The 135,902-nt window shown below is 43.1% G+C and overlaps 15 protein-coding genes, 1 long non-coding RNA gene and 2 other non-coding genes across 29 annotated transcripts; 8 read left to right on the forward strand and 10 right to left on the reverse strand.

Moving 5' to 3' along the window:
* Positions 1-1,091: 1,091 nt before the first annotated feature.
* On the forward strand, positions 1,092-11,831 carry tead3a (TEA domain family member 3 a). The gene is made up of 14 exons (XM_037275092.1): positions 1,092-1,290; positions 4,667-4,915; positions 5,931-5,995; positions 6,122-6,184; positions 6,293-6,355; positions 7,880-7,891; positions 8,426-8,536; positions 8,627-8,670; positions 8,779-8,840; positions 9,131-9,267; positions 9,375-9,545; positions 9,728-9,868; positions 9,946-10,098; positions 10,225-11,831. The coding sequence occupies exons 2-14, from the start codon at positions 4,909-4,911 to the stop codon at positions 10,336-10,338; spliced, it is 1,143 nt and encodes a 380-aa protein (XP_037130987.1). The 5' UTR covers positions 1,092-1,290; positions 4,667-4,908; the 3' UTR covers positions 10,339-11,831.
* Positions 11,832-14,060: 2,229 nt separating this feature from the next.
* On the forward strand, positions 14,061-23,720 carry LOC119138530 (plakophilin-1). 2 transcript variants are annotated; one of them, XM_037278689.1, is made up of 15 exons: positions 14,061-14,356; positions 16,181-16,302; positions 18,357-18,524; positions 18,605-18,762; positions 18,843-18,975; positions 19,078-19,285; positions 19,358-19,526; positions 19,949-20,066; positions 20,496-20,660; positions 20,749-20,925; positions 21,193-21,349; positions 21,419-21,605; positions 22,201-22,285; positions 23,509-23,618; positions 23,705-23,720. In XM_037278689.1, exons 1-14 carry the CDS (start codon positions 14,188-14,190, stop codon positions 23,581-23,583), a joined length of 2,091 nt encoding a protein of 696 aa, XP_037134584.1. In that variant the 5' UTR covers positions 14,061-14,187; the 3' UTR covers positions 23,584-23,618; positions 23,705-23,720. The 2 variants fall into 2 exon arrangements, with proteins under 2 accessions (XP_037134584.1, XP_037134575.1); XM_037278680.1 differs by lacking the exon at positions 23,705-23,720 and having other exon boundaries at positions 14,062-14,356; positions 23,509-23,655.
* A 1,949-nt stretch (positions 23,721-25,669) lies between these two features.
* On the reverse strand, positions 25,670-30,937 carry tnnt2a (troponin T type 2a (cardiac)). Its single transcript, XM_037245743.1, has 15 exons — positions 30,877-30,937; positions 30,708-30,774; positions 30,619-30,629; positions 30,301-30,357; positions 29,214-29,258; positions 28,213-28,242; positions 28,023-28,044; positions 27,853-27,916; positions 27,510-27,626; positions 27,348-27,425; positions 27,164-27,274; positions 26,989-27,098; positions 26,802-26,892; positions 26,291-26,331; positions 25,670-25,857 (listed from the first exon to the last, which is right to left on the reverse strand). Exons 2-15 carry the CDS (start codon positions 30,743-30,745, stop codon positions 25,824-25,826), a joined length of 849 nt encoding a protein of 282 aa, XP_037101638.1. The 5' UTR covers positions 30,746-30,774; positions 30,877-30,937; the 3' UTR covers positions 25,670-25,823.
* Positions 30,938-31,676: 739 nt separating this feature from the next.
* Positions 31,677-37,335, reverse strand: lad1 (ladinin). The gene is made up of 13 exons (XM_037278390.1): positions 37,110-37,335; positions 36,052-36,231; positions 35,555-35,786; positions 34,432-34,505; positions 34,125-34,296; positions 33,706-33,798; positions 33,551-33,594; positions 33,416-33,464; positions 32,825-32,868; positions 32,678-32,744; positions 32,485-32,619; positions 32,334-32,423; positions 31,677-31,753 (listed from the first exon to the last, which is right to left on the reverse strand). The coding sequence occupies exons 1-13, from the start codon at positions 37,145-37,147 to the stop codon at positions 31,700-31,702; spliced, it is 1,272 nt and encodes a 423-aa protein (XP_037134285.1). The 5' UTR covers positions 37,148-37,335; the 3' UTR covers positions 31,677-31,699.
* Positions 32,616-42,502, forward strand: LOC119138396. Its single transcript, XR_005101144.1, has 2 exons — positions 32,616-32,765; positions 41,902-42,502. It is a non-coding gene; the product is annotated as an uncharacterized LOC119138396 (long non-coding RNA).
* tnni1a (troponin I type 1a (skeletal, slow)) lies at positions 38,033-40,663 on the reverse strand. Its single transcript, XM_037278395.1, has 8 exons — positions 40,560-40,663; positions 39,602-39,642; positions 39,464-39,470; positions 39,351-39,392; positions 39,152-39,283; positions 38,986-39,075; positions 38,745-38,921; positions 38,033-38,332 (listed from the first exon to the last, which is right to left on the reverse strand). Exons 2-8 carry the CDS (start codon positions 39,613-39,615, stop codon positions 38,228-38,230), a joined length of 567 nt encoding a protein of 188 aa, XP_037134290.1. The 5' UTR covers positions 39,616-39,642; positions 40,560-40,663; the 3' UTR covers positions 38,033-38,227.
* Positions 42,355-44,823, reverse strand: phlda3 (pleckstrin homology-like domain, family A, member 3). Of its 2 annotated transcripts, XR_005101142.1 has the most exons (3): positions 44,126-44,823; positions 43,082-43,147; positions 42,355-42,650 (listed from the first exon to the last, which is right to left on the reverse strand). XR_005101142.1 is itself a non-coding variant. In XM_037278396.1 (2 exons), exon 1 carries the CDS (start codon positions 44,598-44,600, stop codon positions 44,157-44,159), a length of 444 nt encoding a protein of 147 aa, XP_037134291.1. In that variant the 5' UTR covers positions 44,601-44,820; the 3' UTR covers positions 42,355-42,650; positions 44,126-44,156. The 2 variants fall into 2 exon arrangements, 1 of the variants encoding a protein (XP_037134291.1); XM_037278396.1 differs by lacking the exon at positions 43,082-43,147 and having other exon boundaries at positions 44,126-44,820.
* Positions 44,824-45,945: 1,122 nt separating this feature from the next.
* csrp1a (cysteine and glycine-rich protein 1a) lies at positions 45,946-49,460 on the reverse strand. Of its 2 annotated transcripts, none has more exons than XM_037243606.1 (6): positions 49,301-49,460; positions 47,951-48,060; positions 47,444-47,612; positions 47,242-47,371; positions 47,078-47,174; positions 45,946-46,207 (listed from the first exon to the last, which is right to left on the reverse strand). In XM_037243606.1, the coding sequence occupies exons 2-6, from the start codon at positions 48,057-48,059 to the stop codon at positions 46,131-46,133; spliced, it is 582 nt and encodes a 193-aa protein (XP_037099501.1). In that variant the 5' UTR covers position 48,060; positions 49,301-49,460; the 3' UTR covers positions 45,946-46,130. The 2 variants fall into 2 exon arrangements, with proteins under 2 accessions (XP_037099501.1, XP_037099509.1); XM_037243614.1 differs by having other exon boundaries at positions 47,951-48,063; positions 49,301-49,457.
* Positions 49,461-51,719: 2,259 nt separating this feature from the next.
* LOC119135820 (neuron navigator 1-like) lies at positions 51,720-103,644 on the forward strand. 3 transcript variants are annotated; one of them, XM_037273769.1, is made up of 33 exons: positions 51,720-51,809; positions 53,904-54,068; positions 55,670-56,463; positions 56,542-56,633; positions 61,538-62,353; positions 69,526-69,628; positions 70,073-70,396; positions 90,269-90,407; positions 91,874-92,177; positions 94,242-94,995; positions 95,486-95,989; positions 96,165-96,206; positions 96,296-96,447; positions 96,654-96,836; positions 96,927-97,006; positions 97,132-97,155; positions 97,281-97,358; positions 97,764-97,847; positions 98,513-98,651; positions 98,717-98,838; positions 98,928-99,106; positions 99,171-99,333; positions 99,403-99,577; positions 99,694-99,782; positions 99,852-99,950; positions 100,018-100,189; positions 100,626-100,891; positions 100,966-101,117; positions 101,183-101,254; positions 101,345-101,550; positions 101,706-101,824; positions 101,884-102,072; positions 102,144-103,644. In XM_037273769.1, exons 3-33 carry the CDS (start codon positions 55,676-55,678, stop codon positions 102,222-102,224), a joined length of 6,690 nt encoding a protein of 2,229 aa, XP_037129664.1. In that variant the 5' UTR covers positions 51,720-51,809; positions 53,904-54,068; positions 55,670-55,675; the 3' UTR covers positions 102,225-103,644. The 3 variants fall into 3 exon arrangements, with proteins under 3 accessions (XP_037129664.1, XP_037129673.1, XP_037129681.1); XM_037273778.1 differs by having other exon boundaries at positions 98,543-98,651; XM_037273786.1 differs by lacking the exon at positions 61,538-62,353 and having other exon boundaries at positions 98,543-98,651.
* A 914-nt stretch (positions 103,645-104,558) lies between these two features.
* mybpha (myosin binding protein Ha) lies at positions 104,559-112,511 on the forward strand. 2 transcript variants are annotated; one of them, XM_037280788.1, is made up of 13 exons: positions 104,559-104,896; positions 105,547-105,600; positions 105,668-105,727; positions 105,841-105,975; positions 106,197-106,364; positions 107,819-107,907; positions 107,993-108,188; positions 108,360-108,499; positions 108,566-108,725; positions 109,429-109,565; positions 110,415-110,601; positions 111,074-111,136; positions 112,294-112,511. In XM_037280788.1, the coding sequence occupies exons 1-12, from the start codon at positions 104,710-104,712 to the stop codon at positions 111,112-111,114; spliced, it is 1,554 nt and encodes a 517-aa protein (XP_037136683.1). In that variant the 5' UTR covers positions 104,559-104,709; the 3' UTR covers positions 111,115-111,136; positions 112,294-112,511. The 2 variants fall into 2 exon arrangements, with proteins under 2 accessions (XP_037136683.1, XP_037136691.1); XM_037280796.1 differs by having other exon boundaries at positions 105,671-105,727.
* A 232-nt stretch (positions 112,512-112,743) lies between these two features.
* On the forward strand, positions 112,744-118,451 carry LOC119139785 (carcinoembryonic antigen-related cell adhesion molecule 5). Of its 3 annotated transcripts, none has more exons than XM_037280760.1 (17): positions 112,744-112,887; positions 112,956-112,994; positions 113,716-113,781; positions 113,880-113,948; positions 114,342-114,626; positions 114,690-114,962; positions 115,036-115,323; positions 115,622-115,885; positions 116,218-116,508; positions 116,712-116,987; positions 117,064-117,178; positions 117,372-117,529; positions 117,603-117,704; positions 117,777-117,845; positions 117,981-118,040; positions 118,118-118,180; positions 118,262-118,451. In XM_037280760.1, exons 1-17 carry the CDS (start codon positions 112,857-112,859, stop codon positions 118,327-118,329), a joined length of 2,517 nt encoding a protein of 838 aa, XP_037136655.1. In that variant the 5' UTR covers positions 112,744-112,856; the 3' UTR covers positions 118,330-118,451. The 3 variants fall into 3 exon arrangements, with proteins under 3 accessions (XP_037136655.1, XP_037136662.1, XP_037136670.1); XM_037280767.1 differs by having other exon boundaries at positions 118,121-118,180; XM_037280775.1 differs by lacking the exons at positions 112,744-112,887; positions 112,956-112,994 and having other exon boundaries at positions 113,754-113,777; positions 113,886-113,948.
* A 346-nt stretch (positions 118,452-118,797) lies between these two features.
* apobec2b (apolipoprotein B mRNA editing enzyme, catalytic polypeptide-like 2b) lies at positions 118,798-121,385 on the reverse strand. Its single transcript, XM_037280809.1, has 3 exons — positions 121,032-121,385; positions 119,752-119,932; positions 118,798-119,375 (listed from the first exon to the last, which is right to left on the reverse strand). Exons 1-3 carry the CDS (start codon positions 121,298-121,300, stop codon positions 119,028-119,030), a joined length of 798 nt encoding a protein of 265 aa, XP_037136704.1. The 5' UTR covers positions 121,301-121,385; the 3' UTR covers positions 118,798-119,027.
* A 2,638-nt stretch (positions 121,386-124,023) lies between these two features.
* si:dkey-109j17.5 (zinc finger BED domain-containing protein 4) lies at positions 124,024-128,122 on the reverse strand. Its single transcript, XM_037245582.1, has 5 exons — positions 127,610-128,122; positions 126,652-126,867; positions 126,167-126,426; positions 125,528-126,080; positions 124,024-125,177 (listed from the first exon to the last, which is right to left on the reverse strand). Exons 1-5 carry the CDS (start codon positions 127,757-127,759, stop codon positions 124,338-124,340), a joined length of 2,019 nt encoding a protein of 672 aa, XP_037101477.1. The 5' UTR covers positions 127,760-128,122; the 3' UTR covers positions 124,024-124,337.
* A 1,270-nt stretch (positions 128,123-129,392) lies between these two features.
* ccdc115 (coiled-coil domain containing 115) lies at positions 129,393-130,827 on the reverse strand. The gene is made up of 5 exons (XM_037245702.1): positions 130,591-130,827; positions 130,345-130,448; positions 130,167-130,273; positions 129,876-130,067; positions 129,393-129,618 (listed from the first exon to the last, which is right to left on the reverse strand). The coding sequence occupies exons 1-5, from the start codon at positions 130,693-130,695 to the stop codon at positions 129,491-129,493; spliced, it is 636 nt and encodes a 211-aa protein (XP_037101597.1). The 5' UTR covers positions 130,696-130,827; the 3' UTR covers positions 129,393-129,490.
* A 317-nt stretch (positions 130,828-131,144) lies between these two features.
* trnae-uuc lies at positions 131,145-131,216 on the reverse strand. The gene has a single exon. It is a non-coding gene; the product is annotated as a tRNA-Glu (tRNA).
* A 203-nt stretch (positions 131,217-131,419) lies between these two features.
* Positions 131,420-131,491, forward strand: trnah-gug. Its single transcript has one exon. It is a non-coding gene; the product is annotated as a tRNA-His (tRNA).
* Positions 131,492-131,720: 229 nt separating this feature from the next.
* LOC119119408 (EBP cholestenol delta-isomerase) lies at positions 131,721-133,033 on the forward strand. Its single transcript, XM_037245734.1, has 5 exons — positions 131,721-131,843; positions 131,986-132,280; positions 132,362-132,398; positions 132,470-132,600; positions 132,688-133,033. The coding sequence occupies exons 2-5, from the start codon at positions 131,989-131,991 to the stop codon at positions 132,906-132,908; spliced, it is 681 nt and encodes a 226-aa protein (XP_037101629.1). The 5' UTR covers positions 131,721-131,843; positions 131,986-131,988; the 3' UTR covers positions 132,909-133,033.
* A 492-nt stretch (positions 133,034-133,525) lies between these two features.
* Positions 133,526-135,799, reverse strand: fkbpl (FKBP prolyl isomerase like). Of its 4 annotated transcripts, none has more exons than XR_005096599.1 (5): positions 135,655-135,797; positions 135,210-135,388; positions 134,510-134,781; positions 133,701-134,417; positions 133,526-133,643 (listed from the first exon to the last, which is right to left on the reverse strand). XR_005096599.1 is itself a non-coding variant. In XM_037244332.1 (4 exons), exons 2-4 carry the CDS (start codon positions 135,379-135,381, stop codon positions 133,773-133,775), a joined length of 1,089 nt encoding a protein of 362 aa, XP_037100227.1. In that variant the 5' UTR covers positions 135,382-135,388; positions 135,628-135,799; the 3' UTR covers positions 133,673-133,772. The 4 variants fall into 4 exon arrangements, 2 of the variants coding, with proteins under 2 accessions (XP_037100227.1, XP_037100212.1); XR_005096598.1 differs by having other exon boundaries at positions 133,536-133,650; positions 133,700-134,417; XM_037244332.1 differs by lacking the exon at positions 133,526-133,643 and having other exon boundaries at positions 133,673-134,417; positions 135,628-135,799.
* Positions 135,800-135,902: the final 103 nt, after the last annotated feature.

Below are 135,902 nucleotides of genomic sequence, written 5' to 3' on the forward strand. Positions count from 1 at the left end.
GTCATTATAAACTAAAACAATTGTGATTTTTTTTTTCCGTCTTACTTTTATTAAACTTGACGTATGTATTACTTCTCTTCTGGACCTTGTAAAACAAAATGAAATGATTTCAAACCATCTGCTGGGACTAGTTTATTAGTGCCGGTATTATCTGGGGGATACTGCCCTCTTGTGGTCAAATGAAAGTGCAACAACTCGAGAGGATGTCAGCAGCTTGACCTCTGATCTTGACTGGCCTTTCTTCAACAGTCTTGTTATGCTCCTTTGGTTATTTTACTAATTCTTGAATTCCATCTGCTAAAAACACAAATTGAGGCTTAGCCAGCTGTGCTTTTAATACGATTTGGCTTGCACTGATCTGATTTCTGGGCATGAAAACAGGCCAAAGTGGAGCTATGAACTCCGGCAGGACCAATTAAGACTCCGGATCGGATGTCAGTCAGGCTTTAATCCGCTTCATTGAGCTTATTACAAATAAGAATAAGCTTGCACATTTTAAGACTCTGCGTGAGTTTGCCAGCAGGCTTTTACGCTTTTGTTTGCACTTTTGCTCATATGCGCACCCTGCTAGAACCGGCTATGTGATGTAAATCATTAAACGAGGCTGACGAAGGCTTATTTGTCTGGTCACGGAACAATGCAAAATGTTATAGCCAAGCGAATGAAAAGCATTGGCGTCACGTGGTAAAACTCTTTAAGCAATAGTGATTTGAACACAAACGGTGAAGCAACATGTATAGACAGACCTGGGACCAATACTCACAGGCATATATTCTTTATCCTCTGCGAAGAATGACTAACATTCCTGTCTTACAGAGGACTGCCCCCAAGAGGTGTGTCATTATTCATGTTTATTTCATCTATCCATCAATACGGACAACCGTTTGTGGGACCTGATTGTCTGCACCTCAGTCAAGTCATTGTTCAAAAATAAAAGTACATTGCGAAATGAGCGCGAGTGCAGGTTTAAATGAAAACAAATGCGAATAAATCTGATATTTGCAAGGGATTTTGTGACGCGATGGGAGGAGTTTGTACTGCCAGGGCCAGCCAAAGTTTCGCCTTTGCGCGTGTTTGGTACGCCACGCCACGCCACGCCTCTGTCAGTACGTGCACGGCGCTCTCTCATTTCACAGCAAACTCCAACTCGGCAATTCCGCCTTCGCTGTCAAATTTGTTGTTTTGCATCTTGTTCTCGGCGAGCGGGCTCTTTTTTTATTATTATTACTATTGTTAAAGACGCGATCGTGGGGCAGCCCAGAGGCGGCAGAGCAGCAAAGCCGTCACAAGGTGAGAACTTGAGCCCAGCAAACTTTCTTTGTCTTTGTTTTGCGCTGCAACTTTGACGCTGCGCTGCGCCGCGTTGTGCGTCGGCCGATGTGCTCCTGGGAAGTTTTGGGATAGTTGGCATATTTGGCATTGTTCTCGCCGGTGTTTTGATCATCCCGAGGTTGGCGCGCGTATGTTTTGCTTGGTGTTCTCCCGCCTCCCACGGCGATTTTCTCCCCCAAGCGTCTGCCAACGTTGCTTGACTTGCTTGCGGTATTATTAGCACACGAGCTAACCGCTTAGCATGTCCGCGCGTTAGCTGTCGTCTGTCGTGGATTTATCCGGTTAAAATAATCCCCAACGTACTATCCGAGCATCTGGCCTTTCTGTCATTCTCTTTTTTTTTAAATTTTGGGCAATTTTGATCGCCAGACTCGCCTTTTGTAAACCACCTGAAAACACTTTTACTGCGCGTTTTTTTCCCCCTCCCATGCTAGCAGTCTCCGGTGTGCTCTGAAAGTTTTCACGCTTTTGTGAAAGTTGCTTTTCTCCTCGGTTCATTTGTGCTCACTGTGGTGTAACTCGAACAAGCTCCTGGAGATGCTCGTTTAAAACACGGCATGCAGAGAAATCAAAGTATGGATTCTCCATAATGTGAGCGGGCGAGTGGTGCTCTCTCTCTCTCTCTCTCTCTCTCTCTCTCTCTCATTCAAGCAAGAGGCTTGTTGTCACTGGAGTTTGCGTGTCTTGTCAGCTCATTGCTTTATTTAGCTCCTTGGCTGCTCGCCTGGCTCCCCACTGCACTTAACACCTGACCTTTTGACTACAGGGAGTCACCGACATTGCAAAAAGCATCTAATGTACATCCACATTGCAGGATATTTGCAACGTGCAAACTCTTTCCAGGCCAAAACGCAGTTTTTCTAAAAAAAAACGCACGAGTTACAATTGAAGGTCCACCCTCATCTATTCAGATCCAATTAGGGCTGGCTATTCTTAAGAACCTCACAATTCCATGTTGATTATTTTTGCTTCGCTTATCAGTTCAGTGCGTGTGACGTAGGACATAACGCAGGGGTGTCAAAGTCGTTTTTTTCGTGGGCCGCATTGTAGTCATAGCTTCTTTCGGAGGGCCATGATGACCGTCAACCCAAATAAATGTATGAGCACCTCATGTTATATACAGTGAAAGCTACAAAACAAATCAGACAAGTAAAAACTGGACAAATATTTAAAAAAAAAAAATGATATTATTAAAAGTGAAGACAATTTGCAATTCTAGTAATGACACGAATTTGATGCACAATTTGTCTTCGCGGGCCACATAAGATAATGTTGCGGGCCGTATCTGGCCCCCGGGCCTTGAGTTTGACACCTGTGATATAACGTCTTAAAAACAATTTTAACAATAACTTATTTAGGCCTGTAGCGTAAAAAAAAAAAAAAAGTCCAACCAAACCACAAAGTGTAAACTCAAGGACTAAATTATTTGGACCAAAATGATGATCGATTGTTTTAATCACAATTATTCATCATTTTGGGGAACATAATACTTTGACTGAGCTACTTTTAAACAATATGTAAGCATATTTTAATGGTAAGTTGATTTGGTCCAACTAATCTTTTGCATGAATATGCAGTGCTGAATGGAATCATTTAATAAACGGATTAGTTCCTTTCTCAATGCATTTAAACTCAGTCGCAAGTGTGTAACTGACGAATTAAATCCATTTCTAGCAAATGACGCAGGGAAGTGGCTCCATGTGCATGAATGACACGAAGTAAACAACAACAGTCTCTGATTCTGTGACCGGCCGGCCTCGTGAGAGATACGTCTTTATTGGCATCCATTTGCGCCCCGCCCGATAAACCTGTCGCGGATGATGTGATTCACATCCACATACTGCGCTGAAAGAGCCAATGCTGCGTCAATAGCGTTCCGGACACAGAGCTACCACTCAGGGCAGAATAATTGATTTACCTTAAGTAAGTGTACTGCTAAAATGAACAACCTCATCACCAGCACAAACAAACCTGGAGGAAACGGCATCTTTCTCAACTTGAAGACCCGTTACACAACTTTTAAATTCGTCACGTATCCCCTCGCCCCCCTCACAATGTCCTTTAAGACTTTGCTCTCTCCGAACCATGTCGCGCTAGGTCTGCCCGGTTACCATGGCGACAGCACAAGTCCTGTCGCCAGTGATTGAAAATAGGAAAGCCCTGAAACGAGTGTGTCCGACAAGCCTGCACCGCAGCAGGGGAAGCTGCGCCACCGCACTGATCCTCTGTGGCCCGAACCATGTTAGCCGCCCTCTGGAAAACATTAGACACCAGCCAGGGTTCTGTTACAGATGTCTGTTGGTGTGTGTCAGGAGACTTCAAGCATCTTCCAACAATAACACAAGAATGTGTAATTTCCTCATGTGGCCCGTGCAGACAGGGGGATCAGGCCTTTTTTTGAAGTCCATTTTGGCTTTGCTACTTTAACCGAGGTTGTTTGTTAAGAAAACAGACTAATGTTGGAATCAGGCGACACATATTGGAAGTGATTTTGACACCATGTCAACAGTTATTGTGATTAGCACCGCAAAACTGTGCCTCGTTGTGATACTGTAGCCTAGCGAGGAAAGCTGTACTCGTGCTGCTAAATAAAATACGACCGAGGCCTGGTGCACACATGAAGATAACTGGACTGTCTTTGTCCCGGTTTGAAAGACAAATGCTGAATTATTCTTAAGATTATCAGGTGGTTCCAAGCAAATTGGTCTGCTACAAAAATGGACCTGGGAGGTCACTCTTGAATAACTTGGATATTTATGAGCACAAATTGTGATGTGTAGGGAAAGCAAGTAACTCCCGAGTATGAATTCTGACACAAAATCGAGAAGTGAACAAGGAAGATGGTGTGTATAAAAATTAGCATGAATTACCTGAGACATAAATGATAATAGCAGCCATTTCCTTGAGTACTGGCAGAGCTAGGATTTTTTTTTCTTTCATGGGTAACATTGTTTGGGTAGCCAAGGATAGCTCAAGGGGTCTGCAAAAAATAATTATGGACCCCCAAAATTGTTCATACCAATGCTATACTGCAAGTGCTATGCATTCATTTGCCTGCATGTCGGTACATGAAATGATGAGGTGTGTCATTATAAAAATGGAAACAACTGTGGCAAGATGAACTGTGTATAAGTCCCTCCCCCTTTTTTTTATTTCTTTTTTTAATACCCAAGGCAAATCAAAACTTTGACATGTCACGTCAATCACTTTTGCTACACTTGCAACACAACAGTTTTGAAACAAACATGAAGTCTTAATTATTTTTCTCCCAATGCAGAAGTCATGAGTGACCCTTCAATGAAAGCTAATATTTGCCTTGCGGTGTGTTTTCAAGGTGTGGCTGGAGCCGCCGCCATCATTGCGTCGGAGTGGAGTTGCCGTAGCAGCCCTGACGGGGCGCAGGAGGAGGGCGGCGGCAGCGGCGATGGAGATGGACTTGGCGACGGGGCAGACCGGGGATTGGACGGAGACCCTGAAGGGGTGTGGAGTCCTGACATTGAGCAGAGCTTTCAGGAAGCGCTGGCCATCTACCCTCCCTGCGGCAGGAGGAAGATTATACTTTCAGATGAGGGCAAGATGTACGGTGAGGAAGAGAAAATTAGTCCGCTTTCTACCTTCCGTGCAAATTAGGTTTGTCAGTTCACAGTCGAATTTTTTTTTGATAACTAGAATATCGATGCCGTATCGTTTTTATTGATATTGATACGTATCAGTGTTTTTAGCACACCCCTAATCAGTTCCTTTATATATATTTTTTATAATTGAATTTTTTTTATAATTATTTATTTATTTATTTATTTATTTTCAAAGTTTGGGAAAGACTGATAAAGAGTAGGTACTAGGTTGGTCATTTTTGACACTTCCCTTATAATTGATATCTAATTGATATTATGCTACAGCAAGTTCTACTATGCAAACAACCTCTTCTGCAAAAAAAAAAACATCTCCTTTTGGAGCAGTGGCAGAATCCAGCAAAAGTGTTTGTCCTGTTTTGGGAATTGACTGCTTTGTGTCTGAGTCAACCTCCCTTGTCGCATTTGGGGTGTTCTTTGTTTCGGTAAAGATGTAATGACTCAGCAGCACGACTTCCCAGAAGAGTGGAGACTGTGGCGCTGATGTTGATAATGTTAACGCATGTTTGCTTTGGCCTGGATTGGATCAGGCCGGCCGGTGGGGCTTGATTCGATCACCTTCGTCCCGATCCTCGTTTGCCGCAGTGAGTCGACGAGCAGCTGCTCGGGTGTGGTTTGCTTGGGATGGGATGGAGGGGGAAGCCTGTGAGAGAAATAGCTGACCAGGCACTTTGTCCCACCACATTTGGGAAGCCTATTAACTATGATGTCCTCCATTCTGTTTTTCCCTCCTTTTTTTTTTTTGCTTCATCTCCCCTGGCTGACTGCCAGCAACAACTACTAACTTTGATTTCAATTTGAGGGAGTCTATAAAAATCCAGCCGTAGTCTAAAGTTATTCCCCCATCTGGTTGAGACTTTTTTTTTTTTTTACTTTCACATTCATAATCGCTGCTTCATTTTGGGTTTTCCAGTTTTGTCAGCTTCGGAGTCTCATTGTGATGTCATTTCTCTTTCTCACCTGTAGGTCGAAATGAGCTGATCGCTCGCTATATTAAGCTACGGACAGGAAAGACACGCACACGCAAACAGGTAACCATGACGGTTACAACGTTGTAACCGCTGAGTCATCTTTTATTTGAGTTTGTTATCCAACCCAGTAAAAAAAAATGAAATCCTTGTTGTGAATATGTTCCTAATGTTAACCCTGGCCGTTAGGTGTCTAGTCACATACAGGTTCTGGCCCGCAAGAGGGTGCGTGAATACCAGGCGAGCATCAAGGTGGGCGCTCGCCGGATAAACGTCATCCCTCTGAGCTTATCTTCTTTTTCTCTTTCTCTCCATCCTGTCCTCTTTGCCGCCTTCCTCTACCTCCACGTGCGCCGTCAGGTCTCTAGTCACCTGCAAGTCTTGGCCAAACGAAAGTCTCGTGAGATTCACTCTAAGCTGAAGGTACGCGCTCGGTGTCGCTGCCACGCATGCCGCTCTGCCCCGACTCCGTTTACGATAACAGTCTCGATGACCTAAGGCTGACTGGCTTGCTCGTATTATGTCATGGAATCTTTTTTTTTTTTTGCTTTGTTTAAATTGCTACCATGAGCGACTGAGCTAGTGCATGATGGGGACTTGAGCTTTTGACATCAATAATTGATTTAGTTCCGCACATCTTTATGTTCTGGATTTGCCCATTGGCAGCTGAACAGGTTTGGTGACATCATCGGTCACTTTTAGCCCATGAATAAATAAAGAAATGATGCACGGCGCTAATGTTTGAAGTGCTATTACTTTGCATGAGCTTGGTTGACCAGAGGGTCACGTGACCCAGCATGCGTACGCACTAGGGGTGTAAATCGCGGGTTTTGTCACGATACGATATCATATCGATACAAAGGACCACGATACGATTATTGCCGATATCTTAAAGCCTGCTGTGATTCATTCACGATACATCACGATATAGTGCTCCACGATCGATATTTTTATTTATTTTTTTGAAATAAAAAATATAGAACAATATCCTGATTTATAACAATTCATACGCAAAATCAACAAGGTACTGCAAACTCTTTATTTAGGAAATTATAAGAGTATTGTAGTATACAAAGTGCTTATTTTAACACTGAACTTTATCGAATTCCTATATTTTTTCTCATATAAGTAAAGAAAAATGAATATTCTTTCTTTTTTTGTAATACCGTTAACTTTAAAGTGCATTACTGAACTATTTATTTACAATAATTTTCATTGTCCGTTGAGCCATCTTTTCTTTGGAATCCAAAGTGCTTCCAAACGAATGACTTGAAGCCCAAAGGGGAGCGAATTTCCTCGTCTTCTTGGGCACTAGCCATAGCACCAGCCCAGGAGCTCCCCTTTCACGTGCCTGCTCTGCTCACAACCCAGCACGCCGCGTACTGCTCCCGGAAAGAGGAAGCAAGCAACAATGAACTGGATTTCAAAATAAAGTCGCGTCTCATGTCCGAGGTCAAACACGGCGATATAAATCGATGTTTACGTTTAGCATCGATGCCAATAAATCGTAGAGCATTATATCGATTAATCGATGTGTATCGATGAATCGTTACACCCCTAGTACGCACACATAGATTTAACGAGCCTGGTCCGTACATCCTGGGAACGCTTTTGATGCATCCGCTCCGTGTTCCGTGTTTCCCCTCAGCTCTTCCAGATCTTCACTGGTTTTGAGTTTTCTTGTGGTTTTACCATATCCTGTCATCAACTGTCTTTATCAGCCCAGTATATTGAAATACCTATGAGTGGCCATTTTGTGACTGTTCTAATGGTAGTTCTATTTCCATTTGAAGTTTGTTGGCAATACTATTTTTGTTTAGTCTGGTAAAATGGTTCCCGTTTGTGACAAAGTCTGCTTTATTTATGATTTATACAATCAAGCTCCATCACACTTAATTGGGACGATACTGATTTTTTTTTTAATGTGACATTTCTTCTTTGCCGTAGGCCATGAACTTGGTAAGTTTTTGGTCATACTACGCCGCTTTTTTTTGTGCTTAATTGTTGGCCTTCACCGTTAACGCTTGCCCTCAATGCAGTGCAACTTCTACATGACAAATATTTGCTTTATCTGTGTTTTATTGATTTGAAGTGGCTTTAGTACCGTAAGGGTGGTGGCTGCAGTTTTCTTCTACTAGCACCTGTACAAGCTTTGGCATCACACTGAATCTGCTTTGCACTCTGTTCTGAATCCCTCGTAGTTATTGCATCATGCTGAGGTATTTTATGTCAAGACGTGCATGTTAGGTTTTTGGAAGATTCTTCGTCGGTGTGAATGCGAGTTTCTTGCCATCAGTCCAAGCTGCCCAAAAAAAAACATTTTTTGGTAGGCTTCGAGCTGTATCTAAAACAAACAAAAAAAGAAATGGACGGATGAAGTATTTGTGTATGCAGGCTGGCTTGCTGTCAAGGGTAGCCACCGATATTAACTCTTCGGAATGTTGCGTTGGTGTCTTGGGGTTTCTTCAGATAACATTTTCAATTCATGTTCAGGACCAGGTTTCCAAAGACAAAGCACTACAGACAGTGGCCAACCTCTCATCAGCTCAGATTGTGTCTGCAAGTGTGATGAAAAGCCAAGCTTCTTTCCCTCCGCCAGTCAGGGTACGAAAACACACCAACACACATCTGGCAAAAAGACTTTGGAGTAATAAAATCTCCTCTTTCCCTTCTCCGCTGTTTTCTTTGGTCTAGTTTTGGCCCGGCCACGTGCCAGGACAGCCTGGACATTCTCAGGAGTAAGCATCCTTTTTTTTTTTTTTTTTTTGCGTCACATGCTTGCGTGAGATGAGAGAATCTGAATATCGGAACGTTTTTTTTTTTTTTAATTGCTTCTTTTCTTTTAGCATCAAGCCCTTTGCACAGCCTCCTTACACAACACTAGCAGCTCCTGTTCCTCCACCCATCAGTAAGTCAAGAAATCTGAGCAGCATGGGTGACTATAAAATTGCAATTGCGCGGCCAGTCATGTAAAAAACAAATATTATATTAATATCCCCTTTTTATGTACTCATGTTGTATAATATTTAGCCGGCTTTCAAAACACTTATCGCTCACCGTTCTACTGTACCTTGCTCCTGCCGCTGACCTACTTATTGCTTCTTTTACGTTTTGAAATTGACCACAAGATTTCCGCTGACAGTGTGTTATTTATGAGGTGAAACCCCAAAGGTTAGCGTCAACCCATCTGTTTGGCAGGCTACGAGTCCCTGCCTCCCCCTCGCCCGGCAGCCATCGCGGCGGCGCCTGTGTGGCAGGACCGAACCATTGCCTCAGCAAAACTACGGCTTCTGGAGTACTCTGCTTTTATGGAGACGCAGAAAGATAGAGAGATGGTACGCTCCGTCGCCGGTGGACCACCGGGTTCATTTTATTTATTTTTTTTCTCCCCCCCCCCACGTGTTTCCCTTTTCTTCTCACCTCGGCTCGTCTCTTCTCGCAGTATAAGCATCTGTTTGTGCACATCGGCCCATCCAACCCCAGCTACAGCGACCCCGTGCTGGAGTCGATAGATGTCAGGCAGATTTACGACAAGTTCTCCGAGAAGAAAGGAGGCCTGAAGGAGCTATACGAGAAAGGGCCCCACAATGCTTTCTTTCTTGTCAAGTTCTGGGTGAGTAACCCTTAATACCTATGGCAAAAAAAAAAAATAAAATACATACGTTGATGAATTGTAACTAAACTGCTAATCCACAAATAAAGAAAAGTCGCAATTTAATCCAATTGACTTTTTATACGTCACCTACAATCGTCTACTTTATAAAACATGCTCCATTTTTCGAATGATTCATTTAGGCAGATCTGAGCAGCGATCTTGAAGAAGGTTCCGGTGCCTTCTACGGCGTGAGTAGCCAGTACAGTGGTACGGAGAATATCACAATCAGCGTCTCGACAAAGGTCTGCTCCTTCGGCAAGCAGGTGGTGGAAAAAGTCGAGGTAAGCCAAACAAAAGCTTTTTGCCAGCGTCCAAACGGCAGCGTTTTTTCAGCGCTCTTTTTTCTTGCGGACTTCAGACGGAGTACGCGCATACGGAAGGCGGGAAGCACGTGTTCCGTATCCATCGCTCACCTATGTGTGAATATATGATCAACTTCATCCACAAACTCAAACATCTACCGGAGAAGTATATGATGAATAGCGTGTTGGAGAACTTCACCATACTACAGGTTGGTAAAAAATATATTTTTTTAATTTAAGACTAGTGTATTTTTATCCACTCGCAAATATTCACATTCACTGGGAACCGACGCAACCAGTTACAACCACCTGCACTTTCTCCTGTCTTCCACTAGGTGGTGTCCAACAGAGAAACTCAAGAGACTCTGTTGTGTATCGCTTTTGTGTTTGAAGTGTCCACCAGTGAACACGGCGCACAGTACCACGTTTACCGCCTAGTTAACGACTAGCTATAACGGACACGCCAAGACTATCCTTACAGTCGGCCATTTTCTCCAACAGATTGACAGCGTTGACACACCAGCAGCGTTTTGCCTCACCAGCACAGCCCATATTTGAAACACTAAAGTCAAAACAACGTGTGATGCTTTTGGGAGTGTAAATAATCTGTTCATGTTCTGTTGTTCATGATAATCAGTTTCACTACTTTTCAGTGTTTTTAATCAGAAGAATAATAATGCTTCCGGAAGCAAAAATGAATGCATTTGTTCCCAGCAAAAGCCAACGTGTCGTTGACAGTGAGGACTTTGAATATGCAGTAGATAGGTCTACACACCCTTTTGCAAATATTTCAAGAGGAGGACTGGAATAACTGATCATGTGGTTGCACAAGTGTGCACACCCTCATGTAACTGGCATTTGGCAATGTTCCAAATGAACCAATAGCGGGCTTGGGACGAGATGTATTTTGTGAACTCACAAATGCTACGAGAATTCACCTTGCAGGCAAGATCAAGTGTGTATTAAGATGTAGCTGGACTCATGTTTTTCTTTGTAAGATAAGGCTTAATGGGAAGAAATAATTGATCACAGTCTTTTTTTTAATCACAAAAGCTATCAATTTGAACAGGGGTGTGTAGACTTTATATATCCACTGCCAAATGATTTTGTATGTTCTGTTTCATCACTATTATTGTATCTACCACAATAACCGTCTTCAGCTGTCCTGTGTGTAATGGCAGCATTTCCCGAATCACAAGAAAAGATGGCAATTCATACCTTGAAGGAAGCAAAGTGTGACTAGTTGACTCCGAACAAATCAAATCTTAGTGTTAACGAACGCTTTAGTCATTGCCAACAAATTAATCGACACAAAGGCGTCAGTGTTCTGACAGGATGAGAATTCCCTGAACTGTTTATTTGCCTTTGCTGCATTATTTCTACCTCCGTGTGAGTTGGGATTCAAATGTGCTTTCATAAAGCCCTGACCTAAGGAGCACTGACGTATAGGACGTGTACACTACATTTTTAATGGTACGTTTTATAAGCCAAAATTAGCTCAATATACTCTTATTTTTATTTTTGTAAAAGCAGATGTTTTTACCAGCACAGCTACCGCTAATACTCTAAAAATATATCTATTTTTTGCAGCCCTGGTCACCCACAGTGCACTGGGGTCAAGTTCTCTGAACTGACACTTGTTTAGCTCCGTGGAATGTTTTTAACTCTGTACACGTTATTTAGCAACACTCGTTAGTTGATCTGTCATCCCCTCATTTACTAGCAGGATTATACATCATGCGGACCGTGACAAGAATGTGTGTTTTTGTTTTCACGTCACGGAAGTTTGAGCCAACATGTTCACTCGGAAATAATCCCATTTGTTGTGTGGAGGCCCATTCCGCCATTTCGGTCATATTCCTTCTCCAGTCTATGTATACACATATGTTGAATATGTGCCTTTTAGGCTATGCCAATAAAATCACTCACGGTGTTTGCAGGACCCATCGAGTACTCTTCTAGTTACTGTCATGATGTTTGGATTGCAAATGGTGTGAAAATCTATATTTAACATTGCATTTCAAATCAATGCATAAACAAGGGGGCGTTTATTCAAATGAAAAAAAATGGGATTGGAATAAATGCACGGCGGATTACAGCTGCTAGGGGGCAGTGTTGCCACATTTACTGGAAGATTTTTCATTTCTGAGTAATATTACAATCCAGTATATTTTTATTTATATAGCGCTTTCACAACAGCTATCGCCGTAACAAAGCGTTTATGAAAATAAAATGTGTAAAAATACATCACAAAGTAATGGCAATGATATAAAGATAAAAACTTCTATTTCTACATCTGCCTTTTTGTTAGTCGAAGCTGTTAAAGATGAAAGAGTACTTGCAACCAAAACAGTCACATGGTCAGTTTTACTCAGAGCATCCCTTCATGAGTATGCAATTTTGAATTTTTTTTAATGTTCAAATGTGCCTGAGTTGAGAGTTAGTGCCCTGATTGTATGTTTACTGCACTAGCCGATTCTGCGTTGAAAAGACAATGTGACCTTTCAACATCTGTCATCGGCACCATTAACATAGCTGGAACATATCTCGAAGGACAACATTTACATAATTGATGGCTAAGGTCCCACTGTGTGCATTGGCTCCTATTGTGACAAATTTGAGTGGTAATAATGCCATTAGTTTGATGATAACCCACTGAAGCTTTTACAGCCTTAAGTTGTCGCATTGCAGGTGCGAAGGGTGTGGTGGGAAAATTCAGACATGCTTAAACGTAGCCAAAACCAATCCGGTTATACGCTCGCATTACTCTACTTCATTTTAGCCCCTCCTCCTTGTCACAATGCACTTTGGTAGGCTTACTCGTGCCATGGCCTGTTTCGCTCGGGCATCTCGCCAACATTGGAATTAGTCTCAATGTATGAACAGCATTAATGGTTTGATCGAGATGGATGTTTGGAATATAAAGGAGACTTGACTGTCTTGACCTTTACTGGAAAGGGGTTAGAAATTTGATGAGCAATTGTTGCTCATTACCTATAAGCCAGCATCAAAAAAATGGGTGGAGAAGATGTTCACAAAGCAGTGTGTCATGATGACCCATCATAACACAGAAGGTCAGCCTGAACAGTCATTGTCTGCTGTTTAAATCTCCCAAGCAGCAATCGTAACCGAGGCCCAACCCAAACAAGTAATGCAACTTACTCATCCAAATACACATCAACGGAATTAAAAAAAAAAACTACCCAGATTCAGTTTCTAATAGGTCATATTTATTTTTCAGGTAAGAGGAAAAAAGGTGGAAAAAGTTCTCAATGAGAAAAAGACACGTCACTTCACATCTGTCTACTCGCAAAGGGCATGGAGCAGCAAGCACAAAAATGTTACAAGTATGGACCGGCAACTTGAAGGAAATGTGAGGAATCGGCCTTGAAGACAAATGACAGCATCAAAGCAGCTGGAAAGCCTTGTAACATCTTATTCATGTGGAGAAAAGATTTCAAATTGGAAAACAAAAGCAAAAAAACCACAAAAGCAACTGCTATCAAGAATTTCAGCTACTTTTAGTTGGAAACCACAGAGATCAACGAGGTCAGTTTGATTTGATTCTGAAGGGGAAAAAGGGCCAAATTAAAATAGACTTCTTACTGTATTGGATTTGACATTTGTGGAATTTTAAGTATACTGAAATTTGACCAGATATAATTGACGCTTATGAAGAACCTTCTTTTTGAAAGTAAACAAATGCTCCAGCCTAGGTTGAGTTTTGACAATCAGACAACAAAATCTATAAAGTGTCACCATAATCTAATTTAATTATGACTGAAACGTTTTCATGGTTAGATACAAATAAAACAAAACGAAGCGGCCCTCAAATTGATCCCTGTGGGACTCCCTTTTCTAAGATAATTAGGTCAGTTTGTATGCAATGAACCCAAGGTCCGAAAAAACTGGAGCATTACGTGGCAAAGGACAGAATCGTAGAGTTTAAATCCAATGATAAAAATGGATGCATCGTGTCAAATATTTACACACAACTCAAATCCTCTCACACGTGCTCATTGTGAAATACTTCTTCCCGTGCTGTGTAGACTATCAAATCGTTTGAACAGTGCAGTCAGCGTTTGTTTGCATGTTGGCGACTCGTCAGTCCCTCATCATCGTTTCTTCTGCCTTCCCACCTCAACTGGGCGCGGCTCAGGCGCTGGGTGGAGCTGCTTCCACGCCTCTCGTGCTTTTGTGCACACGTCCGCTGCTAGAAGCTGCGCCGCGCTTCTCTGCTTCGGACGAGCAAGCCTTTCGATCGATCGAGCGAGCGAGCACCGAGCAGGAGACGGACGATGCTTGCGGAGCCGCTGCGTTCGGCCATGACGGTCGGGAAAGTGGATGACACCTCGCTGGCTGTGCCGTCTGACGCCAGGCTGCACACGGGAGCGCACCGGGTGCTGGATCAAGTGCAGACCATCAAGAGGAGCAAGTCCAAACACGGAAAGAACGGCACTCCTACAAGTACGAAACAACTTTGCGCGCACGCTGCAGGAAAAACCGTCACAATCAATCGAGAAGCAAGGCTCTAGAAAAGGAAGTCGTCAAATCCATTTTCCTTCTCCGGACTTCAAAATCATATGGCAAATTTGCCCGCCCATTTATTGTATTGCAGCAACAGTTTGGTTTGGACGTCGTCATGCAAAATAGAAGCAAGGATATTTTAATGCTAATTTTGTGGTTAAAAAAAAAAAAAACTTCAGGAATGAAAATAAAGAGGAGGGGATGCAATTTGGACCCCCACCCACAAAAAAATGATGTGGCGAGGCAGATCTAATGCTCTTTCACTAAATGCCAGAATAATTTTTCCTAATGTCAGAAAGTTTAGGCTGTATCATAAATGCAACCGTACAGTTGGCCTAATTCTGACTCACCCAGCCTAAAAGTATGTTGAATGCCAAAATGAGTGCTTTCAACCCTTGGATTCATAAAAGTACATTTGGGGGCCTTGGAAATAGAAATACCAAAGAGTCCAATAGGATAGAGCAAGAACTATGCACTCCAACTGCGCCCTTTTTGTGACTGGGTGTGAATGTGACCTGTGGCTGCATCCACTCAAGAATTTGATGATGTCCAACTTTCCCTGCTGGCTGGCCGGAGTGTTTTGCTCCCTCCGAGCAAGGGAATGCAGCCCTCCCCGTGTGTGGCTTTTGACCCGTCACACTCAAGCTTTTTTCAGCTTGAGTGCTTACATGAAAAGAAAGAAGAAAGCACAGAGAGAAAGTGTCTTTTGTGTCGTTGAGAATCCGAGGAGAGAAGAGAAGCTCTCGGATAGCTTCTACGCTTTCACATGTTGCGACACGTGATCACCAGTGCCAAATATGGTGTGTAGTCAATAAGCCTCTCCTCAAATTATTGGAATATTTGACACAGACAAATATTTGGCACGTCTCGAATTCGTTTTTTTTTTTTTTTTACGTTTAAAATTCAACTTGGTTTTGTTATGTCATGAGGCATGTGGTGTTTCCAATCATTGACTAGCTAACACGCTACATGAGTGCAGAAAGAAAGAGAATCATAACCAAGGGAATTCATTTCCAGTTAGCGCATGTTAGCACATCACGCTTTAGTCAGTCGAAGCTGTTTTATTGCTGTTCATCCCAAATGATCATCGCTAACAATCCGGCAAAGGTATTATGGAAGGGTGATGCCCATAGATTTTGTTTGTTATGAATATAGGAACATCCAACCAGGTGCACAAAATCGGTCTTTAATGAGTCAAATATTCCAAGAGCGATGTGTCCCGCAGAAAAAGAGCCACATGCGGCCCTAGCGCCACAGGTTGCAGACCCCATTGTTATTGTAGCCATCTTTAGTGAAATCTCCTTAACAGCGTGGAAACTAAAAGGCGAGCCCATCATAATTGTTTAATGGTTGGTTTCGGTGCGATGATTAACACGTGTTCGTGAATCATACGTGACGAACAAATGTACTTCAACATGTTTATGCAGGTGACATGATGTCATGTCTGTTTCACAGCCAAGTGCCAATGCGGGGAAAAACATTAAATAACATTTTTTAACTGTTTTTTTTTTTTTAAATAAAATAATAAAATTAAAAATAAAATGTTTTTAACTGTTTTTTTTTTCAACTTGTTGATTGACTGTGACAAAGGTGGAAACTCCTTTTGTTGTTTATTACGGGGCTTTGCCATTTTTTGAATCTTTCTGTTCATCCAGACATACGTGTTTGCCAATTGGCATTCTGCCCTGTTGTCGTGTCCCTGTGCTATTTTATTTATTTTTTTCCTTTCAACCGCCCTCATCAGTGTCCTCTTTCTTTCCACAGGCCCAACTTTGCCACCATTGTCACCACTGGACGAGTTTGGAACATTCCAGTTTTTGCCCAGCAAAGCCAATGGCACTTTCGGTCGTAGTGTCTCCACCAAGACGACAGCGTTCAACAAAGCGGTAATTGTTTCACACTCCCATTGCATTTTGTGCCCTTTGAGAAACCCAAACCCAAATACCGTAATTTTCGGACTATAAGTCGCACCGGAGTATAAGTCGCACCAGCCATAAAATGCCCAAAAAAGTGAAAAAACCCCATATATATGTATGTAAGTCGCTCCTGAGTATAAGTCGCCCCCCCACCCAAACTATGAAAAAAAAAACGCGACTTATAGTCCGAAAATTACGGTATGCTGCAATGTTTTTAGATCATTTCCCGCTTTATCTTCTTGTGTGATGTTTTCTTTAGTCATTTGTTTTGGAACATTTCCGTCTGTAATTAATCATTGATACATTCTTACACGACACGCTTGCTAGGAAGTCTGGTCTTGGTCGGGAATGGTTGTTGGCAGTTTGCCAGCTCTGAGGAGGATAATTGGGATAGAAAATGGAGGGATTGATAGCTGGATGGGATTGTTTTTGTGTGCTCTTTCTGGTGTGCACACATTTCATTTGAAGAATATTATCATAAGAATATTATTTCAGTTGTTATCCAATTTATTATTATCTTATGGAAAGAATTCTATTGATTTAGACTGGCATCCATTAAACAAGGGGCGTTCAAAAGTCCTTTTCGGTTAAACAAACGAACACTTGTTAAACGGTAAGTGACGTGACTGCCCATCGATTGGTCAAGCAAACACAGAGAGACTAAGTAATCATGCCAGAATATCCAAGTTTCGTTGCGTTACTGTAACGAACATCTACTTGAGCTGTTACGTTTTGTAATTTTTTTTTATGACATAATTAATTAATTCACGTGTTTACACAATTAGCCTGCCTTTTGCATTTTTTTGGGAGCAGGCCAAGTTTGAACGCGCAAAAAGTAACTCCCAGACAGTTGCAAATGTCCAACAGATTGCCAACTGTTATTAGTTGGGCAATTGAATGCTGATCTTCAATTGAAAGGTGTGTCTGTTGAATAGGAACGCCTCCCAGTCTGTCTTAACTGTATAACATGCAGGTGTCTGCCTCAGGCAACTGGCTTTGTCTTACACTAAAGTCAAAAAATACACTACTGTAGAAGAGAGTGAGGTCTAAGACCTTATACTTGCACTTAAACAAAATATTATATAAAGGTTAGAAATAACATACTTTTATAAATGCATATATTTTTATTATTATTAACACAGTTACTTGTTACTAGCTTTGAAAACGATTTTAAAACCAGCATATAATTGAAATTAAATTGACTAGAACCCTCAACTAAAATCCCTACTATGCTAGTTTTCTGAAAAAAGAAAACCTTGCCACAGTTTGCCTTTAGCACTCGATGTGCTTGAAAAACATGGAATGCCATTTTGGCATCAGTATGCCGAGTTTTATTCACCATGAAAATGTAATTTTTTGTTGTTGTTGTTGTTGTTGTTTTTTCCCCCCCAAATTGTTCTCCAGTGTTCATCAACCATCAGCAAAAAAAAAGAAATATTTGATTGCTCTTTTGAGAAGCTGACAACATTTTTAATCCTCTTATTCTACTTCGTGTAACAAAATGATCTTCTATTGATTGTAGGCCCCAATACATTAAAATAATATTGTTCTAAATAAAGTGCTCTTAGTTGCAGTGCCATTTATTGCGATATTGCACTCTGCATTTTATCATCTGCTTTGATTAATTATGTGACATTTTACCGAAAAATTGTCGCCAATCAGGGTGCATGGCAAGATACTGGCACACAAAATAAAAAGATGATGTAACAGGCTGCAATTAAGTCGTTTTAATGACGCTGGGACTGTGAATTCAGGTTGTGCTGGTGCTGCACACAAAGCACTTGTGTGTTTTGCTGCAGGGAGTCTCCAGTTGCAGGTATTATCTTACCTGCCCATAGTCTGTGTGATTGTTCACTGCTTTCTGCTGCCCTCCACATAAAAAGAAGATGAAAACAAAGGTCAAAGCACGCAGGAAAGAAATAAATAAGCCATTGAAACGTAATCCAGCACATAAAGCCATTTTTATGCTGCTGTTTCTCCAAATCAAATTGAATTTTTTTTTTTTCCCTGCCTCTATTTTGCAGCAATATGCCCATAAGAGTCGAACTCAGTCCACAAAAAGCTTGGGAGCAAAACACCTCAGCACGTCTGGTGCATGGGAACAACAACTCAATGCTGCCAACTGGCCTCAAAGTCCCGCCGGGATGAAATCCAGCCGCAGCGATCCCGCCTTGGCTCCTGCAAACAACAGGGTGAGCACATCTGACGGTGGCTGGCAAGATGCTGACGTGTTTTCTTCATCGTTCGTAACGTTGGTTTGGTGTTTTGGTAGCGAGTCAAAGGGCAGACCACCCAGACTCAAGTGAAGAGACTCAGCGCTTACTCCACCAGCAACGGCTTCCACACGGGTGTGGGCCAACAACGATATTTGGAAGCGCCTCCCGATCAGTCGCACGGCATCAAAACGTCCAAGATTGAACAGCAACCAGGGTAGGTTTGATTCTTGTCACCATCTCGAACACAAAAGAAGAAATATGTGTTTTTAAAAAAAAAAAATTGTACGTCTACAGCCTCAATGGTTCGTCGGATTTGACCATCAAGGAAGCTGTGGAGTTCTTGTCTCACCCCGAGGAGAATTTCCAGCAGTGCGGCGCCACCATCATTCAGCAAACCACTTTTAAAGACGATCGTGCCAAACAAGAGGTCAGTCTGAGTTTCTTAGAACCACCAAAAAAATTTCGATGGGATGTTAAGATGACCGAAGGAGCCGATGGCATATGAATGAACTTTGTGTTTCTCTATCAGGTTCTCCAGCTTGGGGGGATCCCCACTCTGGTGTCTCTGCTGCGCAGCCCAAATCCTGCTGTGAGCCTGGCCGCCGCCGGGGCCTTGAGGAACCTGGTCTTCAAGGACCACAAGAATAAGCAGCAGGTTCAACAATGCGGCGGTATCGCCAAAGCCCTGCAGTTACTCAAGGAGACGGAATGTAGCGAGACGCAGAAGCAGATCACAGGTGGCGCCTTTGAGCACGTGCAAAATATCATGACGGCAAACTTGAGTTTTTTCTCATCTGTGACTTGGGTAGGCCTGCTTTGGAACTTGTCTTCTGCCGACGAGCTGAAGGGGGAACTCATAGCCACGGCGCTGCCCGCCTTGACCGAGAACGTGGTGGTGCCGTTCACACGCTGGTCGGACGACAGCGCCTCCAACAACATCCACCCTGAAGTGTTCTACAACACCACGGGGTGCCTGCGGTGAGAGTCTATATTATTGAAAGCCTATTAAGTACTTTGATGTATTCCATATAGTGCATTAGAAATAAAAAATATTATTATATAATTTTTATAATAAGAATTATTTTTATTTTTTATTATATTTATTTTATATGTATTAGTGTTATTATCATTATTATTATTATCATTATTATTATAATACAGCCTAAGGTTCATGTACTAGTATGCTCTTTGTCCTGTGATTATTATTATTATTTTTTTTTACTTCTAGTGTCCCACTCGTACGCAATTTTACAATACACCTTTAAAAAATGCTGGGTTAAAAACAACCCAACCCAAAAGTTCCACTAGTAGCATGCAGATATCGATTTGTGCACTGTTTTGGTTCGTTGTATGGTTTTGTATGCTTCCCATCCTAATATTTGCATTTGAAATGTTTGCAGCAACCTGAGCTGCGCTAAGCTGCGGGAGAGGACGGCCATGAGAGACTGCCGCGGACTTATCGATTCGCTCATGTGCTACCTTCAGTCCTGTGTGGCTGACAACAACCCTGACGACAAGGTAGGCCCGGTTCATTCAGAGCGTCAAATGACTCCTTCTCAGTGGTCGGACGAGTCGGACTCGAGCGGCATTCGCTCAGATATGACAAAAATGATGAAAGATGTGGTCTTGATGTGTCCTAAAATCAATTTTCGAAAGTTCACGAGCATGTTACAAGTGCCTCATGTGACTCTCATGATTTGCATAATTCCTGCTTTCAATCATTTGCACGCTCACGTAGCTTCCTTAAAAATGGGTTGCACTGGCTTTTCCTGTCAATCTAGCCTTTGGCAACAGTACACAGTAACGAGTGTTCAGCCTCTGTGTTTTTGCAAATGGATACAGTCGACCTCCAAAAGGAACGGTGGTTGCCCGAATGCGTAGTCTCTCATCCAAAAAGTGAAACTTCTATCATATCATTGATGGATTGACTCTGTGTCCTTTATGTAGTCTGTGGAGAACTGTGCATGCATCCTCCATAATTTGACCTACCAGCTGGAAAGCGAGTCCCCCAAGTGCTTTGCTGACTTCATCCCTTCAACGGAGAGCCAATCCGGCAGGAAAAGCCCGACGGTCGGATGCTTCAGCCCAAAGAGCGGCAAGGTTCAAAAGGAGGTAAATATGAGGAAGGGAAAAAAAACCTTGAGCCCCCCCGTGGACCATCTTGTCCAAGGTGACCCGGTTCTCCTCCTTTTCTCGTCAGTTTTCGTTCGAAAACGTTCGAGGAATGCTGGATGACATTGACCCGAAAGGTGCCAAGTGGTTGTGCCATCCCAAAGCTATGCAGACCTACTTGTCTCTGCTCAGCTCGTCAAAGAAAGACGCCACCTTGGAGGCCTGCTGTGGTGCGCTGCAGAACTTGACTGCCAGCAAACATCTTGTAAGTCCATGGCATTGAATATGAAAAGTCTGCACACCCCTGTTCAGATGTTGCGATTAAAAAAAGTGACTTTTAATGTGACCTTTCTCATGTACAACTGAATAGATTTTTTTTCTTCAACTTTTGTAAAATACTGCTGAATTGATGCGTTTGCAAAAATGTCCACACCCTCTCTTAACTTGCGTTCAGAATGAACCGGTTTCATTCAAAATGGAAGTCAGCGCACACACCTGCCACAATTCAACTGAAGAATTGTTTCTCTTCCAGGGGTCAGGTGCCATGAGTCAGATCCTGGTCCAGAAGTTGGGGGCTCTGATGCATATTGTCCCTCTGTTGAGGTCACCTAAGGCCAGCCTGCAGAAGGCCGCTGTGTCCCTGCTGGGCAACATTGGTCGAACCGGCGGCGGCTTGCAGACCACCATGGGTGAGAATTCTCTGGTCCTCTGCTTTCCAGGCAGGCAGCAGCGCTGAGTGTCTCCTGTGTTTTCTGTAGCAAAGCAGGTTTTGCCGGAGCTCACCGGGCTTCTCTCTGCTGGCCCCCAAGAGCTGGGCAACAATGACGAAAGCTTGGCGACAGTTTGCAACACTGTCCGTAATCTGATGATGGTGGACACGGAGGTCAACAAGAAGTTTATCGATAGTGATTTGGTGTCATCGGTGGCCGATCTCAGTGGGAATAGGTGAGTTTGAGAGTGGGTCAAAGGTGAATTAAGCCTCTTGTCCGCTCCACACAAAGCGATGTGGCTGATTAAAGTGAACAATGTGATTTTTATTTTACCGCCAGACACTTTGAATGCCATTAAAATAATACAAACAGGCGAGTAATAAAGGAGAATGTGGATATTCAACATTCGTTCACAGTAATTGTGCATTTTGGTGACAGAGACTCTCCGCACTTCACTTTTTTAGCTATACATACAAATGACATAAATGGAGTTAAGTATATAAACACTGTGTAAAATGTAATGGTATCATTTGGCAGAGGCTAGCTGAATCTCGCTTTATAACCGGAGACAGAAGTTTTGTAACTAAAGCTCATGTGGTCTGACGTTTTACGACATTTTACTCTGGCTGTTAAATTTATGATGTTGCGACGCTATTCGTGTCATTCAAATTTCAAATGGCACTAAAACTAGTCATGTAAACAATTCAGTCGCTTTGGGCCATGTTGCTTGGCTCATTCAAACTACGATGTACATTTTGTAGACTGCACATAGAAAATGACGCTGTGGTTAAAATAAGTATTCGTTTTAAAGAATGTTTTTTTTCTTCCAGGTCTTTACCCAAAGCCAGCAAAGCAGCCTCTGTGCTCCTCTATCACTTTTGGAATGACAAGAACTTACAAAACATTTTGAAAAAGGTAAATAGCAAAAACAGCGCAACACAATTAACTCTTTTGGTCCACAACCGTGCAGACACAACACACGACGGGGCCAGCGATTTGTATTGTCGTGTTTTGTTATTAGTCAAAGTGCACATTCACTTTCTCTGTGGAGCCCTACCCAAGTCGTTGCGTGAATACAGAAACAAACTCTTTGGAATCCCGGCAGACTGGTTCGCAGCGCTCACTGTCAGTCATGGGAGGTGTCATGGAGGGAAAATGAACCATTATCAAAAGGTCAGGACGCTGAGGTTCTGAAACGTAGTTGTCACGAAGACTAGCACAGTTGGCTACTTTGCATACAGAGGTGTGACATTGAACGGGTCTCAATTGCATAAGGCAAAACATGTCAATGTAATATTGTGGTTCATCATTTAAAATGGTGTAAATTCATAGATTTATATTGAAATACATGTTTAATGATAATTGATAAGACTGAGACCTGTATAGCTATACCATTCAACAAATTCAGTTTTCCTGATTTTTGGGGACATGGCTAAAACAGCACCCAGTAATTCACTTGGATATCCAGAATTAGTCATCCCGCCCGCGACTGATGGGCAAATGAAGCTTCAAGATGATTCATGAACCCGTTGTTGTGTTTATTTAGACCTCTCGATGGCACACTCTGAAAGCCCACCAACTTGCCATTTCTTAAAACCCTCACTTTAACCCAACATTGCCATCTAGAGGAGACAAAGAATACAACAACTGGTTCATGAAGCTTCATTTTGCCATCACTACCTCCCGCCGCATGCGGTTAGGCTACCGTAATATATCGAAACGTAAAGCGTGTGCTCGGATGTTTGTCATGTGGTGTGAGCCACAGGTTGAATAACATTGGCACTCTTCCGCGGCATCCGGAAGCCTGTTAGCCTCACAAGCTAGCTGGTGGCTAGCACTTTGTGTTGTGATCATCTTGGTCGGATATATTCCAGCCACCGGATTTTAACAGCTATATTTTCACCACTCAAACATGACATCAGAAAGGTACAAAACAAATAGAATTGAAAGTTGAGCTTGGCGTGTTTTCAGCGTCTGACAGCTGAGAGAATATTTTGATTTTGAAGCCTCGATTTGTCAATTGTTTTACTACCTGTGTTGATTTTATAAGATATTTTCGTTTTCACTTGTTAGTCATGATGTTGTATAAGTACCTTTGTGGTTGAACTGTTTTTAATTTTGAACTCTTTGATCCACAGCTAGGAATGAGCAAGTCATTATTCATCAACGACAACACCACGGCGGCGTACAGGTCCATGCAGATTATTGAGTGATGGAAACTGGGGAGCGACGCCACCTTTGCCCATAGGTATACTTTTGGAATGCAATAGCCTTAAAACCTTTTTTTCTTTTTGTCTCCACCTCTTTTCAATGCATGTTTTTGTGTGCTTCTAGATGGAAATCAGCACGTAGGGTAAAATGACCGACTTTACAATCGGTGTGTTGAAAGAGCCTTAGCGACTATAAATCGCATCATTGCTGAGCATATTATGTTTGGAAAAAAAAAAAAAAGAAGCTTTGAACGTCATTATTAATTTTGCGGTGTTGTCTGTATTTAATTTGGATTGGTTTGCATCTGTGCATATGAATGGGCAAGTGTGTTTTTCGCTTGGTTAACTTGTGTGATTTTGTTATGGCTTCAGTTGAGTAGTAAATGTGTCGTGAAAATGCTAAAATATATCACTTACAATCACATCTTTCTTGAGGACGATGATGAATGTGAATGAAAGAAAAAGGAGAATATATGTCTTGTTAATTTAATCTCTTTCTCAACAACAATTTTTAACTTTGCTAAACGTTGAGTTACGGGGAAATTGTTTTAGCTTACCAAAATGATATTACAGGAGAAACTTATCTCATATAAAACAGTTAGCATAGCCTAGCTTAGTTTCAGTTAGCCTTTAAATCAGGAGGAGACACTCTGATCACCTCAAATGAGCACTATTTTAACACATTCTTAATCATTGGTACATTTTGAAACATTAAAATAGTACAAACTATGTTATACTGTGGAAACGTTACACGGTTACAGTGCGTATTTTAACTCGCTACTGGCAACTCATTAAACTCACCGCGACAGTATATTTACCAATGTGTACAATTAACTTTGAATGTTCCTTTTCTGTTAATGTCACAAACAGGCAAATTCATTGATTTATATTTCATGTTACACGTTGCTTTTTTAACATTATTGTCTGTTTTCTGAATAAAATGAGGAACTCAAAAATCAAAATCGCTATTTGGTAATTCTTTGTATTGTGTCCAATGGAGGGGATTCATGTAAACAAAATGAAGATGACTGAGAATTATGGTTCTTCCTCTTTTTCTGGAGTTTTAATTGAACTATTTTGACATTTGAATATGCTAACACCGTTAAAATTTTAGTGGAAATGTTTAAGAGGCATATAATTACTAGCATTTACTGTCACTCAGTTACAAAATAACTACTTTTCTGCGCACCAAACCTGCAAGAAATTTGTAATATATGCAAACCATCAAATCTCTTACTACAAGAGAAATGCTAGCAACCAGCTCGAAAATATTTGCCGAAGCTTTTTTTTAAATTTACATACAGTATTTCCTCCTATTTTTACCTTCCTATCTCAAGTTGTCTGTTTGTTTTTCTGTTTCTGGTTATTGTTAGTCATTGATGTAACCCTGCCTGTTTATTTAATAGTGTGACTACACTGTTTAAAAAAAAAAAAGTCAACTCAAACGTTCAAGGCAACAAACTGATAAATAAGTTGAGTGAACTCAAACTTTCAAGGCAACATACTGACAAAATTTTAAGTTGGGCCAGTCAACAAAATATTTCTTCAGTTTTGCTAATGTGAAAACTGTCAACAAAGAAATAGGAGTTTACCAAACTAATTGCCCCCTAACTGAAAGACATAAGTAAAAACAACTCAGCACAATTGACTTGTTTTGTTGTGCTAACTAACATTTCTGCTCTAAATACAATATCGGAAAATCAAGTCAAGTTTATTTATATAGCCCGAAATCACAAGCAGTCTCAAAGGGCTTCACATATACAAAACAAATTGACAATTATTCTCAAAGCATCCCCTGATCTTAAGCTCCCAAAAGTAGTCTGATTACTTTTGTCGAAAACAGTCACTCGATGGATATGTTCAACTAGTCATTGCAGAAGCAAGAGCTTCATCATTTTCTATCCCTTCTGGTTTGTCTCAGTCCCATCATGTCCGACGAGCATCTGAAAAGTCCCAGTCAAGTCGGAGCCTGTCTCTTTTAAGAAAGCCGTATCTCAACTTTTTTTTGGCTTCAGGCTTCTTGGGCCCTTTCATTCTTACACCGCTGTATCAAGAGGTGAACTTGTCCAGTCTGACTGTCTTCACAAAGTCAAGAAAAAAAGCGCTTTGGCCAAACGAAATGTCTTTATTTCACATCCATAAATCCAGTAAATAGTGATTCAGCCGGTGATGGCTGTTTTTCTGGAATGAGTTGGCAGTGACGTTTGCTTTGCTGCAAGATTGCTTCCAACTTATCACTTGATCTATTTCCTCAGCCCTCTCTTGGTCCTCTTGGACCTGAGGAGAGAACAGAGTGTATTAGCAAACAGCCATTGTTGCTGGAATTCCAAAAATAACACGTCAGGCTGTGTGAAACATTCTGTGCTGGAGGTGCGGACTCTTGACAGCTGCGCCACACCCAAGCGAGCAGCCAGCTCGGCCAGTTACAGCAAAAGTGGCAGGAACGCTTTTAATCGCCGCTTCCCATTACTCCCTTTTTAGTCATATTGCCGCGTCATCAAAAGTGGGGGTTTTCTTAGCAGTGATGTTTTTTTTTTTTTTCTTTTTAAATGTGAGTTTATGGGTTATGATTAAAAAGGACATTCGAGGAATGCTTGCTGTTTCACCCGATGAATAATAAAAAGTAGGATTTGAATGTTACTTCTGAAGAAAGAAAGTGCCGGCTGCAGGCACGATTTGTATGAAATGAAATTTGTGAGTGCGGTTGTACGTTTTTTGGTGGTCACTGACGCGGTTCCGTAGTACATTGATCTGCAAGAAAGAAAAAAAAAATCAAAGCGTGAGGGCTGCAATGTACACTTGCATTATAGACTGACATCAACAGTGGATTGAAAAAGTCTACACACCCCTGTTTCAACTTTTTTCCCAATACAAAAAAAACCCCTTGAGACCAAGCTCAATCGTTTCAATTTTTTTTCTACCATTCCTGTTGAATGCAATTGAATTTTTCCAAATTCTTGAGAGGCTGACTAAAAAAAGACTGTGATTATGTCATAAGCCAAGTGCGCACATCTAATTGAATGGACCAATCACATTCAATCTCGTTAAAAGAAAGTCAGCACGCACCTACCACCCTTTAAAGTGCCTCGGATTAACTCCAAATGTTCTCAGTCTGAGCAAGTACTATTGCCACTTCTGTTTGGCTCTCATTCGATTGGGCGGGTGCCCTCATGTGCTGCATGGTTAACTAGGTCAACACAAACACACACTGACACACACACCTCATATTTTTTGCTGGTGATCTGGTATTGCAGCTCAAACTTCTCAGCTTCCAGCTCTTTCATCCACTCCCACAGCTCCTTAGCTTTCGTTCTGGGAGTCACCCAAAAAAAACAAAAAGCGGTTTTGTACCTTTTGAGAATAGCCCACATGAAAATAGCGCAATCACTGTTTCCCCCCCACACACACTTGAGTTGCTCCTGATTCAAATTTTCAATATCCAGAGACTTGCGTCTATCGTTTAGGATCTTCTTTTTCTTCTCTCTCTCTGTCTGCTTCTTGCCGCTGCGCTTCTCCGTCTGCGGGAAGTTTAGTGCAGATGAATTATGATTTCTGAATGATCCAGAGCCAGCACTTGTCTCACCAGTTTCTGCATGTAGCCTCCAAAGTGCAGACTGGTCAGGGTTTTCTTCTTCTTGGCATCCTCCTCGGCTCTTTTCTTGGCCTCTTCCTCTTCTTTGCGCGTGCGCTCGTCCTGAGCGCCCACATATGAATATGATTGGACATCATTTCGGTTGACTTGTTCTCGGCCGGTTGTCATACTCTACCTCCAAACGTTTCTGTCGCTCCTTCTCTCGCTCGCTTCGGATTCGGTGCTGCTCGGCTCGCTCAGAGCGGCGCTTCTCCTGCGCACCGACAATCCGCTCTTGAGTTTATTTCCAACACATTTGATCTGTTTGTGTGTGTGTGTGGCTTGCGTCAGCACTCACTATCCTCTCCTTAAGATGAATGATGTCTTCTTCTTCCTTCTTTCTGCTCTCAAAATGAACCTCAATCAAAGTTTGAAGCTCCATCAGGTCCTTCTCCATCCGTTTGCGATGGATGTCCTTTAGAAGGGAACACAATTTAGCCTCACCTTTGTTTTATTTGTCTCGTATATATAAGGGGAGCAATGCTTATAAAAGTTAGATTAATGTAAAGTGATATAAATATGATTTCCCTTCTTTGAAAATGGGTATGCCGCTGACTGTCATGCTAGCTGGAGAGCTGTTAAACTGTATTTAAAGTTGCATCATAAACCCTCCAGCAGAAACATATGCTGGCATAACTCACGTCAAAATCAACCTTCTCGCCATCTGGAATCTTGGGCGGGATGAGATTCGGCATCATAAATGGCCTACAGAGTAAGACAGGAGAAGAAAGTTGGGGGGGGGGGGGAATAGTACGCAGTAAATCCCTCCAAAAGTTGTATCATCAAATGTACGTGGATGGATGGTGCTTACTTGAACTTTGGCTTGCTTTCTTCTTTGGTGAGAAGCACCCAGCATGTAAGAAGAGGAGAGAGCGAGTCAAGACTACACACGCTCATTTGCATTCAAGCCAGCAAGTTGAGACAATGAACTATGTGAGACTCTGCCAAAATGTCTTTCCCAGAAAGTTCATCTAAGAGGCAAACATGTTTGTCGCTTTTACCTTCTTCTTCGTCTGCTTCCCCATCGCCGTCTGTAACCAAAGCACAACGTGCGTCAAACCAAAATGGCAGAGTGAAAAGAGCAAACGAGTAACGATTTCTGTCTGGGTTGACTTTGCTCACACGACAGGAAGTCAACAAAGATTTGAGTCGAAACGCCTTAAATGAAGACTTCTGTTTGTCATAGGGGAAATCTGAAAAGGCATTTTGCAGTGGGTGTGGCGGCTTTAGAGTGCCTCGTTGTCAGCCCTGAGTGCACGCACGTCATGCAGATTAAACGGGGAGGGGGCGACAAAATAAATCCAGCTCGATAGCCAATGTGCGGGCCGATGCGTCAGGCTGCCGTGACTACTTTAGAGCGCCTCGTTGTCATGTGTGGAAGATGCACGTGACGACCCAGTGGGATTAAAGCCAGCCATTAAGACTTTAAGCAGATGTGTAGACATAAGAAAAATGCGTGACGAAGTGGCAGCCATTTGTATTTGTGGTATTTAATTGGCAGTTGACAGTTGAGTGGGGTGTGACTTTAGCTTACTCAGCGGACACACCCACCAAATTTGAGTATGGAGAGAATTTTTGATTATTTTATATACTTGGATTTTTTTTGTGAATGAATCTTTTTTTGCCATTTGTCATGATTACAATGAAAAATATTTTCATTTTACAGGAAAATTTAATTTCAGTCAGTAGAAAAAACAAAGGTGTTGTCTGTTTTTGTGTTGAAACGCTTCTCACTGGTATGATATAAAGTCAGCAGATTCTGATGATGAATTGTGACTAATGTCCAGCCTCAGGGTTGGAAGGTTTGTGTGACAAGGTGTCAACGAACACTTGCTGTTCATCAAGTAGCTGCAGTCGCTCACATACCAAAGTGACATCTGACTCAGATAAGTAATGACTTTCTCAGAAGTGTCTGATCCACAAAAACAGACGATACATTTGTCTCATTACTTTCTTGTCGGCGTCCGCATTCATTCTGCACCTAATTTTTCTCCTGTCATACCTTCTTCTTCAGCGGCCTCCTCCTCCTCTTCTTCAGCGGCTTTGTCTGTTAGTAAGACAAAATATGTCACAAGTGAGTGAGAATCTTGGCAGTCATGGAGTTGCTAGAATAGAACCTGTAGAACTTCACTGGACATCTGCACAAGCCAAAGCTACTGATATCTTGAGTTGGCTACAAGGAATCAGGGCTCAAAATTGTATTTATTTTTTATTTCAAATTTTTTCTTTTTTATTTAATTATTGAGGCGGAGCAGTTTCGCACAGGCGTAGCCTAGCATAAATCATTTCCAGTTCCATTGCTCTTTAGTGAGTTCAGACAAATGTCTGATTTGCTTGCCAATTTGTTGTTCAAAGTTGGATGTTCTTTGGTTTAACTAGACATCTGTGTAAAGTAGATTCAATCATGCAAGCACTTCATTCCAGAGTTAACCGCGCTAGCATATGTCAATCCTAGTTTAGCTTAGCAATTAGCATGACTTCTTCCTTAGACAAACTAAATCTTGTCAAAATGTAGCTTATTTGCTACCACACAGGCAAGAATTACTTATTTCCAAGCAACTTCACAACGCATTTAGCCTAAGCAGTAGCCATTGCTAGCTAGCTGGCGCATCGTAGTTAGCACTCAAGCATTTTTACCATTTTAAAGAGCCGCAAAATACTAATGCCTCACAAACTGGGATGCAAAACAGTTTATTTCAAGACATCGATGAATATGATTTTGCGAGGCGTGGATTGAACTTGTCAGCGAACTCTTCACCCTTACAATTTAGGGTTGTTTTGTAAACCAAACCCAAAAAAAATGGGTTGTTTTTGACCCAGCAGTTATTTTGAGTGCGGGCTCTAGTGTAGGAATGTTGATCTGTTTCTCTATTGAGCCCAGAAGAGAACAAAAAGTTCATCCTAACACAAGGTCAGAAACTGATAACAATGAGCTACCCACCTTTGGTATTTCAAGTATTTAACGCTCTAACCAAGTGACGCGTTTGTCCTAATATTTCCAAATTGAATCATATTTCTGCTCGCATGCTCCTTATCACGTTGTCCTCATTTAGGATCTTCCAACGAAATGCACAAATCACACGCCGTACCTTCGTCCTCCTCCACCTCCTCTTCTGCCTGGTCCTCCTCTACCTCCTCTTCCTCCTCTGGAGAAATAAGAAGTTGATGTGATGTGACAGAATCCCCCCAAATGTACCACCTGCAATTTTGGCCTCTCAAAGGATGTTTGACATGAAATGCAGGTCACCTTAGAAAAGGTCGCCAGCCAATCACACGGCGCATAACAACAAAATGGAAACAAGTTTGCACAGCCACAGTGGTGTCATGTTACCGTAACAGGCCGCCATGTTTTGGAGGAAACATTTGTTTGAACAAAGCATCTTTTGTTTTGCCAGCACTTTTCTTACCTTCCACCTCCCTGTGAAAATCAAACACATTCATCAAAGTTATGACACAAATCCAAATCTATGATGATGAATGTACGGACGCTACTTACTCTTCATACTCCTCCACTACCTCCTCGTTATCCGACATGACCAGCGGTGACCTTGAACACACACCCCCTCCAGAAATCCGTCATTTAGTCATCATTGAAAGTGCAACCTCAGCATCTTTTTGCGAGCAATTTCTTGTGTTTTCTTTTCGTGTCCATGTGTGAAGCAAACCTGTGATGCAGCAGAACAAAGATCCTTTGAAGGGTAACCTCAGGACCAGCAGGAAAAACAAGCAAAGTGGAAGGCTGAAAGGCTGCACCGGCTTTTGTTGTGTTATTAATAACTTTTAAGATAGCTGCCGCTTTGCGTTCTCGGCAAAACCAAATAAGGGAGCGTGTCAATGCAAACACACTCACAAACACACACACTCTTCTATGCCAACCATCTGCTGACAAAACACAGACAGAGTTCTAATCTGCAGAGATAAGAGGTTAGCTTATGTCTACATTAGACAATTTAATTGTGGAGGCTTTTAAGAGTTGGAAAGCATTTGTCGGTCATTCCAAGCAGGGTTTTTCCTATCAAATGAGAAAATATGTCCTAATGGTAACATACATGTTTCTATTTATAAAAATGACTGCTGTATACTGGAATTTGTTTAAATATTTGATTAAAAAAATGGGGACTTTCTCATTTCACAAAAGATTTGACTTTTGGGTTGGCAAATGAACATCTTTACAATTTTACCTGTTCAAAGTGCTGAGATATTGACAAATTGAATTTGTGCTTTTAATATTAAATAACGAAAATTTCAAACTATATTTGATAAAAAGTGACATCCTTTTTCCATCTTCCAAAAAATACAACTTGTTTTATTTTGAGAAATTTCATCCAGGAAGACAAACAGGAGGGGATTAAAGCAGATCAAATACAAAAGAATTCAATCACTTCAATTTTCCATATTTACAAAGATTAAAAAGTTCCTTGTACTTTTCCAAATTAATATGACAAAATAATCTTGTCGATTTTTCCTGGTTTGAACTTTGTGACGTTTTCATGGCTTCTCAAATGAACTTCTCTTGCTGGTGATGTCCACATGTTTGAAGTCCTGCAACACAGATGTAAATGTTGGTCTTAAAAGAAAACATTTGAAAAAAGAGAAGTGGCTGAAAGCCCACACTTTTAAGATGACACAAATCTGACCAGTACCATCAGAATAAACAAAATGTGCTACAGCACACTGGCGCCCTCTAGTGGTACAGAAAAGAATCACCGCCTAAGTGCAGTTCAGTTTAATTTTGTAGTTGTCTCCAATACGTTTGTGTTTAATCATAAAGAAAGTGTTTTAATCGCAGAGTTCATGTACAAACCACGTTATATTACAGTGACTTAAAATACTGAATACGTTTTTAGAAATAAAACCTGTTTCGTGTTTGATGTATTTTATTGTTGCTTGACAACCGTTGCTTTAGTTCAATCTTGACAGTATTTTTTGGTTTCAAAGTTAGGAACCAAACGGCATCCTGACTAAGTTTATAAGGGATCAAGTTAAGTCGACTGATATTCCCCGTGATTTTGACCCTTTGTAATTTAATTGTGTCTGTGCTTAAAAATTTTTTTAAAAAAAATTGGCGGTGTCTGCTTGGTCACGTGCGCCAGGTGTTGCATATTAAAATGGCGGTTCTGACCGTGCCACTGGGCGTAGATCCAATTTCTTTGCTCTTGTCAAGCCAGTGGTTGATTCGGTCCGACATTGCTGAAGTGAAGCCCCGAAATTCCTGCAAACATGGCCAATATTGAAGTGCTTTGCAACACGGAGCGTGCTAGCTGTGTGCTTACATGTTTGGATTTGGAAGGGCTTAATGGGCTCGTTTGTCGCGGCTCCTTCTCAAAGAGGTCCCTCTTCCTGGACACCTCGTCCAGCAGGTACAAGGTACGCTGGCTCACGTCGGGAGATCGGCCCGTTTCCGATTTCTGTGGAAATATCTCATGAAATAATTCCGCTTTATGTACTTTGAAGAGCGGACAATACCTGAGCAGCCTGGGCCAGTCTCTCCATTTTCTCTTGGATGGATCGAGAGGAGACTCGTTGTACGGAACTATACACAAGTTCGATTCTGGTGAGTCATGCTTGGAATTTAAAGGTCTTGTAAATTGGACAAGTCAAAACATGACCTACTTTCTCTGGAAAGATGATGATTTGTCCTCGTTGAGGTATTCAATCTGATCCAAAACAAAAAAAAAAAGAATCAGCATAATGAATATGCCACTTAATCTGCCAACCCTCTAATTTACAAAGGTATTGAGACATCTGATGATTTGGGAATTTTTGTCTAGTCTAGCATCTGTGATTTTAAAGGTTCAACGTGTTGCACTTGAGATAGCCAGTCTCACAATCTGTGTTCATAGTAACACAAACATGTATTTTTGATCTTGGGTTGTGCACTGAGGCAGTCATAATTAATAGGCTTATGGAGTACCTCAAGGGTCTGTAATAGGACCCAAATTATTCACATTATTCATTGATAAATGTTTCTGAAATATTTAAAAGTTTTGTTGAAGGTGAATCAAATACACTAAACTAAAAACAGTTTGTTTTGGGCACTTACAAATAATTGAAAGTCACTGTACATTCACTTTAAATTAAAATAGCAGCAGGGATGTCTTGAAAAATAAATTCTATATTTATAACTCCCCATGTTCAAATGGGCCAGAATGTCCAAATATCTTTACGTCATCATTTTGTACTTTTAAGTTGGAGTGCACTAACTTTTACTGTGTCGGATTCAATTTTTTTGGAGGCCACCCTGACGCTTGCACTAAAACAGAGGAACAAAAAATAGTGGACAATCAAAAATCAACATCTCACACAAGCCCAAAATCTGATCATAACATATCTTCAGACCTCCTCTGCAATGGCGAACTCTCCTCCTCTTTCTTCTTCATCATCTGTTGACCAAGAATATGGCATCAAATGTTGGCATTTGCTCGGTACAATGTATGTATATGTAACATTGTGTTGATATTGGGGTGCTCAAACAATGCATGTGATGTATTTACCCTATAAGACACGGTCCTGGAGCTCTTTCTGATAAAGATAGGTTTCCCCGTCTCCTCTGTGTTATTGTTGGTCGAAAAGTTCATCACGCTGGTCTGAGAAATTGAGATGGTCAGGAAAATGATGTCATTTCCACATAATTGTTGTGGAAGTTATGATTTAAATACTACTCTGTTCACCTGCTAATGCCAGCGACTACAGCTTTTTTTTTTAATATATGACAGATATGTTTGCATTCTTATTACCTATTGTATTTCTTAGACTTGTTTTTAGTACTAGTTTGGTCGAATTTGTGGATGCGGTTGATATAGTCGATAAAACTCTACCTGCTATGATGATCTTCGTCGCTAGAGGGAGCAGTTGCTTTTTTTTTTTTTGAATGAGAGACATGCCGACTCTTGAGTGCGTGTGTGCGGACTACCTTTGGTGTGTGTCCATTGGGAATGGGGCTCCTTGGCCCTCGAGGGGAGGGGCTACTACAAGGTGAGGACCATTGTCCTTGAGGTGACCTAGGGGTCATCGGCGAAAGGGGGCTCACAGGAGATGTGTGCCCGCTCGCAGAGGGGCTCTTGTTGAGAGATATCGAGACAGAACTACAACAACAGAAACACAAGTAAACGTGATGGAGCAACAGCGACCTGAACGTCATGCTAGCATAGCTTTGCTAATATTATTTTCTTGGCATCTGTATTGAAAGTAAAAGTGCTGCAAAAATAGTGCTTGTTAACCTGACAAACTTGCACGTTGGCTTGGATGGTTGCCTGGAAAGTGAGTCTTTCTTGGACGGGTCACCATTTTCTTGCTAATGAAGACACAAACGGTCGACAGCATCAACCTGAGTCACCTGCTACACACCTCGCATTACGTAACATCGTAGGGTCAAGGCCTTGCACAATCGCAAGTTGCTATAACGCCTTATAAAGAGTTCCTCATATAAATCTAAACAGTTGATTCGCCCAAGACTGATAGAGGGGAATGATACAGATTATATAACAAGTTGTATGGGTACCATCATAGCATATGACATGTGATTGTTTTTGTGTTGGCTGACAACACCAAAAAATAATTCTTAATGATTTCATTAGAGAGTAGAGTTGGCGAAACGAATTTTCGTTCCCTTTTTGTTGTCTTTCTGTATGTTTTGTGTGCTCCCCTGCCCGAGTTGCTGTTGCAAGATGTGGAAGATGATTAACATGACTCTGTGTGGGGCAACAGCTGACTGCCGGCAATGTGTGGCATTGGTCCAACTCGGCCTTCTTGGTGCTTGTCTGCACAAATCTATCTTTGTGTGTGTTTTGTTCAATTCTTAGTTGTGTATTTTAAGGGGGCGGGATAGTACAGTGGTACCTTCAGCCATTTTCTTGCTTTGTGGGCTTGAGATATAAGCAGCATCAGTTTGCCAGATATGATGAGTAAATATGCTTCATGAAGAAAAAAAAAAAAAAAGACCTAAAGCTGTTTAATGCCACACTCGAATGAGCTGCACAAAGTGTGACAAAAATTGTTGGTACTGAAATATATTTTTGTCTTCACCGCTCTCTCAATACATTATAGATCAGGACATTTGTTGTCACACTTCAACTCCTGGAGATTTATCAATTTGTAGATTTTTTTTTTTTCGATTTTGGTTGGAATTTGTTCGGGATTTTTGGGGTGTGGCAACATCCAGTTGTGGTTTCCTTTTTTCCCAAGATTCTTTGGGGGTTCCACCTCTGCACTGCATTTCAATGTGTATCAGTTTGATGTGGATTTTGGCATGGTCTTGTATGTAACATTGATCAAAAAAATCATCTTTAATTGAAGAAATGCACATCTAATGTCAAGAAATAGTCGATATAAAACATGTCTTACGTGGCTGTTGATTTTCTTGGGAGAGCATGCGGTCACTTTTTGTGGCTGCTGCAATTTAGCCATGGGTTGCTCCACGCTTAGCTCCTCCTCGGATCCTCCTCCTCCCCCGCCAGACTCCTCGTCATCCTCCCTGACCACATTCTGGCGCTTCAGAGACTCCGTGCGCCTCGACCTGCGCTTCTCATCCCGGACATGCAGTAGCTCCATAAAGTCCAGCTGCATCTGCTCCTCACTGGAAATAAAGCACATGTGAAGGAGCCGGATGACAAACGCTATCAAGCTAAGCCGCTTTGGATAAATCCCCCATTTTCATGCATGGTGTCAGTTTGCAAGGAATACAGGTGACACATTCCCGTGGGGCAAAAGTGTCAAATCCCTGCTTTGCTTAGTGTCTCTGGAAAGCAGAGGAACACCTTGGATGCCAGATGAAGAAAACACAATGGCGGGAAATACCGAAATGGAGCACTTAATAAAGGATTTATGATGTGAACTTTAACCTGCTGGAGCCCTGAGATGTTTCAGGCGGGGTGTCGAAGACCTGGTTGCTTGTGGGCGTGTCAACGGGTGGCGCACTCAAGTCGTCGTCGCCGTCGAAGGCGCTGCTTGAGCTCTTCACCCTCCTCCTCCGCTCCCTCTCCACCTCCTCCTCGTCCTCCATTGTCCTCTGGCGCGCCAACCTGAGGTGACATGTGAGGTCATAAAACGGAAACGTATCAGTCGCAATGTAACGCCATCCAATATAAAACAATAAACTGTTGGAAAGAGGAGATTGCGCTTTGAATGTTAGTCCAAACCTGCTCTCTTCGCTACGCAACGGCTGAGACATTTTATGTATCAAATGTTAGCAAGGTGCAGCCTTTTATTACAATTTTCCTTCCGTATATTCATTGTTACAATCTACAAAAAATATGGACCACAAACCATGAAAGTGAACCGAGAACAGCATGAAATTGTTTTATTGGGACACTTTCCAGTTTGAATGTAACATTTTGCATTAGTGAGCATAAATGAGGAATTGCAAACTGAATTCAGCTTTTTAAGGCCAAATTTGGGCTAGCTCACAATTCCTCAAACACTACAGCTAGAATTTTCCTTCATGAATGCCAGCAAACATAAAAAATGCCAGAAATCATCATAAACCACTATTTTTGCCTTTTTTTTTTAGTCAGTCAATATGAAAATATCTGTAAACATTTCAAAATAGAACATTTCAGTTAACAACCTACAACATACATCACTATTATTCAAAAAATATTTATATTAAGGAGCTCATCACAATGGTGTCTCTGCGCTCACCAGGGATGAGACATTGTGATTTCCTAGGAATGTTCTACAATGTTGACATTTATGTAAAATTTGTTTCCGACTGCGTTAAACCTTCAGTTGCAATTTCAAGAAATTATTCTTTTGTTATTCTTTGTCAAACAAGTGACCCTTCACATTAACCGGTACACAAGAAGTAGCTTATTTTTTAAGGTTAGTGAGCTGAAACAAATAAAGTAAATATACCATATGTCTTCAGAAAATGCGCTCTTTTTAAAGGAGTAAGATTTACCTGGACAAATTGGACCAGTTTCTCCGACTGCCGGACATGCCGGATGAATAATTTGTCCCGGTGTTCTTGAGTCAAACTGAAAGGCAACTGACAGGCACTTTGGAGGGCGCTGGCCACATCGCACCACTAAACAATCCACCTTTACCCTGTTCGCTGAGGTGTCACATAACCACAAAGGTGAGCTACCCACCTGAGCGAGAGAGAGAGAGAGAGAGAGAGAGAGGGAGGGGGGGGGAGAGAGAGAGAGACTTTCGTCGTCAGCCGACAGAATGAAACAATAACCGAAGGGAAATGATGCAATGGGAGAGGGTGGTGGTTTTCTTGTACACTACACAACTATTAGCACAATTAGGCACTAGCTAGCTTAGTTAGCATTGATTTTTACATCGAGTCCTTCTCGAATCCGGCCAGTCCTAATTGCACGCTGAATATCGATGACTAAACATAAAGAACTTATTTGTCCCGAGATAAATGTATTTTGCAACTAGACTTAACAAAAGGGAACCGTACAGTGTGTGTGTGTGTCCAGCTGGGTGTGTGAGTTGTGCTATTGTTTGCTCTTCTGTAAATGGCGTCGCCTATTTTGTTCAATTGGACTCTGCCCCAGGATCTGCTGCCTCACCTCATTGCTACAATATCAAATATTGCGCTGGCCTCATTATGATTTTGCAGTTCTGCACTGACATGACCACCATCAAACCTTTTGAGTTTAATTGATATTTGTAAGTCACCTATTCTAATCACCTATTCAAACTTAATGAATTAGAACAATGAAAGTTAAAATGAAATACAATTCACTTTATGGAAAAATCCAAATCGATTTGTGCTGACACCATATGACCAGCCCTAACCATGAACATCTTCTGTATCATCTGAAGACCATCAACTTGGATCTGTTATTCAAAGGTAACACAAAACATCAGAAAGAACCCTGATTGATTTTATTAGGATGCAACTTATGTTACTGCTTCTCACTCCACAGTTTTTGAATACAAAGCAAATGAAAATAATCAGAACGACAGTCAGCTCATGAATTTTGAGCAAATAAATCTGAGCGCTTTGCGAGCTGCGTTGAGAGAAAGCTGCCACAGGCCGCCGCAGGAGCTCACGTTGCGGGTTCACTGCGCAGAACCCTTGGCAGCGTCAAACATCTTCTTTCTTCCCTCCATGCCTGACATTGCCTCCACATTTTTCCTCCAGTCGCTGTCCTCTACAGGCCGCTTCTACGGGAGAGAAAAGATTGAGAGCTTTCTTTGTTGATTTCTAAATGTGACAACTTTATTGGGTTTAGCGGGGTCGGGTTCACAGTACATGTATTGGCTGAGCGAGCGCACACACACACGGGCCAGTAATCACAACAAAGGCTTTCCTTTTGTGGACAATGGTTTCATTGTCTCAAGTCGGCTCCTCCTCTTCCTCATAAAGTCGCGGCCTCACCCTCACCGGATGTTTGTTTAATGAAGAAATAACTCGCAAATGTGGAATTAGCGTCAACTGAAATTGACATTTAGTATATAAGATTCTGACCAGTGGCTGTGGAGTGGCCAGTAAATTTTACAGGGGGGCCATGACCTCCCCTGGCCACCCCCTTGCAGCGCCCCTGCGTGGGTCTCGTATGAGCTTTATTTTACGCACCTTCTCCGAGTCTTCTTTCTTGACGGACTTGAGGTTGGCTCGGAGGTCCATGGAGACTTTATGTTTGGAGCCCAGCAACGAGCGCAGGATGGCGTCAGCAGACACGCGAACGCGCCGTAGAGCGGGCCTCTTGAATTTGCCCCTCAGGTCCAACACCTTGATGCTCAGATCTTGAATCTGGACCAGGATTGGAGAAAGTTCATATCAGATGGTTACATTTAAGGCAGTGCATGTGATGTACCTCTCGTGTGTTGAGCAACACTTTGGCTTCAATGTCATATCGCTCCTCATCTACCAGGTCAATTTTGTCATGGAGCTGTCTGCACAGATCCTACATGTAGAAGACACACCAATAAAACCAAGGTGGTCTGCTATAGTTGGTTGTTCATTTTGAATGGTTGAAGCACCTGCAATTGCGCAACACTCATATGACTTGGGTTGAGGGACGGAGCTCTTTCGGCCAGGTATTTATGTTTCTCCCGTTCTTTCTCATGGATTTCATGCTCTAGTTCCTCCTTGGCCTTTGCTACCATCAGACTCTGAAATAGAAAAAACAAACACCTTGACTCACTGAACTGCCGCGACGATATTTGCGGTTCCTCTTACCTTGAGCATTAGCTTCCTTGAAGCGGAAATTTTTGGTTTCCTCTGGATGAAGAACACAACATGATGTAACAACGCTACCGCTCTTGTTTATGTTCCTGAAAGTTTGATCTTACCTCTGACCTGTAAGAGACAGTCAAGAGGAGAAAATATTCATTGATATAGACTTCGATATCGTTGCGCGTATCGGTATCGAGTTTTAATCGTTTTTGGGCTTAACTGTGTGTGCGCTAATCTATAATAAGATCACTCACAAATGCTCAGGCATCCTGATGATGGAATCCCCCTCCCCACCCTGGAGAAGAGATAGAAGAGATTAGACGTTCGCTAAACAGTCATTGGCAGTTGTTGTGTCACATCATCTTTTGCATGCATCTCATTGGACGCTCGCTCAGATTCCAATTACGCAAAATGTCCTCACTGTTAACGTACACTCCTGGAACTCAACACTGAACTTTCTTCTTGCAAGGGAAATGGCTGAATATATTTTCAGAATAGAGTACTTGAAATGGAAAGTCCATCCATCTCCTGATCCTGAATTCCTGTCTGGAGTTGTTTTCACCTGATCTTCAGTCCTCCTCTCTCACCCCAAAATTTTCTCCTATGTCAGATGGCCGTTGTATGACTCGGTGTCACATGAGTTCAGCCCCTTCTCTACTTCTCACACTCCACCGAGGGGAACATCAGTGATGCGCGGCACATCCAAGGACTGCTCCGGCAGATTAGAAAGATTCCAAACAAATAGCTGCGCCTCTTCCAGTTCTGTCCCCCTGTCCCTGTTTTGGGATTATCTCGTCGCAGACATCTGAATGGCCTGTCTCCCCAAATAGACGCGGGGGACATCTGATAGACAGCTGTGGAGGCCGACTTGGCTATGAAGCAGACCGGCCTGGTCCAGGGATTTACCTACAATAACTCATAAGATGCTTGAAAACCTCTGTGGGCGAGCCAACTTTATACACAGAAGGAAAAAAAGTTACCAAAGCTTCACGGCACAGACTGATCAGGAACCCTTGTGTTCAATTAAAAGCTACAATTTAGAAAAGCGAGGTTCAACAGATTTCGAATGTCTGGTTGACACCTCAGCCAGTTGCAAAAGAAAACCGTGCATCATTATTGTTGATAGTAGCTTTAGTCAGTCGTATTAGTAGTACCAATCAAGTAGTACACAATCTAGTAGAAGTAAACAGTCAGTGAGTGAGAGGCTCTTACCAGTGGCAGAAGAGACAAACGGCGTGACGACGGACAAAATCAGAGATGAGCAAGAGCAATTTGGTGGCCCTCTATTTAACCGCACCTCCCATCATCTCACTTTGCTCTCTCTTTTGTTAGTGGAGGTTATTATTAGCCCTCCACCCCTATTTTTTTGCTCTGCCCAATCTTTGGTTGCCCCCTCTACACTTCTCCCCCCACAGATCCATCTTAAATCAGGGTTACGGTTTGGCTCCGACAAGCCATGGCGATGCTGCCAGCTCACGAGTTTGACTGATGAGACGTTGATAAAAAGGGACTTCAGACTTCATGAAGAAGATCGGAACCTTTTAGTATTTGATGGGGTGTCAGTGGAGAATGAATTCTTGCGTTTTGCGGTGGAGGTGCCAAATGCTAGCTTGGCTACGTTTGTAGTAAACAGTCAGCTAGCTCACTGATGGTACTTTGGCATGACAAGCAAATTATCAACATGGATTTTATTTTTTTTCCCCATTTTTTTCCTATCTCTTACCTGTTATACCGAATGTGGAATCTGTTTTTCATTCATGAGGGTCAACAGATAGATTAGTGCTTCTCAAACCTCAGAAAGGAAGCCAAGGCACATAATTTTGCAAACGAAAAAAAATAGACACACTGAGTATTAATTATGGTGGTTATTGTAGGTTCAGTGCACTATTTATTTATTTATTTATTTAATTGTAAATTATCTGCAGATGTCTGGTAAAGTGAGCATTGTTAGCATTGTTAGCAAGATGACCTACCACCACTGGTTGGATCGAATCAAAAGCATTGTACACCACAGTGGCTAACGAAATTGCTAACCAATTAAATTTTCAAAAATAATCCTAACACGTCACATATACTGAATTGTTGGTTGCTGAAGTGTAGGCCTATGCAACTTTAAAAGAATATATATATTTTGTCTATTGCAGGCATGGTCTGGAATACAACCCCAAGGTTGCTGTACATCATTAGCATAGCTAGATGGGCAAAGTAACTGTACATTACTTGTAGCAGATACGTGACATTTAGGTTTATTGCATCTTGAATCAAATCTCATTCAACACACTTTGAAGTTGTTCTAGTCCAAGGCCAGCTCCACTTTGAAGAAACTAAATATATTCAACACAGACGCAGAAAAGTGGAGGGGGCGCCCTCTAGCGGCTACAAAAAGACGAGCCCCCCAAAACAATTCTGAGCACCTGATTCTTGCTCACTCACTAAGTTTGAATATTTCACTTTCATCATGACTCATCAGATGACAGTTTTCCATAGGGGCGTTTGCGTGTGTTCCCAGCAAAACTAAAAACTTTCCGTTTGATAATGATCGAATTGTTTACAGGTCTCACAACGTTGACATCGGTTTGGTGGTGGCATTCAACAAAACCAGAGCAAAATGCCTCCTCTTGCCATCATACCGTCGCTTCCCGAAGTGACTCACGAGGTGTGGCAACAGCGCTCGGGGTTTTCCACAGTGTAATGAAAGACGTCCATGGCGCACAATCAAGCCTTTTTTTTCCTCCCCCTCTGACTTGGACACAACAGCACAGCTTAACACTCACACTGTTGTGTTGCTAACATGCTTGAATGAACCACATCTGCTTCATTGGAGCCAGCTGACGGGGAGATTTTGCTCAATTTCACATGTTCAGGTTAATCACGGGCTTCTCGTTTGACTTTTGTCATTTATTATTCACGTGGTTGGCTACAAAAAATGGAGCTCACGCAACAGTATTAGTAATGCTTTATTTATAACATATGACATTTTTATTAAATAGAAATAATACCACAAGTATGTGCACAAATATTTATTCGTCATGCTAATCCTTGCACGGGAGAGCAAAGCTGTAAGACCTCAAGTGACTGAGAAGTTTGTGAAATATCAAGGCACACACGGTGAAAGAATCCAAGCGCGACTGTCTTCATAGCAAAAATGTTATCCCACCTTGTCGGAAATAACAGACAGCGAAGAGTTAGATAGGCTCCGTGCGCCAGCGTGAAAAGGTTCACGTCGACTCCTTCGACCCGTCATTCGGGAAAGACCGGAGAGCCCTTCTTTAGGCTAACGTCGATGCTAACGATGTAGAAATGCTGCAAAGAAAACAGAAGATATGATTATCGATCGGTGTAAACATGACATTTTACAGCAGCTACACCACACTGTCGCCACGGCGACTAAGTTAATTTGGGAACGGTGCTACTGGGCTCACTTAAGGAAGCGTCGCTGCAAATTCCTAGCGTGTGAGCGCAGAGTTCGGACTTCGACGTGCACGTCATAAACGCGTGAGGCTTTTGAGTGGGTGACAAGGTTGTTGTCATGGCTGGCCTGAAAATGTGCGTTTCTCACCAAACTTGTCTATATATTGGAGCTGTCTTGGGGAAATTGGAGTTCATCTCTGACTGCTACAAACTTTGTTTAAATGAAGTTCCGATTAAGAGCAGCAGGCTTTCAGACAGAAGGAAAGTAAACAAGCGTGTGGCTAAAAATACTTGGCTGCCAATTGAGGGAGAGGTTGGCTCACGTTATTACGCAGGCTCAAATTGCAACTTTGAGTGAGACGTTGGCTTTGATGCACATGCTGGGAAGACTGCGTCACCGCCGTCGAGGTTCGCGACACAGGGAGAGGCCATGTTTAAAAAAAAAAAAAAAAACGTTTTCATTCCTTCCACTTAAGTGGCAGTTAGCACCTAATACAACAGGGAGATGAAACCTAAATTCATCTCCATAGTGCTTAGACTTAAGGATGACATGCTTGAAGGCACGTTCACCTTTGAGCTCACCAAATGTATTCATACTAGTTTGTTTTACATTTGGTCTCAAATTAGAATAAATCGTAGACTCTGACCAAATCTAATTAGATAACGCAACAAGATGGCACCCAAATTGTTTTTTTTTTTAGTAAATAACAGGATGCGTTCCAAAAAAGTAAATTGACAAATTGTGATTTTTGTCATTTCAAACCAGCCATTTAATTTTTGTGGCATTTTTGTTTCATGTTGTGCCCACCCGTTCCCCATCAGACCATGACGCCCCATCATGTGGCTTGGCTCAATAATGTTTGGTAAACAAACAATCTGATGGTCAAATGTTCTTAATCAATTTCAATAGTACTGAGAACCTCCTACAAGCCCAAATAGCCATTTTTTCAGAAAGTAACAAAGTACAAATACAGTACTGTATTCCTGTATTTTTTTCCCCCTCCAAGTGTTTAATTATTTTCCCCCTAACATTTTCTTTCTACTCTACACATATGAAAACAGACAGCTGTTTTTTCTATACTCTTTATTCAGTCATAACAGGCTTGTTTTTTTGTTTTTTTTTGCCACAAAGACATAACGTTAAATATAATAATTAAGACAGATAAACGCCGACACAGTGCAGAAGTTGATCGATAGAATAATTGATTGAGATTTCAAGGCAACATGAAATAGGAATCATATATTTCTTGAGTTCAAAACGTTGGCAATACCACGAGAATCAACTTTTTGGGGGTTGAGTAGCGTCCGTTGCAGACTACATAAAACAACATGACTTAAGTCAGACTTGAGTCAGTGCTTCTTTTTACCTGTCTTTTTGGTAATACAAGTACGTCCACTTCACTCAAGTTGTGATATCTGGTCATCCTCCTCGGCGCCGCTCAGGTGAGCAGTGGAAATGAGTCTCTTCCTCCCAGTCTGCACGGCTTGGAGGTTCTTGTAACGGACCAGAGCCAAGGCGATCTCCGCGTTCCACGCCGTACCGTCCTGCGGACAGCGAAAGTCGATCTCCTTGCCGGTGCTCATAACCACGGTGAAGTACACCAGACCCCGCTTGTACTCCACGCAGTCCACCGTCACCATGCGTTCGAAGAGCAGCTCCTTGGCTCTGGAGTCCGAGCTCCACGCCACGCAGGGTGCGTGGGACGCGGCGTGACCCTTGCAGCTGCGCAGCCGCAAGCCATCGTCGCTCAGGACGCAGCGCTTCTTCTTCCAAAGCTGAAGGAGACCGCCGCTGCGTTTCTCCAACATCCCGTCTTGCGTCACTTTGGCCGGGAGAGACATCGCAGCAGAGACGGTCAAATCCACATCACGCGTGGGGGATTACATCGCTGCTGTTCCTGCTCCTGCTGCTCTTGCTACTGTGGCTGCTGCCTAACCGGATAACGCGCAGTCAATGGATTTGTTGGGACATGCCCGGCGTGGAAAAGCCGAAACCCCCGCCCACCTAGACCTGTTCATTGACGGAGTCCACACGGACACACCCTCGTGACATCCCAAGAAGCCGCTACCGGCTGCCCCGGCGAGTTTCAAAGTCTTGCCACGTCACGTGTATCCATCGTGACTGATACTAAACAGCAATTAAGGTACGACGCGCTTTTCCACTCGGCAAAGATTTTTGAAAAATTCTACAAACTAGACCAGTTCCCAAACTTTTTCGAAGGCCACCAAAGCGGGCGGAAACAAACTCTGGACCCAATTTTCATTTCGTCACCCAATTCGGGGGATTTGGTTCGTTTAAGAAAGCTTATGGCCTAATGTCATAAAAGTACGAAAAATTGCCACCAAAATGCTCCTACATATCTCAGCCCTCAATCTTTGAAAAGATCACAAAAGTCCCCTCAATATTTTGGCTTTTATGGTTTGTAGAGTGGCATGAATTCCACTTCATTGCTCTTTTAAGTCTGTCAACTCCTAAAAGTTTCCCAGAGTAGTTTAAAAAAAAAAAAAGATCAATCGCCTCAGCAAATTTTTTGGTTAATTAGCCTGTGCCTCACCCAACCACAAAATTCCATAAAAATGTGACAAGTGACACTAAAGAGTTGTAAAAATTACAAGAAAATTTCCTGACTGCTGTGAAAGTACATGGTAAATACAATGACATGGCCACCTTTAATGCAGGAAAAGTGCCGTGATGGCGTAATGCCGGCCGGCCGGCCGGCAGACAGACAGACAGACAGAAAGGAATTGTCCTGCGTGTCTCGAATGGTTGACATGCCTTCCAGTTGGGCGACACAATGCACTTCATGGGTGGATCGTACCCATGACTTTAATTCGGTCACGCCATGCAGAGTGACGTGTCAGTGCCGTACTATGCGAGGAATGTTTACTATGAATAGGTATCACGTCTGCAATCTTCAATACAAGTCACTCTTCCGCTTTTAATTCTCCCAGCTTCGATTGATAACGTGCATTCGTGAGAAATGTTCATTTTTTTTCCGTAAAAAAAAGGAAATCAATTTTCTTTTCTACCCATCTTTATTAACTTTCAGCAATCAAGTATACAGTGCAATACATTTGATGACCTTAGTGTGGATTATATTCACGTAACAATCAATTTCCTCCAATTACATATAACAGTCAAACAGCAAATGATGTGCTCTTTTGCTGCATCATTTTTTTTTTTTACAATTTATAATTTAATACAGTTTACTGTAGTACAGGTTCAGTCACCTCAACATTTAGTGCACCTGCACCTACAATGTTTTTTTTTTTGGTCACATTGTCTTTAGCATTATGGATAAATGTAATGCCCCATACTGAAATGGATCCACAGAGATATCTTTGAAGTCATTCCTCTTTAATTGGTTCCGTCTACTGAGTGAGTGGCAGAGCTCCGGCTCCACTTCCGTATCCATACCCCTTTGGCCCAAAATCTTTTGCATAACACCCTGTAAAGCAAAACAATAGCGTCACACACAGCATTTCAACATCATACCCATCGCATAATCCTAGTTTGTCCCTCTTTCTCTCGTTAACGGCTATCTTTACAAGTACTAAGTTAAAGTCCCAATGATCGTCACACACACACCAGGGTGTGGTGAAATTTGTCCTCTGCATTGAACCCATCCCCGTGTGATTTTAATCCATCCCCTGGGGGAGAGGGGAGCAGTGAGCAGCAGCGGTTCCGCGCTCGGGAATCAGTTGGTGATCTAACCCCCCAATTCCAACCCTTAATGCTGAGTGCCAAGCAGGGAGGCAATGGGTCCCATTTTTATAGTCTTTGGTATGACCCGGCTTTCCTTTGGCTTGGATTACAAACAGTGAGTCAAAATTCTGTATGTTTTACATGTTTACATTACAACATGTACAATGACAATTACAATGAGGTATCTGGCTCACTAAATTAGCTTCAGTTCAAAGGCCACAACCACTGCTAGGCTAGGCTAATACAAACAACAGACCAAAATAGGCTTTGATCGTAATTTACTAACAATGTCATAGTCATGGAGCAAAATTTTTTTCCAATCCTGTAAAAGTAATGGAATGGATATATATATTTAAATCTAACAATACCAATATTTCCAGTAGTGCAGTGGTTCTCAAAGCTACCTTTGGTGTCGTGATATTCAACAAACTGGTGCGTGAAGTGTTAGTTTCTTTACTATGGCGCCCTCTGCTGACCAACTTGTGTTCTTGACAGCTCTTTTGTAATGTCACTTTCTAAATGAAACCGCAACTTGTGGAATGTAAAAATTCCAACAAACCCCCAAAATATTTCATTTGCTGTTATTTGGACTCATGAATATGATCTTTGTTACCTTTGCAGTAAATTTCTCCATCCTTGTCAGCAAGCGTGGTCGACTCAAGCCCCTTTCCACACGTGGCGCAACGGAAACAGCCCGTCTTGTGCCACGACTGCAAACCAATAGAATGTGAGTTATTCGTCATTATTTCTCCTCAAACACTTTGTTTTCTTCCTTACACTTCCAGCTCCTATCACTTTCTCCGCAGCGTAGACAGACTTGCCACATCGAGGGCATTTCTCAGAGCCGCCAAATTTCTGAGCCAACTTTGAAGGGTTGGTGTTGGTTGTCGGGCGATGAGCGGGCGGCCTGAGTGACAAATAACCGAACTGAAAAAAATCTTAAAAAAGGAATTGTGTATTTTGACCTGGTTGTACTCACTCTTCTCGGGTGATACCTTGCCCCTCGCCCTTGTCCATGTTAAGGGTCCCCGCTCCGACGCCGAAACCGTAACCTTTTGGCCCGTACGTCTTGCCGTAGCATGACTTGCAGTAGATTTCATCCAGGTGAACAGCAACGGTTGTATTGTCCAAGCGCTTGCTACACACGGCTGAACAGACGCAACATTTTAATCTTACATGTCATCATTGAGCTCCTTTTATGGAGCAGTGTTTTTGTTTTCATCGAAATTCCTTTTGGAGGAATGTGCGCCGTTGCGACACAGGAACACAAATAACATTAGCGCAGTTCTGTCTGTGTGAAACTCTTCCAGAAAATTCTTTCAATTGCAACAACTGGGTTTAATTTTGGGGTCCAATCAAGATGAATCAAGCAGGTGATCCAGTTTTGTTTTATGGATGCTCCCCATTTACTGATGTCAGAGCAGATTCGGCTTAACGGGAATTTGCCAGAACGGACAGTTGGTTAGTTGGTAAGCAGTTAACTCACAGCACGCAAAGCAGGCCTTGTGGAATCTCCGACTGTCACAGAGGACCTCCTCTGCAAAGTAAACCGTCTTCTTACAACGTCCGCACTGGTTTCCTCCCCCTAAATTCATTCTTCTCCACCAAATGCATGCAGGAACACAGAAACAGATGAATTCATTATTTTACATATTACTTGGGGTAATTACATTATAACATATGAGATTGTTTTTTTTTTTGCTTTTTCTGTCCGAGTCCAGATCCAAATCCAGTAACTTTACTCCTGCCAATTGGCTGTGGTTGTGTTTCTGGATGGAGCCACTAAAGGCCGTATTACATGGGGAGAGTGCTTGTGTGGAAAATTATTTTCGAATAATGTGATGTGCCTTTTTGCTCTCAAGCCGCAATGACTTTCACAGTCAGCTCTTGTCTTTCCACATCCGTGTTCCTCGCTGTCCAAAATATCCAACAACAACTTCTCGCTCGGTTTTCTTCTGCATCACTTCACTTCCAAGCTTTCTGATGGGAATGTTTTGTTCGACTGGGAGTATCTTGTATGATTTATTTTTTATTATAATTTAGGACCGGCTGGTTTGGATTCTTGCTCTTTGAGAGCAAATCTTATAAATTTAACCCTAAAATATTTTTCTCGTACTTCTGTGTACAGCAATACACATTTGCTATCAATATATTTTATTTAGTGTATGTTGTTGGCTTTATTTCCGAGTCGGCGCTTGTGATCTACACAACAAGCGGATTGGTTGACGTTCAGATGTCATTAATAGTTATTGCTATGACATTTAATTTGACCAAATTGTAATTGAAAGTATTAGTGTTGCTACGGGACTGCAAGATCTGAAAAGTGAACATTTTAAACGTCAAAACTAGTGCTGCTGCATGTCCAAGTCCACTTTTAGATGTTTTCCTACTTCCCTCCTCGACAAACTGGCTTGCCAATTTTTGTTTAACTCCTCAGAGTAAATATAAAGTAGGAGAATAATTGTTAAAGTCCTTCCTGAAGATTTTGGAATCGCATTTTCCGAGCTGTGACGTCTGTGCTGCACATGTAGCGGTGTTTTTTAAAAACAATGGGCTGGGCAAAATGAAACACGTATGAACATGTAGGTCAGACGAAAACAGGTAAAAGCGTTAAGTCAGCACAAACTGGATCTGTCCAACTGGGAGTCAACTCTTTTCTTCAGCCCTCCTGTTTTTGTAACTTTTTAACTTTGCCAGTGGAGGACTCCTTCTAACACAGTCGTTTTGTCTGGCAACTGGCCCGACTTGAACCGGAGAGGACGTTTACCCATCATGCACTGCTAAGCAAATACAATGAGAAAAGCCAGGAAGCTTTTGGATTCAAAGTGTTACATACCTGAAAGTTGTGTCAGTCGGTCGGTGCGGGACAGGTTAAAGTCTGACTCCAATAATCAGATAAGTCGCTCGCTTGCAGCACTTCCTTCCTCTGTGCTGGGAGAAGGGAGGTGCTTCTCCTCTTTGTCGCTTCAGCCGCCCAAGCAAGTGGAGGAAAAATGAATTTCCGACTCGGTGGCTGAGGGAGGGGCAATGACGAGGTTTAGGTTGATTGTTTTTCTTCAGGGTGAAGATGGAAGGAGAAACTTTATCATCAAAATGGATGAAGGCCATAAAGTGTACACTCAATAACTGGATTTGAATATTTGGAAGTGACCGTACACCCGGTTAAACAGAATGTAAACTGTCTCTAATGAAATGTGTCAGTAAATTCTATTTCCTCTTTCAGTGTGTTGACCTTTAACACGCAGTTACTTTCAGCAGACAAACCATAAGTCTCTTGGAACTGACAGACTAATTCCAACCTTTGTGTTTTATTACACAACTTTAAATGACCTTTTGGTCTCGGCCGTAAAAGGTCAGTCCGACTGAATGCTTGAATGAGGACATTTGTAGGACTGGAGAAATTGGTCGTTGGCGGGAGACTTTGCTACCATCGTGTGGACATTTTCGGTAGTGCAGCTAGATTGGATTTTTACACATTTGGGCCTTATTTGACCATTTTACCACTCTTCCTCGCAAAGTCAGCAAAGGACCAATGATTGGATGTCTCTGGCAGATTATCGTATCATATCGAGTGAGTTTTGCCTGTAAAAAAGAAAATCACTGGGTCGTCAATCATAAATTTGAATAATAACAATAACTGTGCTTTAAGAGAGAAGCAATTCAATGAGCAAGAAAGGATAAATAAATAATAATAATGGGAAATAGGATGGGGATGAGGTCTCCAGTGAATCAGAACCGGCCACAGTCCTGTGTCTTGGAGGCCTCTTTGGAATTGTTTGATTTGACCTCTTGTCCTCTCAATCACCTACAGTGCAAAGACGCGGCGGCGGCGGCGTCTATGTAATGATACCGTGCGTTATCTTATGACAGCCATTTTTGACGATAGTCATGTTTGACTAGATAATGAGAAGCAAAAGTGGCACATTTATATTACCGCATGCTAAAGAGGCTGCTCAGACAACCACTTCCTGTTGCTCTCATTAAGTGTGGGGAGATTCGACAGCATGCAGAGCTGATTTTAATCTTTATTTCTGCATCTCCACCGAGCTAGAAGAAAACATTTGGGAATTCTCGATACCTGCTCCTCCAAATAGAGCAGCACATTTTGCATGAAAATATAATTAATCTCAAACGGGTGTATGTATTACTGAGGACCTTTTTTTTTAATAATAAAAATTATGACTGTCATCGCCTTTTATTATTTACAGTACATGCTACACAACAAATTGATGAATAATTAGTTTGGAAATCAGAGACTAGTAAAAAAGAAGTTTTCAAATATTTTTAAATGATGAATAGTAATAACAATTGCCAGCAATATCGTTATGTGGACAATTTGTAATTTTAGTTTTGACACATAACGTTGATGCACAATTTGTCTTTGCGGGCCACATAAAATGATGTGGCGGGCCGTATCTGGCCCCCTGCCGGGCCTTGGGTTTGTTTAGCTTACACTGCAGCCTCCAATTTGTTTCTTGGGGGCAGGCTCTATAGGAGTGACTTTTTTCGGACTTATTTAAGTTAATCAGTGAAGATTAATGAGCCCATCCGGCTCTCCATTGTGTTTCACAGATGACTTTGGATCACAAGCACATCCTTTTATCTGGTTTTAATGTTGAACCCATGGATGCAAAAAAAATGTTTTACTGGGTACTCAATGTGTCTTTTGGTGTTCCAAAAGCAGAGCAACCACCGCTCTTTAATATGCTCTTCAAGCTAAACGACATTTTAATGCTTACATTGAATTAGTGACACGTGATGATCTCCTTAGAGGAGTTTCATTTAGTTTACATAATAGTACACAACATGGTACACAAGACTATTCTTCATGTTGCGTAATGCATGACATATAAAAAAAAAAAATACACAGCAGTGTGAAACGTAAATGAAAATTATTCAACAGCCATACTTTGAAAATAGAACCCCGAGGTTCTTGTCATTCAATGGAACTGCTGTGTGTTGGTTGTTTGCATGTCTACCATGTTTGCAACATCTAAGTGTGATTTGACCACACGCGCACACACACACACACACACACACACCCAAATGTCCCTCGGGTTACAGTAACACAAGTGTCCCATTGTCACAACGGCGTCTGTCTCTAAATTGGGGGGGAGATGACATGCCTCATGGACCATTAGAAGATTAGACATGACCTCCCTTGTGCACACACACACACACACACACACTTGACACATTTTGCTACCCATAATCCCTCAGTCATAAGCCACTTCCCGTTTTGTGAGGCAGAGAAACAAAGCAACGCATCATGTGAGTGTGTTTGCGGGAGTCTGACTTGAGCGCGTCTACCAACCGAGCTGAGCAAAACCAAAAAGACATTTTTTGTGAGTACAGTATTTGGATTTTATCAAATGTTTTGAATCTGGCAAGGATTTGCATGAGGAAGATGTTTACAGTGTGGTCACATGTTTGTCTCTTTATTAGCATGCAGGGTAAATTGCCATGCAAGGAGACCCATTTAAAGTTCTAGTGTGGTCAGTCAAAACAGATTAAAAGTATTTTTTTCTGTAATCAATATTGTTGACTCAGCTTGTAGCAACTGCCCTGCAGCACAAATGTGAGATAAAATGACTAAATAACATAAACACTAAAAAAATCTATGAATTCTTGCTTTTCAAAGACATCAGTGATTCATTTGACTATGAGACTTCCGCTGAGGCTTCAATATTATTTTGCTTCCTTCTAAGTTGACCTCATTTTCTCTCTTTAGATTTACTTGTCTGAACGTTCTAGTTTCAATTTTCCATAATAAATTTCTCTGACTGCCAAGGTAGATTTGTCTTGAATCTGACCCTCCACAGTTTAGGACATTTTGTCCTGATCACATTTGACAGCATGCTCACTTAACTCAAGGAGACATCCTTGGAAATACCCATTATTAAATAAAAAAAAGAAAAATTGAAGTAGCTCATAACAAATAGCCTCTGTGGCTCACCTGAGTTTGGTCATGTGATGCTCTCAAGCTGCACTGTGGTTGGTCACTACCTGTTGAATGAAGGAAGTGAGAGTAAACTTGAAATGGCTTCAAGCTTCATTCCAAGATGTCTGGGTGTGTTTCACTGTCTTGATGTGATTCGTTTATGTACCACTAGAGGGAGCCGGCATACAACTGGCATTGCTCAAACTACACTTTGAGAGACCTGCTTATGTACTGAAGTTTGATCTTTCCTCAAAATCAAGCCTGAGCTATACAATTCTTACTAGCACTGGCGGAGTTAGAGTTGGGGGGGTGTGGGGGCACTGACCCCCGCCCCCCTGAAATCGACTCCCCCTAGTGCCAGGCCAGATAATTAACTTTTGGGTATTGTCAGATTTTTTTTTGTAACTTTTCCCCACATCACCCAAAGGGAACATATAATATGCTTTTTCACATTGAAGAAATAGAACAAATTAGATGAATGATTCATGGGCCACTCCTCTGCGTTTGTGTGTAATTGCTATCTTCCGATTTTACTATCCTTTTTTGATTTGTCTTAAAGTCACGAGCCTCTACTAAACGATAACTTAATTACTACTTTTAATCCCGCACAAATTATAGGGAACACTGTGTGACTAAAAAGGCATAGACACACTCATCCAGCTAATGGACCGGCCGGGCTTGTATTTCATCCCAGACAGGGGAGAGGGGGAGCACGGCCAACAGGTCCATTACTGGCAGGGAGATAGTAATAATGATTAGGAGAAGAAAGGGGCGGGGACACAGCTGCAGGCGTACTGCGGCAGCAGCAGAGCGGCATGACGTGCTGCTGGAGTAGAATGTCACACATAGAAACTCGTGCACAGGAGGCGGATTGGATGCAAACTCACTCGCTGATTTGAGTCGTCATGTTTACGTCGGGTGAGTGTCACAGTTGAATTTCTTCAACTTCTCGCAAATATCCTGATTGTACTTTGTGTTTGTGGCCGATTGAATGATTTGCGAGAGAATGCCATACAGGGTTGAAACGAGAGGGTGGGCAAAACGTGGATCCCGTTAGCAGGCGTGATGCCATCAGCCTGAGTCAGCATCATATTGACCAGTTTATGAGTCAGGGCGCCATATAGTGTCCATCTGTGACAAATCCCTCAGATGGATCTAAATCAAGTGTATACTGATCGGTGTGAGGTGGTCGTAGCCACTGAAAATCCAGCTGACTCATTTTTGAGTCATACAAACTGGATTGATAGCTTGGCCGCTGGCACCGCATCACAAACCTCAGGAATGTGTGTGGTCCAGTTCACAGCAAAAAAAAGTCTTCAAAGCATTCTGAAGATGACACTGCCTTTGAAGGTCATTTTATCATTTTTATTTTCGACTATTTTAATTGTGTGTTTCCTGTCAACTGATGACTTTGCGCAGGAAAGTGACTTTGAAAATGAGTCACTCGAGTGCGGGCTTCTGTGCCATTGGCTGATGGTGTTTTTACTTTTTCACACAGCTTCCTGTCTTGGTGAATGGTTAGATTCTGCAAACCAATGAATGGGCAGCTGTGCGGATGCAGCGGTGATCCAGGAAAAAACAGTCCATTGTTCCTGGGACGTCGGAGAAGTGTGACCTCCCTCCCTCCCCTCCGCCAAAGACGTAGAAGCCTGCTGGCAGGTAAGACAGGCTCTTTGGTCACAAGGATTGGCATGCATGTTGTTTTATTTATTATTGATTTTGTATTTATTTATATTTCATGTTATTTATTTTTATTTTATTATTTATTTTCTGTTTTATTTATTTATTTATTTATTTATTTAAACATAGGTAGCTTTCATAAGGCTCATATCTTTTAATCTCTTGTCACTTCCCGCAGAGCAGTTTCATTTGTGTGTCCAAAATGGGCAAGTTAGTAATGAGGCAAAAATAATTGCGACACTGATGTATTAGATGTTAAGATTCATTATATGGAAGTAATTATCATCATATTGTAAAAATAAAATAAAAAAATAAAAACTAAGCAATGATAGCTATGCAACACTGTCCTTCGGTTCACAGACTGAGGCATGTGTGACCGGCTCATGTGTTGACTGTAATGAGTCAGTGCTCATCACAAGGTTGTGCGTGTGTGTGTGTGTGTGCTCACTCATTCAGTTTGACCTTGTTTGTGAATTAAGTAATTGTATGTTATCTCACCCCTGCCAAAAGCACAAATGGTTTCAGGACTACACAAGCTATTGCTGTTGGTGTCCAGCAGATGTCAGTATCAGACTGATTTACTGTAGCGTTTGATTTGAGCCATTATTATGGGAACGTGATGGGAAATACAATTAACCTCCCTGGTACCCAACCAGAATTGCAGCATCATCTTTTCCAATGCAAGGTGACCAATCATGACTCACTAGGACTGTCTTAAAATCCTTAGTTTGGTCACAGACTCCAGTTTCCTCCAAATGATATTTGTCATAACATTCATCTGTTATTTTTGGGGAAGAATTGGTACAAACAGCATATTTTAAAATATAGTACATATAAAAATGCATATTATGAAATATACATTTAGTTTCCCCAAAAATGTTAAATAAAAAAAATATTTGAATCATTTATTGGACAACAAAGAATAATCAGATTAATGAAGCCAAATTATAAGGATTTATTCGTTAATAGTCGTTCAAACTTTGTGCTTGCCCCACCCAACAACACAAAAATATAGTATATAAAATAAAAACAAATGTTTTCCAAATGTACTATATACTTGTCAATGAATGACATAGTATGAGACTAAATGTGGTTTTGAAAAGAACTAAAAACAAAGTTTTTAGTTCAATATATTTGCTTTCATATTTTCAATCCAGTGTAAAACAAAATCCAAATGCAGTGATGTCACAGCGGACATGCTGAAACGCTTAGGCCAAAAGCAAAGTCTCCTGATAATACATTTTATGAGGCAGAGCAAATCATTTTGCAATCTCTTTGTCTCCCAGATGTTGTGATCCTTCATCCGTTTTCTGTTCCCTTCTTTTTTTTCCCATGCTTTCAATCTCACCATTCTCCCCCAAATTTCACTCTAAAAACTTTTGCTTGGGCTAATTACAAACGTGGTTTATTTGACAAGACCCAGCAGGTCGAATTGATTCCACGCTTGTTCTAAAGTTGTGCTCAACTCATGACTAATTGCCTTGGTGACTCTATTTGTCTCAGTAACTTGTGATTCAAACTTTGTACAAAATGTCCCGACTAACACGTCTGTTTTCTCGCTGGCTTTTGTGACATCCCCGTTAGGTCATCATGAGCGGAGGCGTCAACGTCAGGTCCACCCTTCGGAATCATCCCACGTCGGGGATCCCGCGTGCGTCTTTACCCACCTCCCACAAAACGGAAGGGAGCAGCAATCTGCCCAGGTCCTCGACACCTACCTCGAAACGCAAAATCACGCACACACCCACTCAGTCTCCCTTACTTTGCCCTCGGAGCGCCAGCAAGTCCTCTCGTAGGGACGTGCCGACAAACGCTGGCTTGAAGCCTCCACTTTTGCACCAAGCAGGTGGTCGGAACTCTTCCTCATCTTACAATAGTCCACTGACTCAGCGGCGTGTGCCTCCGCCGCACATTCTGGATCGGGGGAAGCCTACACAGATTCACACGGATTTTTCCCTTGATGGGAACTGTAATAGAAATGAAGGCTCAAATGGCAACCAAACAACCAGCCTACGTCCTCCGCTCCAGTTCAGCAGAGGAGAGCGTTCAGCTCCCGGAGAGTTGAATGATGTTGTGCCAGGAAAGGAGCAAGAGCCTCCAAAAATGGACCCAGCCCGGTCCTGCATCTCCAAAAACGGGAACGTCTACCAAGCTCCCACTCGAGCGATTCATCAGGAACCCGTCAGGGGTCTGAGTGACAGCGCCGCCCAATCAGATGAGGAGATGGGCACGCCGGAAGATTCAAGTCCGGCTTCCTCTTCCAGTCTTCCGCTGCTTCCGCCGGCCATGCCCGTATCTTTAGACACGCCGGATCCAAAAGAGCCCGCTCCCTCCGAAACGCGAGTAAACATGGCCGCCGTCGCTCCCTTCAGCTTCAGGTTGGTGGTCCTCATTCACACACTTTTGTTGTCGCTAGCCAGATGAAGAAAATTCTGTTCCGTGTGTTCTGTTGACAGGCTGCAAGTGCAGGACTCTGATTTGTCACTAGATGAACTGAGTGACTGTTCATCCGGATCCATTGAGATCTGCTGCGATGACCTCACACCAGGTTAGACAAAGCCATTCTTTAAATGTCCATTTCTATGGGTGCTCCGTTTATTTATTGCCACAGTCATACAAGGCCGATATATGACTCGTAGTGTTGGACCCGGATAGACGGCCTCGGTCCGAATAAATGTCTCCCGCCTTGACCGCCATGTCTGAAGTAAAGTAGCACGATTTGGAATGTGTGCCTCAGCCCGGCGGCTGTGCCGAGCGACTGCAGTGGGTCAAGATGAAGGCATGGAAAGCCGGGAAGTGCTTAGAAGGACAAGTGAGGATGTGGGTCAGTAATGGGATTAAAAAAAAGAAGAAAAAAAAACAGGGCTGCACTCGCAAGTCGCTGGCAGGCAGGCAGTTGATTTGAACTTTTGACCCCGTTCTCCTCTCGTGCGCGCTTCTGTTTACGAATACGATGCTCACCAACAACGGATAATGAACGCCGCTTGAATAATTCTGTTTTTATTTCAAAGCACACCAAATATTTGCAACACATTTGATCACCTTCTGACCTCAATGAAGACATGAACTTTAAATGTGTCTGCAGCACCATATGGTCTTTCAATTTGAGCCAAGTCTTACTGACCTTGCCACTCTCCAGAGATGATGTGTGTGTGTGTGTGTGATGGATATGTGACCATCCACAGATGGTATTTTGAAAGCTTAAATGTTTGGTAAATCATATATTTTTCCAGCAAGGGAATTGTCTTTCCATATCGCTGTCTTTGTTGCACGCACACACACACAGGTTATAATTTACTGCCAGAATACTTTTCTCAAGGATATATGGAAAACTGACAGACACACACACACCTGGTTTCCGTAACATCATGTGCACCTGAGATCACGTCTTCAAGCGGTGCTGTGAAATGAATACAACTTTTCATAAAGTTAGCACTTATGAATATAAATGTACATCGTCGTATGTCTTTTTTATAGACCGTCACACTGTAACCTAGCAACCAGAGACACCCCAAGTGTACAAGCGTTCAAAACAAATATTTGCGCGCCCCCCCCGCCCGAGATGCCAATTGTTGCCGAACTGCGCATGAGTCACAATGAGCGTGTGTCGTCCGTCATGCTGTTTTTGTTAAATTCACATTATATGCCTCCCGGATACAGACACGCTATTGTCACGGATAAGTGCCCGAATTCCTCAAATGCTTCAGCCATGGAGTCACGTTGTGTATTCTCACTATCCTCATTCACGACTCCCGCATGTTGGTTATCTCGATATTTGCCCTTAAAAGTGGACCCTTAATAGTCATGAGTGTGCTTGTGAGTCATTGGAGCTAGCATGCTACCAAGCAAATAAAGCAGCGGTGAGGCAGGATATCCCCTCTCTGTCTTCTATGCTTCCTCTGCTTCTCCAGCTCACAAGATCCTTCCTCACGCCATCCTCTTCCTCCTTGTCTTTCTCTTTGGTGTGCAATTCAATTTGTTTTGAAAGCTCTGTTTCTTCAGCCACATTTTGAGTTGTCACTGTCTTGTCATTTCATCACACCTCCTCCTCCTCCTCCTCTCATGTTTACAGTCAGAATGAAGATGCACTTTGAGTCAGTGGGAGGAAGTGATAGCATGTGCCATCTGCATAGGCAAACTGTCTCTTATTTGGTCCAAGATTCTGTGGTACGATTTGTTTTTTTTGTTTTTGTTTTTAGGTCGTATTTATCTCGCAGTGGCTTTATTTAAATGCTTGCTTTTTCTTTTTTTTTTTTAAACTTGAAGTCAAATTGCTAATCATGTTTATGCCAATTGAGTAATTTCACTAATTTAGTCATTTAATTGGACTCTCTGAAACATACAGTCTTAACTACTATCAGCGTGATTTCAGTTTTATTTCTAATTAGTTTTTATTGGTCAAAATATGGACATATGCCAAAAGGACGTTGAACACTAACAAATATAAATATCGACTGCGAATCGATTTTCATCACATTACATTGGACTCCAGAAAGTCTTGATTTTCTTAACCCGATCTCACCACTTGCCACTTGATTTTATGTCTTCAATCTCTCCATTCATCCTTCAACCTCTAGTTACCTGGACTTAAAAGAAAGTGCCTTTTATTGTGAGTGAGTGTGTCGAAGCGTTTTCCCCTAGTCCGGAGGCAATTTCTCAAATTTTAACCTCATGTTCCACACAAACACACATTTCCAACACGCCGACTGTGTGTGTGATAAGTGATGAATACAAAGTGAAATACTGAGCGCTGGCATCCATCACGCACTCCAACTGTCAGCTTCTCTGATGTCAGGCCAGATTGCCCAGGTAAGTGTGTGCGTGTGTGCGTGCAAAGTATAAAGATTATATGTTTACGTCCGCTGTGTATTAAAATGACTAGTCAGCAGAGCTAAAGAGCAGTGCAACAAACAAGGTGCTGTGTGCTGCCAACACACCATTAACACTGTGTGTGTTTGTGTGTGTGTGTGTGCCACCCCTTGTGCCACACAGTCTTTCCTTGTGTGCAGCCGCTCTCATTTTACAAACCGTAATCCGTCGCCAAGCAGATGTAGAGCACCTATGAACCTAAAATGACATCCTTCAAACCCCAAACGGGTCTGCAAGGAGCTCCTCCCCCGTAACTGTCACGACACACAGCTTTGACCTCTAAAGTCAGCTGACTCGAGCTAACCGGGTCTAGCTGACAACTAGCAGTGTTCAGTTTGTTTTGCATGGTGTGTAAATTTGATGAATGTTAATTGTGTTCTTTGTTCACAGTTGATGCAATGTACATTTTTGTTGCGCTTGAATGAATCCATTTGGCTCCAAGTTTCATTGTGGCTTTGGAATCGTTTCTTTTCCATCCAAGACATTTTTCAATTCTCTGCTTCCAATTTGATGTCGTAAGAGACTGGGAACATGAGCATGACTGGCCCAAAGCAAAGTCTACAAAGACATGCTTAGATGAATCGGGTCTTCTGCTTGTTCTTCATCTTGCAGGCGCTGGATTGTGGTTTTGTCAAGTGCTGCGTGTGAGACCCACGTTGCTGTTTTGATGCCCGGTGAACAGGACAGATGTTTGCGGTGCAGGTCCACAGTCACAAGATGGTGATTACGTGAGGCTCCAGTGGAACATGTTGCTCGCTGAAGCAGCCACCCGCTGTTGTTTGGCGCTTCCGTCTCACCCAATCTTTTCCAGGCGGGGCTTCGATTTTTAGGTGTACCGTCAGCTGGTCTGCTCTTCCTGTTTTTCTTTTTTCCCCCCCAACTGCTACTCTGGGCTTCCAAATTTTCGAGTCATAGTCTATAGCTGATTGGATTAAATAGCAGCTGTGCTTTGGAATGTTTCACCATCTTCGTCAGTGGATCGGTAGCCCCAGTTGGCGTTATGGCAATTAAAGTTTCCCTCTTGTTGTCCACTACATGTTGCTTGAAGCCGATTGGGCGAATCGCTTTCCGCTCCCTAACATCTCCCCATCTTGGAAATCCAAATAAAAGCCTCTACCTACAAAGATGACGGTTTTATTGATTGATGATCAGCGATTTTGCTTGGCTATCATAATCATCCCTAATGGAATGAATGCTGCTTCTGTTTTTATGGCTCTCTATACAATCAGCTCTTAACTTATCCAATGTCAGGGGACGACTCAGAAATATCACATCTGAAGCCAAACTACTGGAGATGGGATGTCCAGTGGAATGACTTGTGGAAGTTGAACACGAGCGAATCCCTAGATGGCCGCTTCTTTGGCCTTGTCTCATCAATGTGACACGCCGGGAAAGACGGACCCACGCGTGCAGAGGACACGCATTACACACGCACACCGAAATATCTCCCATCAGCGCCCACACGTGCACTCGCGCTCGCCTTATCACAATGGCCGGGAAGTGGATGAGATGGCTTAATGGTCTGTGCATCCACAATGGGCGTTGTGGTGTGGATTTGGACCAGGGATGGAGTGGGAGGAAGGAAATGGAGATGAGTGGATCGTTGATGTAATGCAGGTGGAGGTCGTGCTGATGTTTTCAGGGCTGTTGGCTGCCAATGCCTTGCAATGTCCTTGCGCATTTGGAATTGCTTAATTAATCCAAAGATAATTTCGGATAATCACGGTCGGGTTTCCTGTGGTTAACGTACTTAACCAAATCTGAATGTGAATGGATGAATGGAGCAGCAAATGTGATGATGAACAATTGGATGTCTGTGTGGACGCTGAGGGGCGGGGGCGGGGTGCTTTTACTCTGGCGGCAAGATTTGACATTGAGGAACCGTGCTGTCACGTGATTGGACCGCTTGAACTAAAGGATAAAAAAAAAAAGAGAGATTTCCTTGTGAGTGAGAGATTTTTTACATTTATTTGACACAGCTTTTTGGGATGGCATTTACTTGAATCCGTGTGAGGAGGAATAAAGACGGAACGAGGGGAAAGGAAGGAAGGGGGGGATGAATCAGCCAGTGGGAGGAGGGCGAGTCAGAGACGACGAGAAAGAAGGGAAGGCTGAAGTGAATGAGCCATGCGGGGCTCGCTTTAGCAAACCAGCAAGCGAGGCACAAGCAGAGGGAGGAGAGACAGAAAGGGGGGGAAAGGGGGGGGGGGGGTGTTTCTGCTGTTGCGACCGCTTCGCCTGTCAGTCGGCTGTTGCCTCCCTCACGAGAAGGAGGCCATGCCGAGCGGGAAGCCAGCGGAGGGCGGCCGGTGAGCGCTGCTGCTGCTGCTGCGTGTTCTTTCACCGGCTCCATTGTGAGGAGGCCATGCGTGGCTGCATGTTGGTCGCAGATCTGCACACGCATGGATTGTAAAATGTGAGTCGAGGACTGCACGGATACGGTTTGATTTGCAGGCTTCTTGCACGTCATTGCGCTGGCATAGAGGCAGCAAATTAAGACGACACTGGTGTTTTCATGTCTGCCCGTTTTTCACACCATTTATTCTGTATCAGAGCATGCCCCTGTTGTTTGGCTCTCTACAGGAGGGATGCTGGAGGCTAATGTGGCTAACATTAGCATGACAGCAAAGCCCAGGGAGCTGGACCTCAGGTCTCCCGCTGCTTCTAGACAGGATTCTTCAGCCCAGTCCATGGCTTCAAGGAAGCCTCCAGCAAAGCCATCTGCTCTACCCCAGGGACCCCCACGTCCCTCCAGGTCAGAGCTGAAGGTCTACCGACCAACGACCGGATCTATTCCGATTCCGGTCTCGAATCCGTCGAAACTACGCAAGCAGCGATCACTGAGCAACTTGGCTGTGCTCACTGATGCTGAGAAAAAGCTGCACCTGTACCAGAGTCCCAGGTGGAACGATGACTCCGGCCAGCCTGGTCCCGGCACCAACAAAGGGCAGACAGCTCGACCCGCCAGTGGGAAAACATCCCTATCCAGAACACTTTCCAAATCAGAACAGTCCCTCTTCCAAGGCAAGCCAAAACCATTCAACTCTCAAGCCGTGACTTCAAATGCGGCGGGTAAGGCGAGCCGGATCCCGGCCCCTGGGAAACCTCGTGGACCTTATGCAGAGGTCAAACCCATTAGCAAGACCACTGAGACAAGCCAAAGTCCAGGACTAGATCTTGCTGAACATCCCGTTAAAGCTAACGGAGCTGGTGGTACAGGAGATACTGGCGCCACAAAAGCTGGCGAGAAGTCAAGATCGGCTCCCGTTTTCAGTGAGGAGAAGAAGGACAGTAAGGCGGTAGAAGGTCAAGACGATAAGGCCTTTTTGAAGGTGGACCCGGAGTTAGTGGTGACAGTTCTGGGGGATCTGGAGCAGCTGCTGTTCAGCCAAATGCTTGGTGAGTCGACTTTTCTGCATTGGCTAAATATGTCCGTAAATACTTTTATTGATCTCTGTTTGATTGTTTGTCTGCATTCCAAATTGGTCATTCGTGTGAGTGGGCGTTGTCAGTTGGTAAATAAAGAGTCGGCAGATCTCGCCACAGCGGGCTTCGTATTTAGCCTTGCACCAATCCCACTCCGCCCTCACGTCTGACCTCCAACCTCCTCTTTTATGTCCATTGCTCTCCAGGCTACACACAGATGGTCACCATCTCCACCCCCCCCTCCAGGCGACATTTAGGATGAAAGATAGTTAACGTACACATATGTTGCCAAGAGTGAATCATCATCATAAATGCCACATAAGACACACTGGGGCTATTTTTTTTGTCGAGTATTTTGTCACAGGAGGCGAAGACGCAAATTGTAATGTTGTGGACTCCTCTTTTAAAATATCCTGGTTTCCATTGGGACGGTGCGGCTAATTGGTTTCATATAGGAAGATGCATTACATTGGTTTCTCTGCTCTCCTCATCCCGCTTTTGCCTCTTACGAAATTGAAACTTCCTGTTCTGTATTCTATCAGGATAAATCTTAAGTTGAACTCAAAGCTTGTTAGCCTTGTCCTGTTTGCTTCTGGCATTGAAATGGGTTCCATCTTGTTTTGTGACAGCTAGCAGGACGCAACGTGACAATGTCCTTTCCAGATGAGCCTTTAGCGATGGGCAAAGATAATGTAGGACACCACTGAGGTCTGATTCCTCACTGAAAAGCTTAAAAGCATTAGTCGGCCAATTCAGGCCTGCCTCATCATGAGAAGATTAGGTTTTCCCTAATAAGCACAATAGGCTCATTCCACCAATGAGTGATTAAGAGATTTTTCTTAATTGGATATAGAGAATTACTGAAATTGATTGGTGGTCCGCGGCTTTGAACTTGGGAGCATGCAGCGACAAGTTGAAGATATCGAGTACATTCAGTGGAGTCGAATTGATTGGTTGATTCATTCCATTTGATAAATAGAATATATTTCATCACAGGACCTCAACTAGTTTCAAATGCTGCCGCTGGGTTGTCTAGGTTCAAAAGGATTTCAACCTCACATGTCTTCCTTTAATGACACCTTCGGGTCCCATCCAGCACGCTTAATGAGGTGTGTGTGTGTGTCCGTGTGCCTTTCTCAGCATGAGAGGATCTCATCTAAAATCCAGCAAGCACTCAGATTAGTCTTTGCATCAAGATAATGAAAAGATTCAGCTTCCATTGCACTAATCACAGATCTATGATCCTGGAAAAGGCCAACGAGTTAAAACCGTAGCGACATCTGTTTGGATGAGTCTTAGCAGATCGTGTCGATTGAACTTCAAGAGTGTCATTTTTACACGTGTCATTTCACTGTTGGCTGAGCCCATGGCGAACATAGTGACCACACAATGGCACGACACACACGTCCTCAAAGGTCACCCTGCATACCAACGCGCTTGTTAATTCACAATTGCGGGCGCCTTTGCGGCCGCCATTGTCTCTTCGCAATCCTGTCTGGAGAACAATGATTGCTTCAGAAGAGCTGTTTCGAAAAAGAGAGAGAAGAAATCTTTGGCCTCGTCATTTGTTTGACTCCCTTTCAACATTTCAGGCTTCAGTAACCAAACGACAAATAAACACCCCGGCGACGTCGCGAAGCATCCTTCTTTTCAAATTCACTCAACTCTGATGAGAGTTGATGTCGCCACTCGGACGGACGGACGGCAGAGCACATATTTGGATTTTCCAAGGGACTGCGTCACAATGGCGATCACACGTGTGTCATTGTGCAAATAATGGCTCCCTGTGGTTACGCGTGGGCGTCTTTGTGTGTGTTTTGCAATGTGTTGTGGTGGTTCTCTCAGGACGTTGGAGCCATTGCATTAGTGCTGTCTGCTTCCTGCCATCCTCCACCAAAATTATATTAGAGCACTTCTTGTTTTTGTCTCATCAGCTCTTGCACAACACGTATAGTATATACATCATGGAGATAAGTAGATGGGAGGGAAATTAGTCGGGCACCACGAAAGTTCGATATCATAACAAGTCCCTCTTATGTATTTTTGTACGTTTTGTTACCGGGCAGTCAACTGTATGTAGGCCACCTTGTGATATTGCTCTTCTGGTTTTGTTCTATTTGTGTATTTGCTTTATGATAGCTCTCAGATGAAAGCGTTCATTGGGATGGGATGCTTGGTGAGCATATTGTACCACACATATGCCAAATATGATATGATAATGTGCCCATTGTAGTCGAGAGTGGCAGGCCGGCACCTCTGGCACGTTTCTTTTAGTTTTGTGATTCATTAGTGGTTCGTGAAAATTAATCGATTAATCGGCAACAAGTCTATTATCAAATGAATTGACTTGTATTTTAACACTCAATCGTTTCGAGCCATCTTTTAATTGAAGATTGTTCTGATTTCAGGCTCTGAAAGGTAACAATTTTCAGATGTTTCTAGTCCTTGATGAAAGCAGACTGATCTATCTTTTGTGTTTAAATCCAAATCAGATATTTACAAACATCTGCTCTTACTTTGGAAAACGATGACCATCGTTTCTTCTTGTGATATTGCTTGACTGTTGTTTAAATCACTAAGTAATACAAAATAAACAAAAATAATTGCTTAATAAAATGTTGAACATGTTTTTTTAATATACTTAAGACAAAAAGATTTGTCTCATATTATTCGATTAATCGATAGAATAATCAATTCAAAATACCGTTTTTTTCCGTGTATAATGCGCCCCCATGTATAATACGCACCCTAAAAATGGCATGTTGATGCTGGAAAAAAGCCTGTACCCATGTATAATACGCACCCAATTTTTTTTTTTTTTTTTTTTTTTTAAGTCCCAATGATCGTCACACACGCAGGGAGGCAATGGGTCCCATTTTTATAGTCTTTGGTATGGTCTTAACTAGGCTGGATGTATTTTTTTTTTGTTGGCGTTGATTTCTCCGACTGCCCGTAAAGGCACCACCGCGATCAGATGAAAAGAGAGGAAAGTGACGTGCGGACATGTGAAAAAGGCGGCTCTGTATGGGAGAGACGTTGAAGAGGAATAAAAACACCCTTGGAAACCAAAACTTGCCCCTCGTCGTGACTCGGAGCCGCAACGAATGTTTCGGATTTGTGTAGGGTACATTGTGACAGCAAACGAGCAGGTGATCGAGCAAGCGTCTGATACGAGAGCATTGCGTTCGTATGGAGCGTGTTTGAAGTGAACAGCAGAGACGAAAGGAACATGGCAAAGTGTTGTGAAATAAAATATTACCTGTAATACGCATTTTGTTATTTGCTGATTGTATTAAACTATCACATTCATTGTCAGTCAAGAAGAGAAGAGGACTATTATCCCTTCTTTGACGAAATGACCAGAGCACAGTACAAACACACTATTGTCGGTCAGTCCTGTTGTTGGTTTTGTTGTACCATGATTTTCTTAAAAAAAAAAAAAAAAAAATAATTTTTAAAAAAAAAAATTAAAAAAAATTTGTACCCATGTATAATGCGCACCCCAGATTTTAGGACAATAAATTAGTTAAATTTTGCGCATTATACACGGAAAAAAACGGTATTCACTTTTAAACAATATCGTTCTTAAAGTTAAATACTACTGATTGATACTCAACAAATCTACTGGATGAATTCACTTTTCTGCCCCGGGTATTACTGATTTCTAAGCAGATATAGGACCGAGGGCCACTTGCATTTACTGACATGCCTCCGTTTGCATTTGGTCCAACATTCAGTGCCAGGTCTGGGCAAGTGGGATAAATGAAGGTCTTATCTCATCAAGCTTTTCATTTGGTGGTGTGAGTTCATGCCAAAGGATGCTTGGCATGTTGCTTTGTAATACGTATAGAAGCTCTTTGCGATAAAAGTACAGTCTGCATTGTTATGATATGAAATATCAATGGCAGATACATTTTTTTGGAGGCCAATGTAACTTTAGCCTTTAGGTCATGGTAGAATCAAACATAACTTTTTTTCTTTCTCGTCATCTAATATTACGTAATCAGCTGAATTTTCCCATCACATTTTCCTACGTGTGTTCAAGTTGTAATGGTTTTGTCACGGGGAGGTGGCTGACTCTTCACGTTGTGTACAAAAAGGCTCTATTATGCCATCATCACATGTGATCGGACAAAGTTTGGATTTGTGTCTGCATCCTGGTTGAACAGTGAAGCCTTGTGTGTGCATATTTATGTTTGTGTCTTGTGCGTGTTTGTCCACTCCGTCCGTCTAAATGCGCAGGAATGGCGGGCGGGCGACATGTTGTCATGCTTCCTGTTTTGAGAGATGGGATGTTAGAAGTGTGGGATCATGACGATGATGATGAAGACAGGGAATTCAAAAGGGGAAGAGGGAATGAGCAGTCATGTTAAGCAAGATCAACAATTAAAGTTAAACATAAAACAAAGATACAAAAAAAAAACAAGAGGCCAAGGCGGACAGGCACCTTAGCCACCTGGGGGCGGTAGAAGGAGGATTTATGCAAAGTGAAAGAAAGTTTATTTATTTATTTATTTAAGTATTTATTTATTTATTCATTTATTTATTTTTATTAAGTACAATATTATACGGGGTTATATTTTGTCATTCAACTACACGAGAACATTTTTTGAGGAAAGATGGAACGGATTAATAGCATTTCCAGTCATTTCAATGGGAAAAGATCATTTGAAGTTGAACTCCTCGCTGAACAAATTCAACTCATCTCATCTGTAACACTCAATTCAATCCAAATTCCTCCTTGCACAGGAGCAAATCGTAACATAAATGATATTTACAGTGAAGAAGTTTCACACATTTGTGTTTGTTTGATTCATGCACGTCACTTTAAAGCTCAATCACAGCAATCTATCATTTATCATGGCTGCGTAGCCTGAGGAGATTCGGGTGACATGTGCGCGTGCGTGCACATGAACCAGACTAGGAAGACAAAGGAAGAGAACAGAAAGAGAAAGCCCTAGTCCTCAAATCTCCATTCACATTGGAGCAAAACAGGTGCGCTCACTGGTGAGTGACTCAACAGAGTTCAGGAAAGAATGCAAGCACGACTGCACTAAAACTTTCGCAAGGCCAGAACCATTAGTGCACCTTTGGGGAGGTTCTATCTGACTAATGGACAGAAAGAGACAAGTGACCCAGGGGAGCAAAACAAGTACACAGCACTTTCTTAGCCATCCCATCTACTTTTAAAGAGTGCTTACTTCTTCTTGTCTTTGCATTTCCACTCGACCAAAATCGGAACTCTCTCGCAACAATGTCATTATTTAACATGTTGAGATTAATGATGATTATTCTATTATGAGGCCAATGGGATTTTTTTTTTTGGCCAACACAGATACAAGCGCTTAAAACAAGATGAGTGTGATTCATGCGCACCCCTGGGGAGCAGCCGGCTCTGACAAGGATATTTGCATTTGTAATCCAACCTCACCCCCCGCAGAACCGCATTCGAAATGCCCCAGCTGGGACCACCGGGGCCAGAGCAGATGCTGGCCAGGAAGCATTTTACAAACGTGCAGTCAGCATGAGCGTATCCAATCAATTTGATGCCAGTGTTAAACAAAGCCCCTGTTTAGGGTAATTAAAGATGTCCAATTAATGCTTACATCTGTGTGTGTTGGAGGGGGGGGGGGGGGTTCTTTGTTCGCTTTGTGCAAGATGAAATAATCCACGAAAGGTAGATCTTTTCCAATGTACTCAATGTAGCTTGTTAAATTCCTCAAGTATTTTTATATCACATCGTTTTTATGTGTGCTGGAAAACCCTTTTTTTGTGGTGATTCAATGTGAGGTGCTGTATAGGTCCCCAAAAACTATTTCTCAAGGGTTTTGTGGTTTGAGTTTTTTGTGTTTTTGGGGGGCACTTGTGAGACTTTTTTCCCCCCATAACAGTTTAGTGTTGTTGTTTTTTTATTATGACTATTTACTATGACTCTATTTTTCTTTTCTTTATATATTTTTTTCTATTCATGACTATTTCTTTTTATTATTTATTTTTATTTGATCTGTTATTTATTAGTTTGTAAGTTATTTCGGCATGTTCTCTGTGAGCATGGAGTGAGAGGCCCACGGTTGGAGCACATCATTTCCTCAATGAGCTGTCCATCCTCTTGCCTGCTCAATTGTCTGTGGCCACTTTTCCTTTGGGGGAATCAATCCTTGACCTGGAGTGTTGTGAGCCAAGTGTTCCTTTGCGTGTTGACGTGTGAGTGCGTGTGAGTCCTCACGCCACACGTGCATGTTTGCAGTGTTCTGTCTGCAGCTGCTGTTGCCATCAACACACTGTTTGCCTCCTCATCCAGCAGGCTTGCCCCCCCCCTTCATCTCCTCGCTCGCCATCTGGGGAGTCCGAGACTTTAGAAATATTTCTCATTTTGTAGTAAAACACATGGGAATGTCTCTGATGTAAATACATTCTCTTTTTCTGTGTTCCCGTTGCTTCTAGTTTGACTCGTCCTTTTGTGTCAGGTCAGCTGATTTGTTTAAGTGGGCTGAACGGACTGTCCACTATTTTACCATTACGTCAATTTTATTACCATCATCTGTCACACACTTGAATACACACTAGAAAGGCTTGATTAGCTTACTATGTGTGTGACTTGACACATATTCTTGGTTTTGCACGTCTTTGCAAAAATCAACTCGATTACATCAGAACACGGAAAGTCTAATTATTTTTCATTTTAGTTCTCTAGTGTGCGCTTTATATTGATGTTCTTTTTGAATCCAATAATGTCCGTCCATGATTTCATTCGTTTCAAAATTGCTGAAATTGCATATTTTAATTTATTTGATATTTAATTGTTCCTTCTTCTACTGGAAAGCGCCTGGGGAGGGTCTCAAGAGGCAAACACACACACACACACAATAAACAGCTGCTCATCATGAATCTTTGCAGCCCCAGCAGATTATGGAATAAAATGTCATCACGAACCCCAGTGAGAGGCTTTGGGTTTATTTTTCAATGGGCAAAGTGTCAGAGGTAAATGAAAGGACACATCTGCATTCGGAGTGGGATGTCTTTTGTTCAAAATAAGCAGTATAAAAAACAAAATCGGATGTTACCTAGTATGTTTAAAAAAAAAAAAAAAAAGCCTTTCCTGTCTAAAAATATCCTTTTGTGTTTGTTTGCGTGCACGGCTGCAGACCCGGAATCCCAGAGGAAGAAGACGGTGCAAAATGTTTTGGACCTGCGACAGAACCTAGAGGAAACCATGACGAGCTTGAGAGGGGTGCCGCTGAGCCACAGGTCAGACGCACGCAAACGCACGGAAATGAAGAGAAAAAAATGCCCACGACATCACTGAGCCTAGTGTGTGTGTCTGTGTGTGTCTGTCTTTCATCCTTGAGTGCATGCCTCACTTCCGTCCCGCTGTGTGCCCTTCAATGTCCCTACACGAAGACACGAAGAAGAGAAAATGGGCTGATGCTTCCGTGCTGGAATACATTTGATTCACTTTTCGTACCGGGCAGTGCTGTGATAACCTTGCGTCGCTTTGTTGGGCTATTAACTCACATTGTTGCCATAAATGTGCACTTGTATTTTAAAATTGGTCCTTAATTACAAATTGTGGTTTTGCCCTGTGAGGCAAATCTTAACTTTGATTGGTTCAAGAATCACTCCCACTGTAAGAATGACTTTTTTTTTTTATCATCAAATGCTAGTTCAAACACGGTCTTTCTCATTCTATAGCTGTTTGGCGGGGAGCGTGTGCTACGACAGTGATGACGCTGCTGCGTTTTCCATTTCCAGTCTCTCCAATCGCTCCTCGCCACTGTCATGGCGCCACGGTCAAGCAAGTCCACGCCTGCAGGCTGGCGACGCCCCATCTACGGTCAACAACCAATCGGACCTTGCCCTCCGGATCAGCCACGCCTCCCGCATTCACCTCATCGAAGATCTGGACGACACGGATCCGTCCCTGCTGAAAGGAGATTACCTGAGCGACAGTGACCTCGGGGGGAAAAGCCCCAATGAGGATGACGACGACGTGGATATTGATGATCTGGGCAATGGGTAAGTTGCATTATATTATTGACAAAGGTCTGGATTGGCATTTTTTTTCCTGTGAGCTTTTAAATGCGAAAAGTTTGAACATCTTCACACAAGTGCTGACTGTGTGAAGCCTTTGTGAGATCGTGCAACTTAAATCCCACAGCATGGCCGTGTACTGACATTTCCACGGTAACCACAAAAATGCATCCCTGAGTCATTGAGTTGCGACACAATCCATGTCCCTGCTTTTATAGGACTGAGGTTAAGCAGACATCAGCCCTGACGCCATAGTTGTAACTTCATCGCTAAAATTGTAAAAAACACCCTAAAAGGCCCAAAAAAGCTGAAAGCTAAGTTCATCACCGTCAATTATGTCCGCTAGGGGGCAGTGTTACCTTTCTTTTTTTTTTTCCTCTCTCCTTGGCCATGCTGTCAATTTAAAGCAGCTTCATCCTGGATTATTCTGCTTCATCTCATGTTTTATTCCACACACTCATCCATAATACATAAAGTGGTCATACAGAGGTCACTCACAACCAATGAATATTCCTTTCCAGACTGTATATTATGCTTCACGTTCTTTCTGTCCTTTGTTATGAATTGAGTTATGAATTATCTGGCCTCCTCAAAGGTAAATTGAAATTTGAGTCAGTATGTCTCAGAGTGACTCATCTGACACGCTGAACTCTTGGTTTGTTTAGGGTGACTGTACCATGACCCGTCTTGCACTCTCTTAGTCAGGGAGCCCTCAAGTCGCTTCTCCATTTCCTGTGCGGGGGCCTCTGCCTGTCTGCTGCTGAGTTCCACACATCTGGAACTAGAACCCTCCCTTATCTCCCCGGCCGCTCCGACACATCATTTCTGACAGATACAGGGAGGTCATGTGTGTTTGCGTCAAGTTAATATGCAACGCGAAGGAGGCGTGGTCCGTTGTCAAGTCGGCCTGGAAATTTGTTGACATGCGAGGAACTCTGACGTGTGTATAATGCGCCATAAATCATAGATTGCGAAAGTGGGTCTCGTCATGTCTGGAGCGGATGTGGTGCTCGACGTGGATTCTTTTCTAGATTAAAACCAGTTTACATTTGCAGTAGAGGAGCAACTCTGAGACAAAGTTGAGCAAAATACGCAAACACACACACAAGGCGCGACTGCGTGTGCGTGCCGCTTGTTTTCCGCCCCGCTGGACGCAGACGATTTAGTTTCGGCTTGGTTGGGTTTTCACCCTCAGCCATCATCTCCCATGAGTGAACTCAGGGTTTCCATGGTTACCCTGCGAAACAAGCCCTCCCTCCCTCCCTACATCATCCTCGTGAATTATGAATGCATGCATGCGGCGCACGACGTACATATATGTGCGTAAATGTCACTCAAGCTTCCTCCCTGTATTGTTTTGTGTGTGTTGTCTTTGTGTAAAAGTAGAAGTGGACTCTTTCTGCTTTTATTTTTAACAGTGCAGGGAAGTGAAAGAGACCATCGGCTTTTGTAGTGTGGGTGTGCAGTTTTTGAAAAGAAAGCAACCTTACTTTCAAGTCTTCAATCCTTTTTTTTTAGCCTCATTTCTTGCCTTTGCTTTGCTGACAATGATGGCAGTCAATCACCTGTAATTGGTTGGAACTCAGTAGATTTTCTTATTTACCTGTTTAAAAAATCGATACTATATCACCATCTGCTGGAGAATTTAGAGCTTATCCCTCTCTTATGCATGCACGCACACACACACACACACACACACACACACACACACACACACACACACACACACACACACACACACAGGGATTCCCTCCTGTTGTGAACAAGATCCATGTGCTATGAGTCACACTCCTGGCCCCTTCTCCCCCCCCCCCCCCCCCTCCTCCCCAACTCAGCACTCTGCCCCACCCTACACACACACACAGACTATGAGTGATGATCATATATCTATAAAATGCTGTGAGTGAAAGGGAGAAACCCAAAGGTTCTCAGGAAACAGTTTGTGGTTTTTGGCGTTTGGGAATGTTGACAGCACGCGTGTTGCGCTTGTCAGTGCCGACGTGCCCTTTTCATGCCGGCCTTGATGACTTCATGCACTTCTTCTTGATGTCCGTCTGCTCAGTGTGGCGTGTAATCAATGACTTGCACTGTCAAGAAACATAGCAGCACCTTTGCGTGTTTTTCTTTTTTTCTCCGGTCATAGCACAGCACCTGTGGCAACTTCTCAAAACATTTTAGGAGCTTTGCCCGTTTCCTTCATGATTATGTTTGCGTTATCTCTTTTCGTCCGTGTCGGCACGCACGCGCATGAATTCACATACGCACGCTTGACATCGGCGGTCAAGTTGTCTGCAGTCAGTTGTTTCAGGAATGCTTGGATAACACTCCTGTCTGGTCTCTCCTCGGATTTGTTTAGTTTGGAAACCTGCTGTTTTGATTTTGGAAAATGCTGTGCTGTAGAACAAAAAGCACATGTTGCATTATGCAGGATGTGACTGCAGTTCATTTTTACATTGCAGGTCCAAGTGGCATATTCCAACTTAATCACAATTGTGTTTTTTTTGTTGTTTTTCCCCAATTGCTCTTGAGTTACTCTATGAGCATCAACACTGGGTGATAACAACATGGTACAACTTAAAGAGGAAATCACAAAAGATGGGCAAATGAAGCTTCAAGATGATTCATGAACCCGTTGTTGTGTTTACTTCGACCTCTAGCTGGCACTCTCTGAAAGCCCACCGACTTGCCATTTCTTAAAACCCTCACTGCCATCTAGAGGAGCCAAAGAATACAACAACTGGTTCATGAAGCTTCATTTTCCCATCACTAGAAATCGCCCCAAAAGTTTTCTTTCCGTGCAGCCCAACTCATCGAAACTGTTGTGGAATATGAATCAAATGGGTAAAATCCAAATGGCACAATGCCTGACACTCCCAGGCTTTCTATGGCAATGCTTAAAACAGAATAAGAGAAACGAGGCACTTTGTGTGTGTGTGTGGAGGACGCCCACATAGTTAAGAGGGATGCGTTACCATGTCAACAATATGAATGAGCAGTGGAAACAAATAGAGGCGACTCAGCGGTTCAAAGGTCACGACTTTTGTCCCCCATGACCAATTTCATCACATTTCCTTCCAGGAAAGAAGTGAATCTGACTTTTCCGGTAGGTGTTATGATGATAGTATTAAGCAAGGGTAAAGATGAAAGTTGCTGGGGAGAAAAAGCCACCCGGAGAGCAACAACCAATGAGAAACTTGATGCTATCGCAACACCCTTCAAAAACATGAAAAAAAATTCGCTGAGTTGACAACTGGATCCGTTAGTGGAAGATTATGGCTTTTCTTTCAGAAGCAATTTTGCTAATCAATGGCTTCATTGAAACTACTAGTCATTGTATTCAAGTATCCAACTGATAATCCAATAAACAAATATTCAGATAAGAAATATATTTGTGTTTTGTTATGAAGCCATTTTCATCTTGTTCTTTCATGGTTTATTGGAAATCTGTTCACTTTCTTCTCTCGGATAAGCAACAGCCAAATATATCAAATAAAATTTAAAATATTCTTCTCTCGGTAAGCAAGCGTGAAATATATAAAATAAAATTAAAATAAAATAATCTCTGAACAGACACCATGATTTTTTTTATTCGGCTCATTCCTCAGAAGATTGGTTCTCGCAGTAAAAAAAATAAATAAAAATCGACCCCCCCCCCCACACACACACAGTTATTTATGCCCTGCTTCGACTTCCCCACTCCATAAGTACATGCTTATCTTCTCCATAGGGGGTAAATGAAACTGCACGCTTGAAGATGAGCTTTGGCGCTTTGGATGTAAAACTCCTCAAATCCCGACACACGCACGCACACACACCTCATTGAGACTTGCAACTTTGAACAAAAGAGTGTGACGGGGGCTTGTAACGCGCATAACAATCCACGGTGCCCCCCTGCCACTCCACACACTGTTATTCTCTGGAGTTGTTTCGACATTATCCACGCACATTGGCCTCCTGCCATTCTCCCTTCCTGTCCGTCCCCCTCTTAACGCCATCACTTCATCTTAATCCCACTCTTGCACCCCCGTGAGTGCTTCTTCATTTTGTTTCCAAAAAGACGAACCTGTTGAGTCGCATTCATTCTCAGACTTGTCATTTATCAAAGTCGAAAACTTGATTCAAGGCAGTCACATCCTTGCATTTTATATTAGCAGGCGTTGGTGTTAAAAAACCGTTGGTGGTCGTGTCACGAAGGATCTTCCTTCCACTTAACCTCAATTAACTTCTCAATCAAGCCTAAACGTCTGGCTGTGATTCAGTTTGATCAAGTGCTGCCTTATAAAGGGATTAATTTCTTTTTAGAGGCAAAGAAGAGTTGAATTATTTAATCCTTCCATTTTCTATATCCTGATTAAGGTCACAACTTGCGGGTAAATTGTTCAACCGTGTCCTTAAAGATAGAAAAGTACTGACTCTGAGTACTAAGTACAAAAGTAAGCAGTAAAGTTTTTATTTTCAATACCCATTTTCTTTAAAAAAAAAAAAATTCTCTGCATGCATCCTTTTTTTTTAAATCAATTTATATAATGCCCAGAATTAAAAAAAATCATGTTTTTTTTTTAATAACAGCTAGTTACTATTGGCTTGTTCCATTCACTTTACCAACACTGAATAACAATGAAATGCTGAATTAGCTAATGAGAGTCATTGAAAAAAAATCTGCCTTTCTCACATCAAACCAAAGTTTGACTAAAAAGTAAGGAATCGTCATTGTAGCCGATAATAAAACACATTTCTTCAACATGGCCATGGATGAGGAATTTCTTGTCTCTGTTGCATCTAATGCTCTCTTGGTTCTGTTTCTCCATGTCGCTGCATGTTCCTAAGATTTTAATCAGTCAATCAATCACTCCAGACTTACTTGTTGTTGTTTAAGTTATTTACGACTTGCTTGGGACAAGGCATTTTGTTATTGTCCTGTTTTCTTTTATATTTTACTGATATCTTTTTCTGGTTTTAAGCTCGAAATAAAATTGATCAATCAATCAATCAGTCAAAAAATGCAGTTGACTTTCCATCTCTATTTCAATCTGTTATCAAACATAAGGCGTAAAACCTCTGTCGCTGACACGACGCTGTTGTCCTCCAGCTGTATTTATATTTTTGGCGTTTACCGTGAGCTCATTTGTTTATCCAGACGTATCCCGTGATGCGCCCCTCTCAAATTTGAGGAAGCTGAAACGATTTCACCGTTTCACTCGAGTCACATCGCCGTTTTAGCTAACACAATGAGTGCTGTTACCATAGCAACACTTGTTTATATGTGGACTGTGTGTGTTCCTGGTCTGATAAGAGGGAGAAGAGTTTTCCCAGGTCTCTTCCCGCTTTCATCAGTGGAGGAGTGACAGGTTCCCAGAGGCAGTTAAATGACCCTGCATGTGCACTATCATTACAAAGTCGCATCACCACCTAATTATACAACACAGATCCACCCCCGGCCGGCCGGTGTGCTCTCACCGACTCAAAAAGGTGGTCAGGGGGTGAAAGAGGGAAGGAGAGAGGGAGGGAGGGAGGGAGGCCAACAAACAAGGAGGCAGACATGTCTGGACGTGAGTCAGCGCTCAAAGTAAAAGTTGGCCAGACAGACTCGCTCGCCGACTCTTCCAGAAACTCGGATGAGGCTTGACATAAATAAAGCCCCTTTCCCAATGAGATTGGGAATTTCAATGAGTTGACTGCGTGTGGCCACAGGAGCGGTTCTTTGGATTCGGAACACCAAGCAACAGTCGTGGTGGCGCTTGTGCACAACACGGGCGAGTCAGAGTGCCAGAAAGTCAGTCGGTCACACAATTGTAGAGTAGCCACGGGTTTTACGGTTACTTTAAAACACAGATGTCAAACTTCCGCTATCCTGAAGGTTTTTGATGTTCCCCTCATCCAACACCTGATTCAAGTGTTCGTGATCCTTATCCTGCAATGTTGATGATTGGAAATTTGAATCGCCAGATGCGCATGGTCTTTTGCACACACACGCATACAAAATTCATTTCCTGGTTGCGAGCTAGCTACACCCCACCTAGCCGCCATATCACCGCTACCATATCAATACAGATTACATTATTATATTGTATATTACAGTAATCCCTCGTTTATCGCGGATAATTGGTTCCAAAAACCACCCGCGATAAGTGGAATCCGCGAAGTACGGTCACCAACAAGAAGTACTGGGCAGGCTAACGAGTTAGCGGAAAGATGCTAATTCGCGATCGTGCTAACACGCGAAAACAGACTTCTAAAGGAATGTAAACGAACATTTGGAGCAATACTACATTGTCCTAAAGGTTAGACACGTTTCCTCAATTTAGAAGTTTAATTTTGACTTTTAAATGTTTTTTTAATTTGGAAAAAAAATCCACGATGTAGTGAAGCCGCGATAAACGAAACGCAAAGTCGTGAGGGATCACTGTATATGTATGCAACAATATTCAACCACTTCATATTTATAATTTCATACATAGCTTTTGGATGACATCATCTAGCGTGCCAAACTACTCTGACAAGTAGAATTTTTCCCCAAAGTTACTCAAGCCAACGTAAGAAGGTAAATCACCTCTGCCCAGCGAGTGGCGCATGGCACGGGTGGGCTGTAGCCTAAACAACTCTTTGTTGATTCCGTATTTCAAAAGGCTATTAATGATCCCCTCTGTGGCTTTCCTCCAATCTCTTTATTTCTCTCACTTGTCTCATTGCATTTGGTGTCAGTGATCTCCATCACCTCCCCCCAGCCTCCCTCCATTGAACAGGCACAGCTATTCACTGGGGTCCACTCAGTGCTTCAAGTGTTTAAACGCCACTGGGTGTCGTGGGGGGGGTTATGTGGTTTCAGGGAGGGGGCGACTGGATACACGATACCCGCGCAAGTCTCCAATCGCTAATACAATAGAAACTCTCCTGGCACTCATGAACTCCCACGTGCTTCATTATATTCAGAATATTTACGTCACCTTGCATTTGCTGTTTTCTCATCGCGGCTGTTCTTTCCCTCGCGAACAGTTTCGGCTAGCTTGCAGGGTTCCGTTATAGCTCCTTTCGTGGGCAACTTGAAATTAAAATACACGACGCCATTAACGCTGCCTAATTTTAGAGAAGCCAACAAGTCTGCAGTTTGTGTGTTAATGACTGGACATAAAGAGCTCTGCAGCTCGTTCCCAGAATTTACAGACCCTGTAAGGTTCATTGCAAGGGCTTACTAATGAGTTACACCATTAAAACAAAGAGATAAAAAGAAGCACAATGGGGCTAGAAGAGGATTTGCTTTTCAAAAGGTTGAAAGACTGTTCCTTTAGTAATCATCAACTTTTGCCTGATGGGAAAAAGACGTTTTTTACTACACTTCGATGTGTTACACTCATCAGTTCCTTTTATAGACTAATGGTGCATTTACACAACAAGCAAAAACAATCAACTGGGAAATAAGACGTGGTTTCAAAGTTGTTGTTTTGATGTCAATAACTTTGATCCCTTTTATCGTAAAAAATCAAACCTTGTGGCAAAAAGATGCGTGTGACGATAACACTTTTGGATATAGCTCTGCTCCAAACGGATGTTTATTTCCTATTCAATTAGCCCGTCTCGCGAGGTTGCTGTGAATTGAGTGCGTATTGATTACAGTCTGGCGCCTGTAAAAGTGTTGTGACACGTCGCTTTGGAGGATGTGATACCTGCTCGGCTTTTCTCCCACGGCGGGCGGCAGTGCGCGCGCGTCCAAGCCTTGGTGCGCGTTTTGGCTGCAGGCACAGCTGCTCGCGAGCAACTAGAAGGCAGAAGAATTCGGGGTGTTGCCTTCATCCTCCCCTTTTCGCTGTCCCTCCCTCACCGTCAGTGCGAGAGAGAGAGACGAAGAGTGGGATCACAGCAGGAGTGGGTGGGTGTGTGGGTCAGTCAGTTAACGCTGCCGGCTCCCACGGGCGGACGGGACCGACCGAACGCACCGCGCTGGTTTTCTCTCCTCTTATCTGACACTTTTTTTTTCTTTTTGGGACATGCCCGAGAGGAACAAAGCAGCTTCGAAAGGTGGACTGTTGTAAAATGAGCGGCCGCGTGTTGAACGGCAAAATGCTGCAGCTCCCGGCTCCGCAGCGCCGAGGGAGGACAATGCACTTTCTGTCAAGGTAGTGAGTGAGTGCACTTTCATCGCCGCTCATACGGACTCTTTTGCCTTATTTTTGCGTTTGATGCCGCGTTGAAAGGCAGATTTCTAATCTTGTCATCACATCAGTGCAAGTCGATGAACCTGTCCGCTCGTGCGTAAATGCGCTTTCCATTGTCCGCAAATGTGGACATCTTAATCATGTTAAATCTTAGACTATTAGAAATGCCGTGCACAGTATAAAAGGGTGCTGTTGCAGAAAATCAAATGAGTGTACAATATTCTGACAATGATTGATTTTGCAATTGTGCACGCTGCTTATTGCATTGTTTTAACGAAGTGCGCCGATGACGGGCGCTTGAATTGAGCAGCAGGCGTGAGTGGGCGTGTTGCTATCGATCCCCTGCAGAACCCGATCGCATTCAGCTCCAACGCCTGACCTATATTCTGAAGCGACGGCGCGCTGTGCCGCCGCCGCCTCCTCCGCGCCATCTCCGTGCCCAGTGCCCACGCTGCGCCACGCTGCGCTGCGCACCGGTTCGCACTATGATGGGCGGGCCAAGGAAGCCTTTGATAACTGAGGATGTGCACAAAATGTTTTTATTGTTGTGCTTGTAGCTCCGTGGGCAGCAGTGTCGCAGTGGTTTGTTAGTACGTCTGCCTAACACTTGTGAGGTTTGATGTTTGAATCTTAGCCTTTGTGTGACAATCATCACAGAATCTTAAATGATGTGAATGCACGCACGTTTGTCAAATCATGTGAATGTATAAATTGATCATCATTGTATACAATTGAACCTAACTTAATTGTGTTTGCTCAATGTGATCAAAAATCAGGGCTGTTTGTGTTATATGGAGCATTTGGTGAAAGTATTGATTTTTTTTTTAATGTAGTTTGGAAATACCAAAAATCTGCAATAATCCTGAGGTTAAAATCAAATCACTGCAGTAGTACGCTCTTTGTTTCTTCTTAATGCATCTGCCAATATTGAGTACCAAGCCGATACACAAATCGAGTTAGAAATCAACAAATTAAATCAAGTCAGAAGTCATGGAAAATGGGGACAACCAAATATTTAAGTAGTGTTCCAGTTATGTTCAAAAAATAAAACGACTCGATTATCTGCCAACATGAAAACTCCATTTGGCATAAATCAGGAAGTTCTGCCTTAGTAGGCCACATAAAATGATGCGGCTGGCTGCAAATCGGTGTCTCGCGTTTGACACCGACGAGATGGTGATTGTTGATTGTGTGGCTGGCCAACTGACCTCCGGCATCCATTAACCCTTTGTGTAATCTTGTTGCAGTGAAGATCCGTCCATTCATTGGATCATTAGAAACACACACACACACACAAAAAGCTTCAAACAGTTTCACTATCTTCAAATTGCACATTTTCAAGTGCCACAGGGGGCCTAATGGGGTGTTTTTGTTCAACGTGCATTTCTAAACAGACCGTGGTTACACACATTTTTAATCAAACATTACAACAGTGATTGTGAGCAACCCATTTCCAAGCAACACATAGATTTGAGTAATATGATTAGCTGGAGTGAAGAGTAAATCCAACATCAACTTTGTCCCACTGTGTGTCTGCTCAGCGTGACTCGGCCCCATGATAACCGCAGATTGGAAAGAGTGTGACATCACTCATTGACACTCAAGTCCCATAAATCTTTGTAATGGCATTCCATTTCAAATCTAGACCGAGAGGGTATGATGTGGTCCAGGTGTGTGTCAGAAGATGATGTCATTCATTTGCGTGTGTGAGTCACAGGTTAAACTGAAGGCTGGATCAGCTCAGGAATTTCACCATGCATTTTCAGCAACTATTTATTTGCAGTTACAATGTCGTCATTCAAGCTGATAGCGGATGGTTGGTATTGTTAGCATTGCTGCGATCATACATTTCTTTGACAACTGTGGCATCACAAAGACTCTGTTGTGCTGATGGTGGGCTTAAGGGGAGATTGCGTTGTTTTGAAAACAGACTTTGCTGAGTTGGTTGGAAAAGTCAAAAGGGTCAACGTGACGATGTCCGCTTGTCCACAAAAACGCACGACCCAAGACTTCATGAAAAACATTCATTCAAATGTGCAGCTTAGAAATATTAGTATCGGAGCATATGTATAGTATCGGAGCATATGTACAGTATCGACACTTACACATGTATGTATAGTATTGGCACTGATGCATTTCATTTACCTCTAAATGCTCCTGCAAGTCCTTCCCAGAAGATCAAATATTTGTGTGGTCTGCAAAAGAAACAAATTGAACAAATTTCAATCTATCCAAATTGCACAACAGAAACAGTATGGGTCCCAAGATTAACCCCTGTGGATCACCACAGATGATGTTTAACCACTCAAACCTATGATTACCCATCTTAAATCACGATGATTACAATATTAAAGCTTTATGAGGTCATCACATCCACAAAGAATTACGCAGCAATTGCTGAAGAATCACAATTTGAACCGACAGCCTCTCTTCAAGTTTGCTGTGATTCCTACCAAAGCAAAAACGGGATCTTCTCCTGAATGTAGACGATTGTGAAAGAAATGCCAGAAGGTAAATAATCATAACAACACAACTCATCCTTAAACATGCCCCAAAAAAATCTGATTCTAGCTGCTTAGCAAGTAATTGAACAAGGTTACATTGGCAACTTAGTCATTAGTGAGAGTGAAACAACAGATGCTTTTTATTGTACACAGGAGCCCATGTTCACAAACAGAGCTCATATCTTCCTGAGGTGGTGCCTCCTGTGGTGAGGGGGACTAACATCAAACAATGCTGCACCACGCACGGTTCGCCGCACGTGAAGGAAAAAGGTGCACGTGGAAAACTCAATAACACCTCGAAAATCAACTCAAGCTGCCACTTTTGTCCCGTTTCCTTATATTGACACGCGTGGTATTTCCTTCTGCTGATACTTTGGTATATGTATGTGCTTGCATATGTTGGAGGATTAGGGAGTGGGAGCCCAGAATACACACACTGGAATGTCAAGTGTGTGTTTTGAGCAGCCCCACGGCAAGGAATGCTGTAACATCTTGAAGCGCCATGAGTATTATGTGTGTGTTATGGGTGACAGCAGGTGAAGGGTGCATGCTCTTGATGGGAGCGCCCTCCAGGCATGTCGCTCACCTCTCCATATGTTGTCATCGAATGCGAACACAACGGGGCTGTCTTGAGCTTGAGGTGCGGTCGCTGTATGGTGGCACTTTACAAGAAGTTTGGCAGATTGAAAAACAATTCTTCGAGAGGCTTGAGGCTCTTTATTTCCACTCTCAAACTAAATATACAACAAAAACTACTTTGCTTTAAAATCCATTCAGCCTCATGCTAACATCCAGTGTATGGAAAATGCCCTTTACATGCTAGTGGTTAGCATCGGAAGGCATGATTTTCGAAACAATGGATATTTGGACACAAATGGTGAAGCATCATATGTAGACAGTTAATATAACAATATTCACCATCTGATATAATAGAGTGCTATTTTTTATTTCAAAAGGTTAAAAAAATCTTTGTTGGGTTTGAGATACTGGAACAGATTAATGGCATTTTTATTCATTTCAATAGAGAAAGATGATTTGGGCTATGCATACTCTTATTTCATGGTAAGACTGCATATGCCTTTAATATTCTCCGTATATTTGAGCACAACTCATCAAAATGAGAAAGTTCATGTCCTGACATCAACGGGCCTTTGTTACTTATTGTTTTTGCTCGAATGTTTGGACAACCTTTGTCAGGTGCTTAGTGGTGTTCTAGTCTGGTCTCTTTGTGGAGCTTTAGTCGATTAAAAAAAGAAAAGCGCACGATTGAGAATTTGGCACATTGTGCTATTGCTCTTTATTCTTTCCTTTTCATTCCATCCACGGCGCAAAGCTGACATAACACAAGCTTGAATACCAGTTGAGTTGTCCTAATCCTCCAGATTAGCACGTTAGCTGTTGTCATCATAACACTTCCATTGATATAACTGCTAACATTATGTTTCCCGCTGAAGTTCTGACCAAACAGTCAGCGGCTGACAATCTTAATCGGGCGACACCCGAGTTTTCTTTCTTTCTTTCCTGTATTGTTTTGATCCAACCGTTTGTGTTTGTCCCTCCACGAAGCTGCTTCAAGCTAGCAAGAAACGTGCTACATTTCAAAGCGGTACCTCCCTTCTCGTTTATGTGCTCCCCCCCGGTTCCTTCCCTTTCAAACCAAAACATCCTTCTACGCTGTTAATTCACACAGCCGTTAAGTCAGCTGACGTTCCTGGAGGGAGGCCAGAGGTAATTCTAGCCAAGGATCCAAGCCTGGGCCTCCAAACGCCGGGGTTCCCCTTTGTTGAACTCCTCCTCGAATCTTTCAACTTAGTGGGTGCTTCACGCGAAACCCCAGACGGAACGACTTAAGGAAACCATTTGAAAGGACATTCCACCTTGTCTCGGGAGTGCTGTCCCTCTTGTGCTTCCGCTCACGATAGATTTTGGGAAGAAAAATCCCTACATTGGATGTCAAGGCTGACTAAGCCACATCAGAGGTCACCAGCACCCAATTTCTTCTGCTCTTTTGTCAAGCCATTTTGTTACACTTTCTACTTTGAGGTGGTAAAGATAATCCCTAAATGTCTTAATGCCTTAATTTATGTAGAGTAGGTTCAAAGATATTAAAGCTCTAAGCTGAAAGAAACTGGCAGCTTCAAGCTTTAAAACTCGCCTGAAGTCAGAAGATGAAGTTCCATGCAGGTCCATATTGGGGCTCACAATAGATCAAGTTGACCCAGTTGGGTGTCAGCTTGATCGCCCGCGGAATGATTCCAAAACGTTCCTTATATGATGCTTGGGCCCTCCACTGTTTTTTTGTCTTGCTTCATTTCATTAGTAGTCAACTTTTTGGCTGCAATGTCCTGGACAAACTTCATCTGGGAGCGTCTACATGGCTCCGTATTGCGCAATCAAAGCCAAAAGGTTATTTTAAGAGCATCAATCAAAATAGCTTTTTTTTTTTTTCAACAAAATATGTGAACTTTTCACTGATTATAGTGCTTTGATTATATATTTCAGTAAAATGTTTTCCCTACACTCATAAGGAAAATGTACAGATCAAAATTCCTTAAAGGAGAAACCAGACAAGTCATTCACTCCACGGAGGGGACAATGTCCCATATCACATTTGTACTTGAGACCCCTCCGGGTCATTGCTGTCAGGGTCGCACCCATCAAAGGCCCAAGAGGATTTCTCCTCCTTGATTGCCACTTCACGCCACCGACGTCTTATTTCTTCCTCTTTAGGTTTCCTTCACACACACATGTCAATGCCTTCTGCCAAGGCTATTGGCCAATTCCTCTTCTGTTGGCAGATGGAATTAGCAGTAATTAAAGTCATTCACTCACTAATCCCTTTTAATGCCCCCAAAGTGTGTGCATGTGTGTCGCTCCTTATGGTCACATTGTCTTCTGAAACAAACTACTCTAATGCTGACAGGGACATTTGGGAATAGGCTACTGTTTTAATTGTCTTGTGACTTCCTATAAGTCTTTTACAATATAGCTCGTCTGAGAATGAGACGTAGCGTAAAAAAATAAAAGCCATTTTAATGAGCGATTTGTGGCTTGGTAAGTGCCGCCACGCGGCCATCATTTAATAATAATTTATTAGCCTGGTGTTGCTTTGGGATGGACAATTTGTAGAGAGCCGCAGATGGTTTGTATGATGAGGATAACCGCTCCATACAGACTGACCCAGCATGTCAAGAATTTGAGGTTTTCAAGATACGATATTTTCTATGTGCTAGGCCTGTAGGGTAGGGTCTTTACGGCCCTATATGGAGCTGCGCTGATGGATAACGTAACACAGGGAAATACTCTTAGTACAGTGGCGCCTTGAGATGCTAGTGACGTTATTTTTTCCCCTTCAAATTCCAAGCATAAATGATTTTTTTTTTTTGCTTCAAATTGCAAGCAAAAATGCTAAATTGTTTACATTCAATTCAATTGTCATTGCTGTAAGCTATTATAAAGTAAAATATAATATTTTCCTTTAAAAAAAAGCCTGACATGCTGTTTTTTTGTTTTGGCTTCAAATTGGAAGCAAAAATGCTCTATACTGGCTATGTAGCAAAAATTGCTATTTTTTTCATTCAATTCAATTGTCATTGCTGTATGCTATTATTAAGTCAAATTTAAATTAAAAAAAAAAGCCTGACAGGATATACTAGTGTTCGAAACACAAGGATTACACAGATCGGTGTGTCTGCTTCCTGGCGATAGCAGCCTACGTGCTCCAAGATCTCATGTTGTTAACCATCTGTGCACCCCGAGCCGTATGTCCAGACGTTCTCGGTAGAAACAGGTAAACGGCATGTATGATGTAAGAGTTTCTCCACCCATCAATACGATAAACAGTGGCTGGATTATTCCCCAGCATTTTTTCTGAAAGATTTCATCAGCCGCCCTTTCCATCTCTCGCTCGGTCGGTGCCAATCTGGCACTGCCCTTTTTCCATTCGATTGAAAAGGCATCAGTGCCTTCTGATTTAGCCATTTCGGGTTAGGCCATGTGACACTGTGGATTTTATTAGGAGTGGAACTTTCCTGTCCACTGTCGACGTGCACAAAAGTCTTTCCGTGCATTTGCCAGCCAGTTTGGAGGGGACTCATTTTAACTGTGTACAGGCACAAACAAAATGCATAAATTGTCATTTATGTCATTCAACCCTGTTAGCAATCTGCAAGTGATGCAAAGAAGTTTTTTTTTCTTTATCAATCGGACAGACTGATGGAAGTCTTAAACTAACAATAAGAACGTGACAAAGAATGTGTTCATTTATTTAAATGAAACTGCTTATCAACTGCTAGCAGGCGCTTAAAGATTGCAGATTGGCCAGCTAACTTTTAGGAAGGATTTCTACCCCAAATCACTGCAGGGCCAGCTGTTTTGTTTCACTGCGCTTCATTTCGACACAGTTCCAGAGCATTGAAGGGAGAAGAGCGTGTATAGCTCTCTCCCAATCACTTGCAAAAACTACCATGCACGCTGCGATAAGCAATTATCTTAATAGCTTGTATTGTGGTGGAATAAAGAGGCTTGTTAATGGAAACGGACTATTTAGCTGAGCAGATAGCCAAGCCTTGAATATGCAATGCACAGTCATGGTGAGTTTATCCATCTTGTGTGCAGACGGGAACAACTGTTGGCCATTGATCTGCACAATTGGAAAAGCAGCAAAACCATTTCAAACGATTCTCGGTCGTAACTTTTGCCAGCTGAAATTAATTTTCCATGGGAAAGTGAATGACAAATCTGTCGAAAGATTTAATTTGCTGCCATTGTTTTGAGCGTCTTGACCCAGACACAGCGAAACATGTCGTCAGCACATGTTTCAGCCAAAAACAACTGTCTGAGAAATGTTTTTTAATCTCAAATTGTAATCTGTACATCTCCACGTGTCATCATTTCCTTGTTTCCTTGAACAGTCTGCCACGTTCATATTGAAAGATAAGTAAATACTATCCTAATGATTCCAATCTAGCGTAACAAGCTAATGTTGTTGCCATCTCGAAACATTAGCTTGAACGCTTTAGCAGCCTAAAGCCATTTGGGATTGATTAGCATCCTTGTTAATGGTGGTGGCTGACACTTTAATGTTGCTGTTAAAGGGTTTCATCCATGCAATGTTGTTCATTTCAAATGTGAAGTGATTTTCATGAAAGAAGTGCAGTGTCTTGAGATTGACCCCACTTATTGGTTTTCTGAGATGCAAGCAGTCGTTCAATGGAGCGTTTTGGTGAAGAATTCATCCAAAAAGATGCTTCAAATACTCCCTGCTTGAGGTTTGCTATCAAACAAAATTTAAAACAAATCATATTGCGCCTTGTATATTTAAAACAATCAAACTGTCTGAAGAAAGCCCGCTCCCCTTAACTCATGGCTAACGCTAACTAGCATCTATTTTGCTCGGTCATTTTCTGCCTTGAATGACTAATAATAGTGCCGCACTGATGAGCTCAGAAGAGCTGTGGTATTATGAATCCCACTCATCATGCATACAACATAATTGACTGCTTCAAAGAGGCAAAGACAGTCAGATTTTGAATAATTGCCTCAACTCATGATTTATATAAACTGGAGTACCAAATGGTCAAGCTGATGTGCTGTGCCACCGCGAATATCATCAAAATATTATCACCATATAACATATTGCTAGTTAATATGAAAATTGGGTCTGCTCTTGATGTTTAGAAGGATTGATGGGCCACTAGAGTGGGAGCATCCTGAGAAGGTTCCCCATCTGTCATCCCGCTTTTCTTTTGATGCTAGCCTTTTAAATCTTTTCCGGTTTCCCATCATTTTTACTATTCGTTCTTTTTCGAGGGCACTCGTGTTTCAGATGAACTTTTGTCTTGTCTTGCACAGTTGATGGTAGTTGGTGGGGCTAGCTCCCGCATGTTGACAGTTAAGTATTGATATCAGCTCTTGGCAGTAAAATTAAATTCCTTTATGTCACAAAAAAAGCCAGTCATGGGAAGCTTAAGATGTTTATCGTTGGAGAGATTTTCTTGAATTTCCAGTTTTAGGACTCACAGAGCGGAGAACAATGTAAGAGGATTGGATTCATTTGCATAGATCAAAGCTGAAAGCTCTTCAAGTTTTGGTGTTTCATTGATTAAGCCTTGATGGAACTAAATAGAATAATCATTTCAAAAATCCAGTTTGTAACCAAAGATGCTTTACATGTGTGCGCAAACAAAGAGGGGAAGCAATGCTAACGACACATGCTAATAAATAGTAACTCTCTTACCAGTTACTCATTACCAACTTGTTGATGTTCACTCAATACTTGCTCAAGTCATTATTTGGAGGTCTACTTGTTACTTTTACTCGACTCATAATATTAGGCAATGGTAATGTTGATATTTCGCTGCTCTACCCACCTTTAGCTAACAGTTTGGGTTATCATTATTGGTTTAGTCCCTATTTGCTCATCCATATTATCCCGGTGGTGTTAATTGATGTCTTGACTTTGTCTCCGAGTTCAGTTGAGTGGCACAAACCAGCCCAGTCAGTGTTTGTCTGTTTGCTGTGAACAAACATGTATTGCTTCATACATCTGGTGCTGTGCTGGTGTTGTGGTGCTGATGAACCACAGCTGCACGTCCCTCCCTCTGGGAGGTTTCTCCTCCAGCAGCCAAGGGTGTCCAATGAGGAAACAATGACATATTCATGTGTTGGGAAAGACTCTGAGGGGGTTCAGCACTGATGGGCTTTTCAACAGTCCTGCTGTATCAAAGTCCCACAGTGGGGACTTTCGCAATATGAAGAGAAACAACTTCAGTTCCTTGCTCTGAGAAGCAACCGAAACTTGAAACAGACGCCATCATTTAACAAATTCCACCCTAAATGATTGGTACTGTGCAATGTTGGCCAAAAAAATGGAGTCTCTTTCCGATTTAATATGTGGTCTACTTTTTTGCGCCAAAGATATTCATTCACAGGCCAGACAGGACAGGCTTCCTACCCCGATGGCTGTCATCAAGACCCCCCCAGGCAGTGGTGTGACCCACACAGGCACCCAACCGAAAGGCCCTCGACTCCCTTGTATTACAGTATAGCCATGACCTTATTAGGCCACCCCCCACTCTTTACTATAAGAGCAGTCTGACGTAATGACCCAAACGAGGGCACCCCCCCGACTTTTGAAACATGGCCCACTTCATGTTATCAAGCATGCACTTCCCCACATATAGAGGCTTTGCAGTCACGTGGTTTTATCACGTGATTTTGTGTTATGCCGCCATCTTGGCGGTCAACTAGTCAGCTCGTTCCTACGTGTTTGTATGGATTGTCTGATTTCTGCGCTACGTTTTCACCGATTTCTTCCGAATTATGGCTGATTTGCTATCCAACGAAGTTAGGCATTTGGATGAAGACTCCAAGAATCGTCACAGAGAGAAGTTGAACCTTGTTGGCACAACGGATCCGTACCTTTTACCGAGAAGCATGCTAAAATCGCCCGAGCATTTTGCAACAGCCGACCTGCCTGAACGCTCATATCCAGATATTTATAATTACCTCGTCGATTTGTTTTGTAATGGCATTTCATAACTTGACATATTAAAAAACTGAATAGAGTGAAATCATTCAGATACTGTACCTGTCTGTTCAAGTTGCTACCATTTTATTATTTGTTTATTTTTGCATGATGCCACATCTGATTGGCTTGAAAACTTAACCAATAAATATAATTCAATATTTACATTGATAACGTTTTCAAGCATCATGAAAAAATAAACACAAAATAAAAACGGGGGGGTGAACTGAAGAAATCATCCCATTCCCTGCCTTGCTGCTCTTGCTGCCTTTCTAAAAATGCACCAGCATTTTCAACAATCATATTTGTATCATCCCATATTGTATTATTTCACATTTTGTGAAACAAATCAGGGGTGAATAGTTTGTTTACATACCTGATATGAAGTCCTCATTGCATATCCTTGTGTAAATCGTAGGTTTCCATCGTTCACGACGAATATCCGCGATCCATTTATCACGTTTTTTCATGTTCGCCGGAAATCTATAGAAGCTAAGATTTGGTTTATCGCCTCGTCTATTGCTACATCCAACAGCACAGCAGGTATCCGGCATTTTTAAGCTCAAATAGCAGCAGATATAACAAGAAAGCGTGTGTGAGTCGTTGACCGGCACTGAAAAGTTGACCGCCATGATGGCCGCCAAGCTAATGTGGGTAGCTTGATGACGTCAGCTGCAAAGCCTCTATTGCAGAGTTTTTTTTTTTTTTACAATCATTTTTTTGAAGCAGGCGACAGATTTGTGTCTGATTCAAATCATGTCAGGATTGTGACCGCATTTGGTTTGGAGAGGAAGCAAACGGTTGTCCTAGCGCCGCGCCTGTAATTGTGGGTGCCATCGTGTGTATGTTCAGCACACATGTATATGTGCTTTAAGGCTATTTTTGGGAACGTAGGCTGAGATGATGTTGACTTGAATGTGTCGACGTGTCTTGCAGTGCTAGCGGGGATGGAAGTCGAGCAATGAGCCACAATGGCGATGAATTTTTCATCAAAGACAAAGTGGAAGACATTGAGCTAAATCTGTTGCTTGTGGTGCTTTAGTCATTCATTCTGCTTTACTTCTTAAACCTTTTTGACGGGATTCAATTCAATTACATTCAACTTCCTTTTGTCATCTCGAAATCAATCAGTTACAGGAGGTTATGTGCGGCATGATACTGCACTAAAGAATGCAACTTGTACCGTAATTTTCGGACTATAAGTCGCACCGGAGTATAAGTCGCACCAGCCATAAAATGCCCAAAAAAGTGAAAAAAAACATATATAAGTCGCTCCTGAGTATAAGTCGCCCCCCCACCCAAACGATGAAAAAAAACGCGACTTATAGTCCGAAAATTACGGTAATTCAAAATATTCAAATTTATGGCGATGTTTGTTAATTCAACAAAGCTCTACAGCACAGGTGTCAAACACAAGGCCCGGGGGCCAGTTACGGCTCGCCACAAAATTTTATTTGGCCCGCGAAGACAAATTGTGTCAATACTAAAATTACAAATTGTCTTCGAGATATCGCTAGCAGTTTTTATTAACATTCAACTTTTTAAAATATTTGAACAGTTTTTACTGAATTTCAAAATTAGGTCGACATGACCTGTGACTGAACATACTCGGAAAATCTTTTTAAGAAACCGACACAAATGTCGACATCGTCCGACCAACTCTTTTGTCTTCTAGCTGGGACGAAAGCAGTTCCATCAGCAGCGGCCTGAGTGACGGCTCGGACAATCTGAGCTCCGAAGAGTTCATCACAAGCCCCACCCTCAACTCACTTCCTTCCACGCCCATTGGCTCCCGCAGAAACTCGGCCGTTGTGGTAAGTGCCGCATGTTCACACTCACGCACAGCCTCATTAGGTATTCTGTGCACACACTCATAATTTCGGAATGCTATTAGCGCCTCTAACATTTGAAGAGATGCGTTTAGTCCAATGTGCTAATGTGCAATCTAACAAGTCACTGAAGCTGCGGCAGGGATGTGATGGGACTTAATGCGAGTGCTGTAGGGGGATTTTTAGAGAGGGATACAGTGAAGCACAGGATTCGGCGTAACCATAGAAACAGTACTGCGGGGGATGCTGAGAGTGCGGCTCTTTGTCTTGTCCTGTAAGTGAGCGACGGGTCTCGGACTCACGCACGTGCACATCTGCGGTCCGGCATCCGGGTCATTGAGCTAGAAGAACCTATTAAGCGTCTCTCCCCATGCCTTGTTGCTGGATTCATGGAAACCATTGCCCCCCCCCCCCCCCCTCCGTGGTGGCATTACCATGGCAACCAAGCATCACATCATCATGTGGCCCATATTGTCTGATAGACGCACATTGATTATATTTAAAGATGATCTCTTAGATGATCCTGTTTTGTCTGTAAAATGTTCTTCCCAAACTTAAACTGCTTGAGACATACTTTAGTATTCTCGAAAGTGGGACAAAGGGTGGAGAGAAACAAGTTCATGGAAATGGATTTGCTTATCTTTACATGTATGTGTGTGACCCCGTGGGGTCGATTGGCTTTTCATAAAAAAAGGAATCCAGCCCGATGAAGTGACTGGGAGCAACTGTCACAGATGAGGTCTTGTCTTTTAACATAAACCGTTGCACTTGTTAAGCCTTTGCTTCTTGTTTCACCATCGTATTGTTTCAACGTTGATTGCCGCCCGACTTGTTGAACCAGATTTTCGACAAGTCCGTTGTAAGCGACACCTGCAGCTTGGTAGCTGCGTGCTGCCTGAGGTAGTTTTTGTTTGCCACTCGGGGATGCGTGGAGTAAGTTTGGGACTACGGATATGCTTGACTTCAAGTTCTCATTGGACTTTTTCAGACATGCAGTGGATATAAAAAGTCTACACACCCCTGTTTGAATGCTGGGTGTTTGTGATGAAGGATTTTGGATAAAAGCTAAGATTTTTTTAAGGTTCAGTGAAAGCAAGGTTCAATTTATATATGTTTCTGAAGCTGCTGTGAAGATGTAAAAACAGATGAGCAGATAAGCATTACCAAATACCAAAACAATTTTGCACTTTCTCAGCGTGAAATCTGAGCCTGTTTAGTGGAACATAAATCCGATACACTCGCAGGAAGCTCGGAGTATAACAATGGTAACATGCACCATTTTTTAAAAGTAATTAATCAATGTATTTATTTATTTGCTAGCTTGCTTGCTTATTTATTTATTTATTTATTTATTTATTAAAAATTCGTCAGCTGCAGTTTTTAAGTGATCCCACAAAATAATGAAAAAAGTTTCTCTCACTTGTCTAAAAATATTTTGTACGTCTTTCTAGATGCGCACAGATGCTGAGAAAAGGTCTCTGGTGGAAAGCGGACTTTTGTGGGACAGTGACCATGCCAAACCCAGCCGGAAGAGTTTGGGAAGCAGCACCTACGATACAGGAAGCCTCAAGTCCGAGTCCGACAATAAATGGAAAAAATCCCGGCCGCTGGCGGACGGTCACGAAGGAGTAAAGGGTGAACTAAAGAAACCTCAGACGCTGGTGTATGGGAACGCCTTGAAGAAGGGAAGGAACCCACCGGTGGCAGTCACCTCACCCATCACGCACACACCTCCCAGTGGGCTCAAAGTGGCAGGTGAGCGCGGTCCGTCGCTTTTCTAAGCAGATAAATAAACGGCATTGCTTAGTATTCTGTGTTGCGCCAGTCCCACACCCACACATCGTGACGGACACACTCGCCGTCTTTGTTCGCAACACATTCACCCGCAGCTGCAGCCCACCCTCTGGGCCAGTCGTGAGTAGTGCCATGTATCAAACGCCCATCGCCACCCACTCCCTTCCTGACAGCCAACCATACACACACACACACATAGGCATTGAAAAACCTTTTTGTTTTTTTATTCTTCTTCCCTTTTCCTTTCTTTTTATAGCTGAGCTTGCTGTTGAATCATTCCTAAAAAAAATTGGATGTGTTTTCGGGATGGGACATTTGAGATTGTGCCAGCTGTAAAAAGTGTCACACTATTAAAAAAAAAGAACACATTCATTTGCATTAAGGTCTTACAATTGTGGGGATTGTGCAGCTCCTTTTTAAGCACGTCATCTTTGTGCTGTTTATGTTCGGGCACGCGTGTGTGTGTGTGTCCACTCAAAGAACAACAGGATATTAGCCATGCTGTTCTGTGCCTGTCTACATAGGCAGTGGCTATATAAACAGTTTTTTTTTTTCTCCGCGCAACTATCCTGTGATTAAATCACCATGAACCAAACTGACCATCTGTCGCGTTTTGTACCAGCTTATTATGTACAATATGTACCTTACAGTTGGTAAAAATAACTCAATCTGTTCATTTTACACAGTTATTTGTGCCTCTGTCATTTTTCCAAATCAAAATGACAATAAAGACAAAAATAGTCTGGACGATTATGTAGAATTGATTGCAGGGCTCTCTTTGGCTGCCGGCACTTGATGTTTTAATAGCATTCTTTTCTCCTCGGCTATTTTCTCTCTATCAGGGGGCACTTAGTTAAACGCCCACCTTGGTAAATATAGTGTTTCAAGTTTTGCACTGTTTAAAAGAGTTATATAAAAAAAAAAATACATTGGGGTCCTCATTAGTCATATGAGTTCGTTTTTGTCGAATCCAGCCAAAAATCAGACTGGCGTGTGGCTGTAAAATAAAACGACCACCTTCGAGATTAACAACCTTACTTGGTCAGTAAGTGTCACTTTTGAGCCAGTGTTCATTTCTGTCACTGACATAAAGCCATTGCGGCCGAGGACAAAGATGCTTGTTATGCGGATGAATGTTTCACATGTCTCGCATGTCTGCTTTATGAAGCCGGCCGGGTGGGTGCCCGCAGCTGGCGCCCATAAAATGCCAAAGAATTACTCTCATTCTGCCTGTAAACTTGATTCTTACTGTAAGTGTAACCTTGTGGCCGTACAATACATTCAAACTTTCCAGTACATGGCCACATTTTTTATATTGTGAAAAACGTGACGCGTCATATTGCTAAGCGCAACATTAACTGGGAAATGTGCGTGTGCATTTTGCGGGTTTAACAAAAACTGTTAAGTGACTCCAGATGGCTGCACGCCGGTGGGTCTCATTCAACAGCAGTTCTTTGACTGTGTTAATAATGTCTTGTATATAAACCTTTCTAACAACTCTCATTGGATACCAATTGAAAGCACGAGCATTGTTAGCTTTCAATTTCTCTCGCTGACTCATAAAGGTCTTTTTTTCACCTAATAACTTTCATGTCAGTCGCACTAATTTGCCAATGGGGTCACACGTGAAGTGTGAGTCGTGGAGTTTTCTCCTTCAGATGTCTCGTCAAGTTTTGTTTGACAACGTTCCACGGACGTTAGCGGCCGCAGACACGCTTTTGCTAATGTGAGCGGTGGTTTTCCACAGCCGAATCACCGCAGCTGTGACACTCACATAAACATGACTGGAAAGTGAAGATTTTCTTTTCTTTTTTTTCTTTTCGGAGTTGATCAGAATGGAAAAGGCGAGTAAGTGCATGATAAGCATGCAAAGCTGACGCTGGCTGTGAGTCAGGGCACGGTTTCATCAGCTGTCAGACTTGTCGGGGTTCAGATAAAAGATCACATCCTGATTTGATTCGCTGGGGATTATTCAGCATGAGAGAGACTTTTATTCAGCCTTTTCTTTTTTTTTACTCTCTACAGGTACAGCGAAGACAGATACCAAGCCTTCCGATAAATCTCGCTTAGCATTGAAAAACTCCAGCCTTCAGCGCTCGTCTTCTGACGCCGGGAAAGAGCAGCGCAATGGGAGCGCTCCTAGCGAGCCACGTAAACCTCCATCGGGTCTTGCCAGGCCATCCACCGGAGGGAATTTTGGTTTCAAAAAGCCCACCCCAAATAATAGTTCATCCGCCGTGAGTGCAGGTGGCAACGTTCCCAAGACATCTGGTATTCCTGTCAAACCGGCAGCAGGCGGACGCAAGACCAGTTTGGATGTCTCCAACAGTGACCAGAGTGGATTTTTGTCTCCAAATGCCAGGACGTCCCTCCAGTACCGCTCTTTGCCGCGCCCAGCCAAGACAAGTACCTTGACTCTAACCCGGCCGAGTTCAGCGCGTCTGGTGAGCGCCACCGTGGACGCCGGCTCCGGGCTGACCAAACCTTCCGGCACGCCCCTCCAGGGCCCGAGGCTCAAAGAGCAGACCGGATTTAATCCTGCAGTAGGACTGACTAAAACGGGCAGTCGGGGGATCCCGAGTCCGGTCAATCAAACGGACAGAGAGAAGGAGAAGGAGCGAGCCAAAGCTAAAGCCGTGGTGTCGGACTCGGAGTGTGGAGGCGGATCTTCGAAGGCCGCTCGGGCGCAGGCCGCTACGGAGAACGGAGGAGGGAGGCTGCAGGGGCTCAGACCTCCCAGTGGCAAGAGCACAGATCTGTCATCGTCAAACTCACACAGGTGCTTAAGATGCTTTATACTCTCAAGCAATGATTCCCAATCAAAGAAAAATATATAGCTATGACATTTGAGGAAAAAAAATCACCTGTTGCTGAACCCAACCATTAATTCATAAATATGACTTCATATATGGACATGACATACTGTAAAATGTATACCGTAATTTTCGGACTATAAGTCGCACCGGAGTATAAGTCGCACCAGCCATAAAATGCCAAAAAAGTGAAAAAAAAACATATATATGTATATAAATCGCTCCTGAGTATAAGTCGCCCCCCCACCCAAACTATGAAAAAAAACGCGACTTATAGTCCGAAAATTACGGTACATATTTTACCAAACAAAATGCCTCAGTATGAATGAATAGATAGATAAATAAATAAATACAGACATAAATGCAGAAATTTCAACGCAAAGTAAAGAAATAAAAGTTATGAGTTTTAAAATGGAATTCCTACGCGTGACTGTGCATTTGTTTCTTTGTCTCCAGACTGCCTGGCTCGCGAGGCCTGACCAAGCCTCTGTCAGTTTCCCATCTGGACAAGCTGAACTCCAACAACCCGGAGGTCATCGCAGCTCCGGACTCCTTGCCTCCGAAGATCCCCCCTTACTCAAAGCTTCAAGAACTAGCCAACTCCACGAGCGGGCCCCGCCTCACCCCCAGCCCCGCCCCTTTGCTCAACGTCAACTCTTCGGCCTGCTTCTCCGTCTCGGGCTTCGGCTTGGGGCCTCGGCAAGTGACTTCTCTCGGGCTGGAGGGCGGCGTCAGGAGCACCTCTCCCCTGCTCTACCCTCGCATGTCTGGTCTGCATCGCAGCATGGAGTCCTTGCCTCTCCAGATGAGCGTGGCTTCCGATCTGCAGCAGAGGGGGCGGGAGAACTCGGTGAGAAGCTACAACTCCAGCCAGTCCAGAGAAGACGAGCGACGTGACGACAAGGGGCCCCCGGCTAGCTGGAGCTCTGGGAATAAAGTGTCCATGACAGAGACTGACAGGTGAGACTAAATCAAGTATTCTGGAATATAGCGCCATCTAGAGGTTAGCTGTGGCACTGCTTGTGAAGCTGTCCTTGTCTTTTTCATTTCAAAACAATGTTGGGCTTGTCATCAAAGTCATAGTTACCAGTTCAATCCAAGATTTACTCGTCATGTTATTGTTTGATTCCTTCAGTTGTCAGAGGGACAGAAACACTCTGCCAAAGAAAGGTTTAAGGTAAGCTAATCTGCTAAAACTGTTTTCAAACGCATTTCCGTTGTTTGACGAATGAACTCATCGGCAGCGCCTTTGTCCTCTCGCTGTAGTTTCAGCAGTGCCTCCCATGTTGACTGTGATGGAAAGGAGAAAGGAGAGAGGAGACACTCTCATAGTATTCTCAGCATGAGCGACTCGCTCACTCTTCCCATGTCTTCCTCGCCGACGACGTCCTTGCACCGCTCCACCGTTAACAGTACAGGTGTGTCTAGCTCATTTGATTTATTCAGTCATTTATTTTCCAAATATATTGTATTGATACGCTATTTGCCCAAATTCAGCAACCACTTGCACAATCCAGATCGATCTCAGAAGCTGTGCCAAATATTTTGCTTTCGCAATTGACATTTTTATCGTACATGCAAACATGGCCATTCATGTGTAAGTGACCATCTCCCACCTCGCCAGTGCCAAGCCCGCTTGGTGGACCTCCAAGGATGACTCGGTCCAACAGCATCCCAACACAAGACGCGTCCACCGAGCTTTACGTGGCGTCTCCGCTTGGAAGCACGTTATCGCTGGCCGAACGGCCCCGCAGTTTAGGAATGGTTCGCTCTGGATCCTTTAGAGACAAGGAGATGAATGATGAAGGTAAGACAACATATTAGATATATATTTTTAAATTCATTATTTATTTGTATTTATTCATTTTTTTAATTGCTTTGCAATTGATATTTTCAGTTCACGGGTCTGTGATCTCTTTGGCGTCCAACGCCTCGTCAAGCTACTCGTCAGTGAGTGGCAATGCCATTCATTCGCAGGTAGCTACAAATGAGTCGGCTCTTCCTCCTCCTCCTCTTCTTCCTCTCCCTTTGCTCTCTTCCTTCTCTGGAGAATGCCCCGTCTTTTGCTAACCTCTCCACTTTTCTTCCCGCTGCATCCAAAGGCAGAGGAAAGGATACAGGGCGAGGTGCGTGTTGCTTCCACTGCTCTGTCACTTCCCTTCCTTTCCCTGTTGTGTGATGTGAAGAAATTGAAATTGTGTTTGTGTTTGAGCCATATTTGGAAAAAACATGTTTTTTTCTTTCCCTTCAGCAAATTCGAAAGCTGAGGAGAGAATTGGAGTCTTCCCAGGAAAAGGTGTCAAATCTGACCACGCAGTTGTCAGCCAATGTAAGTTACACCCAAGATGATTTTTTTCGAAATAAAAAAAAAAAAATTCTACTGTGTATCACACATTAGCCAACGGACTTTAGTATTTACACTGTTTAAAAAAAAAATCCAATTTGTAATTTTGGAGGCGAAAGCTGTCATTTTAATTGGAACAACTTTCAAATATAAATGATCAACATGTAAACAAACAATGTTAGTAAGAACAACAAAGCAAAGAAATTGTTATCTCCAAAAACAAAATGGACTGATTCCTTTAAGTTGGGGGACAAGGCACAGGTAGTTCTGTAAAGTCCATATTGTTGAAAATGCAGGAAAGACAAACCCTAAATTAATCAAATAGGGAAAACTTGATGTTTGACCTTGAGAATGAGCATTTTGATTTTGATGCTGATATTTTTCAAACAGGCAAACCTGGTGGCCGCCTTTGAGCAAAGTCTTGCCTTAATGACAACCCGACTGCAGAGCCTGTCGATAAGTCACGAGCAGAAGGTAACCAACAACACACACAAGCATGATTTCCAGTTGTATGTATCAGAAAAGTAAATGAACTAGCTTGCCGGGACCCAAGCATATTTCAGGGGGGACCAGTGCCCTCGCGGCCCCCCCCGTCTAGCTCCGCCACTGAGCCAGCGTCAGCATCTTTGGCGGCGTGCAGCGAGGTGACTTTAATGACAGCCTGCGGCAAGGAGGAATGCGGCTTGGGGGCCCTCGCCGCACTTGCACTGTGATCAAGGGAAAAGGGATCAGTCAAAGAAAAAGCTCAGTCAAGCCTCAATCATTTTGCGTGTGCATTCCGACATTCTCCTCCCGTCGTACGGGCACGGAGAGAGTGTGAATAAAGCCATCCGAGCCGGCGGGGCTGGCTGTCGGCTGTGTGTTTAAATGCCAGGAGTCTCTCGCGGCGTTTCACGCCTTGCTGCTTCCGCTCAAAGGCTCGATCTTTTGTTGTCGGTGCCGACGCGCCGGTCCATCCAGGAGCGCAATCTCCGTAACCTCGAGGAGACGCGGCTTTCCAGTGCACCGCGGATGACTTGAGCGCACAATAAGCAGCACTGTATGGGGCTTGAGCTTTGAAGTCGTCCCATTTTCAGGGTCAAGCCTCCCACTGTTTGTTTTTATTACAAGAAAAACAGCAGACATTCCTCCTCCTACAGGAATCTTTCCCCCCCTCCCCCTCTGCACAGGACTCTGAGCTGATGGAGTTGCGCGAGACCATCGAATCGCTGAAGGTCAAAAATGATGAGGCGCAGGCCGTCATACACGTAGCCTTAAACCACGAAGATAACGATAAAGGTGAATACATTGATTGTGATGACTTCCTCTGCACTTTTTCTGATGAGTCCCGTGCTTTTCCTCAGACGGGCGTATGCGTCGCCAGAACTCGTGTGAAAGCATCTCCAGCCTCAACAGTCTGACCAGTTTGTCAAGTGTAGGCAGCTTGAAGGACCAGGATGCCAAAAAGAAGAAGAAAAAGAGCTGGGTAAGAAAGAACACAGCTTGTTATGTTTGCTTTGAATGACTTGATCATCATTTTTGGTTTGACCCATCCGTCCGTCCGTCTCTCTGTAGTTGAGAAGCTCCTTCAACAAGGCCTTCAGCATTAAGAAAGGCGCCAAAACCTGCTCAGACATTGAAGAAATAGTCACACCTGACTCCTCCGCTCCAAACTCACCAAAGATGCTTCACGAAGGAGCGGATTCAGGAGAGAACGTGTCCCTCAAAACGTCCACGTCCGACATCTCCTCAAAGTAAGAGTTGACGTCGAAACTCGGGATTGATTTCATTTTGACAAACCCGTCGCGGTCGTTCCAGGATCATCGGGATCACCGAGGAGGACGAAGGTGGCGAGAGGGCCGTGTCGGAGCTCCGCTCGGAACTGTGGGAGAAAGAGAGGGAGCTGACAGACATCCGACTGGAGGCTTTAAATTCCGCTCATCAGCTGGAGCAACTCCGAGACGCTATGGACAACATGGAGGTTGGCTTGGTCCCCCTAACGAGGCTCCACGCAACTTTTTGTCTTATTTCATTCCCGCTTGTATTCCAGTCAACAGTGGAAAGCCTGAAAGCAGAGAACGATCATCTGAAAATCGGAAGTCACGGTCCCACCTCATCCGCATCGCAGCCTTCGGGGTTGGCCTCTTTCTTGGGGACATCGCTGAGACAGCCAATGTCCCTCACTAAGTCCTTCAGCCTGAGTCTGAATGATTCCAAAGGTCCAGGCAAGTGACAGCCACGCAAACTTGACCCGTTTCTAGCGGCCTCTACTGGCCCTTGAGGGCTTGCGCAAGTGTACCTAATAGTTTGCCGATATGCTGAATTTGTTTTCGTCCTTTAGACATGTCTTCAGGCAACATGTTAGGCTTATCCACTCAGCCAGCAGAGGTGTGCGCGCAAGTTCTGGTTTGCTTTACGGATCCAGCTGAGGTAAACACACGTTTTTTTGCGTGCTTCATTTTGAATAGTTGAGAAATTGCGCCCCCTGTCTTTCTGTAGGAGCAGAAACAGCAGCAGGAACATTACCTGGGATCAGTCACGATCGGCGAGAAGACCGAATGGGCCTATCTGGACTCCATGATAGCCAAGACATTCAGAGTATGTTGGGTGTCTCTGTTGTGGGGTTTTCTAGATTTTGCTCAATTTTGGGCTCTTTCTTGCTCAGGAGTACCTCACTCAAGTGGACCCGACAGCCAGCCTGGGTCTCAACTGCGATTCGCTGCACATGTATGAGCTGAGCCAAGGAGCACTAAGGGTCATAGGAGGAGACAAACCTCACGCCTCACCGCATCGATGTCTCAGTGGCAGTCCGCCTCGCATTTTTGTCACCCTGAAAGGTTAGGAGCTCAAATGTTGACGAGGCAAAAGGGGAATAAGATTCAATAAGTTCAATCAATTTGAGTATTGTAGAAAAGTTTCTTTATTTTGCTCGTTAAATGTGTTATAGTTAAATATAAATGATTCAATTAGAATGTATCGCATGCAAGTTAAATACAAATTTGAGCTGAATTCAAGTTAGTTTGTAAAATTTGAACTGTAAAAGTTAAATGCAACTGAACTGTAATTTAAAAAAAAAAAACTCTACTAAAAAGAAACATAATCCACTGTTTATGCAGTTTGAATAATTCCGCAATTCCTCTTTTACCACTAGAGGGAGACATACACTTTATGTTTTCACTTTACATTGCGACAAATTTTTTTTTTCGGGGGCGGGGCTATTTCCCTTCTGGCTTTTATCGGATTAATAAATGCCCTTTTATATTTACCCATCAGGTCTTGAAGAACAAAGTGTGGACTCCCTGGTATTCGAGACCCTCATTCCCAAGCCCATGATGCTGCATTACATCAGCCTTCTGCTAAAGCACCGGCGTCTGGTCCTCTCTGGGCCCAGCGGCACAGGGAAGACTTACTTGGCCCAGCGTCTGGCCCACTACCTCATGCAGCGCAGCCACAACAACTTGCCTGAAGGGGACAGCGAGCCTTCCTTCATGGGCCGCGGCACCACCGTCTCCTTCAACATGCATCGGCAGACGCAAAAGGTAACCTCGCTCATAGTTGAACAAAGTGGCCAAAGGAAAATGACGCTTCATCTCACCGTTACTTGCTCCCGCAGGAGCTGCAATTGTATCTGTCCAATCTAGCCAATCAGATCGACCGACAGAGCTGCAGCGAGCATCCGCTGGTCGTGATCATCGACGACATCGGTGACGCCGCCGTCGTCACCGAGCTCATTAACGGCGCGCTCACCTGCAAGTATCATAAATGGTGAGTTGAATCATTAAGCCAAAGAAAGATTGGCAAGTAAAACACGTTTTGCGTGGCTGTTTCAGTCCTTACATCATCGGAACGACCAATCAACCCGTGAAGATGTCATCGAACCATGGACTGCACCTCAGCTTCAGGTTAGCATAGTAACATGTTATTGTGAAGACATATTTGACTTGACTTTTAATTTTGCCACCTCTGACATCAGTCTGCCACCTCGTCCACAGGATGCTTTCTTTCTCCAATAATGTGGAGCCAGCCAATGGCTTCCTCTTGAGGTACCTCCACCGTAAAGTTGTGGAAGCCTACCAGAAGAAAGAGCATGACGCGTCGCAGCACCAGGACCTCCTCTGCGTTCTAGACTGGGTCCCCAAGCTCTGGTACCACCTCCACACGTTTTTGGAGAAACACAGCACTTCAGATTTCCTCATAGGTAAGACACGTAAAATGCACCATTACAGAGGATGGCATTCAATGAAACGCTAAGCCACCGTTTAGTGGTCGACAGTGGAACTAACGGATTAAAAAAAAACAGGACCACAAACCTGACCACATTGTGACCCAGCAATTGTGTCATTCCCACATCAGGTCCTTGCTTCTTCCTGTCATGCCCCGTGTCAGTGTCCGAGTTCAGAAAGTGGTTCATTGACCTGTGGAACCACTCCATCATACCGTACCTTCAGGAAGGAGCCAAGGACGGCATCAAGGTGAGCGCGCATGCAACAAGTGCAGTCATTCCGACATGCTCACGAGTTTGGTTGTCCAGGTGCACGGCCAGAAGGCGGTGTGGGAGGATCCTGTGGAGTGGGTGAGAGGGACCCTCCCTTGGCCCGGCGCACAGCAGGACCAGTCCAAACTCCATCACCTTCCGCCACCAAGCATAGGACTGCACAACGAAGAGAAGAAGCCCCCCAAAGACACGCCTCCGCCCAGCACGTTGGAGTCCGATCCCTTGGTGAGTTTTTCCCCTCAATGAGATCCGCACAAGAACTTCAACTCGACTCTGTGTGCCTTCCCTGTTCAAAGATGATTATGCTGCTGAAGCTGCAGGAGTCGGCAAACAGCGTCGAGTCGCCGGAGCGAGACTGCAGCCCGCATCCACTTTGAGGAGAAACTTCAACGATAATACCTTGCCTCAGCAAAAACAAACTTTGCAAGTCGGAGCGATCACGAGACGTTTTTTTTTTCCCTCCACAAGCACGAAGACCAGTCCGGACTTGTGTTTCTCCCCATTCTGGGTGCTTGCTCAACGCCAAAATTGCACTTTATTTCCAATTTGTGACAACTGGACTTGAACGTGTCAAAGGAGAATCTTGCAGTTAAGCAGTAATACCGCTAGGTGGCAGCAGCTGCTGCTTCCACACCACAGCGTCAATCAAAACATGCGCAGAACAAAAAAGTGCTTGTTTATGTCACCCAGACGATTCTTGTTACCGTTTGAAAACTCTTTTTTGTGATAGATGCATCTTTTGTAGGATTTTGTACCAAATCATCTTCACTAATAATCAGCCATGTGCAGCAAATATTGTCTCATTTCATACGTGGAGTCACAAAACCAAACGAGTGCTTCCGCTCTTGCTGCTTTGTTCATCACAGACATTTGACATTTCTTTTTCACGGATTAACAACTGGAAGTCTCCTTTTTCTTTAGCCCATTTTTTATGATAACCATAAGGAAGTGCCCCCCCCCCCCCCTCCAATGTTCCTTCCATGTTCTTGTACTTTGCAAACAAGGTGCTGACGTAAATTGGAGACGCGATGCCTACGTCTGCCTGTGCCTGAAAGCCCCGATTGGCCTGAAACCAACCGCCTTTGTGTCGCTTGAATGCACCACCCCGAGGCCTCCATTTAAAATAAGTTATCATAAGACGCGGCTCATCACGATTATGATTCGAACATTTGCTTGGTCAGGTGGAAGACGAATGGGCTGCTAAGACGTGTGTGATTTCATGAGTGTGGAAAAACTGGACAAACAAGTAGTTGAAGAAATGTTTGCAGATGACATAATGTTGCCATTTTTCCGTGTTTCCCAAAGCTCTTACTTTGATTGGACCTATCGCGTTTGTTAAAAAAGAAAAAAAAAAGGAAAGAAAACGTTCCTCTTTTCACCTTGTTTTTAAAAACCTTTTCTTATGCAAATATTTGTAAATATTTATTTCTCTTTTGTACATGACATCACAGTTGTACACACTGTAAATAGCCAGTGCATCTGCGACAACAATCCTGAAAAAGAGTGTAAATGAAAATGCGAACGGTTCTGATTTTAAAGCGGGCTGAAGTTTGTACGGCATTTTCCCGTAACCGCATTACATCGAGCTCCGGACAACAAAGTTCTACGTTTGGTTTTTAGACCTGTGACGTGTTGTCCACTTGAGAGGCAACTTTTTTTTTTTTTTTCCCCCAGCGTGCCTGTTTTAAGTTAAGTATTTGTTTGCTACATATAATAAATCATATTTACATTTAAGGTTATATTGACATTTTCAAATTGGAAGCATATTCATGAAGAATAAAGCTGTCTTCCCTTTTATTTTGTTGTGTTGATCTTTTCCTCTTCATGTCTCGGCAAAGGGGGACTTTCAGACTTTCACGCTACGAGCACTCGTGATTGACAAGCCATTACGCAATAGAAAACATTTTATTTATTTTGAACTTTTTTTCCCTGGGGTGTGGTGCTGCACATGCCAGGCACTGGCCCTGAGTAGACACATTTGTATATGGACTTTATTTGAAGGGCAGGGATCATTCTTTTCAGACAAGTTATTTGTTTTATTTATCGTTATCAACTGTAACGATTGTAAATGAATTTGAGCTATATTCGTGCCTGCGGGTTTTTATGTATCAGTGTTAAGAAAGTTCATTTTCTGCGCCGACTAGTTCAAATTTTAAATTTGTTCACTTTGTAGTTCATTATTGACATTTTATGAACTGAGTTCATCGTTCCAAAATTGAAAGGTTCATAGTTCTTTTCTTCCCCTCGATCAAAAAAATAAAAAGGTTGCTGCAAGCTCTTACCCTCTGGCATATTGAAATTTTCTTCTTTTTTTTTTTTCTCTCTCATTGTTTTCACCCATTCCATTCACACTAGTATCCAGGTGCTGCTATCAACCTACAATCTCAAATTGGATAGTAAGGCTTTTTTTAGTTAAAAAATGACCATGTCTAGTTTTAAGTTAAAAAAATACCATTCATAGGAAGGTTTTTTTTTTGTTAATAAAATTAAGACCTTGGTACAGCTTTTTTAGTAAAAAAAAAAAATCATGTAAAAAAAGACCATGTACACCTTTTTGTTAGTAAAACAAATGACCATGTACAGCAAGGCTTTTTTGTAAAAAAAAAAAAAAAATGTATAGTATATATCTATATATATTTTGCTGTAAATGGGGAAAAAATATATATTTATGCTGCTCAATCTGACTTGCCCTGAACCCACATTATGGCTGTGACAACGTGTGAGTGAAGGGGGTGCATAGTGCACACACATCCAAGTGAGGCAATGGGTGGAGTCCAACTGTCCCCGAGCTCAGGAGTCCTTATAAATGACCCCTGAGCTTCCAGGCGCCTTCATCCACACGACCGGCTGTCTCTCAGCACCATGCCAAGCAAGCCCGCACCCATTAAAAAGAACCCCGCCAAGAAGGCGGCAGAGAAGGTGCCGGAGCCTGACCCGCCGGCCGCTGAAGCCGAGCCTGCTCCGGTGGAGACGCCCGCCCAGGCCGCACCCGAAGGAGAAGAATCACCGGTGGAGGACAGTCCCGCTACGGAACAAATAAATGCTGCAGGTACCATGGAAGGCCATTAAATGTGGGATGGAAACGGGTTCATAAGAGACAAACAACCTGTCTGTCACGTGCCGTGCCAGAGACGCTCGGGCGGCAACTTGGCTCAGCCACACCCCTTCGTTTTCGGAAAGTCTGTCACCTGCTTCATCTTGTTACCTTGTGTATTTAAACCCTGCCCGTGTGTTTCTCCCTTTGGGTGTCTCCTGTTTTGTTCCGTGCCCAGTGTTCCTGTTCCTGTCGTCTGGTTTTCCCCCGGTCTGTCTGGAGGCTGACGGTCAGAATTTTAGCCTTGTCCAAGTGGACTTCTGTCGGTCGGTCGGTCTGTTTGTTTGCTAGCCGTGAGTCTCTCTCCCGTTTGTGTCTTGGGTTCCCCAAACTCCCTTTCCCTGGTTCAAGCTGCATTTGGTCGCCCTGGCTCAACTCATTCCTGACACTGTCAACAATTGTTATACAAATGTATCGTAAATAAAAATGCACAAACGTCGACATTAACTCATCCACCGGTTAGAAATGGATATTTGACGTCTATAGTGGCAGTGGATGACCAAAATAATACATTTTCTTTGGCCTTCTAGCAGAAGGTCTCGTCTACTGCGGATCAAACTTGTACAAAAAGTCACTGTTTTTGCCTGACGACTTTTTCTCACCAGCTGCTGAAAGCGTACCTGAAGGCGACGTCCCAGCTACAGATGCGCCTGCGGACGGTAAACAACGCAAAGAAATTCAAACTAACTAGCTCCTGTCCATCATGTTATCCTCCTGCTTTTCCAGCAGAAGCTGCTCCTCCAATTGAAGAACCACCCAAGGCTCCTACACCCCCACCTCCTTCAGGTAACTCCTACTCGGTGGTGTGCTGCTTGAAGCTTTGCGAAGCTGATTCACTGGAGGTGTGTTAGAAGCGATTTTTCCAAATTGTTCCGATGAATGCGGTTGTTTGTTTTCAGTTCCAACCAGTGCGCCATTGGAAGTATCTGTGGAGGACGTGAATGACACGAGCCTCACCGTCAAGTGGAAGACACCGGAGATCCTCGGAGAATCTGGCCTAGATGGCTACACTGTTGAATACTGCAAAGATGGAAGTAAGTTCACCCACTAACATCCGTATCATGTTTGTAAATGCATGTCAGCAGCCTCATTAAAGTGGAGATACTGCAATTTTGAGACAAAAGCACAAAAATAATTTTGCCCAGCCCTTCTGGTCAATCAACAATCCACTAAATAGCATCATTTGCATTTCTATTCTACTAGTTTCCATCATTTTCATGTTTTAAACCCAGCCCTGAATTTGGTGTCCCTTTAGCTCCAGACTGGGTGGTGGCAAACAAGGAGTTGACCCCGGCTACCCGCTACTGCATCAAAGAGCTGACAGCAGGTGACCTGCTGCTGGTGCGCGTGGTGGCCGTAAACGCCGGCGGCCGCAGTGAGCCGGCCACGCTGGCGCAGGCCGTGGCAATTCGCGAGGTGCTCGGTGAGTAGCTGCCACCTTTGCAAAGTGCTCCGCTTCAAAGGAGCTCTGAATGCGTGCGAGTCGAGTTTTACAAAGCACAAAACACTTGTTGATATTGGAAACCGCTCATGTGAAAATATGAAGGAAGGTGGCTAAGCTAACTTGCTAGCACTCTACAGTAAAACATGTCCCGCTTATCGGCTCTGAAGGGCAGCTGAGCACATTTCCTGCTTGGGGTTCAAATATCTGCAAACAAACAAGAACATTTAGTGGAGAAATGCGGTCATGAAACCAGAACTGCCGCTGCGAAACACGAGCCTAATTGATGGATTGCGGTCGGCTTGCGAAGGTTAAAGTCAGCTGTGTGCCATTGCCGCTGTCCTCACCTAACACGCATTTGTAATCCAAATCCAGTATCTTTTAAATCTAATATCCTAGATAGATGTTCCTCCTGAAACAAATACACACGATGGATGATTTGTGGGAACACTGATTGGATGTCTCCCGAGTGCTGGGAATGAACTGCTTTTCAGGGATTAGCACTGGGGCCAAAAGTGGAGGTGAACCTCATGGAGCGGAAATCTTAGCTGTCAAATCTTAAGGCCAAATTGGTTCAGGAATGGTGTGAGATGCTCCAAGGAAATTGTGTTGATAGTTTACAGAGATAAGACTGTCAAACAACCTGCTGGTTTTAAAGATCTTCTCAGCTCTGGAGATATTTGCCCGTTCTTGATAGTCAGCCTAAAACCAAAGCATCCAACCTTTTTTTTGTTGTTGTTATTGTCAAATAACGGCATTTTAAATGGCTGCCCTTTCCCAGTTGTCATGACGCTTGAATCACCTGAACGTGATGACATCATACTTCTCAGGGATCAAATACCATTCTAATCCAAGACTTTAGCAAAACTATTTTAAGGCCTGTCATCTTCTCTTTCGTGTGTCTGCCTGGATACTGGACAAAGTATTAACTTGAGGTGTGCTCAAAAAAATCAATACAGGAATATAGTATTATTGTGGATCTTGTTCCAATCCACATATGGATATGGAGGCGACAGAATCAGTATTAATCCCTAAAACGGCAATAACGGGACTGCTGCTTCTTCTATTCGTGCCTTAATGACTCTGGAAAAATGCTGAATCTTATTCTTTCGAGTCACGAGATGATTTGTTACTTTCTCTTCCTTATGCTCAAACCAATTTGGGGAAAAGGTCTTTTGAATGTGGCATATTGTAAATGATTTAATAACTGCTCTGTGAATTCTATAAATGAAGTTGTCAGCTTTTAACAACTGTCGTTAACTTGCATCATCAGTCTTGGAGCTTGGTCGGGCGACGTAAATAGAAGGTGTCAGTCGTTTTGAGCCTGCGTCACCCCTCCGGCACTCTGCTGTGAAAACACACTTCGCTCACTGTCATGTGGTTGACCCTCACTTTGGTTGTCATTTGATGGGAAGAAGATTTTGGGTGTGTTGCAGACCGTCCGAAGATCAAAATTCCTCGTAACCTCCGCACGTGCTTTGTGAAGAAAGTTGGAGAGCAAATCAACCTGGTCATCCCGTTCCTTGTGAGCACACATTTAGAAGGGCATATTTTGTTGCAGATTCTCTGTGGCATGTTCTCATTGCGCAACTGCCCGTATAATCCCACAGGGCAAGCCCAAACCTTCGGTGTCCTGGCTGAAAGACGGTCAGCCTTTGGATACAAAAAGGGTCAACCTCCGGAATAGCGACAAGGACAGCATCCTCTTTATCCGCGGTGCTCAGAGGGACGACTCTGGTGTTTATGAGATGACAGTTAAGGTGGACTGCTTTCAAGACAAAGCCACGATCACCCTTCAGATTGTTGGTGAGTCATACGTGGAGCAAACGTTCTCCTAAAGAACCGCCGAGTCAGCTACATTGCTAGCAAGACTTTTTCAAGATGCCATTTTGAGATCATTTATATTTTGGAATCTCCATTCAAAACTCAATGGAGTTTCAAGAATGATTAAAGAAATAACTGATTCTACTGTCACAGACCTTCCCGGTCCTCCCAGCAGTACAAGAATGGTAGACTGCTGGGGCTTCAACGCCGCGCTGGAATGGACTCCTCCCAAGGACGATGGCAACACGGAGATCACTGGGTACATTGTCCAGAAGGCCGACAAGAAGACCGGGGTATGATCACACGAGCTAACCACGCAAAGAGGGTGTTGATGTAAACAAGTGGATATTCTGATTCAGGAATGGTTCACCGTGATGGAACACTACCACAGGCTTACCGCCACCATCTCTGACCTCATTATGGGAAACTCGTACCTCTTCCGAGTGTTTTCTGTCAACAAAGTGGGCATCAGTGAGAAGAGCGCCGTCACCAAGGACGTGGCCATAATCCAGAAGACAGGTGCCCACGTGCCACTCCGGTGCTGTTATTTTAATCAGCTGCAAAACGTGTGTGGCTGTTATATTAAAGACTCCAGGGGCTGAGAAGTCCTTCGCAATTATTTTAATATAAGCTGACAACAGCTACCGCGGGAGTAAATTTAGATGCTCGTGACAAAGCTAGCATAGCAAAGCTAAGTTAACTATATATTGGCAGTTGTTGGGAATAACAAAGTTCATATAAAACATGACTGTACAAAAGCAGATTTATAGAATTTCTTAATATATTTTATTATACATTATATATGTGAATATATTATATTTGTAATTTTTCTATTGATAGAGATATCAGTCCTTTACTTGAGTGGAGAGGAGCTAAGTCAACCAGGTGTTGAAATCTTGCAAGCTATTGCCCATGCAAAAATGCTTGATTTTGTCCGCTACAACAATATGTGGCAAATACAAAATGTCTTTGGCCAGCCTTAAAACCACAACCACACTTTTAAAAATTCTTCATCTAATCTGAATAAAAAAATAAAAAAAAACATTGGTAAAGGTGTATTTTGTCAGTTAGCAAATTTTAGATTATTTTATTAAGCAGTTCACGTTAGCAAAGCTACTGTAGCACGTTTTATAGCATAAAAGCTCAAGCTAACGCTACTTAGCTCTTTGGCAAAAATGAATACATTGGTATTGTTCTTCTCTTACACTAGTTATCTTCTCAGGCATCATCTACAAGCCTCCTGAATACCATGAGCATGACTTCAGCGAGGCGCCCAAATTCACCACACCGCTTAGCAACCGGGCCGCGACCGTTGGATACACCACCAAACTGCTGTGCTCAGTTCGTGGAAGTCCCAAGGTCAGAAATGTCTCAATACTCTGACGATAACATGAACCTCTATGCTAGCTTCAGCCTCCTAAACGATCATAGGAGGCTTCGTAAGATGCTAAATGGTTGACTACAATATTTGGTGAAAAGTTGAAACGTCCAAATTTGGTTCCAAAGGGCGTTTACATTTTGCTCTGACTTCAATTTGAAGACATCTAGGTCTAGTATTCACAATGCTGGCGTTCTGGTTCAACATATCTTTTACAGCCTGACGCGGCCGGCTTAGGCGACAGGCTACGGTGGAAATGTGGCTAATTATGTGTTTGAGCTGTCCTTGGCTTCTCACCAAGGACAACATTTGCAAGCTCATACCGGTGGCGCTTAGACCAATCCGACTGGGATTTTAGAACACAGCCTGCTGGCTCTGAGCGAAGACAAACACCACAGACTACAGGAACACAAAGGCGGGCCAATGCTTCAAATACCCGCCGTATGTGTTTGTGTCTTATTCAATTCACAGCTCTACTGGAGTTCCCAAGCATGTCCTGCTCGCTCTGATAATGACCCGTCACAAATGGAGATGTAGTGTGTTGGAAGCTGAGCAGGCAAGACACAAATGATAAGATAAGCGAATTGTCTGTTGTCCTGATGTGAGGATGCCATTGGGAGAAGTTGCTATTTTAGTCACCCACTGCTAACAGTTGGAAGAAGCGCGACCTTTGCCGTCATTTAAGCGGGATCTTCCCTGGTTGAAGTCAGACTTTCACTAGAAATGCACTCTGAAACCCAAAATGGTGCATATCTGATGTCAGGAAAAGTTTTAAGGAAGGGCCGATGGAGCTCCAGAATGTCTGAAGCTCATTGTTGTTTTTTTCACAGCCTAAAATCGAATGGCTGAAGAACCAGATGGTGATCGGTGATGACCCCAAGTTTCGTCAGCTCTCCAACCAAGGTATCTGCTCTTTGGAGATCCGCAAGCCATGCTGCTTTGATGGCGGCGTGTACACCTGCAGAGCCAAGAACGATCAAGGAGAGGCCGCAGTCTCCTGCAAACTGGAAGTCAAACGTACGTATGCGATGCTGACATCAGCGCCCTTCTGTGTATATAGGCGAAAACTCCATTTTCGTGATTAATCCGGACTAGAACTGAAATGACGTGAAAACTGGAGTAATATTTCCTTCCCATAGGAAATAATGTAACGCCAATTAACCTGTTTTTAAAAAATATATTTTTATATTCATGTACCGTAATTTTCGGACTATAAGTCGCGGTTTTTTTCATAGTTTGGGTGGGGGGGCGACTTATACTCAGGAGCGATTTATATACATATATATGGTTTTTTTTCTCTTTTTTGGGCATTTTATGGCTGGTGCGACTTATACTCCGGTGCGACTTATAGTCCGAAAATTACGGTATATATCTTTATATTTAAAATATATAAATGAATAACAATGACATTTAACATCACTTTTATGACAATTGGGACAAAATTACTATGAGGAAAATGTGCGTTAAATAAATTTTCTTTTCCCAATAGAAGTGATTCTTTTGGAGTCGGATAAGGAAAGAAGCAAGTAAAGCAACACTTCAACCTTCAGAGGTAAGGTCAAAGGCTAAAGAAAAGAAATTAAAATGTTCCTGATATTCAGAGGTTGTATTACTTTGGAAAAGGCACATTTCTTGAGTCACGCTTAAAATAGTGCAACCAGTCCTGTCAAATGCAGAACACAAACGCGCTCGGAAAATGACCTTCATTTTGAGCAAGGACACGCGTGTCCCACAAATAGGGAGGGTCACACCCCCGAGGTCCCGTCCGGTCTTGAATGCATCTTCGGCGTATGGGGATGCATTCACACCTGTATTTCCGGCTGCCCGCTTGTGATCAGCTCACATTACCAGAAGCGTGTTTTCATACCAAGTGTGAACCGCAGACCGTGGACGACAACATACTTGGGAGGCTTTCTCAAGGGGAAAACAAGAGATTAGTGGCAGAGCCTTGAGAAGGCCGGCCGGCCAGAGAATGATGTCAGCACTGCAGTAGACAGCTTCTAAAAATGAGTCACGCTAATCTGACACGCAGCCAAACTCTTCATATTACCATGAGTCGACAGGCAAAGGGGGGGGGGCAACTCAAATTGACAGGTGAGATTTGACGACGTTAAAAATGCGACAACAAGATTGTAACGCAGGGCTTTGATCACAAAAGGTTTGCAAATCATAATAAAACTGCAGCTACAGCTTGATTAAAGCAAATTATGTTAAGAAAAAAAAAAAAAGTGCTTAAATTCTTTGGTTCAGCCACGGCATAAATTTGTTGCTAGGCAGAATTTTTCAAGCAGGAGCTAAAGCACTGTATCAAAGTTCAGGGACAAGTTATTTAAACATGAATTTTCTTCTACTCTTTTGATTATAAAACACATGCGGTAAAGAAGTTCTGAATTTGCTGGCAGGCGTTGACCGCAGCTCTCTGCGACACTCATCGGGAAAATGAAAGCGGATGGATGTGCGCACGTTACGATCATTTTTTATTTTCAAGTACAGCACCACCTGCTGGATCGTTTGGGGTACTACCTCACTTCCCATTCAGTACACGCTTTCGCAATTCATAGAAGTGACAGGACTACATGTACCTTCTAACCTTGTCTTCTCTTGGTCTATTTATTTATTTGTTTTGATTTGTGTTTTGACCAGACATAACATTTGAAGCCCTGTATTTAAAATTCCCCATTGGCTTTTTGTGTGTGTGTGTGTATCCAGGGTTCTGGGCAAAGTGAGAGGAAAAGATACTGCTGCTGCTTTGTGTACATAATGAAGAAACAGTCCTCAACCCATACCACAACAACCCCACTTGTCTCAATGTTGCATGATCATCTAGTTTTGTCACGTATCAGGCTGAATGTCCAATTATTCTTCTGTCACTTGCAGTTTGTTATACTGTAGTATGCCACTCAATAAAATGGATTCGATTTTGCAAAGAGTATGTGAAATAAATAATATATTTTTGGATTTTTACACGTAAAGTACTAATTATTTTCAATAGCAGGATATCAAAACTATAGCAAGTATGTCTTTAACTTTATTCAGCTAAAGCTCCAATTAAATTGACAATCCTAAAATATGTTCATTTTTTATAGATCATATTCTCATAGACCGGACCCGGCAATTGAACGTGCTTGACTAACTCATTTCCTGAAGAACAGCATGAAAAAGCAGATGTGGCCAATAGAGGAAAGCCGCTGCTCACACGCCCGTTCAGTGGGTTTCCTTTGCCCAACAGCGACCGACTGAATCACTTGGGTGCATGTGCGACTCAATGGAAAATGGGGCTCATCGAGGTCGTAGGTGTCATCTGTAAGTCTGAGTGCATCCGTACATTAAGAAACTTGTTCAAGAGCATTTATATCCTTTTGTTTTGACAGATATTACTGCTCTCTGTGCGGCGCTCGCTGAGGAGGATGGTGAGAAAGTTTACTTTTTCAAATACGTGTGCTACAGGCATAGTTGTTTATTTATTTACATCCCTAGCTAATAAGCTTTATACTCGTACACGGTTGATATTTCTGATCTGAGGTAAAACACAGAACCAAATGAAAATGTTGAGGAAGTCCCACAGAAGAAACATGAAGTCGCTTGTTCTCATGTCAGCGACACTTCCTGAGGCAATTTTTAATGAGGTCGGTTTTTTTTCTCCTTTTTTTGTTCGTTTGCCATATTTCCTTATTGCCCTGCAATTGATCATGTTAGACCTGTTATCCTTCATTCTTGTGCACGTTTTAGTCAGTCTGAGTCAGCAGTTTGTGCTCAACTCGACTATATTTATAGAGAACTTTAAAATAACCTCCACTTAGTATATGGAGCAAAAATAAGTCAAACACAGTTCAAATAAAAAAATTAAAACAAAATACAGTGACCGTTTCACTTCAGGAACAAAGTCCGAGCATCAGTCAAACTGAGTCATTGACTCTGGAGGTCATTGGCTTTCTTTCCCCTCTCTCACAGTTTAAGACTTTAAGATTATTCTTCGGTCGGGAAGAGGCAAAGTCAAGACGAAAACGCCCGATTGTCTTTTGCCTTAGTTGACTTTCTTTTAGGTTGCATCATCCAGTTGCAGTATAATTTGCTCTATCTTAGTCAATGTGTTTAAAGTGATAAAAATAACTGTTATCCCCCAACTACCAGTCACTTCCATGTTGAAGGACTTTGTCCCAACTAGGACACAGCCAACTGAGATCCACACCATATATGGTGAGGAAAGGCGCAACATTTCCGTTTCTACTCCAAGAAAACATTCAGAAACATTAGAAGAGCAGAAATTTGAACTGATGTCATCTCCTCCCCTCCAGCGACCGCCTCCGTGTTCAGCGACGCTTCCCCAACCAATGAAGTGACAACTGAGACACAGACTGTTTATGGTGAGCAATATGCAATGGTAAATGCGCATGATAGAAATACACAATTTAAAATACAAAATGGCGTTTGCAGTACACAAATCCCGTTTCATCCAAAGTAACAAGTTCATTTTATTCTCGCTCAATCGACATCAGCAATCCTTTCCAAAGATATACATCATATAACAAAACTTCAGCTGTGACCTTGTGTAGGTGTAAAAAGCAGGGTGGACATTCAAAAACCATACACAGAAACTAGGTTGAGCTGAAAAACTCTACTTCCTGGTTTCGACAAACTAGTGCCCCACCCAAAATCAACGCCAGGCCCAAAAAAACGTGTGAATTGTACAAAAGAAGAAAATGTGGGTCCTCATTTTCTCAATGTCAACTGCACATATTTTCTTTTGACATTTCCAGAACTTCCAGTTCCATCACTGCACCTGATGTCCCCCTGGTGGGACGTCTTCCCCTTTGAGAAAGCCCAGTTTGAATGTCGGGTCAACGACAGCTCTGACTGGACCTTCAGTTGGTACAGAAACGGGGAGCTCTTGGACGATGCCGAGCCAAACGTTTCTTCCGACCAAGCCACGCTAACAATCACTCCAGCATCTCAGTCGTATTCTGGAATGTACTCTTGTAAAGCTCATCACAAAGTCATAGGCCAATCCAGCGACAGTAACACAGTTCAATTGAAAGTTTATGGTAAGTTTCACCTTTCCCAATACTCTCTGTTGAAATTCAATTCATTTTAATTTGTCTTCTTAGCAAACAAGCCCAAGCCAACGTTGGTGCTCAAGCCAACGTTGCAGCAAATGTTTCCTGGAGAATCTGTCACCTTCCAGTGTGGAATTAAAACGTCCATTGGATGGGACTACGTGTGGTATCACAATGACACGCAAATCCAAGGATCTTTTACGGACAGCCATCGAATAGTTCCTTTAGCGCTGTCCCACAGTGGACGATACCACTGCAAAGCCAAGAGAGGGCAAAGTCCTTTCTACACAGAGCAGAGTGAGACATCAACGCTGCAGGTGTCTGGTAAGCATGACACAATACTTCTTCCAAACATCTCCTTCTACTTTGGTTCTGACCGCTACTTGTCTAACTTCAGAACCACCCACCCCAACCATGCAGCTACGGAGTTCCTGGTTAGACGTGTTCCAAAAGGAACGCGTGGTTCTGACTTGTGCCGTGGGCCGTCCTAACTGGACATTCGCCTGGTACAGAAATGGACTGATGGTTCAGGGAGACTCAACGCTGGCTCTGAGCTTAAGTGGGTCGTTTCTTAACATCACCGCTGCTTCTCGAGTCCACCAGGGTAGATATGCCTGCAAAGCTCAACTGGAGTCCAGAAGCGTCAGCTCTGCTTTGAGCAACAGCAAAGATGTTACAGTTTATGGTAAAAGACGTTTTCATGCTTTTCTTGTGCATGATGTGATTTTTTTTTTTGGGGGAGTGGGTCACAATGTTTCTTCGTGTGCATGCTCACGTTTTCCCAACCAATGTACAAAATAATAACAGGTTAAACACGCCTCCTACTAGCTCGTCAAAGAGCATTTCAATGTTTTGAAAAAAATATTTTCGTATCAATGAAGTCAAATGGATTCTTGACGTTTATAGCCGTCAATGGTAGTGAATGAGTTCAGTCAAACTGAATATATTTGGGAATTACTGGTGTCTACTTGTGTTTGTTTTAGAAAATATCCCGAAGCCTTCACTGACTAAGGATTCTGGTTTCAACCCAATGTACGTTGGAGAAAACGTCAGCTTCACTTGCACCATTCATTTGGGGTCTGACTGGGCGTACCGCTGGTTCAAAGATGGAAAGGAGCTGGTGGACACGGACAAAAGCCTCAGATTACACCTCAGGCCTCAGGATGGGGGGGCTTACTGGTGCAAGGGCACCAGAGGCGGACCAACATCTACAGACATCAGTGACACCATGACTCTGGTTGTTCTCGGTGGGTTCAGTTCAATCAGCGTAAAAACGTCATTTGTTAAGTTGAAACATTTGAACGCTTTTTAAACCACAGGAAGTTGGTGGGTGGAACATTTACTGTGTAAAGCTCTTTTGATGCTAATGAAACAGGATGTGGTTGTGTGGAGGAAGGGGACGGAAATGAATACATTGAGTGATGAATATTAAACTGGGCCAGGTGCCGGCCGGCGGGGGGGGACCTGTTTCGTTTTTATACTCGCTCATCTTTTCTCTGCATTTTAGATTTTCACTTTCCAACAGATCAGGATGGATGGATGGATATGTCTGATTGTGTGCTTGTGTGTGTCTTTTCAGAAATTCCTCTTCCATCTTTGACGCAAAGCACTCAGTGGGCTGATGTGTTCCCCACCGAAAGCGTGTCCTTCACCTGCGCTACGGCCGGCAGTTCCGACTGGACGTATACGTGGCGACGAGACAATCGGACAATCCACAGCGGTGACGGCGTGTCTTTCGCATCGGATGGAGCTACCTTGTCCATCAGCTCTGCCTCGGCTTCTCACCAAGGACAATACTGCTGCTTGGGAAAGCTCAAGGGCAGGTCTGTTAGCAGCGGTTGGACATCTGGAATGACCCTCCAGGTTTACGGTGAGTCTTCTTTCTTGAACATCTTAACTTACTGATACAAGGCTTTTAAGTTGCTCACAGATGTCCAAATCATTTCAAATCAGCGCAGTTTCAGTGAAGTTGATTGATAGAATTTCAATTTTTTTTCAAGTTGAATGATTTGAGTTCAGATGTGGAATTTGTAAAATGACAAACAACATAAGTAATCCTTCCTTTCCCATTAGACAAGAAGCCTGTCGTCAAAATGCGCCAAGACCCAGACTTTACGCTCATGCACACTGGAGATTCTGTGTCGTACAACTGTCACATCAACCGATCCTCCGGTTGGGAGTATGTGTGGTACCAAGACGACACTCGACTTAGTGTCTCTGGAAACAATTACACAATCCATTCTGCGGTCAAAACAAACTCTGGATCGTATAAATGCGAAGCAATCCGAGGGGAAAGTCCTCGTATCTTCAAAACGGAACAAAGTCAGGCTTTGAGGCTACAAATTGAAGGTATGTGTAAAGACCTCCCTTGGAACACTCACCTTTCATTGGTAAATGAATCTGCAGTATATTTCATTTTCTGCAGAACGGCCATCTGCAAACATAGATGTCTTAACCGGATGGTCTGAGGTCTTTTCCACTGACAGTCTTGTGCTTAAGTGTGAGGTGAAAGATAGTAATGTCGCATGGAACTACGCATGGTAAGCCACTTTCATTCATGCTGTTGACGCCCAATACAAAACCCATTTAAAAAAAAAAAAAAATGGAGAAAAATAAGCTAGAGTTTTGGTTTTGTTCAAGATTTTCCCCTTTCCGCCTCTTTTTGATACAAAACTTGAATGGGATATCATTCGATTGCGATGATAGCATCAAAACATCGCCTTCATCAAACAGGTTTATCGAAGGGCAGCGGATCGCAAACGCGTCGTCTGACAGATACACGGTGACCCCCCAGAATGACCCCCAACAGAGCCAATACGTTTGCCGGGGCGATCGCAACGGCCAACCTTCTTACTCCCAAGACAGCGAATCTCTCGCAACGAAGAATTTATGTAAGTTTTGATTTCCACGTGGATGTTTGCTTCCACCTTATTTGTTTTCATTTGTGTCTTTCATGACCTCTAGTGTTAAAGAGACGGGTGCTTCTTTCCATCTCCGGCTGTATGGCCTTCGGTATCGTTGTTGTTTTCCTCTGCTGCATCGGTCTCAGAGTCACCAGGAAAAAAAGTATGTTGGATATTTTCAGCAGGGGGTTCTCAAACTGTGCATGCTAACAGTGTGTCTTGTCTAAATGTGCAGAAGACGATGACGACGGGCCAGAGGAGGGCGAGCTCTTCCTCACCATGGCTCAGCTCAAGAATCGTGACGGTATGGCGACACAAGCCAAGATGTATTTCCTCAAACTCGATGACTTATTTGAAAGCATTTTGAGAAAGCTCATGCACGGCTTGCCTCAGTCTAGGCGTTGGCGCTCATGTGTAAGTTCCTCTATCTTGCCTGCAGACACTCCTTGTCCACTGATTGATTACATCACAGATGCAGAAGTAAAGGCTCCAGCAAAAGGTACAAAGGGCAGATGAATGAATGTTGTGTTACTAAGCTTGTTCCTCATTTATGTTTTTTTTTTTTTTCTCATATTGCAGATGGAGCGGACATTATTTCTAGTGAACCGACAACAGATGTGACCTCTCAGGATGACCTAGGTGAGGTGGTTGTGGTGTTTTACCATTAATAATGGAGCCGAGCTGTCTCCACATACTTTTTCTGTCTCTTGATGTCTATAGTTGTAACAACAGAGAGCAGTGAAGCACCTTCAGCAGAGGAAGCTGCTCTGGTTTCCTTTCAACGCTGAGCCGCCAAAGATATCTGTGTCGGTAATTCAAAGCCACTCCCAGGGAAAAGTTTGATGAAGCTGGTGGTAATAATATTGATTGCTTGAAAGTGTAGGATTCAATTAAAATGTTTCGGAACAATTACTTAGTCAGTTTCCTCTACTCAGTAAAAAACTCAGTAAAACCTTTCCGTCGGAGGGCCATTATGATGAGCTGTGAAATCAGACACGAGTCAAAACTGTTCAAATATTTTAAAAAGCTGCGTGGTTATAACAATTGCTAGCAATATTTGTAGTTTTTAAAAGTGAAGACAATTTGCAATTTTAGTGTTGACACATGAGGTCAATGCGCAATTTGTCTTTGCGGGCCAAAGAAAATGATGTGGTGGGCCGTATTTGGCCCCCGGGCCTTTGGTTTGACACAATGTACGTATGTCATAAGCCGACGGCTGTCTATGTATGCACAAACAACAGATTAGACGGTTCGTATAAAGTTTAAAGACCAGAGCTGTACCTTTAATGTATATGTGACAGCAAAAATTGTTCGCCGTCTGTCTGTTGTGAAGACGTGAAGAATAAAATCATAATACACAAAGGAAAACTTTGTCTTACCCCCAAAAAGTGGGAAAAAAATACATTCTGTCCACACTTGAAAGAAACTTTTTTTGGGTTGGAATTGAAAGACTTCAAACAATGCAAACCGATTTGCTGGCTTACATCTACTTGAGGATATCAGCCAGTTTCTCCACATAGTATTCGTAGTTCTCCATACAATCTTCCCAGGGAGTAAAGCTCTGGTCCTCCTTCTCCACGTAGGTTTCCCAAACAAGCTGAAAGTCTGTGGGTTTCATCATCCTCAGCTTGCAGCCAGCATTCACCAAGGCCTTGAGCCCCTCCACTATCTCGGGATCCTCAAACTCAAAGAGACGAGAGCAGAAAAGACACAGGCGGAGCTTCTTGCGTTGCTGGAGGATGTTGGCAATCTTGGCAGCGCAGGCCACGCAGGGACTCGATGTCACGTACCATGTGACGTCAAATTCTTGAGAGGGGTTATTGTCAGGGAGCACCTGGGAGGGAAAAAAAAAAGTTTGCGCATCACTTTTACATTCAAACCACTTCAGTTCCGGTTTAATTTGCAGTGTAAACCGTATTAGATTCTTATGAAGGATTTTTTATTCTTATTATTGATTGCTTATTCAGCAATGTCTTTCTGACATAATAAACAGAAATAGAAGGGCTAACACAAAAATCCATCCATCCATCCGTTTTTTTATACATAGCCCATATGAAAGCCTAAAACTTTACGCTTTGAGGGCAATTTGGGTGACCATCAAAACTGATAAAACTGGTGTAACTTTTGGAACCGGCCCAGAATCACCACGCCAAAGCTGCCGCTATGGAAAAGGGATAAGAAAATGAACAGCTGAGGAGGGAGCACATTACTTGCTGAAAGAAAGCCTCTTCGGCGTGAGCTGTGGCATGTTCATCCTCCATATAACCTTTCAAAGGCTCCGTGCTGCCTCCTGGTCTGTCCACTCTGTAGCACAGAAGGGTCTTGTTTCTTCCTGATGAGTATTCCACATTCCTGAACTGAAACTTGAAGTAAAATGGGCTCATCTGCTCTCTGGTAGGAAGTAAAAACACGTCTTTAAGTTTATGATCACATTGCAAGCTTTGGGAGCAAACGGCATAGAAGGTCTTCTGATCAAATTAGGGCTTTGGTACAGCAACTTAAAAGGTGGCATAAGTCATTACAGCTTCTTGCTGAGAAGAACTAAATGCTCAGATACTTGTGTGAAATAATATACTTCTTCAAATGAGAAGTACTAATTCAACTGCATTAGGCTTGCTTCAGTAAAAGTAAAATGAGGCTAGTAGGCTAAAGATTTGAAAAATACAGAGCTTAAACGTTTTCAACACCAATTATCCGCAATAGCCTACCTACAATTTTGTCAACTTAATTGGCACAATGAAAACAAATTTCTCTGCATTGAAAATAATTCTCTTTTTTCCTTATTTTCATTGTGCTTGTACTGAGTCTTCTAGCTAGCTAGCATTGGCTCGAGGTTTATGCTATCAAAACAACTGTTTTGATAACATTTTAAATTGAGTAGAAAATAGTAAATTAGCCTATTGATATCTGGGGGAATTGACACCGTACTTGCGTGTGTTTTTAAAGATTACATGGAGAATTTTTGAACCCATGAAGTGTGTGGTTGTTAGGCTGGCACTAGACAACGCAATTGCTAGCTAGCATATTGGCTCAACTATTACCGTATCAAAACCATCTGTTCCCATACCTCTCCTAATGATTTGAACTAAGGAACACAAATTGTGAATTTAGGTAAAAACCTTTTAAAAAATACAACCTGCGTTCATCCAAATTTTGCGGGGAATTAGCCTGTTTTCACAAGCATATTTTGACAAAAGTACAAAGTACAGATATCTATATTAAAATGTAGCAAGTAAAAGTAAAAAGTTGTTACAAAAAATTCTAAATCAAGTACCTCATTATTCTACCAAATATTTGAACTTCACCACCACTTTCAGTGAATATGTCAAGATCATTTACTGTAAGGCCTCTCTGCAATAGTCTATGACGAGGCAAATGAAGTACAGTACACAAATAGATGCATGACTCAGTCTTCTGGCCACTTTTAAAACATATCCCTATCCAATAAAAGTATATGCATGCAGAAAGAGAATAAATGCATCTTGCCCACCCTGAGATGATCTCAAACGGTGGCAGTTCAATCGGCTCAAACTCTCCATTTCCATCATTTTTCTTCACTTGCTCGCCTGCTGCCCCGGCAGCTTCCCCGTTCCTCTTCTCCTCATCCACCGCACAGGCCTCAGGAGTCGTCCCCGGCTTTTTAGCGACTTTGTCCTCCTTTTTGGCGCATTTGACCTTTTCTTTCTCCTCGTCATTGCTTTTGTTTTCCACCTTCTTCTCCTTTCGCTTAACACTAAGCCGGCTGTTTCTGTCGGACATGATTTTGTAGTCAGGAGCAAGTGAGAGCGTGCGACCAAGAGGTGGAGAGAGAGCGGGTGCAAGTGGAGTGATAACCCGAGTGCGTCAACCAAAATAGAAGCTATTGTGATCCCAGGCATATCATGTGCATGTCTGGCTGCAGGGCAGGCTCGGTGAACCCACTCCCCCCTCTCGGCCCCCGACCAGGCGCTGGACGCTAGAAGGGGCCAGCGATAACGAGACAGCTTATTGAATGGCAAAGCTAGGAGTGTAAACACTGCTGCCTCTTTAGAAGAAGACATTTTGGACAACTGCTTGTTTTAGGTGTCTCCCTCCTCCAACACACTCGATTCACTTGATCGGTTTATCGGCAAACTGAGCAGGAGCCTGTTAACTCATTCACTGCCAGCCCAGTACAAAGTGATGTTTGACGTCTATTCTCGTCAATGGCGGTGAATGATTTAATCATCCTAATCATTTCAATCTGTGTGACCACCACAACACTGGTCAAGAGGGCACAGAAGCGCTTGTACTTCCTGCGGAGGATGAGGAGAGCCCACCTGCCCCCACCCATCATGAGGACGTTCTACCGAAGCACCATAGAGAGCATTCTGACAAGCTGTCTCTCGGTGTGGTGTGGAGGTTGCAGCGCCTCCGATTGGAAGAACCTGAGGAGAGTGGTGAGGACAGCAGAGAGGATCATCGGGGCTCCTCTTCCCTCCATTCAGGACTTGTCATCCCAGCGCTGCGTGTCCCGAGCCCGAAATATTATCAGTGACCCATCACACCCCCACCATGGACTGTTCTCCCTGCTGCCCTCTGGGAAGAGGTTTCGCAGCATCCGCTGCAGGTCCACCAGGTTCTGCAATAGTTTTTTCCCTGCTGTCGTCAGACTGTTGAACATTCAAACGTAGCACTCCTCTGCACACTTGTAAATACTGTTTTTGTCTCCTGCACTGTTCACATACTTTATCACTGCTGCACCTTGTACTTTATAATTATCTTATTTCATATTTTTATATAGAATGTCACTTTTTTTTAACCAGCCGAAATACCTCTACATTGCTGAAAGCCGTATGCAACGAAATTTCGTTTTGTACACACCTAGTGTTGACAAAATGACAATAAAGTTCTGTCTAAGTCTAAGTCTAAGTCTAAGTCTAAGTCTAAGTTAGTGGTGGGATATATCGAAAACATGCAGGATACTTCGGGGACCAGACATCGACGCCAGTGGCTTAAAGCTAATGATGGGCAAATGAAGCTTCAAGATGATTCATGAACCCGTTGTTGCGTTTACTTAGACCTCTAGATGGCACTCTCTGAAAGCCCACCGACTTGCCATTTCTTAAAACCCTCACTTTAAACCAACATTGCCACCTAGAGGAGCCAAAGAATACAACAACTGGTTCATGAAGCTTCATTTTCCCCATCACTACTTAAAGTCATAATTGGATGACTCCACCGAATACCTTTGGGTTGAACTAAAACCGATACACTCCTCTCTTCTGGATGACTGGACGAATATTACATCGGGCACTGTGTAAAGTCCGTTATCACTTCTCAACTCAACATTTCCTCCCATTTTCAGCTCCCGTGAATGTTCGGACCAGGAGTCGCAACACTTTTTGTTAACATGGCTTGTCTTGTGTGTGTGTGTGTGCAGTCCCTGACACAAAAGATGCCCCAACCTCTCCTAACTGTCAGCAACAGGCGGGTTATTAATAACTTAACTGGTCTGTTTATCCGTGAGTGTGTACAGGGTTACCAAGGCTGTCTCAATGCGGAACCATAACTTTTGTTTTTGGCAACGGTACTGTCCTGCAAAACTAAGCAATAAGCCCCCCCCAGCTACCTAAATAGAGTAGTGCAGACAATCATGACGGGCTCTTAATAGCTAAAGGAGCATGCAGTGCGGCCTGCTATGCATGTGTCTGAGTACTGCACATTCGATCCGTGAAATTGGTCCGCCGAGTGGGGGAGGGGAAGAACAGGTTCCGTACGTGGCTCTCTGCACTGCAGATGTAATCACTTGGAGCTAAGGCGTTCAATTACAATTTCCTCCTGTCTTGCAGCCTCACTCTCAGCCAAGTAATTCATTTGAGAGGCAATTACCAAGAGGAGCCAGCTGCTCTAATGCAAATGGATGAGCTGTCACAGTCTGGTGGGTGGAAAAAATGGAGGGATGAAAGAGACAGACGGAGAGAAAGGGAATGAGGGGGTGGAGGGCTTCAAGCTGCATAAACAATCCACAGCACGACGGGATGGGCAGCTCATGGGTAACTCGTCACAGATATTAGGAACCATGTTTGAAACTATAGAGAAGTCAGACTGGATGGAAAGTATTTAAGTATTATTCGTATAGGACCCAAAAACAGATGACACGACATGGTAGGACCAACAAGACTCTTTACAAACCTTACAACCAATGACACCAGAAACCTACGAGACCTCGTGATGCATGACACCAAGTGCCTACAGCATCTTGAACCTTCCACCCAATGACATCTTACACCTTAGCTTCTAAAACACCTTACGAGGATCTATGGTAGGCCCAACAACAACGTAAACTCTAGACCCAATTGAACCAATGACATCTTACGTCCTGGAAACTGAAAAGAAAACCCAAAGTCTTACACTAAAGTGCCAATGGCATCTTCAAAACGACAATATTTGAGCAAAATGTTGTCAGAACTGAAAATCAGTCAGAAGCTCAGTGTATAATAATATAATGCCTACACATTGTTGATGATTTTACAATAAGTAAAGGTCATTTATTAAGTGCTAGTGATGAGGCATAACAACCACAAGGGGGGAAATTGTCAATGTTAGTGGGTGACGCATTGTCATAGAAGTATTTTAAAAATCCAATACATTAACTTCTCGGGTTAGTATATAGATATCAGCGACAAGAAGTCCTATGCATTTTTTTGTTTAATGTAATCATTGGTTTGTTAGTGGGTTCATTGGCTGGTTGGATAAAGATAGTGTCAGGCAGACGTGTTCCCTTTATTCCTTAATACGCGCTGCCATATTTACTATAAGGCTGCAAACAACTAGACTATGTCCACAATAATCTATAATTGGCTTTGAGGTAGATAAGTGTCTCCAGGTTCTTTGGTAAGGGTCGCCCTCTCTCGGGCCTCAGACAGCGCTCGGCCTTGCTGAAGATGCTTTCTACCGCCGTGCCGCAAGCAGGTATGGTCACCGCCCTCTTGGCCACCTGGGCAAGGAGCGGGAAGTCAATCGCTTTACGTCGCCAGTAATGCAAAACCTCTTCATCCGTGGGTTCCTCTCGCAAGTAGATGGCTAGCTCCTGTTCCAGGCTCTTGGCTTGCGTGGTGGGTCTCTGTTTGATGAAAGAGAACAACTTGCAGGGACGAGTCAGCGACGACACGGGCGACGGTGTCGGGGTTGGAGACGTGTGGGAATGAGGAAGTCGTTCTGTGTTGGAGTCTGCGGAATATTTGGATAGTTCTTTCAGAAGAACTTGTCCGTGCCACTCGGGGTCACTGCTCCACGTGAGCTTGAATTGAGGGTCGAGAGTGGTGGCGGTGATGTAGAGGGGGTCCTCCAGGATGGGAGCGAGGCGGCGCTCAGTTGCCTGACTCAGGCTGGCCAGGAGAGAAGGGCAATGAGGGGTCGACGTCTCCGAAAGATGCTTGCGTAAACCCAGTACGCACGGGAGCGCAAGACTAATGGACACGTGTCTGTCTGTCTGCACGTCGGTCTGCGTGTCCGTCTGTCGTTCCCCGCAAACCATGTCCCAGGCTTCCATGAAGGGCTCCAAAGTGTCAGTGAGCTCCCTCAGCAACGCCGTCTCCGAAACACCTAGCACCATTTCCCCAGGTCCGCTCATCTCCTCCAAGACCTCCACGGAGTCCAGAAGCCGGCGAAGCATCTGTATCCCAAAACAGAGAAACTTCTTGATACACCTTTTGACTTGGGAATAGAAGAAACAAAAGTGTTCAGGAGCTGAACTAGACTTTCTGCAGCGGGTCACCAACTTGGTGCCAATGATGGCAAGTTGTTGACCTGTTCTACAAAATAGCTCAGTGGTGACTGGCCATTTTCTTTTCTTTAGAATACTGAAGATGTGATCATGTGACAACGTCAACGTGGCATGCGCAATTTTTGTGAGCTGTAGCTGGTACTCCATGAGTCCCTCATAGGAAACAAAAGAATCAGCCTTAAGAGTTTGAAAAACACAATCTGGATGACTGTGAGAGCAATTCATGAGATCATGTTTACCTTAAGCTGGATCGCCCAGTCTTGAACCGGTGCCAAAGCGTTTCCCAGGGCTCCCATCATCAAAGCAGGTCCATCAAGCACCTGACTTAATTTCTCCGGTGGAACCACTGTTGTAATGTATCTGTAGAAGTGGCCAGCTTTGGCTAGCGCAGAAGCGAGTTGCGTACAAGAACGCAAGCCCTCTCTGACACAATGGCTGAGAGAGCGAGAGAAGCAGTCCACACGGCGAACGCCGCCATCCCGCTCCCACGAGTCCTCCCACGCTTCCTCTCCCCCGTGTCCATTCCTAACGCCTCCCTCCTCGTCGGTGCACCTTTCGACATCATCTTCATCCTCCTCTTGGCAGAAACCGGGTAGACAGCGTGGCTTCACAGTCGTCGTGGTCAGAATCGGGTCAGACACGACACGGAAGGCTCTTCCGGACACGCCGTGAGAGTGACAAACGTCTTCGAAATCGGAAAGAATTCGATTCCCGGTGAGGGGAAGGCACGCCAGGAGAGCCGAGCGCATCTGCCACTCCAATGACAGAAAATGGCAGGTGACACCGAGGTAGCTAAAGAAAGAGAGGTTAGCGAACAAGTATTGTATAAAAAAAACAATAATGCTAGCATGCTAGCATTGTTTATTTACAATCCTTACCCTAGCGAAGATGCGGACGAGGCCCTCCAGACATCCAGGCTGAGGCTGAGGGCATGCGCCGAAGCCAGCGCCTGACGAATCGTCACCTGGGCCTGGTAGGTGTAAGCTGGGAGGAGCTGGTTTTGGATGTAGTACTGGGGGTCCGGAGTGTAGCGTGGCTCCAGGAGCTGAAGAAGTACCCTGAAGCCACAGTTCTCCACCATTGAAACTGGCTGCAGATCGCGAACGATCATCTTCGCAATGGCCTCACTTATCAAAACCTGTGGTTGGGATTAGGAGAAAGAGGTCAGGGATTTTGATAGGCTTCCGTGAGAACCTGGGCTCTGACATTTTAAATGTGACTGACATCTTTCATTGCCAGCTCCATTCCAATAAATCTTTGACGTCTATCGCCGTCAATGGCAGTGAACGGGTTGATTTTGATTTAATGAAAGTTATACTGTACTTTTTGAATTGGAGACTTTTTCGACATATGTGTGACCCACCTGACGTGGATCGTGCTTGTCAAACTTGCTTACTCCTCCTCCTCCATCTAAGGTGCCCATCCCTCCAGCACCTCCTCCCAATCCTGCCCCCGCAGGGAAAGTGTAGCGGGCATTCCCTCCATTGGCCATCAAAGTGTGCATCGGTGCAGAGGGGAAGCCTTCTCTCTTCATGTCCTTCCTTTTGACAAAGTCATCATACATGGCCTGGTGCTTGCGCTGAATAGGAGTCACAACTGTTACTGGATTGACCGCACGACCAAACATGGGCCAGTCCAAAATTGGAGGACAATATCAGTTTTGAAAAACAGATCATTTGTTTCATCGTTTTTTAATAGAAATACAGATAAGATCAATCATCAACTGTGAATGCGGGACATTTGATTCATCTTAAATATGACGCGGGAGTTTTTAGAGACACGAGGTGTCAATCATGATTATTTTGTTTGTTGGTTTAGACATGTGAGTGCAGATAGAATGATCTATTCTTGGGGAAAAAAAATCAAGTTATTTATTGCCACTCTCAGCTGAAGGTTAAACACATTTTCTTTCAGATTCCAAGGAGGACTGATGAAATCATAAAGTATTCACATTTGAGAGCCTGAAATTTAGGACTGTTCAAATAAAACGGTGGGGGAAATGGTTTTAAATTGACTTCCTTTTTCATTTGGGGTTATTAAACACTGCCATCTTATTATACTTATCGGATTAAAACCTAATGAATAAATCGCCAGATTGGCTATTTATTTCTTCACCCTCTGTGGACAGCAGCAGCTAAATGAGAGTGAAGAATGATTTAGCTCATAAAAGTTGTCTTAACCTAACAATTCATCGTCCTCTTGTAAAATGATGGCTACGCCCCTGGGAGTGGTGGTGGGGGGCAGAAAATGTACTCCAATTCTGGAATGACCCACATACAACGCGCTCATGATTAATTCCCTTCGCGTTTTAGGGGAATTACCTTAAGATGCGTGACGAAGTTGGACGTGACGCTGCGCTTCGCTTGAATTCTGGTGCCACACGCTTTGCAGTTGGATTCGATTTTTCCATTCTCGCCCTCGAACACAATATTAAAGTAATCCAAAATAGACACCTTCGAAACGGACGCCATGGGCGCAAACAATCTCTCTCGTCTGCACCCAATCGGAAATCACGAGCAGGGACAATGATGATGATGATGGTGGTGGTGATGACGATGATGGTGGTGATGATGATGAGAGCGGCGTAGCGGTCCCTCGCTGGCTTTCATGGGCACAGGTCGGCGTGTTTACTTCCCGGCCAGCGGGCAGGAAAATGAACAAAAGAGAGAGAGACGAAGAGAAAAGAGTAGGAGGGTGCACAAAAATAATAAGACAACTTGCGAAGATGGGTCGGAAAGCAAACGCGAGCGACTGCGGATGCAGGAAAACAACACTTGAGGATACATCCGCCGATCGGACGCGCGTGCGCGCGCGCAGGAGGAGAGATGGATGACTGAATGTGCGCGTGTGCGCGCGCGTCAGCTCGGACCAGGAAGTACACGCAGGCAGAGTTTCATTTCCGGTTGCTCAATGGATGGATGGATGGATGGCACGGGCACGGGACGACGAGTTGGACGGATTCTTCTTTGTGCTCAGAGTTAACGAATTGTTCTTCGATCTTAAGATCATAAATATGCGATAGTGCACGACTGTAAAAGCAAAACCAACGCATCCTTATCTGAACAAATGTTCTCAAACCTTTGCAAAAAGTAACACCACGAAAACAAAAATAAAGGCTCTCCATGTACCACCATGGCTTTTATAAACTTTGAGAATAGGGTTTTAAAATAGGGTCTTGGTTTCAAATTAGAGTTAGGGTTTCAAATTAGGTTTTTGGATTGGGGTTAGGGCTTCAAAGTAGTTTTTTAAACTCAGGTCAGGATTGAAAGGTTCAATTTGTGTTGTATTTGAGGTGTGTATGTACGTTAAGTGTCTGTGTGTGAAATATACGTATGTATTAATAGTGTGTAGGTACATGTTTAGTGTTAAGCGAGCAGCAGGTGGGAGATAATTTAGTAATTTAGTATTTTGTTGGGATGACTGAGGCAAAATGATTTATGGCTGGGTATTTAGGGATTATTAAAAGGGGGTGGGATTAAATAAGTTATACTTCTTCCTACTCCTTTTCAGACATGTGAATGTGACTTATGGTTCTTTTGCGGTTATATCTTTATTGCTACGCTTGTAGGCATGTGTATGTGTATATGTATATATATGTATATTTTTATATGTATATATATATATGTATATGTATGTATGTGGGTATGTCGGTATGTGTATATATGTATATGCATGTATTTTGTCATGTCTTTTCATTGTGTACAATAATCTTATTCTTTTTTCACATGTTTGAAATAAATGAAACGAAACGAAAGGTAATGGGTTGAGGTTTCAAAGTAGGGTTTTAAACTAGAGCTGGATTTCTAAATATCATTTTACATAGGGGTTGGGTTAGCTTCTCAAAGTAGGGTTTTGATTTAGGGTTGGGGTTTCAAATTCCAGTTTGGGTATCTCACTTGGGTTCAGTTTTCAAAATATATTTAGGGTTTACAAGTATGGTTTCAAATTAAGGTTTCAAAATAGGGGTTTCAACTAGGGGCGGGCACCCCGAGCATCTTTCGGAGCATATCTGTCACCAATCGTAGATAAAGGTTAAATCCAGCTGGGATTGGGGGTCCTTCTGCACTCAGTTGGGGGGTTGACAAGTAACCTTTTTATAGCGAGTAGTGTGACTCATCGATTTTATTAAGCACATTCAACAACAACACATTTACAATGAAGACAATCTACAACAAAGAAATGGAATGACCCCAAATTCATTTTTAACATGCAGTTATGTCCTCTTTTTTTCTCTTTTTCTCCACTTTCTCCTGAAAACATCGCTTTAGCTCCCATCTGGTGTTTAAAATTTGCACCTGGAGAGTTGCAATCTCAGCAGACAGTTCGATGACTGGAAAGAAAACAGAAGATAAAGTCGTCATTAGTCGTCGGCAGTTTAATCTAGCTCCCTCACTTTGCATTCATTTAGCTCCTCTGTGACATTCTCCGTCGAGAAGTAGCACTTCAACCTATTTTCTTGACATCAATCATTACTTTCCTACTAGCCAGGTCTTTGGCGCCATTTTTTGACAACTCTGTTATACAAAAAGCACAAACAATGGAAGCAATCTTTTCATGATTTGAACAAATATTTAGACTGTCCATTACCTTGCTTGAACGACAACTGGGCTTGTTTCAGGGATTGTGGCACCAAAATCCCAAACCACTGAAGTGGGTTTTGCGGAAGATTCGGTTCACTTTTTGAGTCTGGAAGATCTTTTGATGATTTTCTTTTTTTCAATTCTTCAACTGTCTTCTTTTCACTGCTTGTTTCTGTAGGTTTGATTCTTCTTCTGACACCTGTGAGGGCAGAAAAGCACATCCAAAATGAGGAAAATGTTCTATAATTCTTAGAAGATGGTTTCCTATGACATCAATTTTCAAATGGTCCAGTCTTACCTTCCTCTTTGGGACCAATGTCTTCAACAAGTGCATTGGCGTTACAACACTCATTGTCGTGCTTTGGCGAATCTGTGCAGAACTCGACATTGTCATCACCAAGTTGTCTGCATACACACATAAAGTCACTGTGTTTAGGGAAGTTTTAATTCATTGACTCTTTTGCTTGAGTTCTCACCTTACATGAACAGCAACCAGTGGCTTTATCTCACTTGCATACTGAAGAGCGGACACTTGTTTGTTTCCCATTGAATATCGTGCCTTGGAAATGAAAAACCATCCCTGCAGGGAGCACAAAATGGTAAGCTAACATAGCACAGGCGGTACAAAAGGAGACTAAAGTAGAATTTGACATATTCAAACACGCAATAGCTTTACAGAGTTTCACAATAATATAAAAACAGAGATGTCTCTTAGTCACTACCTGCTCGATGAGGGAGTTAAGACGACCTCGTTTTTCCTCCAGTAACTCCAACTGGTCCATCAAAGCTAGCAAGATTTCATCTAGTAATAGAGCAGATTCGTCCATGTTTTGGGGGGTGTTAAATCGTCTTTAAATCCGCCCTAGTGTGTTTGGAGCATAAAACAGACAACAAATTGCTACTCGGGTACAAAACTTCCGCAATGCGTCACGTGACATTATCCCATGTGGTGTTGGAACGTCACGTGATGTTTCGACGGAAACGCGATTGTGCTCGTTCTGATCAGTCATGTTGGAGGTGGCACACTGACCTCGTAAATTCAATAAAACGTCATAAAGAGATTTTATTTTATGGCCCATAATACAATTCGCAAATTATCTTTAAATAAATCAGGTTCTGAGTTACCAGTGCTTTCCCCTGCGGAAATGAAAAAAAAAAGCATCAATATGTAGACAATCTAACGATAAATCCAAAGCTATTTATATTGAGGCTGTCAGTATAAAAACGTCTGCCCCAAAAAAAACAAAAACCCCCGAGTTCGAAAACCAAAAGGAAGTTCCCATACCGGGAGTCGAACCCGGGCCGCCTGGGTGAAAACCAGGAATCCTAACCGCTAGACCATATGGGACTTGCATACCGACCAGGGTACTTAAACATTATAAAGTAAATCAAAAATGATTTTTTTTTTTGTGAGTTGCTAGTTTTTAATAGATTCGTGTTACGTTGACTATAGATTACTATTTTGAATATTAATCTCATTAAAAATAAATGTTAAGGACTACTCGTCGTCTGAATAACTTCTTTAACAACTCTTGGGGCGGCCAACGTCACGCCGTGATCGTATAGTGGTTAGTACTCTGCGTTGTGGCCGCAGCAACCCCGGTTCGAATCCGGGTCACGGCAGATTGCAATCGCTTCGTGTGATTTCAATCCGTATGATTTTGTTCCGCCACCTAATGGTAAATCCCAACATTTATTAATGACACCTAGTTTTAGCTTTTCGCGATGTCTTATTTCATTGGTGTATTTCATCTATGACGTCAATGTTCCGAGAGAACGAGCCAATCGTCGAACCAGTTGATATCACATGCTATGTGGCACACCGAAGCAAGCACTCCGATTGGTCAGGCACTGGGAGTTCCGTATTTGAGATTTTTTATTGTCCACGCCTTGCGTGTAGCATTTACCTGCAAGTTTTCTTGAAGTGAATCGTTTTTTGTTTTCTAAAGTTCGGGAGTTTTGCTCTTCATCACTGGTGAGAGCAAAATACACATGTGGAATTTTTGTCTTAACCAGCACGAAGTTAATTTGTACTCATTCTGTAGAATCAGTTGTGCAGGTGATTGTGCAAAGTTTTGTGTTTCAAAACGTGATCACGATTCCCTTCTTCCAAACAGGTGATGGCGACCGCCTCAGGATCTGCGCCTCTTCATCCCTACTGGCCCAGGGATGTCCAGATTCCCACTTATGTGGCCAATGACCGTAGCATGGCAGAGATCCTGACATTTCTCTTCTCTGTGTCTGCGCTTTTTCTCCTTGTGACCTGGATGATTACCGGCCAGCTGGGCACTCTGAGGCGTCTGGCCGTGTGCTGGTTTGCCGTTTGTGGTTTCATCCATAGTGTCATCGAGGGCTGGTTCTGTCTCTACTATGATGTTATTCCAGGGGACCAGAGTTTCTTGTCACAGTTGTGTGAGTACAGAGACATGTTTCAGACATGGATGAAGTGAAAATTTCTCCTATTAAAAACGTGTTCTCACATCTTTCTGCCAGGGAAAGAGTACTCTAAAGGGGACAGTCGATATGTCATGTGAGTTGATGATTGCACACAAATCCAATGTATAACTCGGAGGGCTGAATCAATGTTTGTCGTGTGGCCAGAGGTGACAACTTTACTGTCTGTATGGAGACAGTGACTGCGTGTTTTTGGGGACCATTCAGCTTTTGGGCTGTGTTTGCCTTCATAACTAACAAGCCCTACAGATTTGTCCTGCAGCTCATACTTTCGCTCGGTAAGAAAAATCAAGCACTTGTTTTATTGCATTGCACCGCTGTATTGTATTGTTGGTGATCGGCCGTATTATGCCATTTTCCTCCAGGCCAGCTGTATGGAGATGTGCTGTACATGTTCACTGAACACAGAGAGAATTACGTTCACAGTGAGCTGGGACACCCCATCTACTTTTGGTTCTACTTTGTGTTTATGAACTCCCTGTGGATCATCGTGCCATTGGTGCTCATTGTGGATGCCTGGAGACAGTTGTCTGCTGCACAGAAACATTCGGATGGGAGAAAGCCTCAAAAATCCAAGAAAAAATAAGATATGCAGAGAAAGCACACCAAAGACTACATTTTGGATTGAAATGTTCTGATTGAAATTAAGAAAATATTTGGGACAATCTGAGTCCTTTGGGTTTTAAATAAAGACTTTCACTCGTGTCATCACAGGAGCTCATTGTGGACGCCTGGAGACAGTTGTCTGCTGCCCAGAAACATTAGGATGGTAGAAAATCTGCGTGAAGCTGGCCCCCCACCCCACGCAAAATTTAAGGAATATAGTCTGTTTCGTTTGTGCCGTAAAAAAATTCGTTTGTGCTGCAACGGTTTTTTAGTAATTTTATAGGTCATCCAGAGTTCACCCAGCCCCCCATCTGCTCAAAATGAACCCAAAATGGTACCGTTGGTTTGTGCTGCAAAACCTTTCGTTTGTGCAAATTTTCTGGTTCGATTCCGGGTGTCGGTTTTTGGCAGCGTCAAAACGCTGACCATACCCTAAAATCAACACAATGACAATATACTTTATATCGAAAGCACTTCAAAACTACAATTGACACGTAATGGTGCTCTTTTGCTTCGCCATGCGCGACATCTAGTGGTCATCGCTGAGAAACACGCAAACCGCCAAGTAAGCCTCAAAAGTAAACACAATGAGAACGATTATTTTGGCTTCTCAACAACACAAAACTCAACTCCTTTTTATTGAAACCACAATCAAATGATAAGGCATTTAAGATTAACAACAATAAATAAATTAAGTGAGAGGGTAGCCATTCAGACAGTCATGTTTAAAAAAAAAAAAAAAAACATGTATGCTCTTGTTCCAGTTAAGCAGCATTTTGAACCCTCTGGAGATGTCAGCGGGAGGTCTGGCTGACACGTTGCAGTCATACGTATCTCCTGCTTTCTAGTTGAACATTTTACTAAGTCTCTGTCCCAGCTGTGCATTTGTTTCCCTTTCTCGACTTGTGATTTCTTTCAGAGCCTTCGTGGCGGCCGCGGATTCCGGCTGCAGCTTCAGCAGTTCTCGAAAGGCCAGCCGGGCCTCCTCCAGCTCGTTCACCATCTGGCAGGCTTGGCCGAGTCGGTACCAAGCTTTAGCCCCGCCTGGTTCCAGCCGTGTGGCCTTAGCGGCATTTTCTTTAGCCCGCGCTGGCTGCTTCAGTTTGAGCTGACACAACGACAAGTTGGAGTGAAGTTCTGCTTTCATGCTTTGCACTTGATGAACCGTGGGAGCGCACGGTGGATCTTCAGAGGCTGCCGTACTTTGTTCGTCGATTTGCTGTTCTTGTCTGTCCGCCTCGCAGCCCAGCAGGGTGATGACGAGTTTGAGGGCGCGACTGTAGCTGTCCGACGCTCCCCACAAGTCTCCGCTTCGGAACCTCTGACCGCCTCTTTCCTTATGGGACCTCACCCACTCCCATTTTTCACCAGGTGACATCTGCCAGGATTCCTTTCCTGGCGTGAAAGCTTGGAGCTCCACAGTGGCACGTACTTCCTCCGTGGGCCGGGAATGCCATGTGTCAACTCCATTTGCCGGAATGAGTCGAATCTGAGAAGCAAAACGCAAACGTAAGAGCTCAGACGTCATTTTTTAGTCGACGGCAAATGGCCGATGTGTGCTGATGTTGTTATTTTCCATACCTGACATGTCTCTCCAGCTCTCATGGCCTCCACACATACTTCTGTAACATCACAATGACCCTCTCCAAGTCGAAATGTTGTCCATTCACCTAGTGGTATCTGCAGGACAGAGTCCAGCTGACGCTGTAGTACAGTCGCTTCTGGAAAATCAAGTGGAACTCCTCGCTTGGTCTCATCTTCTTTTACAGATGGCGAGGTTTCAGCTTGATCCGTCACACACACACGAACACGACACAGTGAACCCAACCTTGGCTTGTTAGCGGACGACAGTCCTGGAAGAAAACAAACAAACAAGGTGCTTGATTACTTCCTGTAAAATAAAATTAGGGCTGTCACAATCAAATATTTTCGAAACCATTTAGTCCCCATCACTGTAATGCAACTAGTAATTGTTTTTTGGTATTGTTTTGTGGTTCAAAAAGGTCAAATCTAACAACAATTGGGTCATCGCAAGAGAGGGATTGAAGTTGTTCAACCCTTTTTGAAACTGTCAGTTACTGTGGTGGTCGTGGTGTTTTTCAAAAGCGGTATTTTGTAAATGTCTGTTTCCCATTCAACAAAAAAACAATCTACATTCATGAAGGATGACAAAACTCAGAAAATAATTACTGTTGATGATTAAAATAGCTGTCTATTCATTGATAGTAGATTCATTTTGACAGCTCAAACTCAAATAGAAAGAAATGCATCATGCAGGCACCTTCTCCAGAATTCGAGACTTTCTGATGGCTTCCTGAGAGCGTCAGCGTCTTCTGGACCGCCCAGAGGCCTCTCGGACAGACCGACACCCAAGATGTGACATCAACCCCATCAGGATCATGGGCAGCAGGAGAATCAATCTGCGCTTGTTGAACACCTTCAACTGTGTCCATCTCTCCACTGAAGACAACTAAATAGACGTGGGCTCTCAGTTTGCTACTTTATGTCGTTTTATTTGTGTTAGGACAAACTTTCAAAGAATACATTTTTAAAAAACGAAGACATGATCATGAGCCTCGAAAGTGTTGTCAAGTTCGTGCAGGAGAAAGCAGACCTGCTTACTAACTAACCGCGGTGGGCCAACCATGAATGCAACGGACATTCAATTCTGGATCAAATGTATAGAAGGTTGCAGATACCTCTGAATGATTGCAAGAATGACGTACCAGATTGAACAGATAAATAGATTCAATCATCTGATCCATGGAGGGAAACGAGTTTCTTCTTCGATGTCCGTGACTTCTTCGTTGTGGTTCCTTCCAGACACTGTGATTGATACGCCACGTTGCTGCCATCTACAGGCTATAGCTCAGTACCACTCGCTGTAAAAAAAAAAAAAAGGTATATAATAAAGTAAATACAAAAATAAAAACAAATGAATGAATGAAGGAATGAATAAATAAATAAATAAATA

This window comes from Syngnathus acus, chromosome 2, assembly GCF_901709675.1.
Source record: "Syngnathus acus chromosome 2, fSynAcu1.2, whole genome shotgun sequence".
NCBI classification, from domain to species: domain Eukaryota; kingdom Metazoa; phylum Chordata; class Actinopteri; order Syngnathiformes; family Syngnathidae; genus Syngnathus; species Syngnathus acus.

Bases quoted from the DNA above. Each gene is read 5' to 3' on its own strand.
- tead3a (XM_037275092.1), top strand. The intron at 8,537-8,626 runs GTACGAAAACAC...TCTTTGGTCTAG, and splicing joins CTTTCCCTCCGCCAGTCAGG to TTTTGGCCCGGCCACGTGCC. The intron at 8,671-8,778 runs GTAAGCATCCTT...CTTTTCTTTTAG, and splicing joins CAGCCTGGACATTCTCAGGA to CATCAAGCCCTTTGCACAGC.
- LOC119138530 (XM_037278689.1), top strand. From the start codon at position 14,188: ATGCTTGCGGAGCCGCTGCGTTCGGCCATGACGGTCGGGAAAGTGGAT. The intron at 16,303-18,356 runs GTAATTGTTTCA...TCTATTTTGCAG, and splicing joins CGACAGCGTTCAACAAAGCG to CAATATGCCCATAAGAGTCG. The intron at 21,350-21,418 runs GTGAGAATTCTC...TGTTTTCTGTAG, and splicing joins CGGCTTGCAGACCACCATGG to CAAAGCAGGTTTTGCCGGAG.
- tnnt2a (XM_037245743.1), bottom strand. From the start codon at position 30,745: ATGTCGGATAACGAGGAGGTAGTGGAGGAGTATGAAGA. The intron at 27,627-27,852 runs GTGAGTTATGCC...TCCCTTCTAAAG, and splicing joins GCGAGAAGGTTGATTTTGAC to GACATCCATCGCAAACGGAT. The intron at 26,332-26,801 runs GTGTGTGTGTCA...TCTTTCTTGCAG, and splicing joins TCACCAGCAAAAAATATGAG to ATCAATGTACTACGGAACCG.
- lad1 (XM_037278390.1), bottom strand. From the start codon at position 37,147: ATGTCCGGCAGTCGGAGAAACTGGTCCAATTTGTCCAG. The intron at 36,232-37,109 runs GTAAATCTTACT...ATGTCACCTCAG, and splicing joins AACTGGTCCAATTTGTCCAG to GTTGGCGCGCCAGAGGACAA. The intron at 33,799-34,124 runs GTAGTCCGCACA...TCAATTTCTCAG, and splicing joins CCAATGGACACACACCAAAG to ACCAGCGTGATGAACTTTTC.
- tnni1a (XM_037278395.1), bottom strand. The intron at 38,922-38,985 runs GTACATCACATG...ATCCTGGTCCAG, and splicing joins TGTTGCTCAACACACGAGAG to ATTCAAGATCTGAGCATCAA. The intron at 38,333-38,744 runs GTGCGTAAAATA...TCTCTCCCGTAG, and splicing joins AGAAAGAAGACTCGGAGAAG to AAGCGGCCTGTAGAGGACAG.
- phlda3 (XM_037278396.1), bottom strand. From the start codon at position 44,600: ATGTCTCTCCCGGCCAAAGTGACGCAAGACGGGATGTTGGAGAAACGC.
- csrp1a (XM_037243606.1), bottom strand. From the start codon at position 48,059: ATGAATTTAGGGGGAGGAAACCAGTGCGGACGTTGTAAGAAGACGGTT. The intron at 47,372-47,443 runs GTGAGTACAACC...TTTGTCACTCAG, and splicing joins CAAGGTATCACCCGAGAAGA to GCCGCCCGCTCATCGCCCGA. The intron at 46,208-47,077 runs GTAACAAAGATC...TTTGCTTTACAG, and splicing joins TGGAGAAATTTACTGCAAAG to GGTGTTATGCAAAAGATTTT.
- LOC119135820 (XM_037273769.1), top strand. From the start codon at position 55,676: ATGAGCGGAGGCGTCAACGTCAGGTCCACCCTTCGGAATCATCCCACG. The intron at 97,359-97,763 runs GTAAGTTACACC...TTTTTCAAACAG, and splicing joins CCACGCAGTTGTCAGCCAAT to GCAAACCTGGTGGCCGCCTT. The intron at 99,951-100,017 runs GTATGTTGGGTG...TTTCTTGCTCAG, and splicing joins TGATAGCCAAGACATTCAGA to GAGTACCTCACTCAAGTGGA.
- mybpha (XM_037280788.1), top strand. From the start codon at position 104,710: ATGCCAAGCAAGCCCGCACCCATTAAAAAGAACCCCGCCAAGAAGGCG. The intron at 105,728-105,840 runs GTAACTCCTACT...GTTTGTTTTCAG, and splicing joins TACACCCCCACCTCCTTCAG to TTCCAACCAGTGCGCCATTG. The intron at 110,602-111,073 runs GTACGTATGCGA...TTTTCCCAATAG, and splicing joins CTGCAAACTGGAAGTCAAAC to AAGTGATTCTTTTGGAGTCG.
- LOC119139785 (XM_037280760.1), top strand. From the start codon at position 112,857: ATGGGGCTCATCGAGGTCGTAGGTGTCATCT. The intron at 115,324-115,621 runs GTAAAAGACGTT...TGTTTGTTTTAG, and splicing joins CAAAGATGTTACAGTTTATG to AAAATATCCCGAAGCCTTCA. The intron at 117,705-117,776 runs GTATGTTGGATA...CTAAATGTGCAG, and splicing joins CAGAGTCACCAGGAAAAAAA to AAGACGATGACGACGGGCCA.
- apobec2b (XM_037280809.1), bottom strand. From the start codon at position 121,300: ATGTCCGACAGAAACAGCCGGCTTAGTGTTAAGCGAAAGGAGAAGAAG. The intron at 119,933-121,031 runs GTGGGCAAGATG...ACTTCCTACCAG, and splicing joins CCGTTTGAGATCATCTCAGG to AGAGCAGATGAGCCCATTTT. The intron at 119,376-119,751 runs GTAATGTGCTCC...TTTCCCTCCCAG, and splicing joins AAGAGGCTTTCTTTCAGCAA to GTGCTCCCTGACAATAACCC.
- si:dkey-109j17.5 (XM_037245582.1), bottom strand. From the start codon at position 127,759: ATGGCGTCCGTTTCGAAGGTGTCTATTTTGGATTACTTTAATATTGTG. The intron at 126,081-126,166 runs GTAAGGATTGTA...CTCTTTCTTTAG, and splicing joins TCGTCCGCATCTTCGCTAGG to CTACCTCGGTGTCACCTGCC. The intron at 125,178-125,527 runs GTAAACATGATC...TTTGGGATACAG, and splicing joins ACTGGGCGATCCAGCTTAAG to ATGCTTCGCCGGCTTCTGGA.
- ccdc115 (XM_037245702.1), bottom strand. From the start codon at position 130,695: ATGGACGAATCTGCTCTATTACTAGATGAAATCTTGCTAGCTTTGATG. The intron at 130,449-130,590 runs GTAGTGACTAAG...TGCTCCCTGCAG, and splicing joins TTAACTCCCTCATCGAGCAG to GGATGGTTTTTCATTTCCAA. The intron at 129,619-129,875 runs GTAATGGACAGT...TTTTCTTTCCAG, and splicing joins CCAGTTGTCGTTCAAGCAAG to TCATCGAACTGTCTGCTGAG.
- LOC119119408 (XM_037245734.1), top strand. From the start codon at position 131,989: ATGGCGACCGCCTCAGGATCTGCGCCTCTTCATCCCTACTGGCCCAGG. The intron at 132,399-132,469 runs GTGAGTTGATGA...TCGTGTGGCCAG, and splicing joins GGGGACAGTCGATATGTCAT to AGGTGACAACTTTACTGTCT. The intron at 132,601-132,687 runs GTAAGAAAAATC...ATTTTCCTCCAG, and splicing joins GCAGCTCATACTTTCGCTCG to GCCAGCTGTATGGAGATGTG.
- fkbpl (XM_037244332.1), bottom strand. From the start codon at position 135,381: ATGGACACAGTTGAAGGTGTTCAACAAGCGCAGATTGATTCTCCTGCT. The intron at 134,782-135,209 runs GTGCCTGCATGA...GTTTTCTTCCAG, and splicing joins AGTCTCGAATTCTGGAGAAG to GACTGTCGTCCGCTAACAAG. The intron at 134,418-134,509 runs GTATGGAAAATA...TTTGCTTCTCAG, and splicing joins GAGCTGGAGAGACATGTCAG to ATTCGACTCATTCCGGCAAA.